Source organism: Mastigoproctus giganteus, chromosome 4 (genome assembly GCF_048544385.1).
Source record: "Mastigoproctus giganteus isolate SK-2022 chromosome 4, ASM4854438v1, whole genome shotgun sequence".
NCBI classification, from domain to species: Eukaryota; Metazoa; Arthropoda; class Arachnida; order Uropygi; family Thelyphonidae; genus Mastigoproctus; species Mastigoproctus giganteus.
Window position 1 is genome coordinate 80,689,203 of NC_143578.1, and position 144,179 is coordinate 80,833,381.

Consider the following 144,179-nt stretch of genomic DNA (forward strand, 5'->3'; position numbering starts at 1 on the left):
TTCGTCCAGTCTTGATACACTTTCACCACTGCAGCAAGAATGTGAGCATTTCACAAAGTCCGCTGTTCCGGAAATATTGGCACCCCAGAACCGATAGCTGATGATCATTTCTTTTTCCAGATCTGATAGGTCATGTGCTTTGCCCATGACTGGCTGTTACTCTGTTCACAGATGCTGAACATCAAGCCTTATATGCTTGCAGCATGTAAACTTGACATGTGCGCTGTATGATTTGTTATGTGTGTATGACATCTGCATTGGGGGGGAGGTCATAATATTGTGACTGGACTCTGTATTATATACCATGTCATACTGTAAATATTACATCTGTAAATTGCATGTTCTGTGTTTAATTTGCTGTTTGCTATACGAAAAACATTTCTAGGAGGAAAATACCATGCTATCCACCTCGCCTGAGATCAACACTCAGCCCCTGTAGCATCTAGCTTTCAAAGCTTTTGGGTCAGTGCCAAGATCTAGCTCGATGTCAAGGAACTTAATGGGGATGTTGTTTTTAAATATAAATAATAGCCCTCTGTAGGCGGCCTACAGATCCAGAGAAAGAGTTCCAGCTATGACCTGGATGGCTGCTGTAGATACTGTTCTGCAAAGTCTAAGGGTTGCCAGTAGCATTGTAGGTTGTATGGAACTAGTGGAGGTTTCATTTTGACCAAGCCAACTCGGTGAAACCAGGTGCCAGCCGCATATGTGATGACCAGCAGGAAGACTGCTTTATAGTAGAGACAAAGTGTCCTCTTGAAAAGACTGCAGTCATTCCTGGGGATACGAATTAATGGAGCCAGACAGCTTCTTGACTTTTGATCTGAGATAGATGAGGTGTGGTAAAATGGTAGCTTCAGTAACTATGGGTAACCAGCTTCCAGAGATTTTAACCTGTGGTGGATGCCTGAGGATGCCAAAGATCATCATTTTGGTTTTACTTGTGTTAAAACAAGTTTGTTCTAGGCTGTCCAGGAGGAGAGATCGGACAGGACCAGATTGGCATTGTATTCAATGGCACTCCTGGATTTTCCAGAGAACGATTGCAAGGTCATCGACAAAGGCTAGAATTTTAGTGAATATAGTTGATGGGAACAGGAGGCGCTCCAAGGCACTGTCCCACCAGAGAGTTTCAAATGCTCCGTCAAAATTGACAAAAATTGCCAATTCAAACTTCGCCTCGCAGTTTTCTATACATAACACCGGGTCAAAAAGGGCCTCTTCACAGGAGCATCCTTGTGTGAAGCCATATTGATATGGAAAGATTAGATTTTTCACCTGGAAAAGCACCAAGACTCTTAGGATCATGAGATGCTTGAGAATTTCCCTAAATTTGCTAAGAGTGCAATGGGACTGAAGAAGAGAGTAGCTTAAGTGTCTTATGTGGTTTCTTTATCATGGACAGAAGAGCAATTTTACAGGCCTTGGGAAAGAAACCTTCCTCAGGGCATTTATTGTACAACAGGAGGAGGTATAATAACCTTAGTTTAAACAGACAGTTAAGGTGTACTCTATCAGGTCTAGGCCAGGGCATTTGTTGGGGTTTATTTTCTATAGTACTGAGGTCAGCTCTTCCAGGGATGAAATGATCCGTTGTGCTTTCCATGGCGTAGCTGCAATTTGCTCTTCTGATTGCTGTATGGTCTGGGAGATCCTCAGCAACATCGCCTGAAGGAAACAACCTATCAAGGACAAAGGCCGCTGTAGCCTACTAGTCAGGTGCGCGGGTCCATAAGTACACGTGCCTTGAGTGACCGGGATTCAAGCCCGCGACTGCTGAATACGGTGCTGTTTCTTGTATTCTGTGTATCTTGTAAACTCCTCTGACCATTTGGTCATCCCGGAGTATAAACAGAAAATTTATTTATTCATTCATTACGTAATGATTCAGCCAGCATAATTTATTCATTACGTTGGCTGAATCATGCCAGTTGGAGGTTTCCTGGGAGTTAACCTGTACAAAGGGTACTAGGAAAGTTTTGCAATACAGCTTTGTTTATTTAATTTTTTTAAAGTAATTTCCTCTACATTCAATACACCTCTCCATCCTCCGAAACCAATCTTTAAACCAGTTCTGCCAAGTTTCACTAGGGAGTAAAGCACACTCGTTGTCCCAAGCCCGTAGAAGGTCCTCATCACTGGAAAACCGCCTCCCTTTTAGCTTCATTTTCACATGCGGGAACAGTGCAAAGTCGCAGGGAGCAAGGTCTGGACTGTAGGGAGGGTGCTCGAGAAGTTTCAGTCCTGTCGTGGTCAAATATTCGGTGCAGGCTTCGGCGCGGTGAGCTGCAGCATTATCGTGATGGAGGTACCAGGTGTCCATTCTTGACTTTGGCCTCACGTTCTTCATAGATCCAATGACTTTAGGCAGGCAGGCATTGTTCAGTATACCACTTAGCTGTGACTGTCTTCTGCGTGTCCAAAACGACACGTTCCACAATTCCACTCGATTTGAAAAATACAGCTATCATTTTCTTCTTTACAGATCGGGATTTTCTGACAATTACGGTGTGTCGTCATCATCAAAGACCCAAACTTTGTTTTGAGCCTTGGTCGGCAGATCGTAATAGTACAGCCAAGTCTCGTCACCTGTCACGATGTTGTTCACATACGGAGATTGTCCCTTATCAAACTTTTTTAACATCTCCCGGCACCAAGTCACACGTCGTGTCATCTGCTTTTCAGTCAGTTGATGCAGCACCCAGAGAGAACAAAGTTTCTTCACGTGCAAATGATCTTGCAGAATCGAACGAATTGCTGGTGCATTTAGGCCCAAAGTATCCTCTATCTGTTGGTAGGTCACTCGCCTGTTTTCGTCAAGCATTTTCCTCACAGCAGTAACGTTTTCCTCCGTAACTGACGTTCGTGGCCTTCCCGGCCTCTCAGAATCCTCCAGAGTGAAATTTCCCCTTTGGAATTCTCTATACCACCTGAATATCGTTGTACGATTTGGACAATCATCATCTAGTGCAAGAGTCATTTCTTCTAAGCACTGGTCTATGGTTAAACCACGCACGAAATTATACCGCAAAACTGTCCTTATCTCATTTCGTGACCACGATGCCATCGCAAGCACTTTACACTCTCACTACTAATGAATAACTGAGCCCATCGACTTGGCGCGGCGGCTACTATGCACGTATGAACATGTCTCAACATGCAGCAACAAGCAGCTTCCTATGATTCGTTGTTGCGTCATATTGCAAAACTTTCCTAAGTACCCTTTGTACAATGTTCAAATTTTCAGAGGTGAAGGATTTATCTCTCGTGATTTTATAAACTAAGCCCCAGGGCTTGGAGTTCCCAGTTTCCTTAACAAAGCTCCTCCAAGTTGCTTTTTTACTGGCTGCTATGGCTTTAGTATAATCGTTTATCTTTTGGATGTAGTCATTGTAGAGTCGTACAACTTCTGATGCGACCACTCCTTTTGCCGCTGGTGGTAGTGGCGGGCCCGCAGTGCCAATCTCCAAGTCTAGTGAGATCGTTGGTCCACCAAGTGCAGACAACGTCATGATGCGTGGAACTCTAATGAGCTTTTTTCACTCCGAGGCTGAGTTAGTCGGTCTTAGGCGTTGATAGCAAGGTCCCCCCCCCAAAAAACTGGGGGAGGGGTTTCGTCCAGCAAAACAGACAAATCGACCCTAGAATACACTCAATTACCAGACATCAGACAGACAGACAGCATGGCATATGAATTTAATTATTCGGATGGCCTAAATATAATAGTTTGTTTTGTTTTTTTTTTTAGACAACAGGTGGGAATATTTTCTTTTTGGCAGATTTATAAGATGCCTTGAGGATTGCTTGTTGGAGAGTAGTTACTAGTTCATTTGCTTGTGTGGATTCAAATAAATTTGGCTCACTTGCAGGGAAGTCTCCTTTAGTAGAACGTTCAAAGGATTGCCAGTCGACATTTCTGTTGGAGAACCTTACAAGTGCAGGCAGTCAACTGGTTCAGTTTTTTTTTTTTTTTTTTTTTGACTGGGGTTAAGTTTAAGAGGAAAAGTATGACTCTGCGGTCGCTGAGAGTCCAGTCTGGGATAACCTTCCAGTTGAAGACCAGGGGGCCAAGGTCCCTAGTGGAGATGGTGACATCGATGTTCGATTCACCTGTAGACTACTATACATCATGTAGGGACTGTGATAGTTGTGTATTGTTAGGTTTCGGGCTTGGCACACCCAGGGTCCTGAGCTGGATATCATCATTCTTCTCTTTCTTGGTGATTCCCTTCTGTTTCTGACTTTCTCTCTCTCTCTCTCTCTCTCTCTCTCTCTCTCTCTCTCTCTCTCTCTCTCTCTCTCTCTCTCTCTCTCTCTCTCTCTCAGGGTAACTTGGAAATTTTTTTTAGCTGGTGCAGCATAAGCCTGAGGCTTCCTTGCACTAAATGGCTAGTAATAATAATAATAATAATAACAACAAAGTCCTCCAAAAGTGATCCACGGGCATCAGCAGTACACGCAAAACTAGAACTCGGACTTCACTTGGCATTAAAGTTAGAGGCAACTAGGAGAGATTTTGAGCTGAGGAAGTTGAGAACATATTCCAGGAAGTTAAGTGAGTTGATAAATCAGTAGATAGGGGAAAATACAGGAACAGAAAATAGAACGACAACGTGGCATATATAATCTGCATACAAGTAGCAAACTGATTGCAGAGGCCATGTATTACGAGGACGTCCATATCCTTGTTCAGAACAATGATGCATGTCTTTGAGTCCTCCAAAATACACTGCATAACTCCAGTGTGCATTGAGAAGCCAATGATTTTGGATGTGTGGTTGGATTGGTTTATAGAAGCATAAGGCTCCTGGATTGAAATCACATCCACTGCATGCAACTCAGCAGCCAGACGAATCTCATCGGCAACGGCACGAGACCTGTGCCCATTGATTTGCATGACTAAGGAATTAGTGGTCGGGATGACCATGGCAACAGTATCCATTGGAGGGGATAGAATATTCCTGGGAGATGGTCCTCTAGTTCTGGTAGGAATGGGATTGGGGGGGGGGGTGCTATTCATCAGCGGTCCTTAGCCGTACAAGTTCTAGAGCTGTCTGATATTCCGGACAAGCTGTATCCCGGACTGAGTGGTAATGTGGGCGGTGGAACCTCTTCAGTTGACACAACTGAGCTCCTCTTCATGGTGCAGACACTCAGCATGTACGTGGCCGCTTCAAGCGCAGTGACCGCAGGATGGGGAATTATGGGAACAGCTCTGGGAGGTGTGCCCATATCCAAGGCAGAAGAAGCATTTCGTAACTATTGCGAACTGGTAGAAGCAGCCTAAGTAAACTCGATCTGAAAAGAGGATGTACTTAACGATTAGTGGACTGATGCTTATTACTCTATGTTCAGTAGCACTCGACTTGGATTTGGTACTGAATCTATAGGTAATCTCTACCTTAACTTCATCCCAAGTAAACTCATAGTCTACTAGGTTCTTATGGAAAAGGTCTTCTAGCACCGCTTCGTTTGTCAGTTCCTTAGGTGTGTCATATACCATGATAAATAGATTGGATTGTTTTGGCGGAGCTATGGTAACCCATCATGACTCAGACCAGAGCAGCAAAGCAAAAGGCTCAAGGTAATGGGAGTGCTGTGGCTCAGGGGAGAACTGAGGGGGGCAGTTGCCCTCTGAATCACAGCCTTTTAAGATGCACTGTTTGCGTGATGGTTGCGGAGCAATCGGGTATGCGACATGATACTGCCATGGGGGATGTCTTTGTGTGTGCACGATGCAAGGAAATTAGGCGACAACTCAGCGTTGTTATGGGCCTATATGAGACCTTCAAGGACAGGATGGATGCCCTCGAAGGAAATAAATTGAGGGGCCCATCAAGCTCTCAGCTGCCCACATCAACGCCAGGGCTTGATGTGGCCAGACGAATCTCATCGGCAACGGCACGAGACCTGTGCCCATTGATTTGCATGACTAAGGAATTAGTGGTCGGGATGACCATGGCAACAGTATCCATTGGAGGGGATAGAATATTCCTGGGAGATTCCTGTGTTGCAAGATGACCTTGCACTTGGTCATCTTGCAACACAGAGGCAGCCCCAAGGCAGAATGCGCTGGTCCCACAGGAACTAGTAGTTGTTGGTGACGCTATTGTCAGGGAAACGGGGAACATGCTTTGTAAAAAGGATAGGTGGAACAGGACCAGGGTATGTCTGCCAGGGGAAAGGTTGATGACGTTGTAGAGCAGATATCATCTTTTAAGGGCACATCATCTTTTTAAGTGAAGTAGGGTTGAATTTGAAAGTGTCTGCAATTCTGCCAAGACACGATAGGAGGGAGTATATGATGAAAGCCTTGTCGATCAATTCGGCCCTGGAAAGATTGTGCAAGGCTCAAGGGGTAGAATTTTTTCAGCCTGGACTGTACTTGTTAACAGGAGAGATTGCTTCTACAGGGATGGGATACACTTAAATAGAAAGGGTGCAAGAATATTTGCTGATGCTATAGACGCAGTGTTAGGTGGGTCGGAAAACTGCTGGCTTGGGGGGGAGACAAAGACTAATAGATTAACAGTAGCCACTGGCAGAGGTGAAAGAGATTCTTGCACTGCTTCTATTGGAATGAGCAGAAGCCTGAAAGATGCAGGATATTTCAGAGACTGCTGGAAGTCATTGCGGTACAAGTAAACATACGGGTTGTGTTAGGGTAGCTAAGAATAGAAACAGGTGCATGTATACTGGCATGTACACCAATGTTAGGAGTTTAGTAAATAAATTTGATGAATTTGAGGTATTGCTCAAAACAACGAAGGCAGATATTGTTGGGATATCAGAGACGTGGTATCACACAGATATAAGGAATGCAGAATGGAATTTGGGGAGTACAACGTCTACAGAAAGGATAGACAGGATAGGAAGGGAGGAGGGGTTATGCTATTAGTTTAAAAACACATAAAATCCAATGAAGTGAAGCCGGTCGGCATCGATGGACAGGGCAGTGTCGAGTCAGTTTACTGTGACATAAGCATACGTAAATCAAAATGGAGAGTAGGAGTGTGCTATAGGCCCAATGACTCTGAGGAGTATAATAAGGGAAACAGAATGGGCCAGTAAATCAGAGAGTCTTATAATGGGGGATTTTAATTTCTCAGATATTGACTGGAATTTGTGGGTTGGTCACTCCCACACTAGCAAGGCTTTTGTGGATTTATTGGATGATTGTTTTCTACACCAGCATGTTCGGGAGGCAACTAGAGGGAGTAATTCTCTTGATCTGATTATCAGTAGTGATTCTTCATGCATTAAGAATCTGCACATAAAGGAACCAGTAGGTGACAGTGATCACAGTGTGCTGAAGTGGGATTTATTCAAGGAGGTAACTACCATCAGAGGTAAAGGGAAGGGTTTTTGCTTTCGTAAAGGCGACTATGATGGTCTGGGACAGTATTTAAATTCTATACAGTGCGACCAACTAATGATGTTACCAACAGCGAATTCAAAATGGGAAGCATTCAAAGAACTTATCTTGGAAGCTACCAGGCTTTACAAAGCAACCAAGAAATATTGTTCAAGGTTCAGGCCTAAATGGTTGTCAGATGGACTAATGAGACATGTGGCAGAGAAGAAAAATGCATGGGATACATACAAATTAATGGGTGACATGGAAGCCTATGATAGATATAAGTTGGTCTGTAACCAAGTCACAAAGGAGATTAGGCAGCCAAAGGCAGATTATGAGAAATCCTTGGCAAAGGATGCAAAGAAAAACAGAAAAGAGTTCTTTACCTTTTTAAATTCAAGAAGAAAAGGGATGAATCAGATTGGTCCACTGGATGTTGATGGTTCAACAGTTGAGGATCTTGCTCAGGTGGATAACAATCTAAACGAGTATTTTGCATCTACATGCACACATGAGGAGTTATTCAGGGAGGGGAATGTCGTAGGTGAAGTAAACATTGGCAGTGAGCTAGATGATTTTCTAATAACTGAGAGGAAAGTGGAGGAGAAATTGTTGAGGCTAAACATAAAAAAGGCACCTGGGGTGGATGGGATCTATCCAGTTATATTAAAGGAGGCAGCAAAGGAAGTAAGCAAACCCCTAGCCATAATTATGAGAGCTTCTTTGGACTCAGGGGAAGTACCCATGGACTGGAGATGTGCAAATGTAACCCCAATTCACAAAGGAGGATCAAAGGCTGACACAAGTAATTATAGACCTGTTAGTTTAACTTCGGTTCCAGGAAAATTAATGGAGGCACTGGTTAAAGAAGCACTGCAGGATCATCTGGACAAGAATTCAGTTATAGCTCAGACACAGCATGGTTTTGTTAAGGGCAGGTGTTGTCTGACCAATTTGATTGGATACTATGATGTAGTCACAAAAGAACTGGATGCAGGGAATAACTTTGATATTATATATTTGGATCTTAGAAAGGCTTTTGATACTGTTGCGCATGGAAGACTGCTGCACAAATTGGAGCAGTGTGGCATTGGAGGTAAATTGCTGCTATGGATAAGGGGATGGTTGAGTGGCAGAAGACAGAGAGTGGTAATCAATGGACACTGCTCAACGTGGACTAATGTTATTAGTGGAGTTCCTCAGGGTTCAGTGTTGGGTCCATTGTTGTTTTCTGTATTTATAAATGATATTGATGATGGTATATCAAGCTTAATGTCCAAGTTTGCAGACGATACAAAAGTTGGCAGGGTTGTTAAGGACACTACTGATGCTATGCTGCTGCAACAGGATCTGGAAATGTTGAGCAGATGGGCTGAGTGGTGGCAAATGAAGTTTAACATTGACAAATGTAAAGTACTACATATGGGAAACAGTAACCCCAGATCAACGTATCAACTCTATGGTACTACGCTGACAGTGGTAGAGAATGAAAAGGACCTGGGGGTAATTGTGCAGGCAGATATGAAATTCTCTGAGCAGTACAGACGAGCTGCACGAGTTGCTCATAGTGTCTTGTCAATGATATACAGGAATTTTTCTAGCAGGGATAGGGATGTGATTATTCCCTTGTATAAGGCAATGGTCATGCCACACCTTGAGTACTGTATACAGGTCTGGAAGCCTCATTTCAAGAAGGATGTAGAGCTGCTGGAACGAGTACAGAGAAGGGCAACAAGATTAGTGAATGGAACAAAGGGTTGCTTTTACGAAAAAAGGCTTAAGTTTTGCAAATTACAGAGTATGGAGACTAGGCACCGGCGAGGTGATCTGATAGACGTGTATAAGGCTTTGAATGGTTTGAGCATGCTCAATGCCAATGGGATTCTTCATCTTGCTCAGAATAATCAGCTCAGAGGGCATAAATTCAAATTGAGGAAGGACGGATGTCGGATAGCTGTGCGGAAATTTGCCTTTAGCCAGCGGGCAGTTGGTTTGTGGAATAGACTTTCATCACTCGTTGTTGAAGTTGATAGCCTAAACAAATTTAAGACTCAGTTGGACAGGTATTTCGAACGAACGGAGGGGTGAAATGGGAGTAGTTGTGTTTTTTTTTTGGCTGATGCTGTATAAGCTTGCTTTCTTGCATCATATGCCACTACTAATGCTAATGCTAATGCTAACCCCAGCTGTGGACAGAGAGCAACTGGCTGAAATGGACCTCAGTTCCTCTTGGCTAGCTATCTCAAACACCACTCCTTTATTTCTGATTGGCTGGAGGGACTTAACGTTTATTCTCATAATCCGTTCTGATGGGGTTCTCTATCAACTCTTTCACCTCGTTGCTTGTTCTTAATTCCGAGTTTTTGCTCGCTCGTTGGGGATGTTGTCTCTTTTCTGCATACTGAGGCTGTAGGATCCTCACCTCAACATGGGTGGGAGACCTAGGGATACCAGATTTGATGGCTCCAGCATAGGATGCAGTTCCAATGAGAGGTCCAGCGTTGGTGGGACCCTTGGCAGCTACACATTTATGGTCGGTAGAGGCTGTAAGTTTAGTAAAGGTGTCTCACTTCTCAAGAACTAAGGTTTTTGATCTGAGCTTCATTTACGGCTTTTAGCCTTTCATTGTCTCTGAGCAACTCAGCTGTTATGGACTGAAGGGTTTGAGGGAACTTTGAACTAAAGTTCCTGGACGTAGTTCCCAGCTACTTTAGTAAATCTATTGGAATCGTTATTTAAGAATGAAAATAGATGGTCAGGGAGCTATGAGATTGTTTGGTGGAGGGATGCTGGCCCAATCATGGCTCCCGCATCAATTTCACTGCAGGGTGGTGGAATTTCTAATCTTGTAGAGGGTTTTAGCCCAGCTTCAATGGCATTTGCAAGGACTGTTGGAGTTTGAACTTGGTTGGTGCTTTTGGCTTCCAGTTGAGGAGCAAGAACTATGGGAAGAGCAGCCGGAATGCAGATGCAGCAGCTGTAGCAGATGGAGAACCCGCAGCAGGAACATTGGCAATGGTTGATGGTGAGGTCACGACCCCTTTGAATACCGAATTTCTTGAGGAGGTGCATCATCTGGACCTTGATCAATCACCGAGGGTTTGGCATGCCCCTCATCCTGTACTGGTTGTTCCACACAAAGTGTGGCCCAGGTCACCTTTGCTTCATTGCACTTCTTATTACCTTTAGTGACAATAGCCACTCTTCAGTGGGGTCTTAGGAGGAGTGGTCTGTGGAGGGGGACTCCCTGGATCAGGTTTCTCCTCACTTGGGGAACTGGAGCTTTCTCTTGCACTCATTTAAAACAGTTGTCACGTCTTAGTATGAAAATAAGGAGTATATAGCCAAAAGAAAATTAATAATAGGAATTTTGGCTGTTATACTTTAGTCCTACCACAATCTACCGATTTTTCCAAGTGTCCTACTGAAGCCATCAGGAGGCGAAGCGAATTAGCATATTCAAATTAATGTTTAGGGCCATAACTAATCTTAAATTAGCACAACTTAACACATAGCACAGTTAATTCACTATATAAAACAGTTCAAGCAATCAAATTAATAAATGTTAATCACTGCCTAGAGTGTAGGAAATTGTTCCCGAAATATGCATAGGAAACAAGTCCACTGCGGTTGACAGAATAAACTGTTGTGTTCCGTTAATCGCTTTCAAATCTGACGGTCACCACTACCCCTAATAAGGCTATTAACAGGGAGGTAGGGTGACACTTTAGCGGCGTCTCCGTAGCCAGGTGGGCAGGAGCAGTAGTGGCTAGCACACGCTTCTTTATTAGACAGGGGTTCGAGCCCGTGACCACCAAATACGGAGGATGCGGAAGATCAGGGAATGACCACCGCATATCCCCAGCCCGGATAAAGGGTGTGGGTTGGCGTCAGGAAGGGCACCCTGCCGTAAAATTGCATGCCAAAACAATAAAAACGCTGACCCCATATATAATGGGAAAAAACGAGGACAAAAAAAAAAAGGTGACACTTTAGCACCCGAAAAAATATGAATCTTTGACCTTGTGTTTCCCCACCATTGACTATAAATCGTTTGTAGCTGAGAACTTTGACCTTGCGTCACACTACAGCTAACAGAGTATTTTAACACATATACGCTGGTGTTCAAGGAAAGTGGAGTACTCCTTAAAATTGTAATTGTCGTCCGAATAACAAGTATATGGCAATATTTCTTACAGATTGCAACGGATAAGATTGACAAGCATAGGTGATGACGTAATATTGCCTCAGCTGTTACTTTCAACTATATATGCATGCTCTGCAAGAGTTGTAGTCATTCCTTGCTTGTCACGATGCCGAGTTATGTGCAGTTGACGCCACGAAAAAACAGTGCAATTGTTGCTTTACGTGAGGAAAGATGTTCTTCCCGTCGTATTGCTTATAGTGTGACTTGTAATGTCCAAACGGTAGCACTGTGGTATTGTCACCGTCCTCCCCAGACTGTGTGGAAAAGGCCCGGGTTCGAATCCCGTCGATTACGTGAGGAACTTTAATGGGCTTTTTTCACTCCGTGGCTGAGTTAATCGGTCTCAAAAACTGGGGTTTTTCGTCTAGCAAAACACACAAATCGACCATAGAACACACGCAATTAACAGACATAAGACACAGCACGGTAGTTGAATTTAATTATTCAGGTGGCCTAAATATAATAGTTTGTTTTTAGTTTCAGTGTGTCATGTAATCAGTCGACAGTGAGTAGATTTCTTTGCACACTCAAGAATACTGGTTCTGCAGATTGAAAAAAAAAAAAAAAAAAAAGGAACCTGACGAAAACGAGCCTCTACGCCAAAACAGGACCGCTTTTTGAAGCGCTTATGCCTTAAAAACGGCAAAGCTTCTTCGTCTGAGCCGAAAAGAGAATGAGAAGGATATACAGGAGTGGTAGCAAGTGCAGTAACAATTAGAAGACGCCTCTTCAAAAATGGACTTGTAGCCTATCGTCCTAAGAAGAATCCCCTCCAGTGGTGTAGCTACTATGTAGGCAGGCAAGGCAATTGTTTCCGGGCCCGGGGTCTTTGGCTGTCTCCTGTTTTTGAAATTTTCATTAATTAAGTAGGGGCCTGACATGTTCTTTGCCTCCGGGCCCGAAAAAGGGTAGCTACGCTACTGATTCCCTCCTTACACAAAAATGAAAAAGGCCTGATTAATTTGGTGTAAGGAACATGTCAAATGGACCCCCGAGCAGTGGAAGTCAGTTATTATCCCGGACGATAAAAAATTCAACCTGCATGGCTTTGATGGGAGACAAACGATTCTCCGTAGACATGGTGAAGAATACCATCCAGACTGCATGGTGTCTACAGTGAAATTCCCTACCAGCCAAATGATATGGTGGTGCATTTCGTATCGCGGAGTAGGTCACCTGCAGTTTAGAAAAGGTCCCGTAAATGCCAATGGATACCTGACTATATTGGAAGGCAAATTGCTGACAACCATTAGAGACCATTTCAACCTGCCAACTAATTGCATCTTTCTGGCAGGGCCGCTGCGACCCTATATGCCGCCAGTAAGCGAAATCAAATTTGCCGCCCCAAAATATTTGGATTAAAAAATAAAAAAGGCGTAAATAATTATTATCAATTTATTGAAAAAGAAAAGAATTACAGCATATTTCACATGTAATATAATCAAACAGCAAACAAATATAAAATAAATCATTAAATTCTAAATCACAGTTAATCGTACCACAATAATAAAATAAAAGGAAAATTATAATGCTAAAAAATTATACAAATTTATATTTCCTTGCTTCAAGATGTCGAATTTATTAATTATTTCATTTATGTTTATTTGTTCCACAAGATCATTTTCTATTGAAATTATTTCCAAATAAGAGATTCGTTGTGCAGACGTCGTCGATCGTAAATAATTTTTGATTAATTTTAATTTTGAAAAACTCCGTTCACCTGAGGCAACTGAAACTGGTAAAGTTAGAAAAATTCTTAATGCATCTGTTACATTTGGAAAAGTATCTGTAAAATCGTTTTTAAAAATATATTGTAAAACTTCAAATTGAGTAATATTGTCTTCAATATAAATCTGAAGTACTCTTAAGTTCTTCAGATAATGCTAAACGTTCAATATCGGACTCATTACAATCAACGGCACTTAACTCAATATTGTAATATCCATCTCTGCAATGATTTAATAAATCGTCATCTGACCTTTTTTTTTTTTTTAATTCAGAAATGTTATAAAGCGTTTTAAATATTTCTACATGTTCTTTCATATTTGTAAACGAGAAAATTATTGTGTCCATAATTTGAAAGAAAAAAATATTTTTGAAATTTTATAGCGGATTCTGAATAGCTTCATCTCTGCTTTCATAATCAAAATTACGTTTTTTCAATCCTTTCCTTGCAGTGCTTCTAGAAACGAAGCTTCGGTGCCAATGATAGTATGCAGCCATATCAATAGCGGAATGGCGAATTGTTTGGATTGCTTCCTCTATTCTATGTTCTTTAAAATATTCTGTGATATTTTACATTCAAGAGCTTCCTATATATCAGAATCTTTTTTTTTTTTTTTTTTTGAGCATTTGACTTTACCGGATTAATTTTGCTTAAAGCATCATGCCAAATTACGATTGAACAAAGAAACTTATAAGATGTTATTTTTAAGGCTATTGATTTAAAACTATTCCTTGTATCCCTATCTTTATTTTCGTCTTCAGTGATTATAGTACAATCATAACAAAATATTTAGCTTCTCTAGTCATTTCTAGTATTTTACCTGTAATATTTTGTGTAATTATTTCAATAATTTCATTTTGTATTTGATCACCCAAATAATGCACGATATTTTTAGGTTCATATTTCTGAATATGGCGAATATGTTCTGCCATAATTGAATAAAATTTATCAATTGTTTCAGTACCATTTTCATATAATTCTTTGGAAGATCCTCTGAACGCTGTACATTGCCTTGCTAAAAATAGTATCATATAGACTACCTTATTCTGGCTGAACTACAGAACATGGTATCTCCGATGCGGGAGTGGCCGAAGAATGGAGTGATGTTCAATCGAGTTCTCTGATTGGCTTATTACTGGGAATGCGTAATTTACCTCATTTTGCGTTTCTGATTGCATGCAAATTCGCTTCTGATTTTAGCGTCAAATGCAAAATTATCGTGCTGTTGTTTAGTTGTCGTCGTGCTGCTCCGCTACCTCGGTTATTGCGTGTTATTCCGTTTGCAAAAGGATGGATGCAAGAGTGCAATTGAATGGTGTGTGTGTGTGTGTGTGTGTAAGTAAGTAATCTGATCTAATAGCTTCGGAATGGATGTTTGATAAGGTGTGCATGCGGTCGGCATGCGAGAGCTGATGAGATTAGGTTTTTTTTTTTTTTTTTCGTTTTCAAGTTGTTTCTTAACGATTTGATGTTTTTTGAAGTAATTGTATGAGTTATTACTAGCAAGTTTTCTCTATATTAGCTGGGTATGGGGACAGCAACCCCCAAAACAAGAAAAAAAAAGAAAGAAAGAAAGAAAAGGAGCATTTCTGTTAACATGCATGCAAAATTCTCGTTGTTAATGCAAATGAAATCGTCTAGTAATGTATGGAGGAGAAGAATCGGTAGTTGTATGTGGTGTTAATTTTTGTCAGCTGTTTAAAACAAATGCAGTTTTCCCGTCGTTTCTTTTTCTTCACTTCTAATTCTCGCTTAGTAGCACGAATTAAGAGGCAAACTAATTGCCTCAATTGCCTGAAGACTAGAGGTGCGAACAATGCGTTCCCAGTTAAGTCTCTCGTAATCTGTTCGTTATATGAAAATTTTTCTTCGTTCTACGGAAACTATTTTAAATGTAATTACCAAGGGAAATTCAAAAAATATCGTCAAATAGAAAATTTACTATAAAGAAGTTCGTTATTTTACCCCGGGGGCTCACATCTAGTGAGTATGGGCTTGGCAAACCCAGGGTCCTGAGCTGGATATCATGATTCCTTTCTACTTTTTTTTTTTTTTTTTTCTCTCTCTCTCTCTCTCTCTCTCTCTCTCTCTCTCTCTCTCTCTCTCTCAGGGCGCCTCCGTAGCCAGGTGGGAAGGAGCAGCAGTGCGTAGCACACGCTTCTTGATTAGACCGGGGTTCGAGCCCGTCACCACCAAATACGGAGGATGCGGAAAGGTCAGGGAATGACCACCGCATATCCCGGAGCAATATGGCCTTAGTTGCTAATGCTCCTAAAAACCAAATAACAACAACAACAACTCTCTCTCTCTCTCTCTCTCTCTCAGGGGGTAACTTGGGAATTTTTTTTTTTTTTTGGCTGGTGCAGCATAAGCCTCAGGCTTCCTTGTACCATATGGCCATTAATAATAATAATAATAATAAACAGAGGTCCGACTTGTATATGTCAAAATAAAATTTGGCGCCCTCCTGAACTTCCACCCGTAAACAAGGCTTACGTCACCTATCCCCTCGCGGCGGCCCTCCTTTCAGGACGACTCTTCTCCTTGTTGTCTGGAAAAAAAAGTGTAAGTAGGCACTTCTGTAGTTACTTTAGCTTCATTTCTGCATTGGAGGTTCGACAGTAACGTGTTTGCATTTGTTACAAATGAAAAAAAAATGGTTGGAAGAACGGTCCATTACAAATCTTAGTTGTTCAGGAAACAGCCCGGACCTGAATCCTAAAGATAACTGTTGGCATCGTGTGGAATCTGCAGTTGCCAGAAAGAAATCAAAGAACCTTTGTGAACTTCAGGAAGCCATAATTCGTGTTTGGAACCACGAACTATCAGTTGATTATCTTCAGAAATTGATCTTGTCAATGCCTCGACAGTGTGCTGCTATGATCAGGGCCAGAGGCAGTTCAACTAAATATTAGTTTGCACCTGGTAAACTTTTCATTTTGTTTTCCATTCAAAATGATAAACTGATCAAATTGAGGGCTGATATTTCAGCCATAATTGTCCTGTTTACAAAAACTGTTGAATAAAGTTGCAAATGCACATTTTGGAATAATTTGAGTATTTCGGAATATTTTAAATTGTATTGTTTATATTTCTATTTGTGACGCTAGTCATTAATGTAACATACCATCGCAAAAAAGGGTTCGAAATATGAAATTCCTAGGTGATGCACTTTCTTTGAACACCAGTGTACATATCATATAGGAAAATTTTCGAATAAAAGGTTACCTGATGACAATCTGCATAATATAAGTTGAAGAACGAGAACATCCAATAATAAGGCATCTATTAGTATGAGTTTAGATTTGATAAGCGGGAAGAAACTATATAAATTTTTAAAAAGTTGAAAAACATACAAATCACTTGTCTACACACTACACTCCTGTTGAACTGATATGAAAGGCCTAGGACAAAAATCGTCAGTCTTTTTCAGTCTTAGTGATAACCACCAGCAGATGGAATTCTCGGCATTCGATCGACTCGGTTCTACCTGTGGTTACACGAATGACTACTACCTACAATGGTAGCCATCCTACAATATAATGATGATTATACTTTATGTTCCACTAATATTTAAGCGTTTTTTAATTTTTTTTTTTTTTTAAGGGGAAAAAATTATACTCTTACGAACGACTGGACGGCCAGAACATAGCAAAAGAAGAAAAAAAAAAAAAAAAGCGGGACTGTACCGTTGAAAACGGGATGAATGATTAGCCTAGTTACACCTTCATCAGCATAATTGACAAATATAAAAAAAAACGACGATCCATGCATTTATCCTAAGGAATTCCACTAATGACATTAGTCCACGACAAGCTGTGTCCATTGATTACCACTCTGTCAAGCACCCTTCTCTTTGCCCTTTGTGGTAGATGCATCTTTAGCATTAGTAGAGGCATACGATGCAAGAAAGCAAGCTTATGCAGCATCAGATATCAGACTAGCTTATATCTGCCATAGGCAGATATAAAGTCTGTAATCAGGTCACAGAGGTTAGGCAGGCGAAGTCAGATTACGAGAAATCTTTGACAAAAGATGCTAAGAAAAACAGCAAGGATTTCTTTACTTATATAAACTCTAAAAGGAAGGGGATGAATCTGATAAGTCCACTTGACATCGATGGTTCGACTGTTGATGATCCTGCTCAGATAGCAAACAAACTGAATGAGTATTTTCATGTACATTCACGCATGAGGAGTTAAGGTTTGAAAATGGTAGAAGGTTATCAAATTGTAGCAGAGTACTTAATGATTTTGTAATAACTGAGAGCAAAGTGGAGGAGAAATTGTTGATGTTAAACATAAGTAAAGCACCTGGGGTGAATGGGATCTATCCAGTTATATTAAAGGAGGCGGCAAAGCAACTAAGCAAACCCTTAGCCATAATTATGAGAGCATCCTTGGACTCAGGGGAGGTTCCCACGGACTGGAGATGTGCAAATGTATCTCCAATTCACAAAGGGGGATCGAAGGGTGACACGAGTAATTATAGACCAGTTAGTTTAACTTCTGTTCCTGGTAAAATAATGGAGTCACTGGTAAAAGATGCATTGCAGGATCATCTAGACAAGACTGCAGCAATAATTCAGACACAGCATGGGTTTGTTAAGGGAAAGTCTTGTTTGACAAATTTGATAGGTTATTATGATGTGGTTACAAAAGAACTGGATGAAAAAAATAATTTTGATATCATATATTTGGATTTCAGTAAAGCTTTTGACACTGATGCGCATGGAAGACTATTGTCCAAATCGGAGCAGAATGGTATTAAGGGTAAGTTGCTACAATGGATAAAAGGATGGTTGAATGGGAGAAGACAGGGTGGTAATCAATGGGTGCTGCTCTTTGTGGGCTAATGTTATTAGTGGAGTCCCACAGGGTTTGGTGTTGGGTCCACTGTTGTTTTGTATATTTATCACTGATATTGATGAAGGTATATAAGGCTTAGTGTCGAAGTTTGCAGATGATACAAAGATTGGCAGGGTTGTTAATGATCGTAATGGCAGTGTGCTACTGCAACAAGATCTAGAAAATTTGGGCAGATGGGCTAAGAAATGACAACTGAAGTTTAACCTTGACAAATGCCAAGTACTGCATATGGGTAGAAGTAACCCCAGAGAAACGTACCAACTGTGTAGTACTACACTTAAGATGGTAGAAAATGAAAAAGACCTGGGAGTAATTGTGCAGTCAAATATGAAACTTTTTGAGCAGTGCAGACAGCCTGCCAGGGCAGGTCATGGGGTTTTTGTCAATGATATATAGGAATTTTGCTAGCATGGAAAAAGAGGAGATTGTCCCTCTATATAAGACACTGGTCAGGCCATGCCTTGAGTACAGGTCTGGAGGACTCATTTTAGGAAGGACGTAGATTTGTTTGAGTGTGTACAGAGAAGGGCAACAAGATTGGTTGGGGGAATGAAAGGACCCTCTTACCAAGAGAAGCTTAAGTTCTGCAAATTTCAGTGGCTATAGACTAGGCACCTGCGTATTGATCTGATTTAGGTGTATAAGGCCTTGAATGGGTTGAGCACGCTGAATTCTGATGGGATCCTTCGATTTGTTCAGATTACGAACTTAAGGGGGCATAAATTCAAATTAAGAAAAGACAAATGTGCGGAAATTTGCCTTTAGCGAGCGGGTGGTTAATTGCTGGAACAAACTTTCATCTGTCATTGTGGAAGTTAATAGGTTAAATAAATTTAAGGAGGAACTGGACACGTATTTGGAGGGAATGGTGTGATTTTTTTTTTTTGTCTGATGCTGCATGAGCTTATACACTTGCTTTCTTGGATCACATGCCACTACTACTACTGCTATGCAACATGCACACTATGGACAAATGTTAAACATTTGTCCAGATGTTTAAACATTTTGGATGATGTTTAATATTTCGCAAGGTTACAATATTTGAATTTGTTTGAACTGTTTAAAATAAAATGTTTCCGTTACATATGTTTAACCATTATTTATTACTGTTTGACTATTTCATGACGCATTTTTTATTTTGTTCGAGTCACATTCAAAATAAATATACAAATGGAATGTGTCACTATAAATTTATTTCTTGCATTTGCAATTAGACTTCTCTCCCGAAAACCTTCACGGTGTGTTATCAGCAAGGGAATTGATTCCATGAAGTTAATTGAAAATTGATACCAAGGTTTCGGGATGAACAAATGTTTATTCCAGATATCCAGGCAAAGTTTAGCAGACACGTTATTATTTCTGGTGCAGTGACTGCATTGCACCTATCAATGACATGGAGGTTACACAATGTGACTGCCATGAGAACAGTCAAAAATGATCATATCATTTTATCCATTTAAGAAAACATAACTCCAATAGATTAGTATCCTTTATGCACATTCAACAAGTATTTGCTTCATTGTAAGCGGCAAGTTGCAGTACATACACTGCATTGGCATTAAAATATGGGCAGCCTACTCATGGCAACATCCACCAGTAGTCTGCCAATATTTGCCATGACATTTGGGCAAAGCATACAAAGGAAATCATAACACATTTTTAAATCACGATTATTTTTTACAATACAGTGGGGTTTCGACTTATGACATCGATATCCAATACACCTTCCATATGATCTTATTTTAAGGACCGATGATATCTGCCGGTACCGCGGAATTTCCCATGCAGCTGGAAAGATACATGGGTGGAAATTTATCTTTCATCATTTGTACGATTGTTCTCAACAAATTAGCATATTTGTTATCGTTCAACGTTATTGTTCAATGAATGGTGTGCCGAACATCACTTGTACAATTGTTTCAGATCTATGATGATCTGAAACTTAAGGCTCCAACCAGTGGCAGTGTGCTTTGAAGACCTTAAAGCTAGCAGAGGCTGACTTTAAAGTCTAAACATTTTAAAGGCTGTGATTTAGAGGGAAACTGCCTTGCCTCAAGCCACAGCACTCTTACTGCCTTGACCCTTTTGCTTTGCTGCCTGGTCTGGGCATGATTTTGATTAAATTTCAATTCAATTAATAAATATATATATGTTTCAGTATTAATCTTACAGTATATGTATTTCGTATATCCTATCAAGTTTATGTATTACGCTAGGATAAGTTTCATTCACGCACATACATACAGTGCTTTTTTTGAGACAGTACGCAACAGTACGGCATATCGGCACCTTTATTAACAGTGACTTGTGACATTTGGATGCTGTATACTTCGAAATTTGTAATCTTCCGTAAATTTTTTCGCATGTTTACCTACTTTTCAAATAAGCTTAAAGTTATTTAACTAAATTTGTATCTCACTGACTACCGTTAAGATATCTACTATATAAAACTTTATAACCATTCGGACCTGTTTTACGAACCCCTTTTAGTGCGATTTTTTTTTGTTTTTAATCCCCTTGGAAATTACATTTAAAATAGTTTCAGTTCAGCGAAGAAAATTTTCATATAACGAACGGCTTAGGAGGGACTTAACTGCATACACACTATTCACACTTTTGGCCTTCGGTCAATTTAGGAAATTAGTGCTGATGCTAAGCAAGAATTGAGAGAGTTAAAGGGATTACCATTCTACAACTTAGTGGTACCTGGTAACAGAAAACCTACCCAACCACCTGTTCCACATACGGAGAAGACACGCTGGTCAACAGTGAGATCAAGGGTATTCCCAATGAGCTCTGGTTCACCTTCTACTGCAATGGTGTCCAACCATTTCTCGTACAAATGGCATATTCAAAGTTCGAATTCTTTCTGGGGCCACACTGAGTGATTCGAGAAAAATTAGTGTTACATTTTTTCCCATATCTTGTTACATGTAAAAGGAAGTTTCTGTTTTCATGTTACCGTTTTTTATTTTCAGGCTATATATAAAAAATGTAAATTTCCAATACTTTTTTATGTGTAACAAATCTATGCCACTAATTTATTTTTTAGATTTTATTAAAATTATAAAAGTAAAAATTAAATGCAACAAGGCATATCTTTAAGAGTATAATAATCTATATAATATTGGTGTAAACACACCATAAACAACTCAAACAAAAACCGTTAGTAGTGTGAAGGGCATTATTTTCTGTATCTCCTATTGTCCTCTTCCTTCACGAGTTGCCATATATCATATATCACACTACCTCGAATAAGTAATGCTTCACTAAGAGGAATATTGTTACTTGGTATTGTCTCCAATACCAGGGTACCTGAACCGAAGGCCAACAAGCCTTGAAATGGTGCTGTATGGGTGGCAGCGGTGCCCACTGAGAATAAGTAACAATAGTCTTTTCTTTTAGTGAAACATTACTTATTCGAGGTAATGTGATACATGGCAACTTGTGAAGGAAGAGCACAATACGAGATACAGATAAAATGATGCCCTTCATACTAACGTAGTTTTTTGTTTAAGAGTTGTCTATGGTGTTTACAACCAATATTATATAAAATTATAAAAATATGATTTTCTTGTTTTTCAAAAAACTACCTTCCTTTTGCCATTAAATGCTCACTTAATGAGAATATTTTGATAATTAGTAAAATGCTGTTTTAATTCACTTTCTTGCACGGGCTGTTTTAATGCCCTGGCTATAGGTTGAACACTACTGGGAATCAACTGTAAGAGCCCCGTTTGAGAATGATTTTCTTTACTTCGACAAATTGTTTTGCGGATAAAACGTTATCCACATTTTCCATAAATTTTCCCTCTGTTTGCATGGCCAGAGTAGCTGAATATCTGAATGACACCAACATTTTGGACAGTTTCAAAAAAAAAAAAAAAAATTTAACTAGTGACAATATTGATGACGAGAGAAGGAAAATGAGGACAACGAAGGTATTAAACCTTCTAAACATGAAATGGTGGCATTCAGTGAGAACGAATTTAGAAAATTGTCAATTGGGCTAAGTTCCATAGCCGAGTGGGCAGGAGCGGGACTGCAGTAGCACACGCACGCTCTTTGAGTAGACCGGGGTTCAAGCCCCTGACTGCTGAATACGGTCGATCTGCCAACCCGCACTGGACCAGCGTGGCAGATTATGGTCCATTTCCCTCAACATGAATTGTTGAGGCTTCCATCCTGCAGTGAGTTGATAATGGCTGCACTTTACTTTTTTTTTTTTAAATAAAAGAGATACAATTTGCCCATTTCAGGAATACCTAATCGAAAAGATGGTGTTTGGAAAAAATTGAAGAGCATTTGATGAAGCTCTGAGTACGATACCAATTCCGTCGAGTGAATGCGAATGAGGATTTTCACAAATGAACCTGATCGTCAGCCCAAACAGAGCTTTGTTGATGAAAAAACAGTTTCTCCACTGTTTCTTAAAATTATGGCTCACACCGCTGACCCGTTTCGATTCAGCAAAATATGTCGATTCATGGCTGCTTCGGAAATGTCATTCAGCAACAGACACAAACAATAAGTCAGCATAGTGTGTTGGATGAGAACTCAATAAAAATTTGGAACATTCTATAAAAATTTTATTATGAAATTATTTTTACTTATTTTTTTTTACTAATTTTTACTTTTTTATATACTTGAATAAATTTATGCTTAATAAACTGTGTGTTAATATACTTAATTTGTTGTTATTCCAAAAACATTACTACTAAAGTAACAATATTAGGAAATAATTTTTTAAGAGTACTGTACGTTTAATGTCCTTTTAATTTTCAATTTTTCCTGATAGCAAAGAATGAGTATCTACACCTATTTTTTTTACAAAAAAAAGCACTGCATATATGTATTGTTTTTCTGGGATTACTGCTCTGTGAATGCAATACCCAGCATTTTTTAACTTTAGTTTAGAAAAAATAGCTTTGCATAAAAAACCAGTGTCCAAAATTTTTTTCTGGAACATTATGACCAAAATCGTGAAGTCTAGTCTAAGACTAGTGTCACCTTGCAAAAAGCTTCATGTGTATATGCGTAGTTTCTGCTCCACTAAAAGTTTGATTTAACCTCAAATAGGAACAAAAATAATTTCTGTACCTTGCATAATTCTGATCCCATTATCTGAAGTGAACACGAAACTGTAAGACTTCAATATTGATGCTTTTTTTTTTTTTTTATGAAATGTGGTTTGCAATTAATTTTTTTTGATATTAGGAAATGGAGTATTAATCATTCAAAAAATTCACTATAGAATATTATACTACTGGTGAGGTAAATTTTGGCCTTGTTGAAACACCTCCCCACAAATTCAATGCTGAAAGTTTTTTCAACCATGTGAGAATTCCCCAGAATGTTTGTCAAATCACTGCAACCTGGCGAGTGGTCTTGTTGAAATGTACCTTGGTGGTCTGGAAGATCACCATAAACAAGTGCATATGGAAATGATTAATTGGTCAGTGGGACATTGCAGGCCCATTAGCAGCTTAGGCCATGTCTGTAAATTGCATGTTGGTGTGGTGGATTTGTAGATGAAAACATGGAGCTTACAGGAGAAAAAACCATGCTACCCTCACCCGAAACACACTAAGCCGACTACATTTTGAAAAAGGCCCATAATTCATTGTATTATTGACAGGATTCAAACTCAGATCTCTTCCATTTGATGCATGGAGGATGCTGATTCTACCGTGCTACCCATGAGTGCAAGATTGGACGAAGTCCCCCAGTGAGGCCTTGTTCAATACATACCAGGAGCTGTCTCCCATCCAAATGTATCCTAGACCATTACCCTGCAGATGTGCAGAGTATACTTAGAGGCCCTTGAGCTCCACTGCACAAGCCTTGTACAGACCATCCCATCGCGGGCAGTGTCACACAATTCATCAGGCCACACAATCAATTTCCAGCTATTTAATGTCCAATGGTTTCACTTATGTTCATAGGCACATTTGCTTGAAATTGCTGGCATTTGTGCTATTTGTTTAGAGCATATTTCTGTTGAAATGAGCATGCTATTCCTCAATTTGTACTGCATGGTCACTCTCCATTGTAGTGTATCAATTTTCCTGGAGAACATATTTGACCTCCCTTCTTCCCCTTTGTTGACAAAATTTGTGGCTGATCTACATAAAGCTTCCAGTTGGTGGTCCTTCCCATAATGTCTGTTTAGCATCAAATGGCAGATTAAGGGAATACCCAACAAAAATAGCCATGTCCTAAATGTACTCGCCCACCAATCTGACCCCAATGATCGCCGGATATGTCCTATAAAGAGAATGTGTTACATGGCTGTTGTGAAAATAATCACACATACCACCCTGGTTGGAAAAAGCCCGAGTTCAAATCCTATTAATGATGCAAGAATTTTTTTTTTTTTTTAAATACACAAGTAACGAAGTCATTGTGTGTGCCACACAGTGAAGTTGTTCCACAATATGAGAGATGCCAAATGGTGTACAGAATGATATAGTATTCGAAGATTAAATGTGCAAGGCATAATATGATATGGGTTTAAATTAACATAGAGTATAAAGGCATCGTTTAATTTTATCTCATATTATGGCTGCCTTCACAACAAGATACCAAGTATTGCACTACTTATACTACATATGTAGTTAAGTTTATGGGTAAACTATGGTGTATATACACCGATATTATACAGTTAATTTAAACCCATATCATATTATGCCTTGCACATTTAATCTTCAAATACTGTATCATTCTGTATACCATTTGGCATCTCTCACATTGTGGAACAACTTCACAACTGTGATGGCATGTTTGCATTATCAGGGTATCTGCCCACTCACCGATGAAGCCAACTAGCTTCGAACGGCCGTCTGGGTGGTGGTGCCCATTGAGAATAAATAACAGTAGTCTCCTCTACTAGAGGAGCATTATTTATTCAAAGTAGTGCAATACCTGGTATCTCGTGAAGGCAGCCGCAATATGAGATAAAATTAAACTATGCCTTTGCACTACGTATTTATGGGTAAACTATGGTGTATCTACACCGATATTATATAGTTAATTTAAACCCATATCATATTATGCCTTGCACATTTAATTTTCAAATAACTAAAAAATATAATAATTCTAAACAATTGCTATTTTATTTAAGACAGCAATACACTTGCAAAAAATTATGACAGGTTGATTGAGACATTCATTTTTAAAGAAGATATGATGGAAATCATATCTTCTTTAAAAGGAGGTTGATGGCTCCTGCATGTAAAGTAAATGTTAAATACAGTACATAAAAACTGAAAATATTTCTTTATCCATTGTTTTTAAAAGGTGGTGCTTTATGAAGTTCCAGAAAAGTTTGCAAGATACACGTTTCATTTTACAAATGGGCATCTTGACTCACTAAAAATATTGATAGCTTGAAATAAGTGTCAAAAATATTGCAAAATGGGTCAAATTTTTGTTCTTAAACTGGGAGCACACTTTAATTAACCAAAGTACAGTATTTTAAATTTGTTTGTGATAGTGCATTGGTTAGAAGAATGAATGTGCAGTATGGCAGATACACAAAAAAAAAAAAAAAAAAAAATTCTTGGTTCAAGTATTGGGCATCTTAAAAGTGGGTGCATTTTGAGTTCATTTTGTTATTTAGAATTATATTTTATATATAGAAGAAATACACTTGAAAAGAACTTGAAATAAATACACAGCTGCTAAAGTTGACCAGAATGCTGTGGAAAAGTAGCATATTATGAAATATAAAAACATTATATTTCACACCAAAGCAAGAATGGGCACACTGCTTTTTGCTGATGACCAAGTACTAATAGAAGAAAATGAGAACTCATTGCAGAAAGCCATTTCTCATTTAAAAAAACAAGTTTACAGAACGATATGATATAAATAGCAAAATCGTTTAATATGTAAATTTCAACTTTAAAGACAAAAGTGATGGCATTTAAAGGAAGAGATCCAATAAGAAGCACGATCTGCATTGACAATAATATTATTGAACAAATTAATACTTTAAAATACCTGGGATATCACCTGTCATATGAAAAAGAAAAAGATATTGAGCAAAAACCAAATAATTACATAGGAATTACTAAAACTATAAGCCATATTTTCAAATCTAATCTGGTGCATAAGAAAACAAGTAAACGGATACATAACACCCTTGCTAAACCTATCCTATCGCTCTGAGGCATGGACATTGAGCAAAGGGGGATAGGAGGAGGTTGACTGGTGCAGAAATGCACTTCATGTACAGAATTGCAGGTTATAACAGAATTCACATCCTGTCAGAACTGCAGACAATCTCAGTACTGAATTGTATCGACTCATACAGAAGCAGATGGATCAAGCATGTAGAGAGAGAATGGAGGATGGACGCTATCTGAAAGAGATTCTAAAGTACAAACTCTGGGGAAGGAGAAGGAGAGACAGAGGCAGATCCCTGCAAAGATGAACAGAGATAACAGGCCACTACACCTAATACTGGACAGAAAGAAGATATTTTACACATATTTCATAGTGGTATATATAAAAAAACATATATAGAGTTATATACAGTTTTATAGTTTCTCTCACTCACACACACACACAATAAAAGAAACAATTTCGGAGAAATTTGCAGATCACCTTTTAAACATATTTCAGTGGTAAACGATGAAATATAAAAACTTTATAGGTGCTCCCTCAACTTATGTAAGGATTCTGTTCTGGACTCCCTAAAGTCCAAAGTTTATGTAACTCTGAAACTACCTGAAATGTGTATATAAGTGTATAATTAAAAAAAAAAAAAAACAGTTTATTTATGTTTTATAGCATTTGTATATTACATGTATATTACAATTACATACTCATAACATATGCATTAGAATATTATTTAAAAAAAAAACAACTTTTAAAGTAGGTATGTATACATACAACTTATTTTCAGTGTTAGAAAGGGGGGGGGGTATACATGACACTGATATTAACTGGGAGGAGAATGAGGTTGAAGAGAGCTATCAACATCATCAATATCAGACTTGTCTTTGAGCTCTAAAATAGCTGAAGTAGAAGCAATAGAAGTATGGTGCTGAAGTTGGAGTCAGAGAATCTGCCAGTTGAGGAAGTCACTCAATCTTTCTCACAAATTTATCTGGGGGAAGAGGGTTGAACAAATGTCCTTTTCTCCTAATAGATAATTTTGTAGCAGAACAGCTCATTTTGAATTGCTCTGTTAACCTTGAGAAACCTCAAGATGTTGGGTTCTTGATTCTCCAGCAATGCTAAACCGGCAATGATCAATGAAAAGGCATTAGCCATTTGTTTTGTTGTAAAACAGTTGGATTTCTGTGCTCCTAACTCTATTAAATCTTCATTCTGAGAGTCTACATGTTTTTCAACATTAACTTCAAGACACTGAGTGAACTCGACAATTTTGTTGGTGGCTTCTGTTGCATTTTCCACGAAACCCTTAATTTTCACAAATTGGGGTCACGATTTTTTTCCACACACCATTCAGATTTCTTGCCTTCACCTCCTTCCACGCTTCTGTGACATTCTTAATGGCATCATAAATGGTGTAATTTTTCCAAGATTATCTCAGCATGATTTCATTCTCCTTATCCCTAGCAGCAATTACCTAAGCAAAGGCATTGCAAAAGTAATATGCCTTAAAGGATGCTATGACCACCCCTTGGTCCATTGGCTGTTGTCTTTGGTGGCAGGTAGACAACTTGAATGCCATGTTTAGCTGAAAATCATGCTGATGTGGAAAATGACAGAAACATTATCTGAAAGAACCAATAAGATTTTGAAAGTAAAATTTTTTTGCCTGGCAATATTCTTTTAACTGAGAAACCAAATTCTCTCTAAAATATTCTTCAAATAGAAAGAATAACTCAAGCCTTGGCATTAGATTTACAGATCTAATGGAAAGGAGGCTTTGTTGATACCTTTTAATGCACAAGGATTTTATGTTGTTTGTTTGTTTGTTTTTTGGTTTTTAGGAGCATTAGCAAATAAGGCCATATTTCTCCAGGGATATGCGGTGGTCATTCCCTGACCTTTCCGCATCCTCCATATTTGGTGGTCATGGACTCGAACCCAGGTCTAATCAAGAAGCGTGTGCCACGCACTGCTGCTCCTGCCCACAGAGGCACCAGGATTTTATGTACACTATAAGCAGAGGTCTGAGTTTGCAATCCCCTGCTGCATCCCCCCACCCAAGAGCATTATTTGATTCTTCACCACTTTAAAACAAAGCATTGTTCTTTCTTCTCTTGTAATATAAGTGTGCTTTGGCATTTTTTACAAAATAACCTAATTTCATCTAAGTTAAAAAATTGTCCTGGCATATATTCACCCTCGTTTATTATGCCATTGAAAACACCTGGAAACATTTCTGCTGCTACAGAACCTGCACTAGCTGCTTCCACAAATTTTTACATTAAGTTGGCACGTTTTTTAAAATGGCTAAACCAGCTGTGGCTGGCTACAAAAGTCTCCTCACTTCCAAAACTTTCCTCTTTTAAGTTTCATCAATATTTCTAAACCTTTGCCTGAATTGTTAATAGACTTAGGGGAACATTTCTTTGTACTTGATCAATGATCATAAGTTTAATAGTTTTCCATTTCTATGAGTCCAGTGCATTTTTCTGTTATGACAACAGACTTTAAAGGTGCAGAACTTTTACATGTTCTTTTATTCATTCTTTATCTTTCACTATTATATTCACACTTTTGTTGCTAGTTTTAAATCATGTGAAATGATTGTTCTTTTCCCACCTTTATACATTTCACACTTTATAATTTTTGCTCTAACCTAATTGTATGCTACTTTTTTGAAACTCCAACATTGTCAGATCCACTCACACACTTTTCTACTATACTGACGAAGATAACACACACAAAAAAAAAAGAAAAAAAAAAAGTTATCTGCAAAGCAGAGCAGTAGTATAAATAACAGAGTATAAAAATAAGACGAAAGAAAAAAGTTTTGTTCTTTCTAGCTACATACAAGTGATGGTGAGCTATGCACATGCATATTATCGTCTGGCAACCTTGCTAAGTTCAAAGACATTTTTTTTTAACAAAAGCATATGTAATTTGATGTTTTTTTTTTAATTGTAAAGTTGGAAAATCTGACACACAAAAAGTAAATTTGTAAAGTCCCAGGAAGCGGCTGTATATTTCAAATGTTCTGCTGTTTCAAACATGTTTTTCAAATTTCTCCAAAACTGGTTCTTTTATAGTTGGAAAGAAATTATAAAATATCTAAATTAAAATCAAATATATTTAATTAAAAAAAATACTGTAATACTGAATTTTACTGCACTCACCAGATGTGTGGAGCAAAAGAGCTTAAAAAAGTTGCTATGTTGTACAGAGTCAGTGGAAACAGACTAAAGTTTATAAAAAAGTCTGAAGATCTCTTCAGTACCTTTGATGGAAATTCAAATTACTCCCTACCCATTTATAGGAGGCTGATGGGAGATTAGGGCGAGTAAAGCATTAGCAATGTAAATATTTTTTTCACCTTCAGTATTTTATTCATTATTAAAATATTTCCATCATGGCAAAGAAAATATTTTCATTAATGGTAAAAATCATCAGACTGGGGCAGTTACATCACCAGGTCCCGCACAGACAAAAAGCCTGGTTCTGCAGATGCTATCTGCTATTTTCTAAGTCTGTTAAAGTAAGGGTTTACTATTATTATTTATTTATTCTGTTAATTATAGAATATCAGATATATTTTCTGAATTTCAGTTTTATTAGTTTGGAAGAAAAGTGAAGTACATAAAAAAAAAGTTTATTTAAATGAACATTACACACTATGGGATAAGTGAAATGAAGTGAAAATGATTACTTTTTATATTATCACTTTATTAGTACTTGGTGCAGTACTGTATTTTACTTTTTAATTCCATTAATCACATCACACACACCTGAAATGCATACATTTTCTAATTTATGAAACCCTTCCAAGAAGGAGTTCATTACGGGGATTGGCCTCCTGCAGGGAATTTAACAGAGGGCTAAGTGGCATGAATTTTTTTTCGTGGAATACCAAAATTTAGTGTGTAAATATTTAATTATCAATTTGTTCTTATTTTGGTTTTATTGCTTAACACTAAAATAAAATTATTAAAATTACTGTTAAAAATTAAACCAGAACTAAAAAAAAAAAAAAAAAAAAAAAAAAAAATTAAATTCATAAATAAAACCACCTTTTTTTTTTATGCAGTAATATATCACCTGTTCACATTTATCAGCATCTGAATTCCATAGAATTTGTTCAATTTTGGCTTTTGTAGCCCAAAAGGAAAACTAGGACTGCCAGGTGTGACCTTCTCTCTCCATCCCACCCCCCTCCAGTTTTGAAAGCTATTTTGGTGCAGTGTTAATTTTTCCAGTTTGTACATTGATGGGCATATTATTTTTGAAGCAGCCTTCAAATGTGGATCTACACATGTAAAACATAGATCTGTTGACATACTTGTGAAAGGATTAGGCATCTCTCTCTCTCTCTCTCTCTCATATTATTACTGATATTTGATAAAAAAAATCCACATTCTGTATTAAGTTTTTGGCATTTGTAACATACAGAATCTGCAATCTAAAGTATAATACTCCTGTACACCCCCCCCCACATCCCCCAGGTGCTCACACCACCCTTGGCAGATCAATATTTATGAATAAAAAATTATAAACAAAATGAACAATGTGTTACTAATATTAACTTTTTCAGATATTTATTTCAAAAGAATAACCATTAATCAAGAACAAAATGTAGCAAAATTATATAAATAGCTTTGGAAGATTTATAATAAATATAATTCATTTTGCAGCATGCAATAAATCATTCCTCCAGATAAAAGAAAATTACCTCTCACCTTAAAAAGAATACTCAAACATAACTTTAAAATGAAAAACAACTGATTTATCAGTGAAATATATCAAATTAAATAAGTAAAATATTTGATAAAACTATGAAAGCAATTCAAATCTAGTGCTAATTTACCTAAATAAATAATTCTAAACACTGAAAATATTTTAATTTTTAGAGAGCTTTCAATCAACCAGATAATAAGTGAAACATAAAAGCAAAGAAAGAATAAAATGAATAATGAAATGTATGCAAATGCATATATGTGAACTTGTTAATTTACATCCAAATTGCACAATCTCAACTTCAAATTTCTTCCTTAAAGATATATTCTTAAAGGCTTGCAACCACATTTTCTTCCTGATTCTAATAAAATCTAGATATTTAAACATTTTGTATAATCAATTTTGTATATTATTATTTAACCATATAACAAGTCCATGATATCCTGATGTTCACTATTTCTGTGTTTCACATATAAAAAGAAATTCTCAAATTACAAATTTGTTTACCAATGATTTTGTGCCTCCGTGAATTTATGCAATAAACAAAATTACTTCATTCAAAAAGTTAGCAACTTTCATTCTGCTATTTAAAGTTGTCCAGCAAGATGAAATTAAATAAGAGTTACAAAATATGCACATATATATATATATACACACACACACATATACATACTGTATATATATACACACATAGCACACAGTTTTAGCATATACTGTAGCAACTGTTCATAAAAATATAACTTTTATTTTTTATAACTACCTCCATTTATTTTAGCAGCTAGTGCTGGATGGCTGTACAAAAATATAGAAGTAATTACTAGACCTGCTCCTATTACAAACTTCAAAGTAAGATGAAAATTGAATGCATAAACAGAGATAAAACATGAAAGCACTATGGCTAGAGATGTAGCAAAACCTTTGAGAATATTGTCTGCATATTTTACCACTACAGCAACCACTAGTCCTCCCACTGCTTGCAAAAGGATGACAATCCAAATTAAGGTGTTGTAGCCAAAGAAAAACCCTTTCTCAGTAACTTCCGAATAGTCACTAATAAAAGTTGTAGCAAGTCCAAATGGAATGGCAAAGGTACTCAGTTGTACATTTCTCATCCATACCGAAATATCACTACCTTTCAAAATTTTTTCAAAATACACTCCAGCAAATCCCGAAAGGCAGCATGCAACAACAATGGCCAAGAAACCAATCAATGGATACTGTTCTCTACCTGAAGGATTTGTTTTAGGTGCACTAATTTGAGCTAACTGAACTAAGGCAACACCAAGGAATAAGAGCAACAATGCCACCCACTGAAAAGGACCAAGCCGTTTACGCAGCATCACAACAGAAAATATTGCAGTGGTAAGAATTTTTAGTTGGTATGTAACCTGAAAAAGAAATAAAACTCTCAAGTCCAAAGATTACACACAACACAAATCAAGCAATTTATATTTCTGATAATAAAAGATAAAATGCTATTAAAAAAAACTGAAAGAAACTATATGTTTTCAACTTTGTAAAATATATGAAGTCAGCAAGAATAATACTGCTTAATCAAACAATGTGTATTTATTATCAAATGTTATTTGTTCTTGACAAAGTGTATTTCTTGCTGTTGTTGTTGTTATTTGGTTTTTAGGAGCATTAGCAACTAAGACCATATTGCTCCGGGAATATGCGGTGGTCATTCCCTGACCTTTCCGCATCCTCCGTATTTGGTGGCTCACGGGCTCGAACCCCGGTCTAATCAAGAAGCATGTGCTATGCAGTGCTGCTCCTGCCCACCTGGCTACGAAGGCGCCTGTATTTCTTGCCATATAACCCATAACCACCATAATTTAGCAATTATATAGGAAGAAAAATAACATTTTTTGAGGAACTGATTATTTCATTGTACATATCACATTACTTCTAATTATTTTTAAACAAAAGCATTTTATTATTGACTATTGTTTTCACACACGACTATTAAAAAGGTGAATCCAAAATATTATAATCATCTCAAAATTCATATACAAAAATATTATTCTAATTCATCTCCAAAACATCATGGTTACTGTTTGTTTGTTATTCGATTTTTAGGAGCATTAGCAACTAAGGCCATATTGCTCCGTGAATATGCGGTGGTCATTCCCTGACCTTTCGACATCCTCCGTATTTGGTGGTGATGGGCTCGAACCCCGGTCTAATCAAAAATAGTGTGTTACACACTGCTGCTCCTTCCCACCTAGCTACGGAGGCACCTCATGGTCACTGCTGCTGTCTGATAGTGAACTGTCCTTCTCAAACAGGATATCATTTTTGTGTCATTCAAGGCATTAACTGATGCCACAGTTCTTAATGACTTAACAATTGCCTTGGTCTTCACTGAATCTCAAGAATTTTTTTACCCTTTGGCACACCTGAGAAATTGTTGGTCCCTTGATACAATTAGTAGGTGTTAAGTTGTGGTGCCTTCATTCATTTAGCCCATTCTTCTTTCACAAAAGCTTTAAAAGGCTTGTTAATATACACATCTAGTGTTTGTAGTTGGCCAATAAGTCCACCTAGAAGAGGGGAGGTGTAAATGTTTACACCCTTCTCTTTGTGGCCTCTGTTTTATATGCACAAAATTGGTCACATACCAGTAGGGCTGGTTTCTTGAGCAGGACACTTTGACCACACTTTTTCTAACCATAGTTAGACTCCATCTTCATCCATCTATCTATCCCTTATGATAAACATGGTCAAAAATACCTGGTGGAATTTTTTCTTCTGGCAGAGTTTTTCTCTTGAAAATGAGGAGGTAGAAATTTTGTTCCACCAGCACAATATGCTAAAACAGTACTGAAGTGTGTCTTTTTGTGGCCTGATATCTTCAGTTACTGATTTTGTATCTTTAACATCCATACTTTTATTTGAGGGTACATCATCTATATTACCAATTTGGACATGCTCGTAGTTTGTGTACTTCCTAGCAATAATTATAAATCTGTGAAATTCCAAGATTTGGTTTTCATATTGTTCTGGCATTTTCTGAGCTATCCTTGTTCATATCCCCATAGCTAAGTGGTTTTTCTTTAAATCTATAACATGAACTTGCTGTGCCACCAAAATCAAGTCCCTTTGCTGCTGCCCTGACTTTTGCCTCCAAACCAATTGTTTTTGTTGACACAGTAATACCACAGTTCCTCTGCTCTATTACCCAGCTATTCAGTCCCACCCAATTTGCTGTTGGTTGACAAATGTTATGCTTGTTTATGATTGCCATACTGAGTTTATCCTCTCGATTCCACCACTTCTGGATCATCTTCTCTGTTGATGGTGGCCCAAAATATCTTTCTGCAGCTCTGTTTCCATGTTCCTTGTATAACTAATGACTTTTAATTTGTAGCCAATTGCATAAGCAAGCCTTTTATTTGTAGATGCCATTCTAATAGGATACTGGTAAAGTTAAAAAAAAATGTGCACATGCACAGCAGGTACAGCTACACCATGAAGACATTAGTACAGCTTCTTCATCCAGTCATGTAGCTCCCTGAGGAGCTGACCATCATCAATTTCCTCCAGATGCATCAATCTTGTGCTCTATGCCTGGCATCGCAAACTGTCATGCTCAGGTCACTGATCCCATCCCTCCACCTAGTTGTAGGTCTTCCTCTGCACTTCCCCTCAATTTTTCCTTCCATTATATTCTTCAACAGAAAGTTAAACCTTCTTGCTATGCATCTAAATTTTTGAGTTTTCTTCAGTTGATGCTATGAAGAATTTTAGGTCTGCCAATTTTATTCAATACCCACTCATTTGTTCTTTGATCAAGGTAAGAATTATGCAGTATTCTCCTGTAACACCACATTTCAAATGACTAAATTTTCTTCCTGTCAACTCTTTTCAGATTTCATCCTTCACATCCCTAAGTGGCAACTGGAAAAATTATCAAATCAATGATTCTTAGTTTCGTCTTTAGGGGAAGATTTTGATCTTTCCATAATTTCACCAGATCAGTGATCAATGTTTTAACAATCACTTGTCTTCTCTTTACATCATTTGAGCAGTCACCATTTTTTTAATTCTTGATCCTAAGTAATCAACTTCTTCGATATCTTGCCCATTAACCTTCACTTTACTGGAACCGAGATTATCACCAATCACCATAATTTTAGTTTTACTCACAATTGGAAACAATCCTTTGTTCTTACTTGGTTCACAAACCCTTCTTGGAATTGCAGATTAGCATAGTATCATCTGCATAACAAACATTGTTTATCTTCAGTCCTCCAATTTTGATGGCATTGTCTAAATTTTCCAAAGCTTCGTGCATGATGTCTTCGGCATAAAGATTAAAAAGCTGAGGTTGCAAAATACAGTCCTGCCTGACACCTTTACTGATTTTGAATAAGTCAGTTTCCCATGTTGGTTCTTACAGTTCCTTCCTGTTCCTGGTATAGCAGCTTAATCAGCTGAATTATGTGGATCGAGAACCCCATATTAAACATAGTTTCCTATAGTTTTTTCATGTTGAACACAAATGCTTTTGAATAATCTATAAAATGCAAAATGACTATAACTTTGAATTCTTTGCATTTTTAAACTACCAGACATAGACTTAAGATCTGATCTCTGGTTCTTCTGCCCTTTCTTCAAGTGTTCTTGAAATACAGACAGAGTGGTAATCAATGACACTAGTCTTCGTGGACTAATGTTATTAGTAGATTCCTCCAGGTTCAGTGTTGTTTTCTATATTTATTAATGACATTGATGAAAGAATATCAGGCTTAACGTCTAAGTTTGCAGATGATATGAAGGTTGGCAGGGTTGTTAATGTCACTAATGACAGTACGCTACTGCAAGAGGATCTAGAAACGTTGAGCAAATGGGCTGAGAGGTGGCAACTGAAGTTTAACATTGACAAATGTAAAGTACTGCATATGGGTAGCAGTAACCCCAAGTAACATATCAACTGTGTGGTACTACACTCAAAGTGGTAGAGAATGAAAAGGAGCTGGAATTGTGCAGTCAGATATGAAGCTTTCTGAGCAATACAGATGGTCTGCAAGAGTGGTGTCTTGTCAATGATATACAGGAATTTTTCTAGCAGGGATCAGGAGGTGATTATCTGCTTGTATAAGGCAATGGTCAGGCCACACCTTGAGTACTGCATACAGGTCTAGAGGCCTCATTTTAGGAAGGATGTAGAGCAACTGGAATGAGTACAGAGAATGGCAACCAGATTAGTGAAAGGAACAAAGGGTTGCTCTTACGAAGAAAGGCGTAAGATTTGCAAATTACAGTGTCTGGTGACTAGACATCTGCGAGGTGATCTGATTGAGGCATATAAGGCCTTGAATGGTTTCAGCAAGCTCAATGCTGATGGGATTCTTCCTCTTGCCCAGATTAATTGCCTGAGGTGACATAAATTCAAATTGAGGAAAGAGTTGTAGAATAGATGTGCAGAAATTTGCTTTTAGACAGCGTGTGGTTGATTGCTGGAACAAACTTCCATCTGTCGTAGAAGTCAACAGCTTAAATAAATTCAAGGCAGAACTAGACAAACATTTGGAGAGAATGAATGGGTAAAATGGAAAAAGTTTTTTTTTTTTTTTTTTTTTTGGCAGATGCTGTACAGCTAGGCCTCACATAACGCGAGTTCGATTAACGCGATATTTGGTTAACACTATTTTAAAAATGATACCACTTTTCACTTTACACGATGCAAATTTCCAGTTAACGCGATCTTTTTTCTTTTCTTATGCGATAGTTGAAAAAGATTTGAATCGCGCGTTAAGCTTACCGCGAGTCATACGGTCAATAAACAAACATTTGCCTGCTGCCCGCCTTGGTGTGTTCCATCAAGCATCGGAAGTAGACGTGTTTGTCTCCTGCTAATAAAGTCAATGCACACTTGCATTTAAAAATTCAAATTTTTAAATGAGCCAGATGAAAATGTTACCGCGAAGGAGATAACGGTAAAAGAATTAGATGAAATCTTTCGTATCGCATAGAACCTCAAACAAAAGGTTTGATGTTCTCTGTGATATTTATTTCGCCAGGGCCCAGAGAAGATTGTTGTCGGCTATCGGAAATTGATTGATGAAAAGAGAAAGTCAACACTGTTCAAATATTTCCGCAACACTGTTCAAATATTTCCGCAATATTTCATTTCTTCATTATGTATTTTATGTCAGAGGTTCCCAAAGTTTCTCTGTTCACGGCACCTTTAATGTCTCAGTAATTTTTTCAAGGCACACCCAGACCAAAAGAAATGCCTAACAGTTTCGTTTAGTAGTTAGGTACAAACAACTTAATAAGAAATGCTGAAACGGTGAACTACCTTGAGCTAGTAGTTTGTGCGGTGTCCGACAGATGTCGAGTATCGCTGTGTTTCCCTCGAAAATTTAAAATATTCCGCAGCGCACAGTTTAAGAACCGCTGTTTTATGCAATAAACATTTAATTCCATAATTATTTTCATTATCTTTTACATTATATACAGTTAAAAAGTTATTTAAAAGGTATTTTTAAAATTCTTTATGGACATTCCAGAAGGTCAAGGACCAATTATAATTTTTCCTTGGTTATTATATTCGATTAATGCGTTTCCGTTTTGCGCGATGCGCTCACGGGACGAATTAATCGTGTTAATCGAGGCCCGCCTGTATATGGTTGCTTTCTTACATCATATGCCTCTACTAATGCTAATTTTTGACCCTCCATGACCTTGCCAGTAAAAATGCCTATGGCTAAGTCAGAATCTGCTATGGTAATTAATTTCCAAAATGGATGTGGAAAATTTAAAAACTATTCGTAAAATAGATTTGCACATAACATTCTTCAACATGCATAGAAGTAATGACCTCAATACACAGATGTCAGATATACTGTATTGAAAAGCCATGTTTGGATTTTCAAATGTTGGCATAAAATTTAAAATAAACAAGCAAATTGTTTTATTTAAGTCAGAAGAGGGAAACACGAGTGTGGTAACATGCCTCAAATGCATTTTGTTTGAAATTAGAAGTTCTTGTTCTTGGATTCTCAATTTGTCTTTTTTCAAAACTTTTGGATCATGAACTGGATTTCAACATGAATCAGAGACCTTACTAGTGATTTCTTGTTGCACTTTTCAATTTAGTAACTAGGAAAAATGCTCATAATGCTTTTCTCATCTCACTTCTAACCTCCTCGTTAAATAGATCAAAGGTCGGCACTGTTCAACCAGTCTAGTTACACATACTTAACCAAAGACAACTAATGAGTACTCATATGCTTAAAAATGTACATTAGCTGAAACTATTTAAATCTATCTTTCTAGATAGTAGAAAATTTCCACCAAGTATTCATCCAATTTCAAATGCAAGCAGCTCCCTTTTCAGCAAAATGAATGAGATGACAAATGAATAAGATGACAAGAACAGCCTATTACTGCCAAGTGTTCAATTGCCTCTTTTAATACTCTTGCTACTCTAATTTTTAGGCCTAGCATAACGGCACTATAGTAAGCCTAACCGTTTTTTTTTTTTTTTTTTAAAGGAGTACCACATGCTTTGAGGTTGTTCAGAAAAAGATGTCTGATGTTATACCCTGTAGAGACATCTTCCAGTGCTGGCACTGAGAGCAAGCTGCATTCAGTTTGATGATGTTTTTTTATTATGAAGTCATCTCAATGAGAAATAGATTGGAATCACATTGATTACTGCTTTTCGTAGCAATCAAAAATGGCTAATTTTTTTTTAGAGCCATCACCACCTCTTCATTCCATATCCATGCAATTTCACTAACAATGTTTTTGTTCTTCCACAACCATATTTTTTTCCCAATTTCACTACTGGGAAACTGTTTAAAATTTTTAAACAGGTCCCAATAATTTATTTACAATTTACATGCTAATGTTATATGCTAATGAAACAGGTAATTTTTTTTTTATTATTATTAAACATATTTCTGAGCAATGCATCTACATGATCAGCAAAACTCAGAGGAAGAAAAGGTGCAAATAAACATTCAAAATGTATGCCATTATTACCACCATGAAATGCAACATCTATTTTTTTAAAATGTTAGACACATTACATTTCTCACCTTTCAAAGTGAAATATTATATGTACGTATGGTAAAAGGCAGATTTTACAATAAATGGCAAATCTCGCATCTGTCTTCTAAAATTCTGCATTACATTTCTAACACATACTTTCTAATACTGATGGTATTTGCAGTATTAGAAGGTATGTGTCACTATATATCGACGAACAGCAAGCCCAGTTTCACTGGTAGTTGCCAGTGAAAACTCCTTTGTATACGGAATGTTGTAGGTAGCATTGTCAAGGTGTAAATGATAAAACAGCACCAAAATTTCCATACACTATAAGGGCATAAAGAATGTTGTGTTTAAAGAAAGTGGGGGGGAAGGGGATCTGGAAAATGCTTCAAGGGGCCTCAAATTTGTATTTATTTTTTTAAATTATATGAATCCTCACCAATCACGGGGGTTAGAGACTAGCAAACTTTGCATCGGCAAAACTGAGAACATAAATACTTAAAATAAACAAGGAAAAAGGAAGAGCCACATTCCATGTATTTCCACACAATCTGAAAGACAGTGGTGATTTTTAGCTAAAAGAGATAGATGCAAAGGAGGTAAATGCAATGGAGATAAAAATCAGCTTAAAGAAGTCTGACTAAAGGTTTCATTCTTTCTATCTAATTTCTTTATAGAGTTCTTTATATGAACACATACTTGCTCAGATATAATATACAATACACCATATGAAACAGCATATGAACAAAACAAATGTATGCAGTAAAAATACCTAAAACAAGAAAAATCATTAATAAATTTATATATTTTTTTTACCAGAAGTTTTTTTATAAACTTTAACTAGTGGCAGTGTGATAGAGAGCACCTGGAAAGTGCCTTCCTGAAACAATCCCACATTAAAGGAAGTTATGTAATAATATTTGAATGTGTATATGTTCTTTACTTGATACCCCCCCTCTTAAGATTACTAAATATTACATAGTGCAATGAAGATCTAATTGAAAAAGGATGAAAACTGAGGATAATGATTTGCTATTTAAATGCTGGAACATTATAATGAACACTATTTATTATATAGTGAGAGAAACTGAATGGAACCGTTGCACAAGCCCTTCACAGCCAGAAGGACCCCAGGAGAAAAAAAAAAAAAAAAACTCTAGCTGAGAAATTCAGTTGCAATTTCTCAGCCAAAGTTTTAATTTTTTTGGTTGGATTATATGTATATGAGGCATATAGTTGAATTGAAAGGACGTGGCTCAAGCGTTTACTATTTCTTCAGGAGTAGAGAGCTCCTGCCCATTCCCGTTGAGAAGTAGAGGGGTTAAAGAGAAAATTTACCATTTAGTTACTTTATTTTTTTCAACTGGAATATTATAATAAATACTCTTTATTATACAGTGAGAGAAACTGTTTGCATTCAAGTGAAGAATACTGAATATAACCATTCCAATACTATTACATAATCTCCCTTTAATCGGTAACTCAATTCATTTCCCTAGAACAGACGTTACGCTAACAGATCTGTTATTATTCATATCACTTTTTTTTTTTATTCCCTTTGTGAGTTCAGGATACATCTGCATATCTGCAGGAACCTCCCCTAATTCCAAGGATGCTCTCATAATTATGGCAAAGGGTTTGCTTACCACCTTTGCTGCCTCCCTTAATATAACTGGATAGATTCCATCCTGCCAAGACACTTTTTTTTTTTTTATGTCCAGAGAAAATCATTTAGCTCCAAGTTAGAGTTTGATAAACTACTGGCATCCCCTCTCCTAAAGAATTCTTCATATGCGAATGTAGATGCAAAATACCTATTCAATTTGTCAGCAACCTGAGCAGGGTCATCAACAGTTAACCCACTGACATCAAGTGGTCCAATGTGATTCAACTCCTTCCTACTACTGTTAATATAAGCATAGAAGGCTTTGCTGCTTTTATTTGCATTCTTTGCCAGACCTCTTTCTGATTTGATTGCAGACTAATTTATATTTACCATAGGCTTCTGTTCCACCTGATAATTTATATGCATCCCATGCACTTTTCTTCTCTACCATGTGTCTCAATAGTTCATCTAACATCCATTTAGGTCTAAGCTTTGAACAGTATTTCTTCGTTGGTATGAAAAGCCTAGTACCTTCTATTATTAATTCCCTGAACAATGCTTCCCATGTAGAATTTGGTGTTGGTAACAACATCCATTTGTCCCACTGCACAGAATTTAAAAATGGTCTGAAACCACTGTAGTCACCCTTAGGAAGCAAAAACCTTTCCCTTTACCCTTGATAGTAGTTATGTCTTTAATTAAATTCCACATTAGTACACTGTGATCACTGCCAACCAGTGGATCTTTTACCTGCAGATTCTTAATGCATGAAGAATTACTGCTGATAATCAGATCAAGAGTATTGCTTCCTCTTATTGTCCTCTAACATGCTGCTGTAAAAAACAGTTATCCAAGAAATCTACAAAACTCTTGCTAGTGTGTGATTGACCAACCCACAAATTCCAATCAACTCTGGACAGTTAAAATCCCCATTATAAGACATACTGATTTACTGGCCCACTCTTTCTTTGGTATACTCATCACAGTCATTAGGCCTATAATCCACTCACAGTTTTGTTTTTCCAGTACTTATATCACACCAAACTAACTCAACATTACACTGGCACATTCAACGATGCAATATTAAATCTTATGCTGTGCATCCAGCCACCTATGTTGACTGGATGCACACTGCCTTAGATTTAATATGCTTCTTAACTAAGAACATAACCCCTCCACCCCTCCTGTATACACTGTACTCCCCATATTCAAATTCAACATCGCTTATGTCTGAGTGACACCATGTCTTTGATATTCATACAATGTCTGCATTTGATGACTTAATCAGTATATAAAGTTTATTTACAATGCTTCTGGCTTTAAATGTACATCAGCAGTTCCCAACTGGTTGTTCGCACTGAAAATTCTGATATGCCGTCTGCTTAGATTTACATAAGTGTATTTTTGTAAACTACAAAATAGTTTAATGTTAATTTTTGCAGATCCGTTCAAAATTTATATTTAGTTGTGGTTTGAGTCTCGCATCCTCACATAGCAAGCATGCATGACAGGATGTTAGTGGGGGGGTGGTTTGTGTGCAAACATACCAATATGTAACAACACCATTCAGCTGTGGTAAAAGGTTTATAAAAATAACAACTAATAATAAATGAAGATAGAACAAAGTAAAATAAAATTTTAAAAAAAAGTAACGCCAACGAAAGAAACCACATCTTCCGAAATTTTTTAATTAGTTTACTACCTTATAGTATATTGTGTTAAATAAATATATTTTCCATACTAATTTTTTTTTCATTATCAAAGACCATTGTTATGTATAAGTATTTAATAAGTTTATATTATTATGCAATATCACTTATAAAAATATAGTATTGGAAATATTTTATAATAAAAATTCAGAACTATATGATTTCAGAGAAATCATATATATATATATATATATATATAGGGGCTTAGTGGTTCACGATAAAAATATTATGTTGAAAGGGGTTAGTGAGTCAGTTGGGAACTGCTGGTGTACATGGACATGTTCTTACTCTTAGCTACCTTAACACAGCCCATGTATTTACCTGTTCAATGATAACCCAGGGCCTGAAATCCCCAACATCTTGCTTCCCAGGCTCCTGCATGGTCTAATAGAAGCAGTGAAAGAATCACTTTCACCTCTGCTTATAGCTCTAGTTAGTCTATTAGGCTGCATATCTCCTCAAGCTAGCAGTTTTCCAACACACCTATTATGCCTATTTAAGTGTATTGCACCCCTGTAAAAAGAGTCCACTATTAACAAGCACAGACCACACTGAGAAAAATTCTACCCTATGATCCTTGCACATTCTCTCCAGGGCCAAATTGACTGATAAGGCTCTCAACATGTACTCCCTCCTATCATGTCTGGGTAGAATTGCAGGCACTTTAAAATTCAATCCTAACTTGCGACTTTTTCCCAACGTTGTTCTATACTTGTTAAGTCCTTAGATCTCATATTCTAATATCATTAGTGCCAATGTGTACAATAATATCTTTTGTGCCCTTAAAAGATGATACCTGTTCTATAACATCATCTACTTCTGCCCTAGCAGACACACCCTGGTCCTATTCCACCTATCCTTGCACAACATATTTCCCATTTCCCTGAGAAACAAGTCAACAACAATAACTACCTCCTGTGTGACTAGTGCATTCTGCCTTGGAGATTGCCACTGTATTGTACTGTCTGATGTTCAAGTGTGAGCTCTGGCATTCAGTTGGGCAGATGAAAGCTTGATGGGCTCTCCCATTTTAATTCCTTTCAGGGCATCGACCCTACTCTTCAAACTCTCATAAACACCAGTCAGAATGCTGAGTTGGCACCTAATTTCTTCACATGCTCTGTACTGAACACACACCTTGGTTGTACCACGTCCTGTTCCAGAAATGTCTGCAACAGAACTTTGTGGAACAGATAGTGTTTATGGGGGAATGGGGAGGGGGGGAAAATGGCCGCCCTTATTAAGTGAAGAAAACCAATGTCACAGTTTACTGTTGTCACCCCGCCTCCAAAAAAATTCACTGATGTGTAACAAATGGGCAAGTCTTATTCAAGTACATACAGGGCTCTCAACACTTTCACTGCCTCAACACATATGCATAAACTGGCAGTAGGAGTGATCTGCTGAAATTCACAACTGCGTTCAGTGCATATGAGAACCATAAATGTAAGAGCATATGAAATTAACAACTACTCGGTACTGGCGCAATGACTGAATGCTTTGCAGTAATGCTTACTGTTTGTTTACAGACTTGTACACAGTTTTTTTTTTTGCCTGTGTTGATGTTACTTTACATATATGAATAAATTTTTTATAAAATTTTAAGACTAGTTCTGATTTACAACTCAGCACAAAAGTGTGTGCTTTCAGTGAATTCCAAAACGTTTAATTTTTAATCATTGTGCATGAGTTTTCAGAATGCTACACATGTTAGAAATGTTTTTTTTTTTTAACAACATTCCAAAAATTACAGCACATAGAATGTTTCTCTCAGATTTGGGTGGCAGCGAACATGTTAAAAAGTTAGGCCTTCATCTCTGTCATATTTGTGTAATGGAAAAAAGTAATCAACAAAATTTTTAACAAAAAATCTCACTCCATATTATAATTTTTGTAGTGGGCTAGTAACTAATACTGAGGCATGAGTATGGTTTAAGCAACACAAGTCAATACTAGCTCAGAAAGCTTACTGATCAGAATCAGTTGCTGACAATCAATCATATCAACTGTTTATTGTTCAATCTTAACCAATGAGAAACAGGGCAAAAATCATCTATTTCCAGTGTGAACACAATTTTCTTTTCAATATAAAATATTTCCCTTATGAGAGTACTTCATTATGGAAATAAATCAACAAATGCCAAATGATCCAGCATTGATTCAAGACCCACAACAGAATAATCAAGTGCAAAGAATTCTTTATTAAAAAGGATTTAGTTCTATCATCAGGAAAACAGGTAACATTTTATGTAATAAGAATAGGTGGACTAAAACCAAAGTATAATCTGCTGGGAGCAAAAATTAATGTCGCAAACAGACTGTCAGATTTTAAGGGGTGGGGGCTTAGTGAGCATTATTATTCATGTGGAGACTAATGATATTAAGCACACAAACATAATTTATTGAATAAATATAGGACCATGCTAAAAAAACTGCCACTAGTTAGGGCAGAATGTGTGTCTGCAATTCTGCCCAGACACGACAAAGGATTTTATGGATTAATTCCAGACTTGAAGGACTCTGCAAAGTTTTTGGGAGGGAAATTTCCATCAGAGTGGCCTGCACAAGGTAAGAATGAATGTTTTGTAAAAACAAGATACATTTGAACATAGGTGGTATAATAATTTCTGCCAGTATCACTGAGGATATCTTAGGGATTCAGAGGAACTGCTAAGGAGTACAAGATATTACAGGTACACAGTTATCTAATGACATGGGGTCAAAGTAATACTTGTACTCATCTCAAGCCAATATTAGTAAGATGTAGATTTTCTGAGGATAGTGATAGTTCACATGAATGGGATGCTAATGCTAGAAAACAAGCTTAAATAACTTCAAGGGGCATGTCAGGGTAGTTTACATGCCCTGTGAACACTTAGTCTGAACTGTTTACAGTAATGGCAGAGAGTTTAGTCAATAAAATGAGTGAATACAAATCCCTGGTTAGGAAAACTAACACTGGCATAACAGGGATAATGGAAATGTAGTGCCACATAGAAAAAGGGGATGAGCTTCCCCTATTTCCAGTCTTCCCTATCCTTCCTAAATACATTGTATTTAGGAAGGATAGGGTGGTGTGGTTATGCTTCTTATCAAAAGCAGCCCGAGTGCAACAAAAGCCTTCCCTGATTCAGAAGTTACGCATGCTAATATAGAATCTGTAAGCTATCATAATCTCCTTTTCTTGAAATTAAAACCTATTCCTCTGCCTTTAACAACTGCTACCTCTGTCTTCAGCATCCAACTTCACACTCCGTTAAGTACTTCCTGTTAATATTCCTGTACTGTCAGCCCCATGATATCATCTTATTTGCGGATGATCAAATCTAGAATATTCTTGCTCCAAGTACTTTCCTTAACATGGCAATACAAATAAATAGTAATCTAGTTGATTTAAAAATTTTGTTCCCCGTAGTGAGTTTCTTCTTACTTGTTCCAATCAATAAGTGGAAAATTGATACCCATAATAAGATATTCACACTTGCTAGATCATTTTATTTGCATGTAGAGGCTCTCATCATAATCCTGACATTGTTGTGGTCAATAGATTATTCCTACCTTTGCCATGGGATTTTTTTTTTGGTAGTTGTTGCCGCATCGGCTTCTGTGGCCATAATGCACCTCCCAAGGTTTTTGCAGTACTTTGATCCAAGCCCGATGCGGGATTCGAACCCGCGACCTTTGGGTTGCCAGGCAGGCACTTCACCCACCCGGCTAGCCCCGTCGGCTTGCCATGGGATTTATTAATTGGAGAGATAGCTCACAGAGCAAAAACACATTAGAATTATGGTATACCCTTAAAGCAATAGTCACAGAAGTCTTGAATGCATATATATCTTTAAGAAAGTAAAGCCCTAGAAGGATATTCCAAGACGGATGAAAAATGAACTAGTGAGTTTAATATAACAGAAGACAGCATGGAAAAGTTAGTAATAAAAAAAATATATTGAAGCTTATAACAGCTGTACACTGATCTGTAATAGTACCACAGAGAAAGTTAGAGAAGGTCTGCTGGCAACGGCAGATTATGAGAAATTCTTGGCAAAGGGCAAGGACAAAGGATTATATACACCATGTGAAATTAATAATGTAATTTATTAGGATGTTCACCTAAATTACTATACATTAAGGTGACATTTCAGGTATCTTACCAATACCCATTGTCAGACAATGCTGTTGGGGAAAATTACAGAAAATAGAAAGGGTTACAAATTTGAATAATTTGGAATATTACAGTTACAATTACCAATAATACAATTATACTTACCAATATTACAAATTACAATTACCAATATTACAATTACAGTTTATGATTCTAAAGTATTAAGTTTGGAATTACTGTTACAAAAGAAAACAGGAAGTCTAAGGTAAATACAAAGATATTAAATTCTTACCTGATGATAGACTCCGCTTTCCGATGCTCCCAAAGCCTGGAGTGCATACAGGCAAGAGATGCTGCCAGCAGTTAATTTATAGGTGAGGAATTAACTCCATCAGCCAGTCGGATAGTGTAAAGTTTTTATCCTGGATCCTGGTGTAATTCAGGACTACACCAGAACCCTCAAATAAAAGAAAGCGTAAAGTAAGAACCCAGGATCAAAACTTGACACTATCTGATTGGCTAATGGAGTTAATCCCTCACCTATAAATTAAGTGGCAGCGCCTCTTGCTTGTATGCACATCAGGCTCTGGGAGCATGGCAAGAGGAGTCTAACAGCAAATAAAAATTTAATCTCTTTGTATTTACCTTTGATTTCCTGTTTTCTTTTGTAACAGCAATTGTAATATTGGCAATTGTAATTTGTAATATTGGTAATTATATTATAACTGTAACATTAGTAATTATAATTGTTTTATTGGTAATTGTAACTGTAATAGTCTAAAAATATTCAAATTTGTAACCTTTTCTATTTTCTGTTTCCCCCAACAGCATTGTCTGATGATGGGTATCCGTAAGATACGTGAAACATCACCTTAAAGTATAGTAATTTACGTAAACAGCCTAATAAACTATATTATTAATTTCTCGTGGCATAAAAGTGGTATTAATATAATAACAACCTTAATGGAAAAAACCAAGTAGCCAAAGGAGTTTTTCACATATACAAATAAAAAAAATAATAATAAATAAATCAGGTGTGACCCTTCTGTAATGGGTGCAGGAAAGTCTTAGATAACCCAAATGATGTTGCAGATGAATTGTACTTGGCATTGATATTTACAGAAGAGAGAGACCCTTTGTGGTGATGAGAAACTGTGAGGAAAAGCAGGAAAGGATGAAATTAGTATATCCAAATTTCAGAAGATTACTTATTATTATAACTTACAAGCCTAAAGCAAGAAAGGCTCCTAGAGATGTACATACCCAGCAATTTTGAGGGAGGTGGTAAGAGAATGCAATTAATCTTAATCACTGGACTCTGGAGAAATTCCACTGGAATGGAGAAGTGCTAATGTACTGCCAATACATAAAGGTAGTTCTAGGAGAAGTGGGTAACTACAGACTGGTCAGTCTCTTCAGTGGTAGGGAAAATCACACAGGCAATAATCAAGAGTGCAATAAAGATTCATTTACTTAGAAATGGAATTCTGAATGAAACACTGTTTTGTAAAGGGAAAATCATGTTTAACTAGCCTGGTTAGCTATTTTGACAGAGTCACTTATGAGCTGGATACAGGAAATAATTTCAACATTTTTTACATGGATTTCAGCAAAGCAATTTGATTCAGCCCTCCCGCATGAGAGGTTACTGTAATAGGCTGGAACATGTTGGAATCACAAGGAAAATCTTTAGATGGATCACAGGATGGCTGCAAGGCAGAAGGCAAAGGGTTATAATTAATGGTTATTCTTCTGGACTAATGTAAGCAGTTCCCCAAGGATCAGTACTGGGACCACTGTTGTTTTTAATTTTTCTAATTGATCCTGATGAAGGGATACATAAGCTTCTTCATGATGACTTAGACTTCTTGTTGGTCAGAAAAGTGGCAGCTATGTTGTAATACAGCAAAATGAAAGTGTGATATTTGGGAAATAGCAACCCTAAAATAAATGATACACAGTTATTTTGGGGTTTAACTAAAACAGTAGAAGAAAGGAATTTGGGAGTTATGGATGGCAATCATACATAAAGTTCTCTGTGCAGTGTAGATAATAGGTGAGGAGTCCCATGATGTTTTGTTGGTGATTTATCACAGATTTACTTGTAGAGATAAGGAGGTTACAATCCCACTGTGTTCAAGTATGGAGACTTGCACTTAAAGAAGTGCATCTAGCTTCTGGAAAGGATCTAACAACAGGCAACATGCCTGGTGAGACTGGCAAAAGAGCATCCATATGAGGAAATACTTTTCAAATATGTGGACTGCAGAACTTGGAAACTAGACATCTCGAGAGACTTGACTGGGGGTGTATAAGACTGAAAGGTGACAGTAAAATGAATGAGGATGGAATTTCCACTGTTTAAACAATTCTAGAACTAGGAGGGCCATAAATTCATATATGGGGAAAGGTTTAGAGGTTTTAATTACTGGAATAAGTTGCCTCCATGGATGACTGAGGCTGACAGCTTGGGGAAATTCAAAGTTCAACTGGACAGACACCTATGCCATGAGGGAGTCAAATAGGCAGTTTATTTTTTGGCCAGTTACAGCAAAAGTCTAGGGCTTCCTTGAATCTTATGGCTAATGCTAACATTCAAAATACAGATCAAAAGAACATCAGAAATATGTATATATCAGAATGCATACATATATCTGGCAGCTAAGACCCTGCAGAGATCAATATGATTTGCAATATTGTGTTCAAAGTTTTCCACAAAATATCCACAAGTTTACAGTTTTCTGCCAGAACCTACATAACTTTTATATAAACTTTGCTTGCTCAAAAAAGTAGGCTTTAGCCCTGACAAAATATGCAACATAAATAATTATACATCCATGTTGTAAGAAATAGGTTAATATACACTTTTAAATCTTCAATTTATCTTTTAATTATTGACCTCTACCAAATACAAAATTTGTTGTAAATCACTCATCAAAAATACATTTATTACATTAGTCTGTTTTGTTGAGTAGGGGTTTGATGACCAAAGTATGCTGTGAACAGAACCCTCACCCACCAGTAAATTCAATAAAAAAAAATAGGACAGCAAACAATTTTCCTTATAATGGCATTAAGGTAAACACAACTAAAGCTTAGGTGAATCTAATCAAAAATAATATATTCTGGAGTATCTAGGAATAAAATAATAAGGTAGTTAATAAAATTTAATATAATAAAGGGAATAAGAATATATTACCTGACATGTTGCTGCATCTAAATGTGTAGCTCCAACATAAATCAAATTATTCTGAAGTGTATAAACAAGTGATGGAATAGCCACCTAAGGAGAGGAGGGAGGAAAAAAAGAGCATTAACAACAAAATATTTAAAATAGCAGAACAAAGAAAATTAAGAAATTACCGGCAAGATGATATTTGGGGATAAAACAGTCATCATCAGCAAACAGGTAAACATAGCTACTTTATGTAGCTGCAAAAAAAAAAAAAAAAAAAAATTATTAATACAGCAACTTTACCACCAGTCAATGAAACATGAAGTAACTCACATGAAAGAAATTAGAATCAAAAAATATTACAGGTCAATGGATACATAGTTAAAAAATATATATATTTACAAGATGAAAAAGCAACTTCACTCTAAAGGTAATGTGGAGAGACACTGGGAAGCCTTCCAGATTAGGATAATTTGGTGCATTTTAAATTTTACCTTTATTCTGACATTATATTAGATAAACACAAATAATATCTCTAATAATAACAATCTTGTTATCTCAAAAAAATTACTTCTTGATTATCCCCTTCCAATGTACAGCAATATGGAGAGAGAAAAAAATCAAAATCCTGTAGCAAATCATTGCAATGTCAGGTGTGTAGCACATTTTGTATACAAACACAGTGATGTGAATAATTTTTTGTGGTTGTATACTTCTCCAATTAAAAAATAACCAATGGTGCAGACTAAAACTGAAGACTATAATGGAGAAATACTAAAATTCACACTGACAGATACCGACTGAAAGAAGATTCCAGACATAATTAGACATGAAGAATGTACTGTACTTATTTTGGAAAATACAAACATTCTAGAAAACAAGCTACTCTTGCATGTACTACTGCAACATAATGTGCATTACTACTACAATTATTGTTGCCCTTTATAATAATCTTCTAGTGATTATACAATCATGTTTGTTTCTTATGGACCAAAGTTATAGCTATTTTATTTACTTTTGGAAAACACATTTCATGCAGTGCAAATTATTTTCAATTAAAACACACCAGGATCAATCCCACTTATTTTTAGGTTCAGACAATTTGTCTTCTGGACCTGTTTTTGTCATATTTGGGCTGAAATTTTTTATGTTAAAAATTGGACTATTACCATTTAGATGTTATAATATTTAAATTTCACTTAATTAACTTGTTTTCTCATTGGGAAAGTTGGTCAAACTGAGAAAAATAGTTAATTAGGTGAAATATTTTTCCTCATTTTATTTAAAGAAAAAATAAACACATACAATGGTTGCTTTTCAATAGGTATGCTTAGCTGTGTTGAACAGCCAGCTGTACAAGGATAGTTGCATTGCATCTCCTCTTGCAAGGAATGACAAAAGAAATAACATTCAAAAGAATTATTTTTTAAAAAATGCTGGGGTGAAAAGCAGTAATTTCATGAAAAAAGTTTAAGGAAGGAAAAATGTGCAATAATAAATTCATATTGGGAAATTAAAAAAGGAATAAATGAAATGGGAATGGATATTTCAGTACTGAACTTTGTAATCTGGCCATTTGTTATCAAAGACCAGTCATCAGTAATGTTAAATAACATTGCATGGCTGCTGCCATTATTTCCACAAATGAAAGGTAACAGTGTAACTAATAACAAAAACAACAGTAGATACACACCACAAAAAATTAATTTACCTTTTACACTGTTTATACAAGATACTAATGGCAGAGTAGTTTCAAAAGAGAGCCAACATGTACTTAAATGTTACATAAACTATGTGGCCTTCTGCCATAATACAAGCTTGTAACTTATGTAATAAATTATAATGTAATGAAGCTGAAAGTCATTATATAGTAATGAATTTCAGCTTCAATGCAAACCTTGAAAAAAAAAATGATAGAGATACAGTATATTCTTTTAAAGGATCCTCCAAATTCAAGTGTGCATGATTGCACACATTAGCATTAGTAGAGGCATATGATGCAAGAAAGCAAGCTTATTCAGCATCAGCCAAAAAAAAAAAAAAAAAAACCCTCTCCCATTTCACCCCTCCGTTCGTTCGAAATACCTGTCCAGTTGAGCTTTAAATTTGTTTAGGCTATCAACTTCAACAACAAGTGATGGAAGTCGGTTCCACCAACCAACCACCCGCTGGCCAAAGGCAAATTTCCGCACATCTATCCGACATCCGTCCTTCCTCAATTTGAATTTATGCCCTCTGAGGTGATTATTCTGAGAAAGATGAAGAATCCCATTGGCATTGAGCATGCTCAAACCATTCAAAGCCTTATACACCTCTATCAGATCACCTCGCCGGTGCCTAGTCTCCAGACTCTGTAATTTGCAAAACTTAAGCCTTTCTTCGTAAGAGCAACCCTTTGTTCCATTTACTAATCTTGTTGCCCTTCTCTGTACCCGTTCCAGCAGCTCTACATCCTTCTTGAAATGAGGCCTCCAGACCTGTATACAGTACTCAAGATGTGGCCTAACCATTGCCTTATACAAGGGAATAATCACCTCCTTATCCCTGCTAGAAAAATTCCTGTATATCATTGACAAGACACCATGAGCTACTCTTGCAGCTCGTCTGCACTGCTCAGAGAACTTCATATCTGCCTGCACAATTACCCCCAGGTCCTTTTCATTCTCCACCACTGTCAGTGTAGTACCGCAGAGTTGATACATTGCTCTGGGGTTACTGTTACCCATATGTAGTACTTTACATTTGTCAATGTTAAACTTCATTTGCCACCTCTCAGCCCATCTGTTCAACCTTTCCAGATCCTGTTGCAGCAGCATAGCGTCAGTAGTGTCCTTAACGACCCTGCCAACCTTTGTATCATCTGCAAACTTAGACATTAAACTTGATATCCCATCATCAATATCATTCATAAACACCGAAAACAACAACGGACCCAACACTGAACCCTGAGGAACTCCACTAATAACATTAGTCCACGTTTAGCAGTGTCCATTGATTACCACTCTCTGTCTTCTGCCACTCAACCATCCCCTTATCCATAGCAGCAATTTGCCTCCAATGCCACACTGCTCCAATTTGTGCAGCAGTCTTCCATGTGCAACAGTATCAAAAGCCTTTCTAAGATCCAAATATATAATATCAAAGTTATTCCCTGCATCCAGTTCTTTTGTGACTACATCATAGTATCCAATCAAATTGGTCAGGCAAGACCTGCCCTTAACAAAACCATGCTGCGTCTGAGCTATAACTGAATTCTTGTCTAGATGATCCTGCAGTGCTTCTTTAACCAGTGCCTCCATTAATTTACCTGGAACAGAAGTTAAACTAACAGGTCTATAATTACTTGTGTCAGCCTTTGATCCTCCTTTGTGAATTGGGGTTACATTTGCACATCTCCAGTCTATGGGTACCTCCCCTGAGTCCAAAGAAGCTCTCATAATTATGGCTAGGGGTTTGCATACTTCCTTTGCTGCCTCCTTTAATATAACTGGATAGATCCCATCCACCCCAGGTGCCTTTTTTATGTTTATCCTCAACAATCTCTCCTCCACTTTCCTCTCAGTTATTACAAAATCATCCAGCTCACTGCCAATGTTTACTTTACCTACATCATTCTCCTTCCTGAATAACTCCTCATGCGTGAATGTAGATGCAAAATACTCGTTTAGATTGTTAGCCACCTGAGCAGGATCCTCAACTGTTGAACCATCAATATCCAGTGGACCAATCTGATTCATCCCTTTCCTTCTCGAGTTCAAGTATGTAAAGAACTCCTTTCTGTTTTTCTTTGCATCCTTTGCCAAGGATTTTTCGTAGTCTGCCTTTGCCTGCCTAATCTCCTTTGTGACTTGGTTACAGACCAACTTATATCTATCATAGGCTTCCATGTCACCCATTAATTTGTATGTATCCCATGCATTTTTCTTCTCTGCCACATGTCTCATTAGTCCATCTGACAACCATTTAGGCCTAAACCTTGAACAATATTTCTTAGTTGGTATGTAAAGCCTGGTAGCCACCAAGATTAGTTCCTTGAATGCTTCCCATTTTGAGTTTGCTGTTGGTAACATCATCACATGGAAGAAGCATCCCAAACACTCAGTTGGACATGACAGAATTTGTAACATCTTCATGATATTCCAAATTCTATACATGATTTTTTTTTTTATACATCACAACATGAGATTCACAACATGCATAATTGTGGTATGTAATATTTGAAGTGCCCTAAGGATGTTTCTTGGAAAATAATCTTGCTATTACTCTAGCATTTTGGCCACATTCTCCTTACAGTAATACTACCTTGCATAAATCATTTTTGGAAAAACATGCTTCCACACCAAGAAGCTGCTGCACTTCTAATGAATTTTTCTGTGATCATTCAGTTTATGTAGCTTGGACAATGCTGTGATATTTAAATTTCACACTAACTGAAGAGTCAATTTAAGTTCATATTTCCGTAAAATTCTATAATGCAAGGTATTTGTCATTCCCAATGGACTCGCAAGAACATGGCAATTCATGGGGCAATGAACCTATGAATTTTTTTTTTTTTTTTTTTTTAATGAAAACCCCAAACACGAGGTATTAGAACCTATAGTACTTGATACTGTGCTTGGGTTGGAGGTTGAGAAGACAAAAGAAGTTATTTGTTGACATTAGACTTGAACTTCTGTAGACTTTCAGAAAATACATATGAAGGAAGGTTATTCCAGAAAACGACAGTCGAATGAATAAATGAGGAAGATGAAAAGTTGGTTCTATGATTTTAAGTTGGACAGTAAATGGATGTTGGCTGGTGGCGGCACATGTTTGGACTGTTTTGAAAGAGGGAGTGGGAATTATAGAAGCCAATTCAGAAGAACAGTGCCCATGGAAGTATCTGTAGAAAAGGCATGTAGCAGAAACTACGTCTATGAGACAGCAAGTGGAGAGATTGTTAGAAAGGAGTCATTAATTAACCTAACTGCCCTCTTCTGAATGGAATCTAGAAGCCTGAGAGAGGTTTTGGGGGCACCACCCAGATGTGGGAACAATATTCCATGGTAGGGTTGATTTGCGATTTGTACAGAGTGAACAGCTGTTTGGAAGAAAAGTAATGCCGAGAGCGAAAGAGAAAACCAAGTTTTTTAGATGCAGAGGAAGCAATATTTGTAATGTGCTTGTGCCAAGAGAGATTAGAAGTCAGGGTAATGCCCAAAAGAGATATATCATTTCACCTAGAAATCAGAGTGTTACCAAAAATAAGCATAGGAGCAGAAGAATCCTTTTTGCAAGGTATAAGAAGAAGACTGAGTTTTAGAAGGATTGAAATCAACCAAGCTGTCTTTGCCCCACTGGAGAATTACCTGTATATCGGCATTTAAGGAATTGGTAGCGGATATTCGAGAAGTTGAAGCTGATTGAGCAGGGCAAGGTTTCTTAAAATGGAAAGTGGAATGCAATGTGCTATCATCGGCAAAACTATGGACAGGATTTCCAGTCAATGGAAGAAGGTCATTAATATAAAAGAGGAAAAGAACTGAACCTTGGGGGACACCAGCATTAGTGGAGAAGTTAGAAGAAGAGAGCCATCTACTATCACCATCAAGTGAGTGATCAGAGAGAAAACTGGATAGCCAATTACAAAAAACAATTGGCAAACCATAAGATGGAAGCATGTTTAGAAGACCTTTATGCCAAACACGATTGAAAGCATTTGAGATGTCGAGAGCAACTGCTTGTGTTTCACTGAACTTTTCTAGTGAATTTGTCCATAAATGGGTAACATAAGCCAGAAAATCACCAGTGGATCGACACTGACGAAATCCATAATGGCAATCGTTAATCAGATGGAAGGTTTCTAGGTAGTTTAAGAGTTGACAGTTAATTGATTTCTCCATTACTTTAGAAAGAGTAGAAGTAATTGCAATGATAATTGGATGGGAGGGTTTTGTCACCCTTTTTAGGAACTGGCTGGATATGAGCAAATTTCCAAGCAGAGGGAAAAATGCCTTTGGAATAAGAAAGTGAAAAAAGGTGGCAAAGAACAGGAGTAAGATCAGGAGCACAGGTTTTGAGAACAAGTGGAGAAATACCATCAAGACCTGGAGCTTTCTTAGCATCAAGATTCGTCAAAATCCTTCTGACGGAAGGCCACAGGAGGCATTGAATGGAGCGTGTTGGGAATGGTGGGAGGTGTTTTACCAAGATCATTAATACGCGAGTTGGAAGAAAAATAGGATGCTAGCAGGTCAGCTTTATCCTTGGCCAAAGTGACAACAGAACCATCTGGTTTTGACAGAGGTGGGAGCAGAGATGGACAAAAGTTGCAGCTAATAGCTTTGGCAAGAGACCAGAATGCTTGGTTACCATTAGGCCTAGAAGCAAGTTTTTTACCCTTATCCTGTTCAAAATCTAGTTTGGACTGATTAATAACTGCTTTGCAATTGTTGCGAGCTTTGGTGTAGGCAGAAAATGAAACTGAAGAATTGGAAACAAGCCAATTACAATATGCAACGTTCTTCTCTTGAACAGCCTTAGCACATTTTTTGGAAAACCAAGGTTTAGATAAAGGATGAGATTTTAAAGTGGAGTGTGGGATAAAGGATTCCATTCCTGCAAGAATAATTTCACTGACACGATCTGAGCAAACGTTGACATCAGAAGTTTTGAAACAGTAATCCGACCAAGAAAAAGAAATCTCGCTGGTCATCCCATTTTTCATTCTTGTAATGTCAAACAATACGAGGTTGAGAATAGCCGTGAGATAAAGGCTCCACTGGAGGAGAGCCAATCACCAAGTTGTGATCTGAGGTGCCTAAAGGACCACTTGCTTCGACCGTGTACTAGGATTGTTTGTGAGAAAAAGATCAACGTGTTGGTTGTATGGTTAGGATTGTCCGGTATTCCGATACGTATATGAACAATGTGCGAGGGCATTAGTAATTGAAAAAGCCTAAGGATCTCGGCCAGCTGGGTCTGTGTGACTAGAGAACGGAGGTCAGATGGAGTTGTGAACATTAAAATCACCAAGGAAAATTACCTCACTGTTAGGAAAGTTGGACTAGAGAAAGTCAAGTTGCAAAGAGAGGAAGTCAAAGAGCTCCAGGTGATTAGTGGAGTGGGGAGAACAGTAGAGACAACAGATTTGACACATTGAGGTAGAAAGATTTTAAGCCAGAGAAGATCAAAAAGGAGATTCCAAATTACAAAGTCTCTGACAAGGAATATCGGAACAGACATATGTACCACCTTTGAGGCGAAAGGAATCATACAGCAAATAATTTGGGCAACTGAGATGAGCAGTAGTTGAATTAACTGATAACTGAGATTATGTCAGAATAAGTACATGAGGTTTGGTGGACTGCAAGTGGAAATGGACATCATCGAGATTAGAATTGAGACCACGTATATTTGTGAAATGAATTAGGAAGTGTTTGGGAGGTTTAGATCTTTTTGCAGATAACCTTACTCTATTAGTTAAATTGAATTGCCATGTTCTCGGATTTTTACGGAAATATGAACATTGACATGTCCATATTTCTGTAAAATTCTATACTGCAAGGTATTCGTCACTTCCAACGGATTCACGAGAACATGGCAATTCATGGGGGGGCCTGAACCCGACAACCCCCACATTTAAATCAGAACATTGACTCTTTATTTTGTATGTCAAATAGTTTACACTTGCTTTCAAAACTATATCATTAAATACTGCCTATAACATTTAAATTAATACTTGATGTGCCATTCTTTCCTATAAAGAATGTAGGATGTTATAAATAATTTGTGTGTTGTGTATTTGCTGTTTTATTATGTTGTTATTTGGTTTTTAGGAGCATTAGCAACTAAGGCCATATTGCTCTGGGGATATGCGGTGGTCATTCCCTGACCTTACTGCATCCTCCATATTTGGTGGCTCACGGGCTTGAACCCCGGTCTAATCAAGAAGCATGTGCTATGCACTGCTGCTCCTGCTCGCCTGGCTATGGAGGCACCCTGTTTTATTATAAGATTAATATTATTATTATTATTTTTTATTTGAACCCCAAACACAAGAGGTATTAGAACCTATAGTACTTAGTACCATGCTTGGGTTGGAGGTTGAGAAGACGAAAGAAGATATTTGTTGACATTGGACTTGAACTTCTGTAGATTGTAATTTTCAGGAAATACATATGAAGGAAGGTTGTTCCAGAAAATGGCAGTTGAATGAATAAATGAGGAAGATGAAAAGTTGGTTCTGTGGGTTTGAAGTTGGACAGTAAATGGATGTTGGCTGGTGGCGACACGTGTTCGGACTGTTTTGAAAGAGAGAGCGGGAATTATAGAAGCCAATTCAGAAGAACAGTGCCCATGGAAGTATCTGTAGAAGAGGCATGCAGCAGAAACAGTACGTCTATGAGAAAGCGAGTGGAGAGACTCTGTTAGAGATGAATCATTAATTAACTTAACTGCCCTCTTCTGAATGGAATCAAGAAGCCTGAGAGAGGTTATGGGGGCACCACCCCAGATGTGGGAACAATATTCCATGGCAGGGCAGATTTGCGATTTATACAGAGTGAGCAGCTGTTTGGAAGAAAAGTAACGCCAAGAGTGAAAGAGAAAACCAAGTTTTTTAGATGCAGAGGAAGCAATATTTGTAATGTCCTTGTGCCAAGAGAGATTAGAAGTCAGGGTAATCCCCAAAAGAGATATATCATTTTGCCTAGAAATCGGAGTGTCACTAAAGATAAGCATAGGAGCAGAAGAATCCTTTTTGCGAGATATAAGACAAGACTGAGTTTTAGAAGGGTTGAAATCAACTAAGTTGTCTTTGCCCCACTGGGGAATTACGTGAAGATCACCATTTGAATCAGCTGTTGTGTTGTTAGTTACACTGTTGCCTTTAATTTGTGGAAATAACAGCAGCAGACACATAGTGCTGTTGGTGAGCATTACTGATAACTAATCTTTGATAACAAACAGGCAAAACTGCAAAGTTAAGCACTGAAATATCCATTCCCATTTATATCTTTTTTTTATAATGATATCTTGATGATAATAAATCCCGATAATGAATTTTTTATTGTGCACTTGTTTTTATCCCTTAAACTTCTATTTCACAAAATTGTTGCTTTGCATCCCAGAATTTTTTCAAAATAATTTTTCTGAATGTTATTTATTCTGTCATTATTTAAAGAAGAGAAGCAGCAAATGCCCTGTACAGTTAGCTGCTCAATACAGCTAAATGCATCCAACAAAAAGTGACCATCACATACAATTATTGTATGTTTGTTTGTTTTTTTAGTTAAAAAAATTGTTTTACATTCACTTCAGAAATATACCAAAGATGTTTTAGTCTAAAACCCAAGGGCAGGGAACAACTTTTCCTCTGAGGAAGTTCATTAGTTTAAATTTAGAAATTATAAAATCTAAATAATAATAGTACAATTTTAAGATCAAATTCTAAAATTCAGCACAAATAAAACAAAAAAAGTCCCAACAACAACAAATAGCCTAAAACTAAAAATAAGTTAGACAGACCCCAGTGCACTTTAATAGAAACACCCTGTATAATTCTTATAAAAACTTAAATATATAGTAGGTTTTTTTTTTTTAAATTGTACAGCATCACCAGTACAAGTGATTCTGTACAATTTAAAATGATATTAGCAACTTAGGCAGAACTGCAGATAATAACATTTGACCAAGTTCAACATAAGCTAAAGCTTTACCATCAGTACTTGGGCCTTCAGTGGAAGGAGAATGATATCAATGATTAAAAACAGAATGCAGTGAAGCAAGAATTTTATTTGATTTCTACAAATAATTTGTACAAATCAAAATGCAAAGCAGTTCTAGGGGTTGCACAATACTGTACTAATATCGAATTACAGAAGGATATTTCAATGCACTGGTTCAAAGCCCCCATGATCATTAAATATGGCTAATTACTATATTCACTGTAAAAATAATTATTTGTAAATTTCTCTGAGCATTCATGTTAGAGTATAAACAAGAACATCTGATAAAAACATGACATTAAATACTGTAATTTAATGATATTTAAATCACCTGTAAGTTTCCTTACATGTTATTTTCACATCATAAGTTTTTGTATGTGAATTTGGCAATTTGAATGGTTAATTAATAAGAATGGTTAACAAATAAGATGCAGATAACAAAGGTTCTTTTAGTAAAAGTGCTTTGTTGGATTTTTTCCCCATTTGTTTTTTCTACATTAATCAAAGTATTTGAAAATGTATATTTTTTCAATCTCTTAAATAATTTTAAACTTTTGTAAATTACAAATAAAGTGAAACAAACCAAACTGCTGCACCATATTAAGGGAAAATTCAACTTTTTGTAATACTCACGTGGTTCTGACCATCACAGATTATTAATAATTTGCTGGACAATGCAATGTAACCATAGGAAATTTTCAAAATCAGATCCTGTTATAGTCTTGTGTTAATTCATAATTTTATATATACTAAGCTACCATAAGTTCAGAATCAGAGCAGTGCCGAGGGCGAAGCAAACAAGGAGGCTCTTGCCGCCAGTTAAAAGCTGAAAGGGGCGAGAAAAGAAAGATTAAATAATTGCCAATGTTGGCATCATTAACAGTGCAATTTTTCATTCTTGCCTCAGGTACTGAAATGGCTTGGCACGGCCTTATTCAGAATGTTTGTAGTTTAATTTTAACTACTTTTGTTCCAGAATGAATTAAGGTTACATGAGGCCAGTTTAGTGGAAATTAAAGCTGCTTAAAGGTGAACCTAGTGAGAAGAAAATTAGTTAAAAACACATGCAAAGCATTAAAATTATTAAACTGAAAGCATAGCTAACAAAGCGATACATATCCATAAGGCAGATTACGAGAAATCTGGTAAAGGATTCTAAGCAAGGATTCTTTACTTATATAAACTAAAGGGACAGGGATGAATCAGATTGGCCCACTTGATATAGAGTTCAACTGTTGATGATGCTGCTCAGATAGCTGATAATCTGAATGAGTATTTTACATCTACATTCACACATGAGGAGTTAAGAGAGGAAAATGCCAGAAGTTTATCAAACTGTAACAGGGTGCTTAATGATTTTGTAATAACTGAGAACAAAGTGGAGGAGAAATGGTTGAAGTAAAACGTAAGAAAGGCACCTGGAGTTGATGGAATCTATCCAGTTAAAGGAGGCAGCAAAGGAACTAAGCAAATCCTTAGCCATAATTATGAGAGTATCTTTGGACTCAGAGGCAGTCTCCATGGACTGGAGTTGAGAAAATGTATCCCCAATTCACAAAGGGAACTCTAAGGATTACACGAGTAATTACAGACCAGTTAGTTTAACTTCTGTTCCGTGTAAAATAATGGAGTCACTGGTTAAAGATGCATTGCAGGATCATCTAGACAAGGCTGCAGCAATAATTCAGACAGCATGGTTTTAAGGGAAAGTCTTGTCTGACAAATTTGATTGGATACTATGATGTGGTTACAAAGGAACTAGATGCAAAAAATTATTTTGATATCATATACTTGGATTTCAGGAAAGCTTTTGACACTGTTGCACACGGAAGATTACTGTACAAATTGGAGCAGTATGGTATTAAGGGTAAATTGCTACAATGGATAAAAGGGTGGTTGAGTGGGAGAAGACAGAGTGGTAATAAATGGACGCTGCTCTTCGTGGAGTCCCACAGGGTTCGTTGTTGGGCCCAGTTTTGTATATTTATCAATGATATTGATAAAGGTATATCAGGCTTAGTGTCGAAGTTTGCAGATGATACAAAGGTCAGCAGGGTTGTTAATGACAGTAATGGCAGTGTGCTACTGCAACAGAATCTAGAAAATTAGCATTAGCAAAGGCACATGATGCAAGAAAGCAAACTTATATAGCATCAGCCAAAAAAAAACCCACCCTTATTTCACCCATCCACTCGCTCCAAATGTTTGTCAAGTAATGCCTTGAATCTATTTAAGCTATCAACTTCTACAACAAGAGATGAAAGTTTGTTCCAACAATCAACCAGCCGCTGGCTAAAGGCAAACTTCTGCACATCTATCCTACAACTGTTTTTCATCAATTTGAATTTATGCCCTCTCAGATGATTATTTTGAGCAAGAGGAAGAATTCCATCAGCATTGAGCATGCTCAAACCATTCCAGGCTTTAATAACACCTCAATCAGATCACCTCGCAGGTGCCTAGTCTCCAGACACTGTAATTTGAAAAACTTAAGCCTTTCTTCGTAAGAACAACCATTTGTTCCATTCACTAATCTTGTTGCTCTTCTCTGTACTCGTTCAAACAGCTCTACATCCTTCTTAAAATGAGGCCTCCAGACCTGTATGCAGTACTCAAGGTGTGGCCTGACCACACCTGGAGGTGATTATCCCCTTATACAAGGGGATAATCACCTTTTCGCTGCTAGAAAAATTCCTGTATATCATTGACAAGACACCATGAGCTACTCTTGCAGACCATCTGTACTGCTCAGAAAACTTCATATCTGCCTGCATAATTACTCCCAGGTCCTTTTCATTCTCTACCACTGTCAGTGTAGTACCTCAGAGTTGATACGTTACTCTGGGGTTACTGCTTCCCATATGTAGTTCTTTAAATTTGTCAATGTTAAACTTCATTTGCCACCTCTCAAGCCCATCTGCTCAACTTTTCTAGATCCTGTGGCAACTGAAGTTTAACACAGACAAATGCAAAGTACTGCATATGGGTAGAAGTCACTGCAGAGGAAAGGAAAATACGAACTGTATGGTACTACACTTAGGGTGGTAGAAAATGAAAGAGATGGGAGCGATTGTGCAGTCAGATATGAAGTTTCCGAGCAATGTAGACAGACTGCCAGAGCAGATTATGAGGTATTGTCAATGATATATAGGAATTTTGCTAGAAGGGAAAAGGAGGTGATTATCCCTTTGTATAAGGCAATGGTCAGGTCATGCTTTGAGTACTGTGTACAAGTCTGGAGGCCTCATTTTAGGAAGGATCTAGAGTTGCTCGAGAATGTACAGAGAAGGGCAACAGTGTTGGTGAGGGGAACAAAGATGTCCTCTTACCAAGAAAGGCTTAAGTTCTAGAAATTGCAGCAGCTGGGGGACTAGTCACCTGAGAGTGATCTGATTGAGGTGCATAAGGCCTTGAATGGGTTGAGCACACTGAATTCTGATGGGATTCTTCTGCTTGTTCAGATTAAACCTGAGGGGGCATAAATTCAAATTGAGGAAAGACAGTTGTAGAATAAATGTGCAGAAATTTGCCTTTAGCCAGAGGGTGGTTAATTGCTGTAACAAACTTTGATCTGTCGTTGTGGAAGTTGATAGCTTAAATAAATTCAAGAATTAACTGGACAAACTTTGAGGAAATGGTTGTGTGAAATTTTTTTTTTGGCTGATGCTACATAAGCTCATACGCTTGCTTTTTTGCATCACATGCCTCTATTGCTACTACTACTACTACTACAGCAACAGGCAATGGAACAGTGAGAACTGACAAAGCCCTGGGACACCCTCCTAATGTACTATTAAGAAATATATTAAATAATATGACTAAGAATTTTAATTTACTTTTCATTTAACATAAAAGTAATACATTGTATCATGTACTCTTAAAAATTCTGGTAGTAAATGAAATCATTTTATAAAGTGGAACATCAGTACATGAATAATATTTTAAAGATTCTGTTAAAAATTAAATGGAAACCCTTATTAAATACTAAGCAGCAGATTGGCACCAATAACATTAAAAATAGGATAACTGCAGACTTACTTGATAAGTATTGCAATATCGAAAAAAAGTTTTTAGGAATGAATTTGATATTGTCTGCAATTCTGCCAAAACACGGTATGATGCAGTACATGTTGAGAGCCTTGTCAATCAATTCAGCCCTGGAGAGAATGTGCAAGGCTCATGGGGTAGACTTTTTCTTGCCATGGTCTGTACTTGTTAACAGGAGAGACTGCTTCTACAGGGATGGGATACATTTAAATAGAAAGGGTGTAAGAATATTTGCTGATGATATCAAGGCAGAAATTAGGTGGGATGGAAAACTGCTAGCTTGGGGCAGGGATACACAGACTAATATATTAATAATAGCCGCAGGCAGAGATAATAGTAATTCTTGCACTGATTCTATTAGAACGAGCAGCAGCCTTGAAAGCAAAGTGCCAAGAATTCAAGAACTGCTGGGAGTACATCGTGAGACAAATAAATACACTGGCTGTGTTAAGGTAACTAAGCAGTAAGAACAGGTGCATGAATACCAATGCTAGTAGTACAGTAAATAAATTTGATCAATTTGAAGTGCTGGTTAAGACATCAAATGCAGACATTGTTGGGATTTCAGAGATGTGGTTTCACTCGGATATAGGGGATGCAGAATTTCAGTATGAGGAGTACAGGTAGTTCCCGAATTTACAAGTTAATCCGTTCCTAGCGTACGTTTGTAAATGGGAATTTATTGTCCATAGACAATGTTAAAAACAGAGATTACATTCTCAACAATGAAATTTGACCATATTAATGTTAAATAAAAGTCAACAAAAAATTAATCTGTGCTTAAACAATGATTTATTAATCCAAAGAAATGAAAACAGCCTTTAAAATCAAGCAAATTATAATAATAAAGATATTATTAATGTCATACAAATATTAAAGATTGTTTATTCTTCATCATCATCATCAACTAAATGCACACTCGTTGATGGTTTAACCCTCACTGTTGGCTCGGCACTTGGTGTGTTGTTAAGTACAAGTTGCCTTCTTTGGAAATGCTTCAAGAGTCTTGTTTCCAAGACAGTCTTTTTTTTTTTAAATAAATTTCACGTTAGCATACATAAGCATTTTTTAAATCTATAGCAACTCTTCTAGTGCGCTTGAAATTTGAATCTTGTAACTCAAAAATCTCAATTGCTTTTTCTATGAGTTGAAAAGCTTCAACACAGAGCATCAAGCCCCCCTTCGAGAGTGAAGGAATGAACAGGAATTTCAGCTATTAAATCTTTTTCCTCACCTTTTTCACATTTTGCCATTTCAAGGTTTTCATTTGTCATCTCCATTGTGTGCTTGAAGCAGATCAGTGACGTGAGTAGTATAATTCTTAAGCTGTGATTGGTTAGCAATATTAACGACCTCTTCTGTTTCATTTTGTATGATCTCTGCTGGTTCTTGAAATCCTTCAAAATTATCAAAAAACTGACGGTTTATTCCAAACACCCTTCATATTCTTCTCTATAATTTTGTCCCAGGCTTGTTTTATTATTTTGATTACATATAAAATATCGAATTCTTTCCAAAATTCTTTAAGAGTTGGACCTCCCTCCTTATCTCCGCCTAAAAAAACAAACATACGCACAGTAGTAGCACAATAATCCACAGTAGTAATGTATAGCTATGCACATGGTTTGAAATGCTGTATTTAAGAATATTTAGCAGCATTTATTTATTGAAAATTAATGTTCATATTTTCGATTTTGTTGATACTTGAAAAAAAGAACTCATAAATCCATGAACTCGTAAAGCGGGAACTGCCTGTACATGTACAGAAAGGACAAAGTATAAAGTGTAATTTGACTAGTAGCACTGGGGTTCCCCCAAATCCGTGACTGGTACTCTATAACGTGTACAGAGTTTAAAATTGTACAGCATCACTAGTAAACCCCACAAATTCCAGTCAATCAGGCCTCTACCTCTGTAGAGGCCACATGGTGTAAGTTAGCGAGTGTTTATGAAGTGTTAGTGTAGGGTTGTGTTGTGATGTTGTTCATCCAGCTACATAACCCAGGGATCTGTGGAGGCCACTAACCCCTAGTTCCCGTCTGGGTCAGTAGGATGAAATAGACCCTGGTAGGAAAAACAGCTTCTTCTTCTGTACAACTTCTTTTTCTGCCAACCAGCACAGGTTCAGAAGTCATTCCTTGATCTTAGGTGGTCATTCTACTAAAGCACAGGTTCTTAAAACTTTTTTTTTTAACAACCCCATTTTCATAAGATGAAATTATTAGTCACCCCAGATTCTTTTTCACAACCCCCACCCCCACGGAGGAGTTACAACCCACAGTTTAAGAACCACTGGTTTATAATTTCAATAGTTCTATAATAAATATTTAATTTAATCACATTTATCGATGTTTTCTGCAATCCCCAGAATCTTTTTCGTGACCCCTGGAGGGGGTCATGACCCACAGTTTAAGAACCCCTATACTAGAGGACTGAAGGATGGTATTCACTCATGATTTAAACCAGTATCTTTTTCTTGGGGAGGGAGGGTATCGATAGAACATGAACCAGTATCAGTGGCGGGTTACCCATTAAGGCAATGAAGCACGTGCCTGGGGGGGGCCAAGACATTTTACTATAGTGTTCTAAAATAGATTAATGTTTTCAGTAAACATCATAAAAACCTTGATTAATTTAAGCGAAAATTCAAGCAAAAAATTCAAAAGTACAAAATTTCATTTATTTGCCACCTAACTTTTATTTTTTTATTATTTTTTTTTGGGGGGCCCCAAATATAATTTGCCTGGGGGCCCCAACTACCCTTAATCTGCCATTGACCAGTATTATCACCATTTCTGAAATGTAAGTGATTAGAGGACTAGAGATGATTAAAGGATGGACTAAGTTAAACTAAGCCCAACTATATAACCCAGAATAATCTGATAATGGCTTAAATATTGATGATGATGCCCCTTCACTAGCAAAGAATGCATTTGTCTTCATGGCTTGAAAGGGGTTTTAAATTAACTGAAGCTTACTTTTCAATTATTTTTCTCAAATGAACAGAAAATGCTATTCTAATTGTCTGATATTGGAGTTTTATTCAAAACTCTGACAGGAGATGGGTGTGGTAGCAATATTAGCATACTGAAGCATCCTTGTGGTAATACAGTCAGTCCTTGTATAACGTGTTTACACTACACAAATTCAATCATATACGATTTATAAACGGGGGAACAATGTCGTATATGAATCTGCTTATGCATGATTCACCTTTGTGTTTATAAGAAATGGCAGTCGGGAATCACAAACTGAATGCAACACAATAGGAATGAAGAAAAGATTCTGAAAATGTATTTATGTTTTTTATATGATTGAAGATTTCAGTGAAGAGGAAACATTTCACCATAACAATGTAAAAACCCACAGAATTCCAGCTATCGGTGTTATCGCAAATGCAATTAGATAGAGTTTACTACCCTTTTATATCAGATTCCATAGCAGGAACGCAACTGGAGATTTTTTTTTTATTGTTTTATGGTAGTGACCTCCAGAAATGTGCTTTAGTAAAATGTGAGTTAGCATAAGGTGATAAGTGTGTTTCTGCCTTTACTGCATTGTTTATTGAGTTACTACATACATGCTGCTTTGTTCGTATATCAAGTGTGCTTTTCATTTGTCCTTTTTATACTGTATTGTGCTTTATTCTCTAAAAATGAGTAAAATACTTGAAAAAAAGTGTGAAAAGGAAGCCTCCTGATGAAGATACTACAGATTCAGGGAGAAAAGGTTTTTTCTCCCTGAATCTGTAGAGGATATTTCCTCTATCGATAGAGGAAAAATACAAAATTGTGAAACACTGAGCGAAATGAAAGAACGTGTGATATTGCGTGTGCTACAGGCCTAAATGAGGCAATGCTGAGAACAATTAGCATTAGCAAGGGCACATGATGCAAGAAAGCAAGCTTGTATAGCACCAGCCAAAACACACACACACACACACACCCTTCTCATTTCACCCATCCACTCTCTACACGTTTGTTGATAGCTAATCTGTTTAAGCTATCAACTTCTACGACAGATGGAAGTTTGTTCCAGCAATCAACCACCTGCTGACTAAAGGCAAACTTCCGCACATCTATCCTAATTAGAAAGAATGCAAAGAAAATAAAAGCAACTTTCATAGTAGGAACAACTCAAAGTGTAACAAAATCCATTAGATCAATGCAAAGAATTGGAAGAGGTGGAACGTGTCAGACAGAAGATCAAACAAAGAACAAGTTTGCTTACAATAGAAGCAAAAGCGTTACCAATGTTTTATGATTATTTATTGTGTTAGGTAATGTTTTGGTCACAAATGCGTATTCAATCTTGGGTGGTTGGCACCTAACTCTATTTTTCCCCATGAAGCCTGGTTATTTATATTGCATGATTTTGCATTCCAGAAAGGTTTCTAGAAAAACAACTATCGTGTTATAAGAGGACTGACTGTACTTATGTTCTTTTCCACATCAAAATAAACCTCATACTCGAGCAGGTTATGTTTTATCTATGTCACATAATTAAGTTAAAAATAAATTGACTGCACTGTACAGCAAAAAATCTAACGAGTCAGATGGATCTTTACTGACAAATTACTGAATAAAGTTTAGCAACAGAAGATCATCTTGCAGATAAGCTGAGACAAGTATATATTAACTTGTACAAAACCCAAAGAAAAGTGAACACACACACACACACACACACACACACACACACACACACACACACACACACACACACACACACACACAGGGTTAATGCAATTGTATTTCGTAATTCTTTGAACTATGGTAACTATTTCCAGTTACCATAATTTAAAGAATTGCAAAGGCCTCTTAATTTTATAAAATGTCTGATATACTTTTTTGATAAATGAATTCTTGCAATCCAGTAGCTAGAGGTTACAAAGCTCCACTGAAACCACTAATTCACGGAACAATTTTGTTTTTTTTACACCAATTAAAACCAGCTGTAATACAGCTGGTTTTAATAGTTTAATAAAAGAAAATAAGAATTTACAAATTCAGCCAAGATGCTATCAAACCAAAAAACTGAAATAAGAGTAGAAGTATGTTACAGGGCCAAATGATTATGATGAGTAAAACAAACTATTTAGATAGATAGATTTGGTCAGAAAATCAGAATCTTATTATGAGCAATTTTAACTTTTATGATATTGAGTGGGACTTGTGGGGTAGCAACTCTCTCAGTAACAGAACTTTTCTGCTTTATTGGAGGATTGCTTTCTCTACCAGCAAATTAGGCCACAAGGAAAAGCAATATTCTTAATATTATCAGCACTGAATTCATTATATACAATAAACTCCAGTCAATGCTTTTGAGGGAACTAGCTCCAAGGGGCACTATAAGTGAAAAAATGTTATAAGCAGGGTCTCCTTGTGGAGCTTTTTTTTTTTTTTTAATTTCTTCCATATATTTGATAACTGATTTTTTTTTTTTTTAATGTTTATCGATCAACTGATTTTTGCATGCTATTAAAAACAATGAAAATTGTTAAAAAGATTTTATTAAACTAAACATATCTTGAGTATTAGAAATATATTTTAAATGTAGTAAAATAATGGCAGCATTATTATTATCATCAACATAATAATAATGCTGTCGTGCCAAGCACACAAGATTAATTACTGTACCTTGTCTTGTGGGTACACTAATTGTGTGTGTGTGTGTGTGTGAGAGAGAGAGAGAGAGAGAAAAATGTTGACATGATCACAGTTTAACAAAACCAAAAATCAAGAGGAAGGTCAGTTAAATCCAGGTTTATTCCTTCCTAGAAGCTTAAAAAAAAAAAAAGTGTTATAAGTGGGAAAGGATTTTATGGGATTGATCATAAAACCAGAAGAAAAGAGTATTAAAATCTAATGAATGCTACAAGTAAGAATTTTAGTCTCTGAAATCTTGTGATATAAATTAGGAAATCTGTAATATCAATAGGAGCATTATAATGGGAGTTTACTACTAAGAATCCACAAAGCAAAGAAATTATTAAGTGGCAGTGATCGTAATTCAGCAGACTCTTGATTTATAGGGACACTTCAAGACTCCAAATTAAAAAAAAAAAAAAAACCAAAAATCATAAAATTCAAGTAATAACTAGAACCCACTATCAAAAAAAAAAAAAAAAAGACCAAACATTTAGTTTGGTTTAGTGCGTCACATCGATTGCTGTGTTCCATTGCACCACAAAAAGACAAGTTTTATTTTGTTATTTATGTCAGGGATGTCAAATTTTTTTATAGTATATATTTTTTGTTTATAAATCGCAAAAATTATGAGTAAACGCAAAAGAGTTGAGCTTTCAGTTAAACAAAGACTTGAAATTATTCAAAAGTTTGAAAATGGCGCATCCGTTAAATCTCTAATGAATCATTATAATGTTGGTGACCAAACCATACACAACATCGTAAACAATAAAGGGCTATTAAGATTTAAAAATCGACATCGCAAAAAATAAAGGGAACCATCGTATTTGGACACGCAAGTAGTGTGTGTAAGTTTTTTTATCTATCGCCATAATTTTTACGAAGGTTGCTGAACATTTTTTGATACAATAAGTCCCCTACTTACGCAACTACGGATTTATGTAAATTTTATTTTTCACTTTTTTTTTTTTATGATTGTAAAATTTAAAACAAAAATAAATAAATAAATAATAATAAGCAATGAATAACGATGATCATGGCACACACAAATTGCACAAATGAGATACAGAGTAACAAGCAAAAAAATAGGAAAGAAGAGAAGATTCTTACAATTTATTTATAGTTTTTTTTTTATATGACTGAAGATTTCTGTGAAGGGGACGCACACTTCAACATAATAACGTAAAACCCACACAATTGAAGCTATAGGTATTAAATAAAATACAATAAGATAGTTTAATACCAGTTTATAATGAATTGCAGTAACAGAAAAGCCCAATAAACTGGAAAGTGCAAATTGTTTTTATTGTTTTATGGCAGTGACCTCAAGAAATGTGCTTCAGTAAAATGTGAGCTCGCGCGGTGTGATAATAGTGAGTTTTCGCCTTAACCCTGTGAAGTTCTTTACAGAAAATTTCTGTGTGACAATTATCACGGTGCCGACTAAGAGAATAATTACAGTGGTACTATTAAATCTACCAAGAAAAGGAAAGCGATCGATTTGGATCAGAAAATTAAACTAATAAGAATGTATGAAAACTGTCAAAGGTTAATGAGTATAGTGCTGAATTCAGATTTGTCAATAATAATATAGTAGCAATATGTTATTAGTCATTCCCAATTACTTAAAACTCAACGAAGTAAGAAGTTACGTCTTGTGTTACTATTACGTGTATTGAGGACTTCTGTATTTTTGGATTAACCAGGAAATCGATTATCTGGGATTTGTTTTTTACCATCTATTCCGGAAAATCGAGAGTCTACTGTATATTGATGTGGGATTTGTTCAGGTAAGTAACTCTATCAAGGAAAAAGATTTTGCATTTTCAAAAGGTGATAACAATGGTCTTAAGGCATTTTTTAAATTGTTTTCTATGTGATGCTGTTTGTTGTTATTTTGTTTTTAGGAGCATTAGCAACTAAGGCCATATTGCTCCGGGGATATGCGGTGGTCATTCCCTGACCTTTCCACATCCTCCGTATTTGGTGGTGACGGGCTCGAACCCCGGTCTAATCAAGAAGCGTGTGCTACGCATTACTGCTCCTTCCCACCTGGCTAGGGAGATGCCTTCAGAAAATAAAAATGGGAGATGTTCAAGCATATACAGCAGCTTGATTTTTGTTTTATTGGTGCATCAGCAACTAAGGATGTAGTGCATTCAGTTACACAGAATGCTGAATGCCTTTTAAAGGAAAATGACCCAGATGACATGATCATAGTATACCTACAAGCTTTTTTGTTTTGTTTTTTTTTTGTTTTTTAATTCATCGCAGCAAATCAACGGTACAAATATTGCTGAATGCTGAATGCCTTTTAAAGGAAAATGACCCAGATGACATGATCATAGTATACCACAAGCTTTTTTGTTTTTTTTTTTTTTTTTGTTTTTTAATTCATCGCAGCAAATCAACGGTACAAATATTGCTTTATATTTGTAGTAATAAAGCAAATATTTTAATTTAGCAATAATATAAGCCTATGCCAAGAATATGGAATTAAAGCTTAATTATTCCATTGATTGTATTCAACAACACCACAACATATCAAGCAGGAATAATGTTGGTTGATTCAACTATTTACTGTAACCATTATTTCATATTAAACTGTTCACAATTTATTTAAATTATTCAGTTTTGCATAGTAAGTCAGAATGCACACCATATGATGATAAAGTAACACAAATGTGTGACATGAGCATAGGGAAATCAAAATTGAGAGTAGGAGTGTGCTATAGGCCTAATGACTCTGATGAGTATAATAAGATATTGTACAGGGAAATAGAGTGGGCCAGTAAATCAGAGAGTCTTATAATGGGGGATTTTAATTTCCCAGATATTGACTGGAATTTGTGGATTGGTCATTCGCACACTAGCAAGGCTTTTCTGGATTTATTGGATGATTGTTTTCTACATCAGCATGTTCGTGAGGCAACAAGAGGGAGCAATACTCTTGATCTGATTATCAGTAGTGATTCTTCGTGCATTAAGAATCTGCAGATAAATGAACCACTAGGTGGCAGTGATCACAGTGTGTTGAAGTGGGATTTACTCAAGGAGGTAACTACCATCAGAGGTAAAGGGAAGGGTTTTTGTTTTCGTAAAGGCGACTATGATGGTCTGAGACAGTATTTAAATTCTATACAGTGGGACCAACTGATGATGTTACCAACAGCAAACTCAAAATGGGAAGCATTCAAGGAACTAATCTTGGAGGCTACCAGGCTTTACATACCAACTAAGAAATATTGTTCAAGGTTTAGGCCTAAATGGTTGTCAGATGGACTAATGAGACATGTGGCAGAGAAGAAAAATGCATGGGATACATACAAATTAATGGGTGACATGGAAGCCTATGATAGATATAAGTTGGTCTGTAACCAAGTCACAAAGGAGATTAGGCAGGCAAAGGCAGACTACGAAAAATCCTTGGCAAAGGATGCAAAGAAAAACAGAAAAGAGTTCTTTACATATTTAAACTCAAGAAGGAAAGGGATGAATCAGATTGGTCCACTGGATATTGATGGTTCAACAGTTGAGGATCCTGCTCAGGTGGCTAACAATCTAAACGAGTATTTTGCATCTACATTCACGCATGAGGAGTTATTCAGGAAGGAGAATGATGTAGGTAAAGTAAACATTGGCAGTGAGCTGGATGATTTTGTAATAACTGAGAGGGAAGTGGAGGAGAGATTGTTGAGGATAAACATAAAAAAGGCACCTGGGGTGGATTGGATCTATCCAGTTATATTAAAGGAGGCAGCAATGGAAGTAAGCAAACCCCTAGCCATAATTATGAGAGCTTCTTTGGACTCAGGGGAGGTACCCATAGACTGGAGATGTGCAAATGTGACCCCAATTCACAAAGGAGGATCAAAGGCTGACACAAGTAATTATAAACCTGTTAGTTTAACTTCTGTTCCAGGTAAATTAATGGAGGCACTGGTTAAAGAAGCACTGCAGGATCATCTAGACAAGAATTCAGTTATAGCTCAGACGCAGCATGGTTTTGTTAAGGGCAGGTCTTGCCTGACCAATTTGATTGGATACTATGACGTAGTCACAAAAGAACTGGATGCAGGGAATAACTTTGATATTATATATTTGGATCTTAGAAAGGCTTTTGATACTGTTGCACATGGAAGACTGCTGCACAAATTGGAGCAGTGTGGCATTGGAGGCAAATTGTTGCTATGGATAAGGGGACGGTTGAGTGGCAGAAGACAGAGAGTGGTAATCAATGGACACTGCTCAACGTGGACTAATGTTATTAGTGGAGTTCCTCAGGGTTCAGTGTTGGGTCCGTTGTTGTTTTCGGTGTTTATGAATGATATTGATGATGGGATATCAAGTTTAATGTCCAAGTTTGCAGATGATACAAAGGTTGGCAGGGTTGTTAAGGACACTACTGACGCTATGCTGCTGCAACAGGATCTGGAAAGGTTGAACAGATGGGCTGAGAGGTGGCAAATGAAGTTTAACATTGACAAATGTAAAGTACTACATATGGGAAACAGTAACCCCAGAGCAACGTATCAACTCTGCGGTACTACACTGACAGTGGTGGAGAATGAAAAGGACCTGGGAGTAATTGTGCAGGCAGATATGAAGTTCTCTGAGCAGTGCAGACGAGCTGCAAGAGTAGCTCATGGTGTCTTGTCAATGATATACAGGAATTTTTCTAGCAGGGATAACGAGGTGATTATTCCCTTGTATAAGGCAATGGTTAGGCCACATCTTGAGTACTGTATACAGGTCTGGAGGCCTCATTTCAAGAAGGATGTAGAGCTGCTGGAACGGGTACAGAGAAGGGCAACAAGATTAGTGAATGGAACAAAGGGTTGCTCTTACGAAGAAAGGCTTAAGTTTTGCAAATTACAGAGTCTGGAGACTAGGCACCGGCGAGGTGATCTAATAGAGGTGTATAAGGCTTTGAATTTTGAATGGTTTGAGCATGCTCAATGCCAATGGGATTCTTCATCTTGCTCAGAATAATCACCTCAGAGGGCATAAATTCAAATTGAGGAAGACGGATGTTGGATAGATGTGCGGAAATTTGCCTTTGGCCAGCGGGTAGTTGGTTGGTGGAACCGACTTCCATCACTTGTTGTTGAAGTTGATAGCCTAAACAAATTTAAAGCTCAACTGGACAGGTATTTCGAACGAACGGAGGGGTGAAATGGGAGTGGTGTGTATTTTTTTTTTTTTTTTTTTTTTTTTTTTTGGCTGATGCTGAATAAGCTTGCTTTCTTGCATCATATGCCTCTACTAATGCTAATGCTAAATAAAGGGACAATTAATGTGATCTAGGTGTTAATGTTTAGAGATTGCCTAATTTATATCACAAGATTTTAGAGATGATAAAAATATATAGGATTCAGCATTTGAAAGAGGTAGACTTACAAACTTTATCTAGTAAATTTCATTAAATGAGTTTTCTATATATCCTAATGTGAATTTTCTAACAAAATTGTAGTATTTATAAAGAAACATTCAATAATTGTTCACATTTTAAAATATCTAAATATATTCACTTAAAAATCATCTGAGTACTTTTAAACACTTTAAAATATGTACTTCAGCTCCAACGCCCCTTCCTCAAAATATTGTTAACACCTCATACAAAATCCCAACTAAATAAATCATACTGCCTTATGAAGTTAATAAAATCATCTTCCTCTTGTTTTAATAATAATTAAAATTAAAAATGGAAATTCTTTAAAATTAAAAGAATTTCCATTAAGTTTTCCAATTCTATTCATCCCCACCCCCAAAAAAAAATTAGAATCCATCAGAAACTATTAATGTGATACCTTCACAGCTTAACTATTCCAGTTTTCTGGGATGACGAAGGTTATTCTTGTGAACCTACTGCCTTCATGGACCATGGCTAATTCAAATCACCAGATGGATATACTGAAAGCTCACATTCAATTAATTTATCCCACATGAAACACCTTAAGTGATGATCCTCTGTAACAATGAATATCCCCACACAAATGTGTGCTCCTACTGAGTTACTGCAAGCCTTGGGCAGACTGCACCTCCTCAACCTCCCTATAATACAAATGTTTCCATCAGAGTATCATGTCGTTCCTTTGAAGGGAGGGCTACAGGGACATTATAAAGATAATAACACACTATAGACTCCTTTACAACAGTGGCTGAATTAGCAAGGAGAAATATTTTTAGAGTGGAAAAAATAGGGGCTACACTGATAAGCCTTCACTGATATGTTTACAGTTAGTGTAATTTTCACACGTGTGCCTTGCAAATTGCATGGAATAAAAATTAGGATGCATTACTTTCCGACTAATTCTCATACATAAACCATTAATTTAAAATAAATAAATGCACAAGGCATAATACTTTAAGAGTTTGGTATCTATATAATATCGGTGTTTAGATACACCATAGATATTACCAGGGTACCTGCCCACCCACTGATGATCGGCCAATAGCCGTGAAACAGTGCTGTCTGGGTGGTGGTACTCAACTGAGAATAAGTAACAATAGTCTTCTCTATTAGTGAAGAGTTACTTATTCGAAGTAGTGCAATATCATGGCAACTCGTCGTGAAGGCAGAGCACAATATGAGAAACAGCAAATGATGCCTACAACAACTACTTTGTAGTTTATTAAGAGTTATCTATGGTGTATCTAAACACCGATATTATATAGATACCAAACTCTTAAAGTATTATGCCTTGTGCATTTATTTATTTTAAATATTGACATCTACACCTCTTGGCATCTCTCATATTGTGTGATTAACTTCACAACTGGGTCGTCATGTCTGCATTACCAGGGTACCTGCCCACCCACTGATGATCGGCCAATAGCCGTGAAACAGTGCTGTCTGGGTGGTGGTACTCAACTGAGAATAAGTAACAATAGTCTTCTCTATTAGTGAAGAGTTACTTATTCGAAGTAGTGCAATATCATGGCAACTCGTCGTGAAGGCAGAGCACAATATGAGAAACAGCAAATGATGCCTACAACAACTACTTTGTAGTTTATTAAGAGTTATCTATGGTGTATCTAAACACCGATATTATATAGATACCAAACTCTTAAAGTATTATGCCTTGTGCATTTATTTATTTTAAATATTGACATCTACACCTCTTGGCATCTCTCATATTGTGTGATTAACTTCACAACTGGGTCGTCATGTCTGCATTACCAGGGTACCTGCCCACCCACTGATGATCGGCCAATAGCCGTGAAACAGTGCTGTCTGGGTGGTGGTACTCAACTGAGAATAAGTAACAATAGTCTTCTCTATTAGTGAAGAGTTACTTATTCGAAGTAGTGCAATATCATGGCAACTCGTCGTGAAGGCAGAGCACAATATGAGAAACAGCAAATGATGCCTACAACAACTACTTTGTAGTTTATTAAGAGTTATCTATGGTGTATCTAAACACCGATATTATATAAACCATTAATGTGCAAGCATTGTGAACTTACCTTAAAGGTATCCAGAGGTTGTTTTATCACTGTTGAATATAATGCTGATACCCAACGTTTGATACTACCTTCATCAATCCATACCATTAACAAACACGTCACAAGTTTTATTACTTCAGCCATCACTACAGCTGTGCTAGCCATAAATAAATCTTTCTGCGTTCTGGCCATTCTCATTGTGAGATTTAAAGCTGCATTTTGTACTGTGAGGGTAACTAATGAAGCATACTTCAGAACTCTCTGAGTCCCTAAAAAATTACATATATATATACATATATATATAAAAACAATAGTAAAAATTTCAGTAGTGAAAAAATACCATTTCAGAAATATATATTAAAGATAATTATTTAATAAACAAATTAGTTTATTAGTGGCAAAAGGTTTTACTGAAGGAAGTACTGCTTATTTGTAGTGCTCTTCATTGCTACTGGAGAGAATGTGTACTAATTTGCTTTGATATTAAACATGAATGCTTTATGCTCTAAATCAGGGGTGGCCAGCCTCTAATGTGCATCACTTGTGACATGCACAACTTCCAACAGAAAAATAATTTAAAAAATTATATAACTGATTTGAAAAATTAGAAACAAAGTAAATACATACAGCTGAAATTTCACTTTTATTGTTTGAGGACCAGGAATTACGACACAGGAGTGCACTAGAGTTTGAAACAACAGCAGTCAAAATTATGTCAAAATCTGTTCACTTATATAGCACGGTCATTATGAATTTTTTTTTCCTGATTAAATGTTCTATATTCTTTCTAAATATAAAATATCTAATTCATAACAGTTTTAGTTATTTTTTTAACAAAAATTTTTTTCTTAACCAAGGTGTTACGAAATGTTACGAAAACACGTAATCTTGACTAAATTTCATGCTGCTGAACATGAAAATCACATTAAAATTTGTCGATTGGCTCTTGTTTTCAAATCACAATTGGGGTCTCATATTAGTGAGTTACCCTACATTATGAGCTACAGCTCTTGGCAAAATGCATAGCAACAATTGCCCCACTCCGTGTCACGTAATAAGTTGTTGCCTCAAATGTGTCTTAAACTCTCTTACAGTAATTCTCAAATACGGCTAGGTACTGGTGATTTGTTCTCAGTTAACAGTTGTTCTCCGTGACATTTTGTGCAGTATTTGCGTTGTGCAATATTAATATGCCCCGCAATTGTGTGAATAGCCCAGATGATTTGTTACATATGTGGAGAAATCATGTTAGCTTCAAGAAAGTGTCCTAACTCGAGCCATAAAAGAGGCATACTTCTTGTACTTTGGATGTAAAGTAGGTAACCAGGACATGAACTGGGCTCCACACACATATGCCACACTACCTGTTCATTAAAAGTCAACATGTGGGTGAATCGAAAGGGACGTTTTATGCCTTTCGCAGTGCCCATGTAGGGAGGGAGGGAACCAAAAAATCATGTCACAAATTGTTATTTCTGTATGGTGCCTATTAGAAAAGGGGGTGACGAAGAAAAAGTGGACAGTGACATACTCAAATATACCATCTGAAATTCGTCCTGTGCATCGCAGTGAAGTGCTACCTATTCCTGAACCACCCATCCATTTTTCTGTATACCCTGATGAAGATGAAAACACTGATGAACATCAACTTGATATACATGAAGTACAGCAGCTGTCTATGTCAAGGGATCCACATTTTGTCCAAACCTTTATCCTTCTGAACCACATTAATATCACAGAAAGTGAGTTTAATGATCTCATCAGGGATTCCCAACTGCCAAAGAATAAGGCAGAGCCTTTGGCCTCAAGGCTACAACAGTGGAATATTCTAGATCATTCTGTGAAAGTGACATTTTGTACTCGAAATAAACACTATGATAAATTCTATCAAACAGAAGGTGAACGCATTGTTTGTAAGGATGTTGGTGGTCTAATGGCAGCAATGAACATGAGGCACATTCCCAAAGAATGGCAACTATTTATAGACACTTCTAAAGTTAGCCTTAAGGCTGTGTTATTACGCAGTGGAAATATGCTGCCTTCAATACCTTTTGTGTATGCCGTCTGCAAAAGAGTTTGGTTTGGATTTTATTGGTGCATTAGCAACTAAGGCTATAATGCACCAAGACCAGGTAATATATAAAAATTTAAGCTTTCAGTGACCTAATTAGTTAGGTCACCATGTCAAGATATATAATAATGAAGGTATAAAATGTAGAAGGTGTGAAAGGTATAAAAGATAAATTAATAAAGAAATAACAATAACATGTAAAATTTAAATATCAGTAAAAACGTTTATTGATTTTAAATAGCTAAAAACAGCAGACACATTGTCATTGTCTGATAAAATCTTACTTGAGTATATATGGCTCAGTCAGATGATTAAAAGCAGTAAAACAGATATTGCTAAAATCTGGATAGTCAATTAAAATGTGTCTAATTGATAAAATTGTGTCACAGGACTCACACATAGGAGGATCATCAGCCCTCAGCAAATACGAATGTGTCAAATGAATGTCCTATGCAGGTCCAGGCAAGAACAACTTCCTCCTTATGATTCCTGCACAGACTAGACTGCCACAGTTCAATTACAGGCTTTATACGATATAATTTGTTCATAGTCTGTCTATTCCATGAATCCTGCCATTGGGAGTACACTTGGTCGTCGACTTACGACCGGCCGCACTTATGACCACAAAAAAAAAAAAATAATAAATTAATAATAAATCAGGAAATCACTACTGGTGACACCCACAACCCAAGTGAGGAGGCACATCGATGACGGGAGGCCTGAAGACAGCACCAGGCACATACACCCAGTCACTCTCTCTCATATACACCCAGTCACTTTCAAGTATCTGTTGCGTGTGGTGTATTAATTAAAATTCTACTGAAATACGCATAAAATGTTTAGTAAAAGGAAAATGACTTCATCTACATATACGCCAGCTAAAAAGTCAAGAAAAACTATTGATTTAGAGTGTAAAATGAAAATTATCCAGCAGTATGAAGGCAGAAAGAAAGTGAATACGATAGCATGTGACTTGAAGTTATCACATTCCACGGTATTGACGATACTTAAGGACAAAGAAAGAATTCGGGAAGCTGTGAAAGGTTCTGCACATATTAAGTCTACAATTTTAACCAAACAACGACAGGAACCCATCCATGAAATGGAGAAATTGTTGTTTATGTGGATGGAAGATTTAATACAAAAAAAATACACCCATGAGCCTTCACACAGTGCAAGCAAAGGCTAGAAGTTTGTTTCAGTTTAAAATCACGCGCCGGAGACGATTACACAGAAGATTTTCAGGCTAGTACTGGGTGGTTTAAGCGTTTTTAAAAAAAGATTTTCTTTGCATAATGTCTCTATAAATAAACATCTCCTACCTCAACCCAAGAACATGGCCCTGACGATGCACAACCCAGCACAAGCAAAGATTGAAAATTGATTTTGTAAATTTCATTTGTATTAATTTTTACATTAATTTTAGATTGTATTTTTGTGTTTACAGTACATTATGTACAATATAATTATAGATTGTAGTTTTGTTTTTTTATACACAGTATGAATAATAAACCAATTAAAATGTAGCGAACGTTTGAATTTAACCTCATAGAGAGAGAGAGAGAGAGATAGCCTAGGCGTAGAAACGAAGGTATATTCAGTATCGCTAAGTAAAAGATAAAAACATTACTGTATTTAAAATGAAAAATAAAAGATTATAAAAATAAATCATAAAGATGATAAAAAAGATTAGAAAGGTTAAAAAATACTGTTAATAAATATATGGCCGACATACAACCAGATCGACTTACGACCTGTCAGTCAGAACGGAAGTCGGTTGTAAGTCGACGACCAACTGTATATCTTTTGGTGTATTATTTGCCTGTAGTCTGTATAGGGGACTTGACAGGCAGCGATTATTATTGGGAACTGATGATTTGGCTGCGGTGTCAGCCAAACTGCAAAAGAGAAACATATGCAAATATGGAGAACATCCCCTTAGGTGTACACTATCAGATATGTGGTGATGATCCTCTTGAAAGGTAATCAAGATTTTTACTAAAAGAAGAGGAGTCAACCTCAACGAAAATCATTAACACCTGGAATGAAGAACATAAAATTTGAACCTCTGGTAGATCCAAATAAAACTTCCACCACTGCAAATCAAACTGGGGCTCATGAAAAATTTCATGAAGGCTTTGGAAGTGAATGGTCCTGCATTCACATACTTGCAAGAGAAATTCCCAAGACTTAGTACAGAGAAGATTAAGGCAGGCGTTTTCATTGGTCCACAAGTAAGGCAACTTTTCAAAAACAAACAGTTTTAATGTGTCCTTAATGATAGCGAGAAATCAGCGTGGAAAGCCTTTCCACGCTGATTTCTGGTATTCTAGGAATGTTAAAGCCGGCAACTACAGGCAGCTTGTGGAAGATCTCATTACTACTTAAGAAAAACTGGGGTGCAACATGTCATTGAAGATGCATTTCTTGCACTCACACCTGGATTTCTTCCCGCCAAACTATGGTGCTGTCAGCGACGAACATGGCGAGCGCTTCCATTAAAACATTGCAGTGATGGAACAAAGAATACAAAGTCAAATGGAGCACTGCCATGTTAACTAATTATTGTTGGATGGTGAAAAGGGATGCTCCTGAAGCTGAATACAAGTGAAAGGTGAAAAGGACCTGTGTCTGATACAGTTATGTTTGTAGCTACATCTTACTGCCATATAAATAAAAAATGCCTTGTATAAATATAAAAAAAAACTACTTTTTTCAACAACAAGAGCCACTCTGCCATTTTTAACACTATTTCTGTGTTTAGTACCCCAAAATCTATAAAGTAAACTTACTTTCACACTCGTAACAAGATATGATCCAAAATTTGTTGTTCAGTTAACACACTCAAATTTTAAATGCTTATACCTCACATTCAAACTGAGGTTTCTGTTTGAAATTTGGTATTCTAGTTACTAATACTATAAGAACTGTAAAGGAAAAATACCATATTATAAACAAAATGTTATTTGTGAGGTTTTTGTATAAGTAATTTGCATGAAACTACTCGCCTATCTTGTGACTGGCAGCTAAACAGCCAGACAATGACTTTTAACTATAATACATAACACTTACATAAAATAAAAATAAATTATGAACACAATATATAATTCAAATAAATGCAATTGAATTAAAGAATAGACAGCAAAAATGAAATGTAAAATAAAAAGAAAATAGTAGAGCAAACACAGGCGCCACTAAATTTCTTTTAATTGGTACCTTTTTTCTAAATTAATTAGGATTGTTTCTCCAACAGTACTCTATTCCTCATTATTCTTGTATTTATTGCTGTTTTATTTGTCAAAATCTTTTTATCTTCACTGGTCGGCCACTCTACTGGCATACATTTCATTATTTTTACCTTACATTTTATAGTCGCACGTGCACACACACCCCTTGATTAGCACGGTTTATATTCAGCTACCAATTTTCGATTAGCGCGGTATTTTGGCTTGGCCTAAAGAAACTGAAGCTGGTGATGCTATGAAATTCAGTACTAAGCTACGAATGTAAATACATTGCTAAAGTATGATAACATTAGAGAACATTATAAGCTTGCTTCATCGTCAGCACGCACACAAACCACAAGAAACAGAAGTGTTACGATGATTGAGATGGAATGTCTTTTAGCCATTTGGATAGAAGACTGCAAATCAAAAAAGAATTCCAATCTGCACAATGACCATAAAAACAAAAGCTTTGAGTCATTTTCAATGTTAAATGAAAAGTCAACAACAGAAAACTTGGGTAGAGCGGTAACTGAAGAAAATGTTCAAGCAAGTTCTTCAAAAGAAAAAGTGACTGAAGCGGAAACAGAAGAAAATTTCACTGTCAGTGTAGGCTGGTTTGAGCCAGCCTATACTGGCAGTGAAATTTTACTACAAGAAGTTTTAAGAAATGTTCTTAAACTACAAGAAGTTTCAAGAACATTTTAAGAAAAGAACAGGACTGCATAATGTTGCACTGACTGGAAAAGTGGCAAGATGCTGCCACGAAATACCCTGAAATATTAAAGAAAATTGTTGATGACGGTGGCTACACAGATCAACAAATATTTAATGTTGATGAAACAGGCCTTTTTTGGAAACGAATGCCAAAAAAAACCTCTCTAACAAAAAAAGAAAAGGCTCAACCAGGCTATAAAGTTATTTGTTAGTTGTCTTTTTTTTTTTTTTTTTTTTTAGGAGCATTAGCAACTAAGGCCATATTGCTCCGGGGATATGCAGTGGTCATTCCCTGACCTTTCCGCATCCTCCGTATTTTGGTCATGGGCTCTGACCCCGGTCTAATCAAGAAGTGTGTGCTACACACTGCTGCTATTGACCACCTAGCTACAGAGACGCCAAGGCTATAAAGTTTCCAAAGATAGAATAACACTTTTATTGGGAGGAAATGCAGAAGGAAATTTAAAATTAAAACCCATGGTTATTTATAGAAATGAAACTCCCAGATCTTTTGGTAAAGGTTTTAATAAAGCAAGCCTACCTGTTGTTTGGCACTCTAATAGAAAAGCTTGGGTCACAAAAGCTTTATTTGAAGAGCGGTTCACTAGCTATTTTTGTCTGAAAGTTAAGACCTACTGTGAAGAAAATAATCTTTCATTCAAAATGTTATTAATTTTAGACAATGCCCCGGGCCACCCAGCAGCACTTTCTGATTTGTGTGAAAACGTGAAAGTTATATTTTTACCTCCAAATACAACAAGTCTTTTACAGCCTATGGATCAAGGCATAATCGCTACTTTTAAGGCCTATTATTTATGCAGAACATTTGCGCAAGCAATTGAAGCAACAACCGGAAATGGTGCAGTTTCTTTAGTTGAATTTTGGAGAAATTACAACATCAGGAAAGCAATACACAATATTCATGAGTCGTGGTCTGAAGTAACATCCAGCAATATGAGAGCAGTTTGGAAGCATATTTTGCATTGTGCAAATGATTTCTGTAGTTTCACTCATGTCAACACTGTTATTGATGAAATAGCAGATATTGGAAGAGATCTAGGCTTTGATGAAATCGACATGATGGTCGCAAATTGCTGGAATCACATTCAGAACAATTAAGTAATTCTGACCTTCTTAATATTGATGAACAACGAGAATATGACGAGATGGAAATTTGCAAGGAAGAAAATGTTCAAGAAAAGAAGTTGACATTAAAAGAATTAAGGAATATTTCGCACAGCTGAAAATTTGAAACAACTAATCATGGATGCAGACCCAGATATCGATCGCAGTATGCAAATTCGCAGGAACATTGAAAAAGATGTGTATCCATACAAGCAAATTTATGATGAAAGGAAGAAAGAAAAGTCTGCACAAACAGCCTTTTGAAATACAGTCCATTCCAGTTATTTGGGACACATCGGGACTAGTGCGTTTTGGCCCGATTAAGCAGATGCCCCAATTATCCGAAGTTTCACGTAAATAGTTAAAAAAATACAATGTACCCACCCCTTTACAATTGGTTCACTGTACAATCAAATCACGTTACGACGAACTCACCATAGTAACGTACCGTTTACTATACAACGTGTAGTAAGCGCCAGTTATTGTGATCACGTTTGTGAAATGAATTTTAATTCTATTAAACTGAAATTCTTAAATTCCTAAATTCTATTAAGCAATTCTAATTAGAGAAAATAGGAGGAATATTATCCACAGGCTATAAAAGCAAAGATATATTAAGCACAAATTTACCCTTTATTACCTTACCAATTAAAAAATTAAATGATACGTGAAAATCTGAAGAATATACATTAATTGGAATAATTAATACGTACTGTAATATGTACATATGAACTAGTTGACATTTCTGTTCACTGACATTTGTGGGTGGGGGTTAAAATTTAAAACAGTAAAAAGATAAACAATCAATAACAAAGAACACGGCACACAAATTGCAAGTAACACAATACGCACAAGTGAGAACGGAGTAACGAGTTACAAAGCTTTAAAAATACAAATGAAGAGAAGATCTGAAAATTAATTTTTTATATGATTGAAGATTTCATGGAAGTGTAAACACATTTCACCATAATAAACCACAGAATTCCAGCTGTCGGTATTATCACAAATTCAGTAAGATCGAGTTTACTGTCCGTTTATGATAGATTTCACTAAGAGAAAAGCCCAATAAACAGATGACTGCTAATTGTGTTATGGTTGTGACCTCCAGAATTTCGACCAACCATGTGGTACCATTGGAGACAATCGTAGGGTAATCTCCAGTGCTGCAGTCTTCTGCCCCGATTAAATGGCATGCTGTCCCAATTAAGCGAAGTAAACCCTGGCAATTTTCTCGATTGGTTTGTGTTTTTTAAGATTTGCCTCAAATAAACAGCTGCCCGATTAACAGGTGGCCCAAATAACTGGAATCCACTGAGACAAGAATTCAGTTATAGCTCAGACGCAGCATGGTTTTGTTAAGGGTAGGTCTTGCCTGACCAATTTGATTGGATACTATGATGTAGTCACAAAAGAACTGGATGCAGGGAATAACTTTGATATTATATATTTGGATCTTAGAAAGGCTTTTGATACTGTTGCACATGGAAGACTGCTGCACAAATTGGAGCAGCGTGCCATTGGAGGCAAATTGCTGCTATGGATAAGGGGATGGTTGAGTGGCAGAAGACAGAGAGTGGTAATCAATGGACACTGCTCAATGTGGACTAATGTTATTAGTGGAGTTCCTCAGGGTTCAGTGTTGGGTCTGTTGTTGTTTTCGGTGTTTATGAATGATATTGATGATGGGATATCAAGTTAATGTCCAAGTTTGCAGATGATACAAAGGTTGGCAGGGTTGTTAAGGACACCACTGACGCTATGCTGCTGCAACAGGATCTGGAAAGGTTGAACAGATGGGCTGAGAGGTGGCAAATGAAGTTTAACATTGACAAATGTAAAGTACTACATATGGGAAACAGTAACCCCAGAGCAACGTATCAACTCTGCGGTACTACACTGACAGTGGTGAAGAATGAAAAGGACCTGGGAGTAATTGTGCAGGCAGATATGAAGTTCTCTGAGCAGTGCAAACGAGCTGCAAGAGTAGCTCATGGTGTCTTGTCAATGATATACAGGAATTTTTCTAGCAGGGATAAGGAGGTGATTATTCCCTTGTATAAGGCAATGGTTAGGCCACATCTTGAGTACTGTATACAGGTCTGGAGGCCTCATTTCAAGAAGAATGTAGAGCTGCTGGAACGGGTACAGAGAAGGGCAACAAGATTAGTGAATGGAACAAAGGGTTGCTCTTACGAAGAAAGGCTTAAGTTTTGCAAATTACAGAGTCTGGAGACTAGGCACCGGCGAGGTGATCTAATAGAGGTGTATAAGGCTTTGAATGGTTTGAGCATGCTCAATGCCAATGGGATTCTTCATCTTGCTCAGAATAATCAGCTCAGAGGGCATAAATTCAAATTGAGGAAGGACGGATGTCGGATAGATGTGCAGAAGTTTGCCTTTGGCCAGCGGGTGGTTGGTTGGTGGAACCGACTTCCATCACTTGTTGAAGTTGATAGCCTAAACAAATTTAAGGCTCAACTGGACAGGTATTTCGAGCGAACGGAGGGGTGAAATGGGAGTGGTGTTTTTTTGGCTGATGCTGAATAAGCTTGCTTTCTTGCATCATATGCCTCTACTCTAATGCTAATGCTAATGCTATTTTACAAAGAAATAAAGTGAGTTATACATTGTAATTTTTTTATTTCAATAAATTTTCTATGATTGTACTGCAGATATTTATAATTATCCTTTGCTTTTATACTGCTGTACATTAAATTGCCATACAAAAATGTATTTTTAAAAATAATACTGATTGGTATATTGTAGGTCTTGGAACAAATTAGGCTATTTTTATTGATTATTAACTTCGATTAGCACAATTTTGCATAGCGTGCCATTTTCGCTGAACCAATTAATCGTGCTAATCGAGGGATTCCTGTGTGTGTGTGTTTTTTTTTTTAAGTTGTTCATGGGACTTCAGTTAGATTTTGTGGTCTACAGTGCTTGCTATGTATAAATAATTAACATTAATACCTTTTTGTCTAGTCCGTGATTTACAGTTAAAAAAAAAAAAAATTCCATTTGTAACTATAATAGTTATTGTATTTTAAACAAATTTCTGAACCAAGCAATCATACAGGCTGATTTTGTCACCCCAATTTAGGCATTTATAGCATGACTAAGAATAATAAATGAATAAGTGATATTTTTGTTTAAAATATCACCTTATTCATTTATAAAAAAAAAAAAAAAAAAAAACTTTCACATCAAACTACTGCAAAGGGTATCTATCTATCTTCTGCTCAAATATAAGTTTATCACAGCATTTTGTTTCAAGCTTACAGACTGAAATAAAAACATTTACATTTGGATAATATAAGTTACCCACGCATATACTATAAATTTGGCAAGTACTCACTTTCCACTTCCTACCTGCCTATGAGAAGGATCAACATGAATCCTTTAATACAGAATAAATGGATAAAAAGTATATTATTTTCTTTTTTATAAATTTCTGCATTCCTCCTTTCCAAAATTTATCTGGTTTCCTAAACATTTTACTTCTCTGATTTTGTTAATTTCTGAGTGATATTTATTTTGTTAATTTCTGAGTGTATGTGTGACTTATGTCACACATACATTAAATTGTCATAACCATCAATTGTCATTCGCCAAATTGTCACATATACCAAACTGATGTACAATGAATTTCTTGCAATCTCTTCACAAAGCCTTACACATTCAGAAAATTCAACAATGAGAGGGTCGAAGAGCAATACAATTTTTGTTAAACTGGAAGTTTTTTCCATACACTTCTTGGCTGCTCACTTGTATTATTCACAAGTAAACATTAAAAAGTCTACTAACTGATGCCACCTGTCATATGATGAAAGCCAGTAAGACTCAAAACACTGCCTACAATGATACTTGAATTGTAAATAAATGACAGATTTACCTTTTTTTTTTTTTTTGGCAATGCTATTTATATTAAAACAATTAGATTTGGTTTACCTGTGAATAACAGTTATCACCTTTATAATGTGAGCCCAAGCCTTGAAAGGCAGTCTTTGTCACTAGTATTACTCTGTTAAAATATTAACATTTATAGAAGCTCAGAGAAACAAAATTGTTAAATTAAAAACAATTTAAACTTACCACTTGCTAAATGTTCTGCCACACTCATTTCTGCTTGGTATCGAGAATCTGTAACTACAATATTTACATCACGTCTCTCTCTCTCTCTAGTATATTAGACATTATCTGGAAAAGATATTTTAGCGTGTTAGATATTGCCAATCTAAATGCAAAGAGGTTTTCTAGGACCAATACTAATATAGAATACTGTATGGCATATTGCTCACCAATGTTTTCTTGTTGTCAGCTCCATAGAAAAACATAATGCACACACAACAAACTGCAATCAATATTAACTTGATAGTTTCATGAATATGTTGTCTTCTTTTAACTGCGTCAGAAATAAAAACTTCATTAACTTATCCCAATTTCCAAACATAACCTAACTAAACCAGATGAGACAATTTTATTATGATTTATTAAAATTAACTGTGATTTTATGTGACTGATGGCATGACATAGCTAATGTTAGCTGTCATTGGCTTTCATTAATCATAACTGTCAGCCAGGAGTCTCCTGATTTATAAATGTGGTCACTACTCTTGCCAAGAATTGTAGAAAAAATAAATAAAAAAATATCATTGAATTGACATTTATAAATAAAAACTCACTGCAAACTGTGAGATGGAAAGTCACTGAATGCTTTTAGAACATTTGACCTCTTACCAAAATGAAAGATTTTAATATTTGGTAAAAATAACAATTAAAAAAAGCCAAACTCTATATCAATATAAAGGCCCAAAATAGCAACAGTGATAAAAGGCTCACTATCATTCCCATTCAAGAATCAGTAGTAGCTATTGCTACTGATTCTTGAATTAGAAAAAGGAGCAATAGCATTATGATATACTTAATTAGCAACACACACACATGCACACAAGCTTTGCCCTACTTTATATCAAAATTCATGAAGGTAAGGATCCAGGAACCTGAATTTAGTGAAAGACCAAGTTCCAGACACATTCTACATACTGCTGTAACTGATGTTGCCAACGGGTTTTCTCTTATTTCATTCAGCTAGGTTAGGAAAAATAGGGATAAGTGGAAAATTTTATTTCTAATTTGCAGTTAAAAGAAAACAATGTGCTTGCAAAACTATCAGGTGCTGCTGATTGTAGTTTGCTGTGCCTCTGCAATCAACAGCACTTTCATCATGCTACTGATGAAAATGTTGTGAATGACATACCATGCATCACTGTATCAGAGTACAGTCCACAAAAAACTCCCTATATGTCTTTCAGTTTTGACAGGGATTGGGGGGGGGGGGAGAAAAATGTGTGCTACTGGAATAATAAAAATTTAAAAAAATAGAAACACAGATTTGTATCTTATTGTTATGTATATAACCTTCACATCTTATAAATTTAATAATGCTACAAGAATAAATAAGATTTTGTTACTATACCTAGTTGCACCATAATTAGTATTTGTTACAGATACAAATTTGCACAGAACACAGTTTTTTTTTTTTTTTTTTATGAAAACCCCAAACACGAAAGGCATCAAAACCTATAGCACTTAGTACCGTGCATGGGTTGAAGGAGAAGTATGGGGTAAGGGGATGCCGGAAACTTTGCTCTAGAGACTAAACATGGGTTTCACCACTTCAAGCCTCCAATAAGTAAAGTGGTGGTATTTCACCGGTTGATGAAAGTCATCTACCACCTTTCAATTAGGTGAATATGAATATGCCATAACCTGGAAATGAAAATCTGCAGATAATCTTAAAATAGTGAAACTGTTGAAGATAAGGTTTTTTTTAATCGAGCCATTAATCATTACAAGGATGTATAAAAAGCAGAAGACACTGCTTTGTATTACTTTGCTACAAAAACTAACCCAATGGTCACACTGATTGACCCTACGTTACAAAATACAAGTATAGCCCAGACTATTTGCATTTAGACCTGGGCAAAATTGCTTCAGAAACTTTCTAAACAGTTTCCAGCTCAGGAATCATTGCTGAATAACATATTCAAAATCCGACAAAATCGGACCCCGGGAACACCTCCAAAAATGGATTTTAAAATGGTAGACTGGCTGTGTCCTAATAAATGCAAAAAGAAACTAATTTACGCTTTGTAGAGAGATAATGCTTTTATTTACAGTTAAAAATGTTTCAAATAAAAATAACTTTAAAAAATATACCACACAACCATTTTTTGTTATGAAATTTTGATATTAAAAATATTTTACAGAATTTTAAAACCAAGAAAACGATTATTTCAAAATCTGTTTCATGTTCTGTTCATTACAGAATGTCAACTTAGTCAAAGGCAAACTTAAATGTCTTCATCACTGTCACTATATTCATTATTAGCAATGGGGGTGGTTGTTATCACAACCACTGATTTGGCACTCGCCACAAGCAGTTGGACAGGACAATCCGTTACACTTGCATCCACATCGTGAAGTACCACATTTCATCTTGCAGGAACAGCGGATCATGTTGAGTATATAATCTGGAGCTGGTGGCATGTCACAGAGTATAGGGTAGTAGGAATTATTCTTTACTTACCAACCCCCTCTTCTGTAGACTTCTAAGAGTCTTATTTGAAAGTATGTGTGAAAGCTGTGGTACTTTGTGGACGAATCAGTAGGTGGCAAACACTTGGGTGTAACAAATGATGTAGCTGCAGCTACCTTTTCAACTAACATTCGATGATGCAGTGCATTTGTGGATTCCAATGTTTTGCAGCCATACAACAGAAGCATTGCTTTTCTTCCAGCGGCTTCAATATCTGAGTGTTGGCAACAATCTGAACAAAATGTATTTGCAACTGAACGGAGTTCAGTCACCTACATCAGTTTGTCAAATGCTGAGGTCTTCCCAATCGAAAAAATTCTGGATGTGGTATCACAGCCTGTGAAAACATGCACAAACAGGAGCATGTTTTCACTTGCTCTTCCCCTAGAACTGTTGTATTTGCATTTTCTGATGGTGAGACTGCAGCACGAGCGATGTCATCATCAGCATCCCCATCTGCATGGTGCACAGTACACCCATGCTTCTTCAACATCTCACCTACAAGGGAAATCATTGCTTGCTTGTTGTTTTCCATTAGCCAAGAAGTGTTCCTTCTTGGCGACAAATTGTATGCCCGGACTGAAGTTAACATTTCTACTTGTCTTGGAGCTGCATCTTCTGTGAGCCATGTCCTTGATCATAGGAGAGCCGTCGTAGCCATCAAAAACAATAATAGCTTTTCCACAGGTTTTCAGAGTGAAATCGGGATAGGAGATTGCAATTTTTTCAAACGTCTCATTGTTACTCCATGGAATACAATGTAGTAGTACAGATCCACCATCCAACACATACTGGTCTGTACATTGAATTTCTTCAGCTCCTTCTATGCGTAAATTATCAGTGTATTTCAATATTGGATGAGCTAATTGAGACTTGTCGGCTTTCCTCAACATACTTCGCGATTCGAATAATGCAGGAGGGTACGCACAAAGTTCGTAATACATGACATCTTCAAGATTCATGTCACCACATTCATGCCAATGGCAACAGTCATTCTCTGAAAGAAGAGTGCAGGATCTACTTGTATATCAACATCGACAGGGTTTACAATGGCAGCAGCAGATCCTATGGTTTTCACTTTGTCTGACCTTTTGGCAGAATATGTGAATATTTCTTTTCCTATCATTTTGATGACGATGTCCATGCTTAAGGAATGCAATTCATCATCAACATTAACTCCAGAATCAGCAGTTACCCCTGTCATAATGTTGCAGAGACCTGAGTCAGAAATGAATGGGGGATATGGATTCCAGTCATTCAAGTACTTTCTTAATGTCATTACTCTCCCTCGTTTGTCTGCTTTCCCTCATTTCTTTGTGTTGTTCACTACTTTCCAAAAAAACTCTGGTGTATTCCTGCATTGCTAAGTTATAAGTGGAACACAGGGGCATAGAAAACAGCCACATTGACCTCTGGATTTCTGTAAATCCACTTCCTCGTATCAGTCCTCCTCTCCTTTTCAGGGAACGCATTAGTACTTGTTCTATTACTCGGTCTAATCCAAGTCAAGCCCATAATCTGTCGCTTCTTCTTACAACAGACTTACCTTCCAGGAACATTTTGTTCATGGTTGGATTTTCAAAAGGCAAACTGAATATTTTCTGCAAGTACAGGTATAGCAACTTGAGGTAATTGTGATGTCCGGCTGCTGCAATTATGGGGAGGATCTCCAGCATAGCTTGCAAGTGCAAATCCCACGAGCCTGTTCTATCTGCTGTTATCAAGGTACGTGCAATGTTGATTATTCTCTGATATTCCAACCAGAGTTTATTGTTCTCGAAGAAGATTGTAGGTGAGTTCTCTTCTCCTCCAAAGCAGTACCAATCTGAGCCAATGCATTAGACAATTCCACATCCTCAACTGTTTGTTTGGTGAACATAACATTGTCGAGCAGGTCACAAGCTTCCTTAACGAGGCCACGAGGGATTCTATCTTCATTGTGAGGAAAAACTTGTGTGACCAGTAAAGTACTAAGAGCGGCATCTACTATCATATGACCCCCGAATCACTCTGAAACAGCTTTTCCAGCCGTCAAATGTAGCACAGCATTTGGTCCATAGATTTCTTGAAGTACTTCAGACAATCCTAAACCATTCATCAGAGTACTGATTGCACCCAAAAGATTAATCAGAGTGTGAAATATTCCCAGCATTAAAACAATCTCTTGCAGGTCTCTTTGTTCACTGAAAATGATTTGGGAAGCTTTCCAAAATAAAGGCTGATCAAAGGTAATAGTACATGGGACGTTTTGATCGTGTGCTATCTTGCTCAGATATCGTAGAGTCAAGAATATGCAGGTCATTTCACTTGCCGCCATATCTATGATGGGAATGAACATGATCGATGCCACACCTGGATGTGAAACAGTTGATCCATAGTGAATTGCTTGCATTGTTCCTGACCGACTTGGAACTGATCTTTCTGCTGCACAGATCTGCCAGAGAAGACTAAATCTACTTATCGAGGCAGTGGGTACTGGAAGTTTGCTGAATGAGATGGCCCTCAGCATGCGTCTCACGTTTCTATATTCCCTAATGTCAACTGTTGCAACCTTCTTAATGTCACTTTCACTAACCTTACGCCTATGAATAATTGGATGGATTTTCAGAGTTATTGTGGCACTTCGGGGTAATGAACAGAACATGAAACAGATTTTGAAATAATCGTTTTCTTGATTTTAAAATTCTGTAAAATATTTTTAATATCAAAATTTCATAATAAAAAATGGTTGTGTGGTATATTTTTGAAAATTATTTTTATTTGAAACATTTTTAACTGTAAATAAAAGCATTATCTCTCTCTACAAAGCTTAAATTAGTTTCTTTTTGTATTTATTAGGACACAGCCAGTCCGCCATTTTGAAATCCATTTTTTGGGGGTGTCAACAGGGTCTGATTTTGTTGGATTTTGGATATGTTATTCAGTAATGATTCCTGAGCTGGAAACTCTTTAGAACGCTTCTGAAGCAACTTTGCCCAGGTTAAAGGGAAAATTGCTTTAGTTTGCCTGGACTAGTAATCCCTAGCACAGCTTGGGGAAACCAAGTTTGTTATAATGTGGTTTATATTTCAAAAAATAAAAAAAGTATCTAGAAGAGAGCCATAGATAAGTAGTATCTGATGGGGCAATTCCACTGACTTATGTGTTAACACTTGTTAAGTACAGATTCACAACCACACTTTCTGATTGCTGTCAAGTTGACAAAATGGAGGATGTCTTGTGCTGTATTTAAATTATTGTACATACTTCATTTCACTATTAAAGCATTACCAGTAGCCAAGACACACAATGCATGTTAGGCTTAGTAGAAAAATTTCCACATAATAAATGCAATCCACAAAATCAACAAAGCCTGGAATGAAACCGCTCTACAAATACTGCAACCATAAAGCCTTTAAGGACTCCCCCTGGGTTTAAAGATGAGCTACTTAATGCAAGTGAGGGCACCAGCAACTGTAGCAAGGAATGAAAGAGAATATGAATGATGGAAAAGAGTAACTAATCTTCCATCATGAGTTCCTTACCAATAAGAGTTATAGGAGTTATATATCCATGTTACTCTTGAGAAAACAAAAGTCTGCACTTGCTCCCATGAAAACTATAAAAAATCCGCTATACAATCAGTACAGTGAACTTGCCGTAAGAGCACAACAAGGACTTTTTAAAAAAGAATGCTGTGAAGTGAGGTTGCAACTACTTATTGGAGTGCCATAGACAAGTCTGCATAATAAGCAAAACAAAAAAAAAAAAAAAAAAGCCAAATATTCGCTTTTTTAATAGAGGAGCCCTTAGCAGCCCATTCGCTTTTTAATACAGGAGAAGTGACATGGGAATTTTTTTTTGCTTACCATGCAGCTACCAGGAACACATCCCAAATATTAGGCACAAGCTACCTATAATCAGAACACTAATTCATGGCTTGCCAAACTTGAGATATCTTTTTTATGATCTGATCCCAGACAAAATATTAGAGAGCAGTAGTAATGATAAATGATGCAAGAAAGCAAACTTATATAGCATCAACAAAAAAAAAAAAAAAAAACACCTTCACACAGTTCACCCATCTGTACCCTCCAAGAATTTGTCTAGTTCATCCTTGAATTTATTCAACCCACCCATTTCCACAACAGCAGATGGAAGCCAGTTCCAACAATTAACCACATGCTGGCTGAAGGCAAAATTCCACACCATCCTGAATTTATAAAAATGGGGATAGTCTCAGTGTAGAAGAATGTCATTGACATTCAGCTTACTGAACCTATTTAAACACCTGAATCAGATCTCCCTGCAGGTGCCTAGTCTCGAGATGCTGCAATTTACAGTACTAAAGCCTTTCTGGGTAAGAGAACCCTGCTGTTCCCTTCACCAGTCTGGTTTCCCTTTTCTGCAACCTGTATACAGTAGTCAAGATTCGAACTAACCATGGCCGCATTAGCATTAGTAAAAGCATATGATGCAAGAAAGCAAGCTTATACAACATCAGCCAAAAAAAAAAAAAAAAAACCTCAAATAACATGAACTTAAGTATAAGCAAATTCAAATTAATTCTACTTTGGTGTATTCACAAAGTATGAAAGCAGGACAGAACAGAACTTAGAAAGCAGGATTTACATACTGGAGTGGCAGCAGGATAAATGGTCATTACAATGCTAATGCTTTCCTACTTTTTAAAAAAAAGGCAGTAAATCTTATTTAAAAAACACTGTACAAAATCTGCTTGCTAAATAATGCTTGTAATCCTTCAGTTGTTTACACAACACCTAGTAAGCTTTGTATCAGAAGCAAATTCCTTAAATCTTGATACTAACATATTAAATTTATCATTTATTAATTATGGGTCTCATTCTTGTTCTTAAGAATTAATCTAATTATTTCAGAGCAGATTTTTTTACTTGTAAATAGAATAGAATTTTTAACAGGAATATTTTTTTCATGATATGGCCTACAAATATATACTTATTTCCATAAAAAAAAAACCAAAAAACATATATACTAAAGTTACAATGTGGTCACTAAGTGGTTTTGGTCTGTAGCTAGACAGCACTATATTAACCCATCTTTTTGGATCCACTTCAACAAACATTGATTATCAAAACAGATTGCAAAGCTTTTGCAACTACATAATTAATAATATTGTATGCAAACTGCTAAAATAGCAAATGTTCTCTGTATGGCTGGTGGGAAATTGATAATGAATGCCAATATGGTTGACTGGGAAACAATATCACGCTGTCCAGACATATCTCATGCTTATGGTCGGATCTGTTAAATATGTCAGCAGTCCTTTTTAGGAGGCATCATAGAATAGTAGTCTCCTATACCTTCTGAATTTCCTGAGCTGGCAGTGCTGTGCCATTGAAGGTTGAGGACACAGAACTGAAGTTGGTTGGGGATACCTCCTCACCTGTTTAACGTTGTTAAATCACTAGAAACAGATCAGGAAGTCCCCCAACCAGCATCAGACTTTTCTAGACAGCATGACATCACTTCCCAGTCAGTCAACAGATTTTGTACCAGTACCCATCAGGATATTTGCAACCATTTGTTCCAAATTTATTCTTCCTGTAGACCATTAGCATTAGTAGAGGCATACAATGCAAGATATAAAAGGGAAAATCACCTTCACCCTCTGTATATCACTGACAAAACTCGATGAGCTGTCCTGGCAGCATGTCTGCCTGCACAATTACCCCCATGTCTTTTTTATTTTCCACTAACCTGAGTGTAGTACCAGAGTTAATAAGTTACTCTGGGGTTACTGCTACCCATATGCAGTATCTTGCATTTATCAATGTTAAACTTCAACTGCTATTTTTCAGTCCATTGACCTCATTTTCCTAGATCTTGTTGTAGTAGTTCACTCTGATGACTGTTATTAACCACCTGGCCAACATTTGTATCATCTGCAAAATTAGACATTAAGCCCAATATATCTTCATCAGTATCATTGATCAATATTGACAACAAGATTTACATCTAAATGGATGTCAGATGAACTAATGACACTTGTGGCAGAGAAGAAAAATGCATGGGATGCATATAAATTATCAGACAACACAGAAGCCTATAGTAGATAAACACTAATCTGTAATCAAGTCACAAAGAGGGTTAGGCAAGCGAAGACAGATTACGAAAAAATTTTGGCAAAGGATGCAAGAAAAACAACAAACTTATGTTTTTTTTTTTGGTAGTTGTTGGCGCATAGGCTTCTGTGTCCATAATGCACCTCCCAAGGTTTTTGCAGTACTTTGATCCAAGCCCGAGGTGGGAATCGAACCCACGACCTTTGGGTTGCCAGGTAGGCACTTTACCCACCAGGCAACAAACTTATGTAAACTTTAGAAAGAAGGAGATGGATCAGATTGGTCCACTTGATATCAATAGTTCAACTGTTGATGATCCTGCTCAGGTAGCTGACAAACAATGAGTATTTTGCATCTACATTCATGCATGAGGAATTCTGTAAGAAAGTGGGGGACAGATTTTTATCAAACTCTAATAGGTAGCAAAATGATTTTGCAATAACTGAGAGTAAATAATTTCTGAGAGTAAAACGAAGGAAAAATTGTTGAACTTAACCATAAGAAAGGCACCTAAGGTGGATGGGATCTATCCAGTTATATTAAGAGAGGCAGCAAAATAAGTAAGAAAACCCTTAGCCATAATTATGAGAGCATCCTTAGATTTAGGGGAGGTTGCTAATTGAGAATTTATTCCCAATTCATAAAGCAATGTGAGTAATTACAGACCTGTTACTTTAACATCTGTTCCAGGGAAAATAAGTCAGTCACTAGTTAAAGAAGTAATGCAGAACCATCTGAACAGGCATGCAACTATACTGCAATCACAGCATGGATTTGTTAATGGGTAAGTCTTGTCTAACCAATCTGATAGGTTACTATGATGCAGCAACTGAAGAACTGGATACAAAAAATAAATTTAACATCATATGCTTGGATTTCAGAAAGGCTTTTGATACTGCTGCACGTAAAGACTGCTGTACAAACTGGAGCAATGTGGCATTAAGTAACAATGCATAAAGGGATTTTTTTTTTTTTTTGTTTGGTAGTTGTTGGCGCATCGGCTTCTGTGGCCATAGTGCACCTCCCAAGGTTTTTGCAGTACTTTGATCCAAGCCCGAGGCGGGAATCGAACCCGCGACCTTTGGGTTGCCAGGCAGGCACTTGACCCACCTGGCTAACCCGGTCGGCTTGCATAAAGGGATGGTTAAGTGGAAGAAGATAGAGAGTAGTTACCAATGGTCACTGCTCTTCATGGATTAATGTTATTAGTGGTGTCCCCCAGGGTTTGGTGTTGGGCCCATTGTTGTTTTCTATTGTTGTTGTTATGGGAGTTTAATGGCGTATAAGCTACTATGGCTATAATGCACCTGTTGTTGTTTTCTATATTTATCAATGATAGTGATGAAGGTATATCAGGCTTAATGTCCAAGTTTACAAAAGTGATACAAAAGTTGGCAGGGTTGTTAATGACAGTAATGAGAGTACACTGCTGCAACAGGATCTGGAAAAGTTGGGCAGATGGGCTGAGAAGTGGAAAAATAAAAGCAAAGCAGCAGCCATTATCAACCCACTGCAGGACAGAAGCCTCCTCAACAATTCATGTTGAGGGAAATGAACCATAATCTGCCATGCTGGTCCAGTGCAGGTTAGCAGACCAACCATATTTAGCTGTCAGGGGCTTGAACCCCTCAGCTAGAATATGAGCAATAGTAACCCCAAAGAAACATACCAGCTGCGTGGTACTAAAGGTAGTGGAGCATGAAAGAGACAATGGGATAATTGTGCAGTCAGATGAAGTTTTCAGAGTAATAGAGACAGGCTGCCGGAGCAGTTCATGGGGGTCTTGTCAACAATATACAGGAACTTTACTAGCAGAGATAAGGAGGTGATTATCCCTTTGTATAAGGGATAATCAGTGGTAAGGTCACAAACTTGAGTACTCTATACAGGTCCAAAGGCTTCATTTTAGGAAGGAAGCAGAGCAGCCGGAACGAGATTGGTGAGGTGAACAAAGGAGTACTCTTACAAGAAAGGCATAGGTTTTGCAAATTGCAGTGTCTGGAGACTAGGCACCTGCAAGGTGATCTTACTGAGGTGTATAAGGCTTTGAATAGTTTGAGCAAGCTCAATGATGATGAGATTCTTCCTTTTCCTCAGATTACACACTTGAGGGGGCATAAATTCAAATTGAGGAAGAAGGGTTGCAGAACCAGTGTGTGGAAATTTGCCTTTAGCCAGCAAGTGCCTGATTGCTGGAACAAACTTCCATCTGTCGTTATGGAAACTGATAGCTTAAATAAATGGAAGAACTGGACAAACTTTTGGAGCGAATGGAAAGGTTTTTTTTTTTTTTTTTTTGCTGATGCTGTATAAGCTTGCTTTCTTGCATCATATGCCACTAGTAATGCTAACAACAATGGGCCTAGCACTGAAACCGAGAGAACTCCGCTAATAATATTAATTCACGAAGAGCAGTGCCCACTGGTAACTAACTTCTGTCTTCTTCCACTTAACTATTCCTTTATGCATAGTAATAACTTGCTCTTAATGCCACATTGCTCCAGTTTGTACAGCAGTCTTTTATGTGAAACAGTATCAAAAGCCTTCCTGAAATCCAAGTATATGATGTTAAAATTATTTTTTTGCATCCAGTTCCTCGGTTGCTGCATCATAGTAACCTATCAGATTGGCTAGACAAGACTGCACCTTAACAAACCCATTCTGTGATTGCAGTATAATTGCATGCCTGTTCAGATGGTCCTGCATTACTTCTTTAGCCAGTCACTGACTTATTTTCCCTGGAACAGACGTTCCAGGGGGAAAAAAAACTATTTTTTCCTAAAACTATATTTTAGCCAAATCTTCATTATTATACTCAGGGCCAAATTTCCCATTAGGCACCATAGGCAGTGCCTAGGGCCTATGAAGGAAGGGAAAAATTAGAAAATTTTCACTGCGACTAACAAAAAACAAGCTGAGAAAACATATGTGCAATCGACTCTAGGAACTTCTCAATTCAATAGCATAAGGGGTGAGGGTAAAATGTAGAAGAGTCTACATTTTACCCTCCACCTCTTTAGCACATTTCAGAAAGTGCCTAGGGCCTATGAACACCGAAATCCAGCCCTTATACTTTTTCAATTAAAAAATAATCGAGATTAAAAAATGAATTATACTGCAGGAATACTAAAATTCACACAGATGTAATTTTAATAAATATTTAAAATTTGTTTTTGTGTACAAAATATACCAAACATGCCTTCTAAAGGATTTACACTTCATAAACAAAAATGTTACAAGGTAGCTTCTTCAGCTTCTTCCACAGTAGTGAAGGATATCTAAAATTTTTTTTTTTTTTAAATTACTTGAAAAGCTTAAAACTCAAGCTGAGGTGGTACATTGCACTTTACATTAACAGTTAAAAATAATAACAATATTTTGAAAATATTGTTGTTTTCAAATATACCTGAGAACAGGCGGTTGAACAGCTAACTGTCTTGACCTAAGATGATAAGAACAAATTATAGGAACACTAACAGATATAGCCAACTGTTAAAGCTTTCTGGCTGTTGACTGAGGATTTAGGAGGCGTGCCAGCTTACTGACTCAGACATTGTTCACTACAGCAACTGATGACCAACTATTTTTCTCTTCCCTTCATATAGAAGATGCCTTAATTATAGAATGATACTGGAAATGGCACAGTTGTGTCATCTGCTATAGGGAGGTGATCTGATAGAGGTATATAAAGCCTTGAATGGTTTGAGCATGCTCAATGCTGATGGGATTCTTCCTCTTGCTCAGAATAATCGCCTGAGAGGGCATAAATTCAAATTGAGGAAAGACAGATGTAGGATAGACATGCGGAAATTTGCCTTTAGCCAGCGGGTGGTTGGTTGGTGGAACAGACTTCCATCCCTTGTCGGGGAAGTTGATAGCCTAAATAAGTTTAAGGCTCAGCTGGACAGGCATTTCAAATGAACAGAGGGGTGAAGTGGAAGTGGTTATTTTTTATTTATTTATTATTTTTTTTTTTTTGGCTGATGCTGCATAAGCTTGCTTTCTTGCATCAAATGCCTCTACTAATGCTAATGCTATATACTGCCACAGGATAAAAAAAAAAAAAAAACAGGCAGATGTGGAGTATGGTGCTTTTTTTGGAGGCTAGCTAAATACTGTGGAAAGAATTCCACAATCTGCTGGCATATGTGTGTGGGGGGGGGGAATTGATTGTCTTAGCAGAGAGGGTATTGTTATGCCACCTCTTATGCTGCTGCCAACTAGATTCTATGCAGGGAATAGGAAACTCAAGCTATGTAAGGAGCTTCTATCTCCCTACATAGGAGGCTAGGGATATGGTCTTCCAGGTCAACCTAGTGTGGTGAATACTACACTACTGTAAACTCAGCTCCAGCTAGAAGAACATTCATATTGTGGCACACCACAGTACTTCCAAGAACTATGATGCCAAGTTAAAACAACTGGATCCTGCCTGCAATACAAATGATAGGAGGAGGGTGTTTGCAAAGGCCAGTCAGATATATACCAGTCCCGAAACTTTATTGGGTATAGAAGGAGATTAAAATCCCTCCCTGGTCCAATCAAGAGCCAGAATCTGACAAAGGACTTTAATCCAGGATTTTCGCCACCATTATTCTTTTTAACTGAGTTTAGGACAAGGTCTTCAGTCGGGCATTCAAAATGCACACATTTGCAGCATCCCAAGTATTACTATTAATACAGTGGATTCTGATTATTTGGGCCACCATTTAATTGGGGCAGCTGCTTATTTGGGGAAAATCTTAAAAAACAGAACCCAATCGAGAAAATAGCTAGGGTTTACTTCGCTTAATTGGGACAAGTTGTTTAATTGGGGCAGGAGACCGCAGCACTAGAGATTACCCTACGATCGCCTCCGACCGTACACATGGTTCGGTCGGATTTCTGGAGATCAGAACCATAAAACAATTAGCAGTCACCGGTTTATTGGGCTTTTCTGTTAGAGCAATCTATCATAAATGGATAGTAAACTCGATCTTATTGAAACTGCGATAATACCAACAGCTGGAATTCTGTGGGTTATTATGCTGAAATGTGTTTACACTTCCATGGAATCTTCAATCATATAAAAAAATTAATTTTCAGAATCTTCTCTTCATTCCTATTTTTAAAGCTGCGTAACTTGTTACTCCTGTTACTTGAAATTTGGCGAGTCCATCGTAACGTGATTTGATTGTACAGTAAACCAATTGTAAAGTGAGGGTCCATTGTATTTTTAACTTTTCTTACGTGAAACTTCGGATAATTGGGGCAGCCGCTTAATCGGGCCAAAATGCACTAGTCCCGATGTGTCCCAAATAACCGGAATCAATTGTATTTTCAATTACAAACTATAATCTATAGTCTAAGCCTGAGTTTTATGCTTTTTAGTAATTTTAATTATATTTCATCATTATTTATCTCTGAATAAAGGTTGAAGACCCTGTAACATTTAATTAAGTTCAATCCTAATTATTAAATACTTTCTGGCAAAGACTGCGATGAGAATTTATTTGAATACAATATTACTAATTATGCAAGCAAAAAACATATAGTATGATAATAAAATTTTTATTTATAAATTCTTGTATTTACTGGACACTATTTCAAAGGAGATAAAGTATATTCACTGCCTTTATATCACTGCAGTGCAGATACATTTTGAATAGCCCTATTCTGATGAAACCTCAAAAATTGATGCAGTTGAAGATCATGGATAATGTAAAATAATATTCAGGCACTACATGGAAATAAGTTAATTGATGTGTAATTAATTTATAGTGGAAGCCTATATATACTACAAACCACATATGAATTTAACTGCAGTGGGAATGAGAATATCACAAACCTAAATGTTACAGTTATTAGTATTGCAGCTATCCTCTGAGGACTAGTTATTTTTTTTTTGATTTGGTAGTTGTTGGCGCATCGGCTTCTGTGGCCATACCGCACCTCCCAAGGTTTTTGCAGTACTTTGATCCAAGCCTGAGGCGGGAATCGAACCCGCAACCTTTGGGTTGCCGGGCAGGTACTTTACCCACGCGGCTAGCCCGGTCGGCCAGGACTAGTTATACATACAGAAACAAAAGATACATTGAGTTAATCTAAGTCCTATTTTGGAGGGCAGTGTCTTGACTGGTTTATGCCAACAATTAAGATTCAAGGTTAGGCCATCATTTAACTGCAGTGGTGTGCTGGAGACAGCTCGCATAAGCCGGTTGTTAAATTTTCAAGAATTTTGCAAGCCGGTTGTTAAACTGTAGAGCAGCACGCACTTCAATCCACACTGGCTAGTGGCATTTGGGGCAATAATGCTTGTATGTGGTAACATGGAAAGTCCAGCTGGAGCATACTTATTTTGGCACCCTTTTTGCTTCCTTTCTTCCCACTTTTCTTCCTTTCCCTACGTGGCAACTTATGTAGGGATTATCTCGACTAGCAATTTTACAGGAATATTATTCCCAAACAATCAGTCCCATTTTCAAGTGTTGTTAGTCTGCTGGGGTGAAAATTACCATAGTGAAATTAACTAATAATTTCTATTCTATCTACAAAATTGAAACTCTCAATATACATAAACAGAAGTAATTTCTTTGATGTCCCAACTTTGAAATTCATAAAAATCTAACTATCGTGCAAACAGCAAAAATGTATGTTGAAGTATGCTTTTTCTAATTATTCCCATGAAAATCAATCAGGTGTTGACCTTGATTATAGAATGCGTCACTGAATTTGTTTTAATTTCCCGTGTGTGTGTGTGTGCTCTGTCACTGGCTACACGGAGCAATGAGTGACATGGAAGGCCCCATAACTCATGAGCGTGATACAGGGAAAAAAAAATAATAAAAAATGAATGCAACTGTTTCTTGGCATAAGAAACATAACCAAAAGAATTGCAAGGAATTGTTTTTGAAAAACGAAAAGATCATACTTCCTTTCTTCAATGTGTATTGTATCTACTAACACAAAAATCAAGGAAATTCATCTACTGGAAAGGGAAAAAAAATGGTGTAAAACTGATAACACTGCAATACGCATTTAAGAAAAGAAAAGTTTGCTTCATTGTAATTGTTTTTAGAGAACAATATCGGTACAGCACGCTTTCTGGATGTATATTTTTTCTTCTAACGAAATTTACAGAAAATATTTCTATTGATAGCTGCGTTATAAACTTTGAAAACTGGTGTCAAAGGAACTTCGCATGAACATTAGTAAAATAAAACAGTGGTGTAACCAGGACTTTTTGTCAGACATTCACAAAAAAGGTGCAACCTAATGCTAATCTATGTTTTTTATTTTAGGTTTTAAATAAGGTTTCTGAATATCTGTATATGTCTGTATTACAAAAACATTATATTAAATGTGTAAATAATAACAACAAAATATTTTATAAAGTATTATTTTATTAATATATTTAGTACATTTTTTTAATCGTTACATATATATGATATTTTGTATAAAATATAAGCAATACCTATAAAATTATGAAAATAAACATGTGAAACAAAATGAACTGCAAAAATAATACATAAATGAATTATAGATATAAAATTTAATATTTTTAAAAACTTTGAATAAATACTTAAGTTCTACAATGTATATCGCAGTATTACTTTTCTAAAAATGCGGCACAATACCAGATTTCGGTATCAGGAGGATACAATGTGACCCTACCCTGGCTATGCCACTGAACAGTAGTATTCCTTAATTGCATGGAAAGTAATCCATTATACTGTGGGTAGTGAAGAATGTTTTCTGCTTCAAATGGATGGAAAGTACTTGTCAATATTCCATCTGGAAATAATATCAAGTGGCATGAAGACAGTAACAAAGGTGCTTTATTCTGAAAAGTCCCTTGCAGTAAAATCAAACAGGAAGTTACCCTATACATTACCGAAAGTCAGGGCCACCACGCCTTTAATAAAATATACTTTACGTTTAACATTCAATATCAAATTTCTACTTTCTCTCTACCCCAAAATACCTTTTCTTATTGTACTGTTAGGTTTTCACTATCTACAATTATACAAATATACCACAGTGATAGGTACAGTAAATGCTTTTTTTTGGGAAGGTCCACAATGGTACGGCTTATGGGCACCTTTATTAAGAGTCACATATGACATCTGGATGCAATTCATTTCAAAATTTGTAATATTCAATAATTTTGTTTACATAGTTATTTAAGTATGTGCTTATAGTCATTTAACTAAATTTGCATTTTTTTGCTGTCTATTGTTAAGATATTTGCTATATAAAACTTTATAACCATTTTTAGAATTTTAAATTACTCAATGGGACCTTTGTTTAATGAATTCCTTTATAGCTAATTTTTCTATTTAGTGAATTTTTTTGAATTCCCCTTGGTAATTACATTTAAAACGTTTCAACTGAGCGAAGAAAATTTTCATATAATGAACGGATTAGATTAGGACTTAAGGTACGCACTTCTGGCCTTCAAGCAATTTAGGCAATTAGTGCTGCTGCTAAGCACAAATTAAAAGAGTTAAAGGGGTTACCATTCTACAACTTAGAGGTACTTATAAAACTTACCTGACCACCTGTCTCACATGCTGAGAGGTCACAGTGGTAAACAGATCAAGGGGTATTCCCAAATTCTCTAACAGGGCACTACTGTAAGTGCCCTATTAGAGAATTAAGAGAGAGTGATTTTCTTTTCCTGACAAATAATCTGTTGTTTCGCATCATCCACACTTTCTGTAAATTTTCCATATCTCTGTTTACATGGTCACAGAACCTGAATATCTGAATGACCCCAACATTTTAGACAGTTTAAAAAAAAAAAAAAAAAAATTCAAAAAGTAGTGACAATATCAATGATGAGAAAAGGAAAATGAGGCCAACAAAAGTATTAAACCTTCTAAACACGAAATGTTGGCAGCTTTTGAAACTTCATCGAGGCCTGCAGTGTGAAGAAAATGTTCCTGAAAATATGAAGTATGTTAAAACAAATGTGGGCATTTTTTTAATGATTGATGTACGTTAAAATACTGTGTACAAAAGATAACCAAATATTTTTAAAAATAATTCTTAATATTGTCCGCATCATGTATGTATGATAAAAAGATAGTATCTTAATATGTTATGTATTAATAAATTGTTTTGAAATGTTAGAAAATTTATTTCTAGAAAATATACACACTCTGGCAACCAAAATTACTGAGTATATGCATCAACCTTACTTGCCAGGCTCAAGTTTTCCTAATAAGCAATCATCTGTAATTTCAAAATCACTAATTTCATATATCTCAGCCTTACTTGTACAGTCTCTCCTCAGCATGAAGGACCTTTTATCAGTAAAGATTGATGCGAAGTACCTATTTAATTTATCAGCAACGTAAGGTGGGTTATATAAGACTTTACCACACCCAGTATTCAAGAGTCCATTGTGATTTTTCTTCTTCTTTATATTCACATACAGTAGACTCTCGATTTTCCAGGATAGAGGGTAAAAAACAAATCCCAGATAATCCAAAAATACAAAAGTCCCCGACATACGTAAGAGATACGTTCTAAGACTTCTTACTTCGTCGGGTTTTACGTAACTTGGAAAGACTAATAACATATTGCTACTATATTATTATTGACAAATCTGAATTCCGCGCGATACTTGTTAATGTTTGGCCATTTTGATACATCCTTATTATAATGATTCCTTAGAGATTTAACAGATGCACCGTTTTCAAACTTTTGAATAATTTCGGGTTTTTGTTTGCATTTGCCTATCATTTTCATGATTTCTAAACAATAAAAAAAAAAATTCCAACATCCCTAACATAAATAACGAAACAAAATTTGTCCTTTTGTGCTGCAACGGAACACAACAATCGACGCGATGCACTAAAACTAAACACTTGGGGTTTTTTTTTTGTTTTTTTTTTTGAGCGGCGGCTGTGAACACAGCGGGGATTGACGACTTATAATGCCGCTTGTCGCTTATTTACGACTTGCAAAATATCTGTTTATACCTATTCTAATTATTACTTGAATTTTTTGATTTCTGGTTGATTATTTTTATTTTTTTAATTTGGAATCTTGAAGCATCCCGGTTAATCGAGAGTCTGCTGTACATGAAAAACCCCTTGTCCCCATTTTCTGCTCTCTTAGCCAGTGGTTTCCCACACTGTTGTTTAGTTTTTAGGAGCATTAGCAACTAAGGCCATATTGCTCCGGGGATATGCGGTGGTCATTCCCTGATCTTTCCCCATCCTCCGTATTTGGTGGTCACGGGCTCGAACCCCTTCCCACACTAAAGCTTTCTTTAGTGTGGTACTATTACAGATCAACTCTTGTAACTGTTGTAGACTTCAGTACTTTTCATCTCTCTATCTCTGTGTAACTTTTCCATGTTAGCTTTTTCTACTCTATCAGACTGGCCAGCTTTGTATTCATCTATCTCAACATCCTTCTCGTGCCATTTATGTGTTCATGGCTTCCATGATTACTTCCTTTCCCTTTATGATATTCCATTATTCTAATGTATTCACCCTACCTCTGCAATCCACCCAATTAATAGATGCCATGTAGCACCCCTTAAACTGTCACAACCCCCTTTGTGAAATCAAAACACATGCCTTTAGCTACTGCACCATCATTTTTCATCTTCCAACTAGTGACTATATGATCACTACCTTTCAATGATTCCTGCACTGTAAGCTCTATAATGCCATCTGATTTGTGAATAATGATGAGGTCTAAAATATTCTTACCCCTAGTATTTTTTCTAACATGCTGGTACACATAATAATCAACTAGTTTATTTTAAAATTTTGTTCCCCATAGTGAGCTTCCCTCCCACATATTCCAATCAATTAATGGCAGACTGAAGTCACCCATAAGACATTCACACTTGTTTGCCCATTCCAACCGCATGCAGACTCGTCATATTCTTGACAATCCTACTGGCCTGTAGAATAAACACACTCGGAATGAGCCTAATGGAAGGGAACTTGACAAAATTAACTTACACTTGAATTTGATTATTTTATATTAATTTGGAAATCTGAGCATTTTACATCCAAAGAAAGACACCTGTCTGGAAGGCCACACTATCCAGCTTATAGCCAGATAACTCCTCAGTAATAGCACTGATCAAGAGTCACCCTCCCCCATGGGCCATACAGCCCTGGAAAACTGTACTCCCCAGTAAAATATAAGTTTTTGGCATTCTGTGATTAGTTAAAGCTTCGTTCTACAGTGACATTTAGTTTAGTGAGCATGTTCAATTTTTATATATACAGGGTGTTTCAAAAATGATGGTCAATAATTTAAAGGTGAAAAGTACAAACTAAAATAAGCAAAAAAGTCCCAGTGAACATCAGGGCCCAAATGAACTGTTTTCAAGATAATGCACATTTTCTATTAAGATCCACCACTGACTATAGGAGCACTAGTTTAGCAAAAAGTTGTGAATCCTTTGCTAAGGGTGGTTTTATTAAACATAAGATAATACATTTTTAATTTTTGGTTTCAACATCACAGGATTTTATAGATGTTACATGTTACAGGATGTTCTTTCTAACACCCTTCCCTCAACATCAGGCGTTATGCTTCTGGGCCTACCTGCTTGTACTCCATGTGCGAAGCACCCATGTTCTCTAAGGCATTGATGTACCCTGATGAATGTGCACCTGTTGGGCTGCCTTCGGTGGGGAAATGCTTCTTGGTACAAACGTGCAGTCTCGAGTGCACTACCGTTGGCTTTACCATACATGGAGTGCATGTCCACATACTCTTTGTTGCTATAACTTCTTTCCATGTTGACTATCCTTTGACAAGTACTAGTATGCCTGCTACTTCTCAGAGCATTGAAGGGGAGAAAACAGAGAGAATGAGCATAACATAACCTAAACAAACAACTCAGTGGTGGATTCCAACTCTGTACAGTTCACCTTATCAGTGGTGGATCCCAACTAGAAATATGTAATATCTCTAAAACGATTCACTTCAGGACCCATGTTTACTAGGCTTTTTTTGCATATTGTAGTCTGTACAGTTTACAATTCACCTTTAAATTATTGACCATCACTTTTGAAACACCCTATATATACACAACAACATATTTTTTTTCTAAATTTTACCTTCAAAAATGCGGATGCATATTTTAATCTGCAAATATGGTTCTTAAGAAGGAACCAAAACCATTTTAAAGACTCGCCATATTTTTATGCTTAGGGCATTAAATAAGAAAGTAAATTTTTAGTTCCTATTCACAAGCCACAAACCATGCTTCTGGCTAATATATATTAAGCTGGGTGCACACACAGGCATAAAAATTTTCTAATAAATCTTGAAAACAGTACCATTTCAAAACATTTGAACACAACCTCCCCACTGGCATATTCAAGAATATTCCATCTATACCACAGGAAGGGGATTTTTAAGATGCCTTGAGAACTCATTAATGCCTTGAGATTCATTTGGCCTATAACACACACCTACTCTCATTTTTCCTTTCCCAGTGCTTATGTCACACCAAACAGACTCAACATTGCATTGTGCATCAACATCAATTGGATTCATGTCCTTAGATTTTGTGTGTTTCTTTACTAACTGCATAACCCCTTCTCCCTTTCTGTCCTGTCTATCCTTTCTGTAGTAGTGGCATGTGATGCAAGAAAACAAGTGTATGAGCATCAGCCAAAAAAAAAAAAAAAAAAAAAAAATTCACACCATTCCCTCCAAATGCCTGTTCAGTTCCTCCTTAAATTTATTTAACCTATCAACTTCCACAACGACAGATGGAAGTTTGTTCCAGCAATCAACTACCTGCTGGCTAAAGACAAATTTCCGCACATCTATTTTACAACTGTCTTTCCTCAATTTGAATTTATGCCCCCTCAGGTTCGTAATCTGAGCAAGAGGAAAAATCCCAACAGCACTAAACCTTCTCAACCCATTCAAGGCCTTATACACTTCAATCAGATTACATCGCAGTTGCCTAGTCTCCAAATGCTGCAATTTACAGAACTTAAGCCATTGTTGGTAAGAGGATCTCTTCGATCCCCTCACCCATCTTGTTGCCCTCCACTCAGGGGCGCAGCAAGGGTGTTTGCCGCCTGGGTGCAAGAAATAATTTGCTGCCCTTTAGGCCTTTTACATCAACTGTTTTCTCGTCAGTCACTGAAAAGTTAGGGAAGACGAGTCAATTCGTATGCACACGTCTTATTTTGAGGACTAAATGCACAATACGTTATGGGTTTAAATTAACTATATAATATTGATGTAAATACACCAATATTATATAGTTTACCCATAAGTTAAATACATGTAGTAGCATAAAGGCATCGTTTGATTTTATCTCATATTGTGGCTACCTTCACAACGAGATACCAGGTATTACACTACTTCGAATAAACAATGCTTCTCTAATACAGGAGACTACTGTTATTTATTCTCAGTGGGCGCCACCACCCAGATGAGTTTCGGAGCTTGTTGGTTCACTCTTCGGTGGGTGTCTCCCCATTACTTGTTTATAATAATATTCTGTAGAAAATGACCTATTCTTATCATCTAAAAGAAAGTTAAACCTGTTCTAGATCGAGTTCTACTAAAAACATTCTAATACTGTTCATTAACAATTTTAGCCATAACCCTGGATCGTACATATCATTTTCAAAACATTTACTGGTCAAATCTGGAGTATCACCAGTAGAGGTTCCTGTCGTACATTCAACTTTTTATAATTTCTTCAATAGGTGGTTGATTTTCCAAAAAGCAATCTTCTATGGAATTTTGAGTGATGTTTTGTTCCTCACTGATTTTGTCATCATAGAAAGTATCTAACTGTGATTGCGATAATTCTCCAGTTTGACTTTTTGCAGATGCTGGTTTAAAAAAATCTTGAAATTGAAGTAGTAACTTTTTTATACTCTCCTCTTTTTCTAATTTTCTTTTTCGGTAGGCTGCATCGGAAAGTTTATTTTTTCTGTCAGCCATCTAAAGAGAATGATTCAACAAACTGTTGTTTAAATAAATAATATTTAATCAAAAAAAAAAGTAATTATAATTCGTCAAAAATTAAATTTCTCTCCAAAATTATTAAAAATTTAATTTTAATTTTCTGCCCCATTACTTAAGTGACTTAAAATACTGATTAAAAATTATTATTTTAAGTCACTTATTAATTTAAAAAAAAATCTTTTATAATTTTTTGTTGAGATTTTAATATAAGAATTATATAATTTAATGGCCTTTAGCGTCAGTGCCCCTAAATATTCAGCACCTGGGTGCGATGCACCCTTTGCACCCCAGGTCAGCACAGCACTGCCTCCACTGTACTCATTCCAGCAGCTCTACATCCTTCCTAAAATGAGGCCTCCAAACTTGTATGCAGTACTCAAGGTGTGGCCCAACAGTGTCTCATACAAAGGGATAATTACCTCCTTATTCCTGCTAACAAAGTTCCTGTATATTGTTGACATGACCCCATGAGCTACTCTGGCAGCCTGTCTCCACTGCTCTGAAAACTTCATATCTGACTGCACAATTAGCTCAAGGTCTTTTTCATTGTACATTACCCTGAGTGTAGTAGCACACAGTTGGTACATTTCTCTGGGGGTTACTTCTACCCATATGCAGTACTTTGTATTTTTCAATGTTAAACTTCAGTTGCCACTTCTCAATCCATCTGCTCAACTTTTCTAGATCCTGTTGCAGTAGCATACTGACATTAACAACCCTTCCAACCTTTGTATCATCAGCAACCGTGGACATTAAGCCTGATATACCTTCATCAATATAGTTGATAAATATAACTATAATAATAGTTATAATAAAAGATAAATATAAGTCTTCCATTGCTGTAAAACAACAATGGGCCCAACACCAAAACCTGGGGGACTCCACTAATAACATTAGTCCATTAAGAACAGTGTCCATTGATTACCATTCTCTGCTTATTTCCACTCAACCATCCCTTTATCCATAGCAGCAATTTTCCCTTAATGCTATTTTGCTATAATTTATTCAGTAACAATCTCCCACGTGCAACAGTATCAAAAGCTTTCCTAAAATTCAAGTATATGATATCAAAATTAATTTTTGCATCTATTTCCTTTGTGGCCACATCAAAGTATCCAAATTGGGCAGACAAGACTTCCCCCTTAACAAACCCATGCTGTGTCTGAATTATTACTCAAGTCTTGTCTAGATGATCCTGCCATGGTTCATCTAGACAAAAACTTGAGTAAAAATTCAGACACAGCATGGGTTATAATGGACACAGAATGGGCCTATAACACACTCCTACTCTCATTTTTGCTTTCACAGTGCTTATGTCACACCAAACTGCCTCAGCATTGTACTCTCTATCTATATCAACTGGATGCACTTACTTCGATTTTGTGTTTCTAACTAACAGCATAATTCCTTCTCCCTTGATATCCTGTCTGTATACATTGTACTTTCCATATTGCAATTCTGCACTGCTTATATCAATGAACAAGTTCTTGTGACTGAATTGACCTTTTGTGATAGTGATATTGCAGAGTGATATTGATTTTTCTGTCAGTGCAGAAAAAAATACCAGAAAACACTTGCTCCATTTATTTCCGAATTGGAAATATGCACATATATCCAATTCCGAAATAAACATAATAATACAAACGCAGGTGTGAGTGCTTTACTGTCCTCAAACGGTACATCTGAGTTTGGTTATTTTAATTAATTTTAATTTTTTTTTCGCAAGGCAACGCCTGATGCATATACCTAAATTTAATTTTCATTTAAAAAAAATGGCCTGTCAAAACACATTATTGGTTGCTTGTTGTATCTGTGTGTGTTACGATTTCCTTTCTTATTTCCGATTTCCTTTCTTATTGTTCAATTTATTTTTAATTCACATTTTTGAAAATTTTAACCAAAGGCGCGTGCCAAATCTCAAATTTTCATGCATGCGCTAACAGGTTAATGCGTTTCTTTATTTTTATTATTTATTTGTTTAAAGTGGTTACTCCATGAAAATTATGAACCAGACCACTTTGGTCAACGGACTCTGGAGGTTCGCGAATTGTTCGAAATTTATCAGTATTTAAAAACCGAAAAAATTTAGAGCATAGAATGAATACTGTGTGTTTTGGGGTGGGTCGGTGAAAGTATTCAACTTCTTCAAGCTAAAAGGGGTTCTTATTCACTGAAGTTTGGGAACCGCTGAACTGGACCACAACTTCTAAAACTGAAAACCTACAAAGCAGTTTTCGATTAATTAAGCAGTATATTAACTTATAACAAAATTTGTATCAATTAAGTACATACTCAAAATAAAACTAAAGCCCTCTAAAGAAAATTAAATGTTCTTTTAAATTTATATTATACTCACAACACGCATTCATAAACATGCCAGCACGCATCCTATTAGAAGGGAATCAACACAGCTAATCATTCCTCCATCCTTTGACACGTAAAAAGATTTTAATAACCATGCGCACTGAAATATTATTATAAATCATTATTGCATAGGATACCGCACCGTATGGGTTTAAATTCTGCACCTGAAAAGAAATTCAGTTAACTTTCCAATGAACCTCCTTCAAAGTCGGTAGATGGCGTAATATTAAAAAAAAAATGTAAAATTACTGGATAGGCGCTCCAGGAGAGAGATGTGAGCAGAAATTCAATATGTGACGGATTGTGCTGTACCGGGCAGTTACTATTAATTGGCACTGTAATAATGAAAGTCAAAATAAATTAATTCAAGTTAATAATTATAATTAAAAAGTCATAGTATGCTATAGCCAGCCAACTTCACTATAACTGTTTTATTGCAACCGATTTACAAACACAAATGATTTTTCTTCTTCTTCTTCTTCTTCTGCTTTTTTTTTTTTTTTTTTTTTGTGGCAGCGTAGGGCACAATCCGGCAGTGTGCGCAAAACGTCCGTGCACGTTACCACAGCCAGTATCAAAAATCAAAAGAAACAGACTTTAAATAATATTTATTATTATTTTAAAACTTTTCCTCCTTTATGGGATTTTTCCGCTAGGTTACGGATATTGGTACCATGTGCATGGGGGGGAGGGGGGAATTGTTACCGGTTACTATTATTATTGTTATTACTATTGGTCAAGGAACTCTATTACTATCCAACAAGTGCTCAGAATCGCAACTTTCAGGAATCCCATGTACGTATGCTCTGGGAGGCATATTACTGCTAGGTTCTTATGGAAGCTCTTTGGCACCACCAGGTTCATTGACTTCCTGTCTTAGGTCTGTGTACCTTCAGGTAGGTAGCCATTTCCTTCTTGCCGAAGAAGGTCAAGTCTGGTCTGATCCTCTTATCCATTATTATGGTACGGTTCCAGTATAGTTTGTGAGTAGGCAGCTAGTACAGCCTGAGGCTCGAATTTGTAATATGGTACACTTTCTTTGATCAGATGGTATTTTTGCGCTGGCTTCTGATGTTAACTTTTGAGGCGACCTTATTGTGTTTGAGAGTGTTGACATTTATAATTGACCTTTATAACAATCAAAAATGGCACGTTTTTCAAAGTCATCACTGTCCCTTCTTACCTTCTCTATCCAAATAACTACTGATTTTGTTCTCTCACATTCAATTTTTTTTTTTTTTTTTTGTCTGTTATACTCTATTTCACTGTTTATAAAAAATTCTGAACAATGCATGATTATTATTATTATTATTGCTCTTTATATTATTTCTCCCAGTTGGGGAAAAATTGTTGTGACCGGTATTGCTACCAAGTACACAGGGTGGCTGTTGTTATGTCTGGTGTTACTGTTGGTCGAGGAACTCTCTGACTATCCTACAGGTGTTCAGGATTGTGTCAATCCTGGCTCATGGTCTCCCACCGCCACCGCCAGAGGGGAAGACCGTTGCCATGAAAGGGTGTACCTGGTCAGCAATGATGTTTAGATAAAAAAAAAAACAAAAAAAACCTACTATTTTTAGACTACCCGAATATGGGTCTTCGGCACCATACCTCTGGTTGACACGACGATCGGGATGTTATTATTATTGCTCTTATATTATTTTTCCCTGATTGGGGATTCTACCTCGTGACGGGTATTGCTACCAAGTACACAGGGTGGTTATTGTTACGTCTGGTCTTACTGTTGGTCGAGGAACTCTCTGACTATCCTACGGGAGTTCAGGATTGCGACTTTCTGGAGTTTCTTGTAGGCGTTCACTAGGAGACCTATTATTAGTAATGGAGGGGGTGGGGGAACCGTTTTGGTCATTGTTCCTTAAATTGAAGAGTACGAAGATCGCTGAAAATTTGGAACTAGGTTACAGTTCGAGGTTACTAAGCTTGCGTCACCTCCCCAGTCAAGTTGCCCGATAGAAGCGTGGCGACCGCGTTATGTCGGTCGCCTCTCTATATCCCAAATGTCAGCCACATGGTGACCATGCGGTCTGACACAAAGAATACAAATAGTGACGCTTCTAACCAGCCAAATTCCCAACAAATCACAGAGAAAGTTTCTCGCCTTTAGAGTCCACTGGAGTTGAGGAATCACTGTATATACTTTTGATGAGAAAAACACCTTAAACTGAAATCCACGACCGTGAAATGAACAACGTGTCTGGCAGACATATTGACGATCGTGAAGGCGGCCATATTGGCTCTACGCATGCGGGCTACATACAGGCACAACGCTATCATATGTAAGAATTAAAAACTCACATAAATTCTTTAGATCCGCACAGAATTTCACATAAAATCACATAAAAAAATTTTATGATTTTTAAAATCATAAATTCAGTACCGTAAGTTCTTCAAGTCCAAATCTTTGGCGAACAGTAAATCCATGTTTAATCAACACTAAAATCACTTATTAATCAGGGCACATAGAAACAGGGCTGCACGGTCGAAATCTCACTAAAAAAAAAAAAAAAAAAAAATGCACGGTAACACCAAGGTATTCAACCGGTACCAGATCGGGAACCAATAGGAACTGGGTAGTTGAACTAGACCCATCTGCATGGCAACAGCTGAAAAACTGCAACAGAATATATATAGAATGAGGATCCCACCGGTTCCGGGAGCATGCAGCGGTGCCGAAATGCTTTCGGTGCTGCAAGTTCGGACACACCACCCACACCTGTACTCAGACAACGCCTACTTGCGGCCATTGCTCTGGCAAGGGCCATGAGTACAAAACTTGCCCCAACAGGGAACAGGATCCAACCTGTGCCAATTGTAAAGCAGCCAAAATGGAATACACACATTCGATCAGAGATCCAAACTGCCCGGTCTATATCAAAGCAAAGGGTCAATACCAAAAGAGAACCGACTATGGAGACAAACAATAAGAAATATAATACATCCAAAATAGAGATCATCCAACAAAATGCGCAAAGAGCCAGAGCAGTGGCAGAACAGCTAAGGATAAAAGCTGACGAAATCAATGCAGACATTCTCATACTCCAGGAGCCGTACACCCACTCTAAACGGGTGTGTGGATACCCAATCACATATAAGATAGTACACGATGAGGAAGATACCCCTTGGGCGGCGGTAGTGGTACGCAACCCAGACTACACAGTCACGAAAGTTAAACAACTATGCTCGTCATGGGCAGCTTGTGCCCACGTATTGACGCCACTAGGCCAGTTCTACATAGTGGCACTGTACTGTAGACCAGGGGAGGACATTACCCCAGCTACACAATACCTTCAAGTTTTGGTAGACTTGCTCCCAGACGAGAAAATAATCATAGGGGGAGATGTCAATTGCCGATCCCCCACCTGGCACAGCCTGACTCCGGACAGAAGCGGAACTCGGAACGGGCAAATACTAGACGAATATCTTTCTAACTCCCCGATCATGGTACTAAATCGGCCACACCAACTGCCCACGTTCTGTAACACACTGTGGGAGGCCACGATCGACGTCACGCTGTCCACTAGGAACGTTGCAGGCTATATTAAGGATTGGCTTGTTCGGGATTCGTGGACAACGTCCGATCACAGAGTGATTACCTATCAGATAGCAAGGTCACTTGACAGAGCCCCAATATCCAAGCAAATACAGAGCCGATATGCCATCCGCAAAGCAAATTGGGAACGTTTTAAGGAAATCCTAATACCAGCAACGGCCCAACATCTAACTGAGACAAATCAGCTCGAGGAACCCAATAAAACCCAAACTAAAGTAACCAAGATAATAACAGAAGCCAGCAACGCAGCAATAAAAAGAAGAAGCCCGATCCGGGGGGCTGTCCCGTGGTGGACCCTGGAAATTCAACAGCTCAGACGGGAAACAATTACAAGAAGAAAACAATTCCAGCGGGCAAGGCGTACATGGCCGGCCCATGAGGTTGAAGCTTTAAGGGAAAGATATAGAGAAGCCAGAAACAGCTACACAAATGCGATCGTCAAGAGTAAACGCAAGGCCTGGGAGACCTTTGTAAGCACAACAGGGAACACCGAACCCTGGGGTGTGGTATACAAGATAGTGACGAATAAACTTCCCAGGGGGGAAGTCATTTCAACCACCCAGACACCACAAGGTGATTATACCACCACGTGGCAACAATCTATAAGCAATATATTGGATGCCATCTTCCCGAAACCAATAGAGCCATCACTGCCAGAGCAACTTATCATCTGTCAAGTTAATGAAGTTTACTCAACAGACACTCAGGAGCCACCCTTCACACGGGATGAACTACAACAAATGGCAACCACGATAAGAAATAATAAATGTCCAGGCCTGGACTACTTAGAACCCGAAATTATTAAGAAGACCGTGGAGATCGTTCCAGACCTCCTCTTACACCTATATAACAGCTGCTTGGCTAAGGGCATATTCCCCAAAAAATGGAAGACAGCAAAGATAAAATTAATCGCCAAAAATTCGAACAAACCACCCCACCTGCCAAACTCCTATCGGCCAATAGCCCTACTGCCGGTTGCAAGCAAACTGCTTGAAAGACTACTCTGTACAAGGATAAATCAGCATTACCAGGCAGCGAAACTCACAGAGACATCGCAATACGGATTCAAGAAGGGTTCGTCTACTGTGGAAGCCTTGCGTAGCCTATCGGAATCAGCAGCAAACTGCAATAATAAATATCTTCTAGCCATCTCTGTTGACTTCGCTGGGGCGTTCGACACCATTTGGTGGCCGAGCGTACTGGCAAGACTAAGGTTGGCACATGTGCCGATCAACTTATATTCCATAATTAGGTCTTATCTCTCCGAGAGACGCATCATCGTGGAAGCACCTTATGGTAGAGTGAATCGTGATGTCCACAGAGGCTGTCCCCAGGGTTCTGTTCTGGGGCCGCTCCTGTGGAATATGGTTTTGGATGGGTTCTTGGCTTTGCACCTTGGTGATGTGCGCTCCCAGGCCTTTGCTGATGATTTGGTCCTCACCATTGCTGCAGATAGCCGGGCCCAGCTAGAGGAAAAGGCCAATCAGGCAATGCTGATATTGCAAAACTGGACCAGCGCCCACTGCCTGACGATATCAACAACAAAGACGTCCTCCGTCCTGCTAAAAGGCAAGCTTGATATACGTAGACCGCCACAAATAAAGGTGGGACCTACCACAATAAAATTAGTGACCCAGTTAAAATATTTAGGAGTTATACTGGATGGTAATCTTACTTTTAAACACCATCTAACTTATATCAGAGCCAAAATCAAAAGATACTCTGGATTGGTGGCTAGGATCGTCAAGCGGGACTGGGGGTTAAACCAACGCACCCTGTCATTGTTTTATAAAACAACCTTCCTACCGATCATCACTTACGCCTCAGCAATATGGTTTTCCAAAACAGGAACTGTAGTAAACGGACGCATTCTTGATGCAACGCAAAGAACAATCCTACTGACAGTTACACGTGCTTGTAGGACAACCAGTACCCACGCGCTGCAGGTCTTGGCAGGAGCTCTTCCCCTTGACTTAGAGATCATGCGTTGGGGAATGAACTACCACATAGAGAAAGGAATACCTTGTACATACCATGGCTATACTGTGGACGTTAATGCACCACAAAAAAATGAAAAGGCAAGGCTGCAAAAACACCTGATGCAAGTTTGGCAGGAGCGCTGGGCCAACTCAAATAAGGGAAATATCACCAGGAAATTCATTCCGAACATCGACAGGATGTACCCCAGTCCCCCAACTTGGTTTCAACCTGGCTTATACACCACCTATTTATTGACTGGTCACGGGGCCTTTACAGCCAAGCTGGCAGCGCTGGGGATTGAGGTGGATCCGAGATGTGCCTGTGGGGAGCTTGAGTGCTGGGAGCACATTATGTATGATTGCACCCATTATGAGGACCTCAGGTGCAGACTGATCACTGCAATACACTACCTCCCCAAGAACTTGGAATCACATCTATTGGACTCACTTGAGGAATACAGGGAGCTAAAGGAATATGCCCAAAAACTGTTTGGTAGGCGTAAAACCTTGATAGCCATCTACAGAAGATAAAAAAAAAAAAAAAAAAAAAAAAAAACACAGAATATGCGTGGAGAGGACTCAAGGAGAACCTCACCCAGGAACCTGCTTACTACTAATCATCTAAAACCAGCGATCGCAAGAATAACCCCATGGAGCTGTGGATCTTCCAATGATGAAGAGAACCACAGCCATAGCTAACAGACCAACAATGGACCTGACCAGTGTTCATAGCTGAGGAAAAATATGGCTACCAATGACAGAGAAGACCAACGAAGATAGAGAAACTCCAAGTTGCTGCCTCAACGGAGCCATATTGGCTCTATGCTCTGCACTCTCTTGTGCAGTGCAATTCTTTTACTCCCACACCCGGCAGGGGAGGGAGGTGACGGCTTGCTGTCGCCTCTCTTCCCTGCCACACCATTTCTTCCCTCTGCTGGGGCATGGGTATGCCTCACTGAAAAATTGGGGGTCACCTACCCTATCGACCCTCTTCTTCCTATTTCACCCACCAGCCTCCATTCTCCCCTCCCAGCACTTTTTCTTGCACAGCGTATAGCCCTACACGTCCAAATTTAAATACACCAAAAAATTTCGCCCAACCTTTTAGGCACTTCAGAAACAGGCTTTCAGCGTCAAACCCCATATTAGTGCTTTAATGTAAGTGATTTAAAATCAACCGCGGTCGTTCCAATTTTTTTTTTTTTTTTTTTTTAAGGTCCTAGCCACTAAAATCCCAGGAAAGTAAGTGGCAGGACCTGCCAGAGTACAATTGACTCAATGGTAACACCCGGCTAGCCTGCACGTGGCGAGGTATGGACAACGTCTGGTCCCATTAGGGGCCTGGCGGCCAATAAGCCGGATAAACAATGGGCACAACATATAACACTACTCATGACCCACACACTTCTAAATCTCTGGCTTTGACAGGGTACTGTCACCGATACATAGAACATTCGCGGAGATGGGAGAAATCCCAGGAGCCGCTAGACCCTCAATATACCTCATACCTCATACCTCATAGAAACCTTGCATGAGACTCGCAATTTGGCCGTCATTCAGTGTAGCCACGTGTTCTGGAGCTCCTGAATGTTGAGTTATATTAATGTGTTTAAAGTATTTTCTTCCACTGGAAAAGTGTGCCAGCTAAAAGAACTTCGCAAGTGGATTAAGTGGGTAAAAAATTTTTGTTATTACGAGGGTTATCTGGTCTGTACTCTCTCGTCATAGACCAAATCCCTTTAGGCTTAGCATTCTGCTAACGCTTTGCTGTAGTCAAACACGCATTGTTGGCAGTTAGGCCTAGTGGATATTGCTGGGAATACGATACGTACAGTACATAAAGTTTTGGTATCAGTGGGTAGCTCTCTTCTCCAGCTTCTGAAACAAGTACCAACAGAAGACTGAAGCATACAGATGGTGTTGGAAGAAAGAGGAAATTGGACTGGATGTACAGGTGACCTTTTGTGACTTTTCGTTAACTATATTTAGAGATATGAACGTTTTTAAGAAATTTTCCTATGTAAACCAGTACAGCAATATGCTGGCAGTATATGTTTAGAATAATCGTTTTGATTAGAGCGGACCAAACTTTGGAAGCCCTAAAAACCTACAAAATAATCTCTTTGACCTGTATGCGTGTAGCGGGTATTGTTCACCAGCATATTACAGCCACAAACTGATATAAAGATTGACAACCCCGATAATCCGCACGTCTAAATATCCGGAACCTTTGCTGATATGGATAGCAAAAATCACAAACTGAAAGAAACCCAGCCAAAAGGGCAGGACGACGAGATAATCCCCCCCTAGAACAACAAGAGGACACAGAAGACGCCTGTCCTGGGACCCCCCAAACACAAAGCAAGCGTAAAAACAAAAAGCTGTTAACAGCGAAAATAGAGCGGGGAACACGCTCCCAAACTGAGAATAAGGACACTCAGGAAAATGTCAATGCGAACGAAGAAACAAACAATGAAAAGCAGCAGGAATCTCCCCCCATAGATCCCTCCCTACCGGTGGGTACTGTCTATGAAAAGTCACTGGCACTCAAAACAGCACTGGAATCAATATTTAAAGAACCGAATAATAGAATAACCACCCTTGTGAGGTCGCAAATCGTCACAATCTTTAACAAGATGGAGACTATCCTTTTCAAGACATATGTTGAAAATGAAAAGGTCACCGCGAGGCTGCAGGCCTATAAAGAATGTGGGACAAATAAAATGCAACAGCGTGCTCCCACCTTTGCTGAAACGCTGAGGAGTGATCAAAATCAGGGAAAACAAACTCAGCCCGGGCCCCCAAAAAGGAAGCAACCTCTCTTGATGACACCCAACTTGGTTGTGCTTAGACCTGTGACCACAGATGGCCCCCAGGAAAAGAGAACTAGTGAAGAAATAAAGACAACTGTGATGAAGGAACTAAGGGATGACCTCAAAGCTACTAAGATAAAGTCCATTCGGAAAACGAGGAATGTAGGACTCGTTATTGAAACGGAGGGAAACGAAGACATACAGACGATAATGGATAACCCAAAAATTGCCACCTTGGGTTTGACTGCAGAATTGCCAAAAAAGAGAGGACCTGCTATCATTGTCTTTGACATTGACAAAGACCTAACCCCGGAACAGTTAGCCACAGAGATAATAAACAGAAATCTGAGACCGACCCCCCAGCAACTACAGGAGCAGCGAACCCTGGTGCAGCCTAGGTACTCCACCAGATCTAGGGCAGGACCAAACAGAAACTGGGTTCTAGAGCTGGCCCCGACTGTCTGGCAGCAATTAAAGAATCAAGAGAGAATCTACATTGAATGGGGATCCCACCGATTCCGGGAGCATGTGGCAGTCCCGAAATGCTTCCGGTGTTGTAAATACGGCCACACAACTCATACATGTACACAAACAGAATCAACCTGCGGTCACTGCTCTGGCAGGGGACAAGAATATAAAACATGTCCAAACAATGAGCAAGATCCAATCTGTACAAACTGCAAGGCAGGGAAAATGGACCATTCGCATTCTATCAGAGACCCGAACTGTCCAGTTTATCTTAAAGTAAAAGGGTTATACCAGTCACGAACCGACTATGGAGAGACGCCCTAAAGAGTACAATAGATCCAAAATTGCAATAATACAGCATAACGCGCAGAGAGCTAGAGCAGTGGCCCAGGAACTTAGGGTCATAGCGGACGAGGAAGCAGCTGACGTCTTACTACTACAGGAACCATATACTCACTCAAAACGAGTGTGCGGATATCCGGCTACATACAAAATAGTCCATGACGAGAGTGACACCCCTTGGGCTGCAGTTGTGGTGCGCAATCCCAATTATACTGTGACTAAAGTAACACAGCTTTGTGCACCCTGGGCGGCGTATGCCCACATCTTAACGCCATTGGGCCAAATCTATGCTGTGGCCCCTTACAGCAGGCCGGGCGAGGACATCGCACCCATCACCAGGTACTTGCAGGCCTTGACCGACATGCTCCCTGATCAAAGGATCATAATTGGGGCAGATGTAAACTGCCGCTCACCAGCCTGGCACAGTCTGACCCCAGACAGGAGAGGTACCAAAAATGGACAGATTTTAGAGGACTTTCTCTCGAACTCCCGGTTCACTATCCTGAAGAGACCACACCAGATGCCTACATTTTGTAATACCCTGTGGGAGGCGACTATTGATGTCACATTGTCCACGAGAAACCTTGCAGGTTACGTTGATGATTGGATCGTCAGAGACTCGTGGACGACTTCCGACCACAGGGTGATTACTTGCTAAATCAGAAGATCATTAAACAGGCTACTGATACCTAAACAAACACTAAATCGCTTCGCCATCCGCTGGGCGAACTGGGAAAGGTTCAGAGAGGTTTTAATGCCCGCTGCAGCCCTACACCTGGAAACAACAAACCAGAATGGGGATCCAGACGAGAATCAAAAGAGGGTAACGGAAATAATACTTGCGGCGAGTGAAGCATCAATGAAGAGGAGAAATCCCAAACCGGGAGCAGTCCCGTGGTGGACTCACGAGATCCAGCAACTCAGAAGGGAGACCATGAGAAGAAGAAAACTCTTTCAACGGCCAAGACGCACATGGCCTGCTGCTGAGGTCCAGATACTAAAGGAGCACTATAGAGAAGCAAGAAACAGATATACGGATGCGATAAACAAGAGCAAACAAAGAGCCTGGGAAAACTTGGCAGGCATAACAGGAAATAATGAGCCATGGGGGGTAGTCTATAGGATAATCACAAACAAACTCCCAAGGGGGGAAGTTATTTCTACCACATTGACACCACAGGGGAGCCAAACCACCACATGGCAACAGTGAATTACAAATATTCTGGGCACTATTTTCCTGGAGACTGCCATGGCTACTTCACCTGAACAGCATAGAATATGCCAAGTAAATGACATATACACCACTGACTCCCGTGAACCACCGTTCACGCTAGATGACATCAAATCCGCGGCAAATCACGTAAGAAATAATAAGTGCCCTGGCCTCGATTATCTCGAACCGGAAATTGTCAAAAAAGTAACGGATCTGACCCCCGAACTCCTTCTAAATCTATTTAACAACTGTTTGCATCAAGGCATCTTCCCAAGAAACTGGAAGACTGCGGGACTGAAGCTGATCCCAAAAACACCCACGAAGCCTCCACAACAGCCAACCACTTACAGACCGATAGCTTTGCTACCAGTGATCAGCAAACTATTTGAGAGAATGCTATATGCCCGAATTGACACACATTACAAGAGTGCTGAACTGCACATGTCTACCCAGTTCGGCTTTAAGCCTGAGTCTTCGACAGTAGAGGCACTCAGACATCTGCTGCACGGTGTGGCCAGTTGCAACAGTAAATACTACCTAATCATCTCCATAGATTTTGCCGGGGCTTTCGACACCATTTGGTGGCCAAGCGTCCTGGCAAGGCTAAGGCGGGCCAACCTTCCCTGCAATTTGTATCTCACTATCAAGTCTTACCTTACCGACAGGAGTATTAGTGTCGTGGCACCCTATGGTAGGGTAAACCGCCGTGTCTGCAGGGGTTGCCCCCAGGGTTCTGTCCTGGGGCCGCTGTTGTGGAACATTGTCTTGGATGAGTTCCTGGCCATGGACCTTGGTGACGTCCAAACCCAAGCTTTTGCCGACGACTTAATCTTGAAAATTGCTGCCGACAATAGAACCCAGTTGGAGGTAAAAGCAAACCCTGCCATCAGGATACTACAGGACTGGACCATCTTACACTGCCTAAAAATCTCACCAACTAAGACATCCTCAATCTTACTGAAAGGCTCCCTTGACCTGCACAGGCCACCTCAAATAAAGGTGAACAACACCACAGTGAAACTCCAAAGCCAGCTTAAGTACCTGGGGGTGATATTAGATTGTAATCTTTCCTTCAAGCAGCATCTCACACATTTAAGAACAAAGATAAGGAAGTACTCTGCACTGTTAGCACGTGTGGTTCGTCGGGACTGGGGACTGAAACGTCGCGTGCTCTCCTTATATTATAAAACGACATTCCTACCAGCTATAACATACGCCTCTGCGGTTTGGTATCACAAGGCATCAACCGCCGCAAATAGACGCATAATCGACTCAATCCATAGAACTATCCTGTTAACCATTACCAGAGCCTGTAGCACCACTAGCACTGTTGCCCTACAGGTCTTGGCCGGAGCCCTTCCCCTTGACCTGGACATCATACGTACTGGAATAGCCTATTATATAACCAAAGGAATGCCTTGCACCCACCAAGACTACACAGTGGATAACAATGCAACCCACAAGGCTGTAAAGAACAGGCTGCAGAAATACCTAAAAGAAACCTGGCAATACCGCTGGACAAACACAACAAAAGGGAACATCACCAAAAAGTTCATCCCGGACGTAGACAGAGTATACCCCATTCTTCCAACCTGGCTGCAACCCGGACTTTAAACGACCTACCTCCTTACGGGTCATGGGGCTTTCAATGCAAAGCTTACAGCATTGGGAATAGTGGAGGATCCGCGTTGTACTTGCGGGGAACAAGAAAGCTGGGTGCACATTATGTTTGAGTGTGTCCAATACGAAGACCTTAGATGCAGACTAATAACTAGAGTTCACTATTTACCGAGGGATATCGAGTCACATCTACTAGATACACAAGAAGAATATTTAGCCTTAACTGATTTCGCCAAGGAATTATTTAGCAGGCGCCAAACACTAGCCGCCATATACCGAAGACCTTAACGGAATGAGACAAAACAAAACTGCAAATAGCAGCGAGACGACACAGAGGAACCGACTATACAGACCTTGGACTGACTACAAAATGCACTAGGAAAAGACAAGTGACAATAGATTGTCGAACTACAAGAGTCGTGATTACCGCCAATAGAAGCGAAAAAACACCTTTAAATAGTCGTGACATCAGAACAAAGGGACACTGCCCCAAGACCTTGCAGCATAGACCCACTACATAATGACAAAAGGTAGTGTAAGGACTAGCAAACATCACGGAAGGGATCAAACCCCATAATGACAGCCAGTTGACTATGACCCCAAGATAATGACCAGAAAATAAGCCCCAGACCACATGCAGTCTGGAAGGATGACATCCAGATTTAACCCCCTATTAGTGTCCCACCTAGATGAGACTCAACGGCCAATTTTTTAGGGCCTGCAAACTGATGGAGACGACATACGTGGCACTCTCCCGCCGGAACAGCCTATTGGCGACCCAAATCCGCACTCTCTTGAGCGGATCTTTCTTTCCAAACTCCTGGGGAGGAGAGGCTTGCCTCTCCTTGCCTCCCCAATTTTTTCACTCTGGTGGGGCACGGGCATGCCTCACTACCTGCAGGGGCCATCTACTCTGTCGGCCCCTTATTTCCAATTTCTTCCCCCCAGTCTTCATCCTCCCCCCAAACTTTTGTCTTGCACAGCGTTTAGCCCTACATGTCAAAATCAAAAGAGAACATCAAAATTCTTGCCCGAACCTATTTGGTTTTTAAAACTCACTTTCACCGCACAGCCCCACGTCGCGCAATATTAATACTAACTTGTAAAGTATCACTAATATCAACCTCGATTTTTTTTTTTTTTTTGGTCCTAGCCACTAAAATCCCAGGAAAGTAAGTGGCAAGACCAGCCAGAGTACAAATATTGGTAACACCCGGCCGGCCTCCCTGTGGCAGGTATTGGTAACGTCGGGTCTCACTAGGGGCCCGGCGGATAACAGGCCGGACGAACAATGGGCACAACAAACTACACAGTACATATCCCACACACTTTTAAATCTCTGGCTTGTCCGATACAGAGAACATACGCGGAGATGGGAGAAATCCCAGGTGCCGTCAGACCCCGAACATACCTAATACCTAATACCTAATAGAAACCTTGCAGGTTGCGTCGATGATTGGATCGTCAGAGACTCGTGAACGACTTCCGACCACAGAGTGATTACCTGCCAAATCAGATCATTAAACAGGCTACTGCTACCTAAACAAACACTAAATCGCTTCGCCATCCGCTGGGCGAACTGGGAAAGGTTCAGAGAGGTCTTAATGCCCGCTGCGGCCCAACACCTGGAAACAACAAACCAGAATGGAGACCCAGACGAGAATCAAAAGAGGGTAACGGAAATAATACTTATGGCGAGTGGAGCATCAATGAAGACGAGAAATCCCAAACCGGGAGCAGTCCCGTGGTGGACTCACGAGATCCAGCAAATCAGAAGAGAGAGACCATGAGAAGAAGAAAACTCTTTCAACGGGCAAGACGCACATGGCCTGCTGCTGAGGTCCAGATACTAAAGGGGTGCTATAGAGAAGCAAGAAACAGATATACGGATGCGATAAACAACAGCAAACAAAGAGCCCGGGAAAACTTGGCAGGCATAACAGGAAATAATGAGCCGTGGGGGATAGTCTATAGGAGGGAAGTTATTTCTACCACATTGACACCACAGGGTAGCCAAACCACCACATGGCAACAGTCAATCACAAATATTCTGGGCACTATTTTCCTGGAGACTGCCATGCCTACTTCTCCTGAACAGCATAGAATATGCCAAGAAACTGAACTACCCGTGAACCACCGTTCACGCTAGATGACATGAAATCCGTAAGAAATAATAAGTGCCCTGGCCTCGATTATCTCGAACCGGAAATTATCAAAAAATTAACGGATCTCACCCCGAACTCCTCCTAAATTGTTTAATAACTGTTTGCATCAAGGCATCTTCCCAACAAACTGGACGACTGCAGGACTGCAGCTGATCCCAAAAACACCCACGAAGTCTCCACAACAGCCAACCACCTACAGACCGATAGCTTTGCTACCAGTGATCAGCAAACTATTTGAGAGAATGCTATATGCCCGAATTAACACACATTACAAGAGTGCTGAACTGCACTTCTATACCCAGTTCGGCTTTAAGCCCGAGACTTCGACAGTAGAGGCACTTAGACATCTGTTGCACGATGTGGCCAGTTCCAACAGTAAATACTACCTAATCATCTCCATAGATTTTGCCGGGGCTTTCAATCCTGGCAAGGCTAAGGCGGGCCAACCTTCCCTGCAATTTGTATCTCACTATCAAGTCTTACCTTACTGACAGGAGTATTAGTGTCGTGGCACCCTATGGTAGGGTAAACTGCAGGGGTTTCCCCCAGGGTTCTGTCCTGGGGCCGCTGTTGTGGAACATTGTCTTGGATGAGTTCCTGGCCATGGACCTTGGTGACGTCCTAACCCAAGCTTTTGCAGACGACTTAATCTTGAAAATTGCTGCCGACAGTAGAACCCAGTTGGAGGTAAAAGCAAACCATGCCATCAAGGTACTACAGGACTGGACCATCTTACACTGCCTAAAAATCTCACCAACTAAGACATCCTCAATCTTACTGAAAGGCTCCCTTGACCTGTACAGGCCGCCTCAAATAAAGGTGAACAACACCACAATGAAACTTCAAAGCCAGCTTAAGTACCTGGGGGTGATATCAGATTGGAATCTTTTCTTCAAGCTGCATCTCACACATCTAAGAACAAAGATAAGGAAGTACTCTGCACTGTTAGCACGTGTGGTCCGTCGTGACTGGGGACTTAAACGTCGTGTACTCTCCTTATATTATAAAACGACATTCCTACAAGCTTTAACATACGCCTCTGCGGTTTGGTATCACCAGGCATCAACCGCCGCAAATACACGCATAATCGACTCAATCCATAGATCTATCCTGTTAACCATTACCAGAGCCTGCAGCACCACTAGCACTGTTGCCCTACAGGTCTTGGCCGGAGCCCTTCCCCTTGACGTGGACATCGTACGTACTGGAATAGCCTATTATATAACCAAAGGAATGGCTTGCACCCACCTAGACTACACAGTGGATAACAATGCAACCCACAAGGCTGAAAATAATAGGCTGCAGAAATACCTAAAAGAAACATGGCAATACCGCTGGACAAACAACAAAAGGGAATATCACCAAAAAGTTCATCCCGGAAGTAGACAGAGTATACCCCATTCTTCCAACCTGGCTGCAACCCGGACTTTACACGACCTACCTCCTTACGGGTCATGGGGCTTTCAATGCAAAGCTGACAGCATTGGGAATAGTGGAGGATCCGCGTTGTACTTGAGGGGAACAAGAAAGCTGGGTGCATATTATGTTTGAGCGTGCCCAATACGAAGACCTTGGATGCAGACTAATAACTAGAGTTCGCTATCTACCGAGGGATCTTGAGTCACATCTACTAGATATACAAGAAGAATATTTAGCCTTAACTGATTTTGCCCAGGGATTATTTACCAGGCGCCAAACACTAACCGCCATTTACTAACCAAACACTAACCGCTCCTCTGTGTCGTCTGGCTGCAAATAGCAGCCAGACGACACAGAGGAGCCGACTATACAGACCTTGGACTGACTACAAAATGCACTGGGAAAAGACAAGTGACAATATATAGTCTAACCACAAGAGTCATGATTACCGCCAATGGAAGCGAAAAAACACCTTTAAATAGTCGTGACATCAGAACAAAGGGACACTGCCCCAAGACTTTGCAGCATAGACCCACTACATAATAGCAAAAGGTAGTGTGAGGATTAGAAAACATCACGGAAGGGATAAAACCTCATAATGACAGACAGTAGACTTGATTATGACCCCAAGATAATGACCAGAAAATAGGACCCAGACCACATGCAGTCTGGAAGGATGACATCCCAGATTTAACCCCCAATTAGTGTCCCACCTAGATGAGACTCAACGGCCAGCTTTTTAGGGCCTGAAAACTGGTGGAGACGACATACGGTGGCACACTCGCGCTGGAACAGCCTATTGGCGACCCAAATCCGCACTCTCTTGAGCAGATCTTTCTTTCCAAACTCCTGGGGAGGAGAGGCTTGCCTCTCCTTGCCTCCCCAAATTTCTCACTCTGGTGGGGCACGGGCATGCCTCACTACCTACAGTGGCCATCTACTCTGTCGGCCCCTTATTTCCAATTTCTTCTCCCCCCCCAGTCTTCATCCTCCCCCCAAACGTTTGTCTTGCAAAGCGTTTAGCCCTACATTTCAAAATCAAAAGAGAACATCAAAATTCTTGCCCGAACCTATATGGTTTTTAAAACTCACTTTCACCACACAGCCCCGCATCGCATACTATTAATACTAACTTGTTAAGTATCACTAATATAAACCTCGATTTTTTTTTTTTTTTTTTTGGTCCTAGCCACTGAAATCCCAGGAAAGTAAGTGGCAAGACCAGCCAGAGCACAAATATTGGTAACACCCGGCCGGCCTCCCTGTGGTGGGTATTGGTAACGTCAGCTTTCACTAGGGGGCCCGGCGGCTAACAGGCCGGACGAACAATGGGCACAACAAACTACATAGTGCATATCCCACACACTAGTCTGCGCGGGTAGAGCACAGTTATATCGTCACCGTCCTCCCCACACCGGGTGGAAAAGGCCTGGTTTCGAATCCCGTCGATGACGCGAGGAACTTTAATGGGCTTTTTTCACTCCGTGGCTGAGTTAGTTAGTCTCAGGCGTAGATAGCAAGGTTTTTCTCCCCAGTAACTGGGGTTTTTTCATCCAGCAAAACAGGCAAATCAACCATAGAACATACGCAATTTACAGACACAAAATACGGGTTAATGTATTTAATTACGAGAAACCCTAAAATAAAAAAATAATAATAATAATAATAATAAATATCCCACACACTTTTAAATCTGCGGTTTGTCCGATACAGAGAACACACGCGAAGATGGGAGAAATCTCAGGTGCTGTGAGACCCCGAACATACCTAATAGCAAATTTTAGCAAATTTCCTCGCAGGGGAAGAACCCTCTTTTCCCCTTGCCACCATTCTTTCCCTCTGGTGGGGCATGGGCATGCTCCACTAAAAAACGGGGGGTCGTCTTCTCTATCGACCCCTTTGCTTCCTATTTCCACCCCCAGTCTTCTGCCTCCCCACCCAAAGCTGTCATCTTACATAGCGATCAGCCCAACATCAAAATTTAACACACACCAAAAGTTATGCCCGACCTTTTAGGCCTTACAGACTTTCAGTGTAAACCCCAAACGCTGTTTAAAAGAACCTTAACTAACTAAACTACACTCGCGACTTCTCCAATGTATTTTGTTTTATATATATATATATATATATTTTTTTTTTTTTTAGGTCCTAACCACTGAAATCTCAGGAAAGTAAGTGGCAGGACCCGCCAGAGTAAAATAAAATAAAAATAAAAAAATAAATAAAATTTCTGTTTATATTCCGGCACGACAACCAAGTCAGTACAGTTTATAATAAATCGTCAATACAAATATTTATCGTATTTAGTAGTCTTGGCAATCACATACGCCTCCGCTGTCTGGTTCCACAAAGCCTAAACAGTGGTAAACCGCAGACGACTGGATATTATACATAGACCAATCGTATTGACCCTCACCCGAGCATGCAGGACAGTCTCTACCCATGCCCTACAAGTGATCACGGGTGCTCTCCCTCTTGATCTTTAGGTGACTCGCACCGGCATGCTTCAGCAACTCAGACGTGGCAAAGCCACAACCTTCCAGGACCACACCACGGACCCGGCAAAATAATTGTAAAGCTGAGAAGTACAGGCTGCAAATCTACTTAACATCAATATGGCAACAACGCTGGACAATGTCTGACAAAGGAGACGTCACCCGAAGGTTCCTCTCGAACTAGCAACAAGTAAACCCAAAATATCCGTCATGGCTCTGCACTGGTCTCCATGTCACCTACCTTCTCACTGGACATGGAGCCATCCGCTATAAGCTTAACTTCCTCGGACTAACAGATAACCCAGCATGTGCGTGTGGCTTCCTTGAAACCTTGGACCACCTGCTGCACGAGTGTGAGTTGTATGAAGATCTTCGGGGTCACTTCATCACACGAGTGAAGAATTTGAGGTATTGCTCAAAACATCAAAGGCAGATATTGTTGGGATATCAGAGACGTGGTGTCACACAGATATAAGGAATGCAGAACTGGAATTTGGGGAGTACAACGTCTACAGAAAGGATAGACTGGATATGAAGGGAGGAGGGGTTATGCTATTAGTTAAGAAATACATAAAATCCAAGGAAGTGGACATCGCTGGACAGTGCAGTGTCGAGTCAGTTTGGTGTGACATAAGCATTGGGAGATCAAAATTGAGAGTAGGAGTGTGCTATAGGCCTAATGACTTTGATGAGTATAATAAGAAACTGTACAGGGAAATAGAGTGGGCCAGTAAATCAGTGAGTCTTATAATGGGAGATTTTAATTTCCCAGATATAGATTGGAATTTGGGGGCTGGTCACTCACACACTAACAAGGCTTTTGGGGATTAATTGCATGATTGTTTTCTACATCAGCATGTTCGGGAGGCAACTAGAGGGAGGAATACTCTTGATTTGATTATCAGGAGTGATTCTTCATGCATTAAGAATCTGCAGATAAATGAATCACTAGGTGGCAGTAAACACAATGTGCTGAAGTGGGATTTACTCAAAGAGATAACTACCATTAGGGGTAAAGGGAAGGGTAATTGCTTTCGTAAAGGTGAGTAGTATAAGGTTGGGGTTCTAGCCGAGTACGGCCCTATGAATTTTGGCGTCAATTTTCGTGCGTGCTGCCGCCTCGGTCGCTTGTTTTGCCGTTTAGGTTTTGAGCGTGTGCCGGTGAGGCGAGCCGAGGTTTAGGCTTAGCTGTTGCGCCGAGGCTTAGTTGCGGAGTTGCAGGAAAAAATATTTTACTTCTTATCTCGCCCGCTAGATGGCGCCACTTATTTCCGGCATTAAATATATAAATTTTATTTTTGCTTTACCTAGGCTCGAATCCATGTCGTTGCTACTGGTGGTCCGGTGCTTATCCCACGGCTACCCTTTCAGTTATAAGAATATGTGTAAATGTAGCTGTTATAGTTAAGAGTGGTGTGAGTGTGACGTAGGAAGTTGTATTTCGCCTTGTTCTGATTGGAGGGGGATATGAACCGATGTGCTGCTTGGTCTGGGGGTATAAACCGAGTACGGCTCTGAGTCTACCGGTGATTTGCTGGTCGGTTGATGCCGTAGAAATCGTCTGTTTTTGCCGCGTTGGTTTTCAAGGTAGCGTTGGAGGGTGTGCAATGAATTGTGGGTTCGCGCACGCACGCACGCACACACACACACACACACAAGAAAATAGAGCAGTAGACATTCTTTCCCAGGATCTGAAACAAAGGATTTGGCGGGAAACACGTGGACGCTGTAGACATCGACTAACATACGGGTACTTGGGGACCACAACAGTTCGTGCACGGAGATTACAACGACAACAGAAGACCCCGAAACAGTGTCGCCATCTGTTGAGTTATTCTGAAAGTTGAAATTAAAGATTTTATTTTATTTAAGGTGTTTAAATATACGTATATATATTTTTTTTTTTTCCTAGGCAGCTATGACTTTGCCGTTTAAATATATTTCTGTGGCTTTGCAAGATGTGGCGCCATCTGTGGAAGCAATCTGAAAGCTGAAAATCTGAAATTAAAGATTTTATTTAAATATATATATATTTTTTTTCCACATACGTGTATTTGGGGTCATAACAGTTAGTGCATGGAGATTACCTTGACATCGGAAGACCCAGATACTGTGTCGCCATCTAGCGTGTCATTCTGAAAGCTGAAATCTGAAATTAAGGATTTTATTTAAATATATATATATATATATTTTTTTTTTTTCCCACATACGGATACTTGGGGTCACAATACTTCTTGAACAGAGATTGCCACGACATCGTAACAACCAAGAAACTGTGACGCCATTTGTTGAAACATTCTGAAAGCTGAAATTAAAGATTTTATTTAAGGTGTTTAAATATATTTTTCTCAATAGCTAAGATTTTATTTTTAAGTTGCTTTCATGTTTAAATTTTTTTTTTACCAAAAGCATTGAGACTGTCATGACAGTAGAAACATCCAAGAAACTGTGTCGCCATCTACCGATCCATTCTGCAAGTTGAAAAGCTGAAAATTAAGTATTTTTATTTCATTTTATATGTTTAATGTTATGTGTTTTTTTTTTTTTTTTTTGATGGTTAAATTTATATGTATATATTTTTACCCATAACTATTTATGATGGTTCCCTTTTCCTCTACACGTTGAATTTGTATCCTGATGTTTAGAGTTTTTCTATCTAGGGAAAAAACCTGAAAAGTAAATGTATTGATGTGTATATATTTATTTACCTTCTTCGTTAAACGCTGTCACCATATTCTGTTTCTATCTGCAACTTTGAATTTTTTTTTAATCTATATTCGAAATCATTTCTTTCCTAAAAGTAACTTCTCAATTTTTTTTTTTTAAAAGGTTATTGATTAATGGAAAATTAAAACTTAATTTCTACTTTCTAAGAAAAAAGACAGACAATATTTTTCAAATAGATATGTTTTATTGATAAATAATAAAAAATAAAAAAATAATAAAATAAAAATTACAGCTTAGTGGGGTCATCGCTAGTTTTACCCCCATCTTTAAGCATTAGCATCCAAACCCATATAAGACGCAAAGAAACATGGGTCGTGCCATAAGTATTCTTGGTTTTCGTAGAATTCCATCTGGAAAAAAAAAGAAATGTTAGAAGATTACAATGAATCACGTGTCGTGGGAAGTTTTAGTGGTATTAATGCATTACAAAAACATACAAAATTACCCAGACGTATCATGAAAGAGTATTTGTCATCTCAACCTGCTTATGTCAGACACAAACCTCAAAGAGTTAATTTTCCTAGAAACCAAATAATAGTTCCTGGACTACACCATACGTTTCAGTGCGATTTAGCAGATGTTTCCAATCTGTCTGATGCTAATGTTGGAGTGTGCTATTTACTCGTCTGTATAGACGCTTTTTCTAGATACGCCTGGGTGAGAACACTTAGAAATAAAACATCAAAGCAGATGGTAAAAGCATTCAAATCAATTTTCAAGGAAGAAACACCATTCAGTCTTAACAGCGACCAGGGCAAAGAATTTACAAGCAAAGATGTTAGGGCCTTATTTAAATCTCTCAACATTAATTTCTACACAACTAGATCTGAAAAGCAGCAATAGCTGAACGTTTCATTCGAACTCAGAAAGAAAAAATATTTAAGTGGATAACTTATTCTGAAAGTAAGAAATATGTGCATGTTCTTCCCGACATTGTGTCTACTTATAATCGAACGCCACATCGAGCCATAGGAATGCCACCAGCCGATGTCAACTTGCATAATGAAGAAGATGTCTACAGGAAATTGTACTTGAAAAAAACCAAAGAACAGATTCCTAAATTTAAACTGGGGGATTGTGTCATTCTAAGTACAGGTTCACATCTTTTCCGCAAAGGATTCTGGGGTTGTTGGACTCGTGAGGTTTTTACTATATCTCAAGTATTGAAACGAAGAAAGCCAGTTGTGTACAGAGTACAAGGCAAAACAGGCGACACGATCGAAGGTAGCTTTTATGTGCAACAGCTACAACTTGTTAATATCCACGACAAGTTGCCACTGGATACATATCTTATTGAAAAAGTACTTAAGGAGCGACGTGTGAAGGGAGAGCCTCAATTGCGTGTTAAGTGGTTAGGATATCCGGCTTCCTACAACAGTTGGGTTTCAGCTAAGGATGTTCTTCTTAACCTTACCGAGTAATGCGTGTATGGATTTCCATCCCCAGAATATGCAATCTAATTTTACTATTATCTTACCCGACACTATACCTCTCAAGAGCAAGTGGGAAGTCGCACTGGCTGAAATACACGTACCTAAGTCATGGGACAATATTACCGAAGGTTGGGCTGAGTTTGCAACTCTGCAGAGAGAACCGACAGTTAGGAACCCTGAGGTTTACATGCTGAACGATGAGTACGAAAATTCGTCTAAATTGATTGAACATATGTGTGGTCTTAATACCAATTTAGAGCTTAAAGTAGAAGAGACAGAATTCAAAGTGAGATTTACAATTCGTGTTAAAAATGGCTGTGAGCTGCGTATGACTTTACGAACTGCCAGAATTCTAGGACTAGTACACAAAGCAGTAGTGAGTGAAGTTGTTGACAAATCTAGAACTTTTAAAGGGGAGTACACCGGAAAGTGGATAACTAAAGGTAAAATAGTGATACCACCAATAAAGTCTAACAGTGAGTGTGTTGATAGGAGACTTGTGTTCGTACAACCACCGACTTGTGATGTTCGCGAGTATAAAATTCCTTATGGTAATTACGATAGCATTTCCGAAATTCTAAAGGTTATGACTTTTACAGCCCCCAAAATTAAAGGTTCTGTTAATGCCCATGGCTTTGTTTCTTTCAAAATAGAAAGCGGTGTGCGTCTTCGCCTCCCTGAGACAGGACTCGGTGAGTTACTCGGTTTTGAGCGTATGCCCGATGGTTTCGAAGGAACAGCGAGATCGAAATTTCCCGGAGATATAAATAGAGGTGTAGGCTCTTATTTTGTTTATAGTAGTGTGATAGAAGACCAGATTGTGGGTGATATCAGAGCGCCTCTTTTGCGAGTAGTACCGTTCGGAAGCAGTGGTGAATTCTTACATTTGGATTATTACCCTGTACTTCTGTCAAACATTCAATCCATTTCTATTCAAATTCGCACAGACAGCGGTCAGTTATTTCCATTCAGAGGTGGTAAAACTCTAATTAAGTTACATTTTCGACCCCAATGAACGCGTACGTTGATTACTACTCAGTGCAAGCGGGGGGAAATCCCTACTTTGCAGGAGCAGCGATCCAGAGAGTTCAAGGCTTAGGTAGTATATTCAGATCTGCATTTACATTTCTCTCTCCTCTTCTGAAGCCCGCAGCCAAGTTCATCGGTTGCCAAGTGCTATTGGCAGGTCGTAATATGATCGATGATGTCATTTCGGGAGCACCCGTGAAACGATCATTTATAAATCGAGCTTCTGAAGTTGGACAGGCCATTAGGCAAAAAGTCCGTAGTCAGAGTGGAGGCAAGCGTCGAAAGAAAAAATATCAGGATATCTTTCCATGATGGCCGAAGTTATGATGTCCGAACTAGACCTGTTTGCCCAGCCTGCCACTAATCTGTGCATCGAGCGATCTTCATACATTACTTTCTTGCCTTTAGCTTCTGTGGACACGCCGGGGCCAATAGAATTTTCCATACCGGGAACATCGGAAGAATATCTGGACCTGGGAAAAACTTATTTGCGACTCAAAGTACAGTTAACTCAAAGCGACGGAAAAGAATTACAGTCGAGTGTAGGCATTGTCAACAACTTTTTTCACTCCATGTTTAAACATGTAGATCTTTTCGTTCAAGACAAATTAATAAATCCTAGCAGTGATACATACCCCTATAGAGCTTATTTAGAAATGTTTTTGAATTTTGACAGAGGAGCAAAAAAATCCCAACTCACTACAGAACTGTTCGTAAAAGACAATGTTTCCGATGTTTCGCAAATGTTTTCTCAACCTGACAGTGGTATGAATCAACGTATGAAGTTTTTTTCGAAAACCAAAACTGTGGAACTTCTGGGTCGTCTCAGACTAGATTTGTGCCATCAGGCCAAATATATTGTTAACAACGTATCATTCCATCTGAGATTGGTTCGCAGTTCACCCGAGTTCTGTCTGTTGTCTCTCGACAATACTGCTAAGATTCATATACGCGAAGCATGTCTTTTTGTGCGTAAAGTTAAACTTAACCCCAACATACAGTTAGCCCACATGAGTGTTCTTGAAAAACACCCTCTTGTATACCCCATTAACAGAGTTAATGTTACTTACTTCTCAATTCCAAAAGGCATGTCAGACTCTACCAGAGACAATATATATCTAGGCCAGATCCCCGCTCGTTTAATAGTCGGTATTGTGTCCAGTGATAGTTTCAATGGCTCCCTCAAAACCAACCCATTCAATTTTGGTCACTACAACCTGTGTTATTTACTTCTGACGGCTGATGGTGTGCAACACCCTTCCATACCGTTAACACCCGATTATAAGAATGGACATTATACCAGGTCCTACTTATCGCTTTTTACATCGCTAAACAAGTGGAATTCAGACTGTGGAAACGACATATCACTCTTGGATTATACTGAAGGGAATGTGCTTTATACTTTCGACCTAACTCCAGACAACAACGCGGTCGGCGAGCACATCAGTTCTTTACGGCGAGGCGGAGTTCGACTCGAACTGAAATTCGCAGAACCTCTTCCCGAAAACGTAACAGTGATCTTGTATGCCGAATTCAAAAACATTCTTTCTGTGACTAAAGACCAATCAATACTCATTAATTATGAACACTAGAGAAATATTGAAGGTTTTAGAAGCAGACAGTGAATCGAGAAAACATCTGATAGGTGTCTGTGCCATGGACGAATTACCGTCAAGAATACCGAGAAAACCAGCATTGTTAGTCATCAATACCGACTGGGCACATATGCCAGGTACTCACTGGGTTTGCATTTTCCTAGGAAAAAGAGAAAGTCAATATTTCGACAGTTTTGCAAGACCGCCTACACAGGACATTGCAGAGTTCCTTAACCAAAACAGTAAGAAATGGACTTATAACAAAGTGGTGATTCAACATCCAGAATCTATAGCGTGTGGACTACATTGTATTTTTTTCCTAACTCATAGGTGTAGAAACATTTCTATGCCAAAGATTGTAAACAAATATTATTGTAAAGATTTGTGGGCAAATGATGTATATGCCACATTACATGTAATTCAACATTTACTTACAAAATAAAATTTTATTTATTTTTTAAAAGTGTCTGTTTTATTGAAAAAAGAACTTACCACAACGATATCCACACATGCTTACGTCTCAAACGACGAGGCGATATCAAAGCCGTATATCTGCGCTTGACCTGCTTACGAGGTTTTATAACTTTGCTCTCGGAGTGCTGTTGCTCCTGCACTTCAGAGGAGGGAATTGTGGGTAGCGAGACGGCGGCGGCGGCGGTTGATACGACGCCCTCGATATCGCTTAATGCCGACGGTGATGCTTGTTTTGAGGCATTAGTTTTCAGGCCTAAATATGACCGTAGTATCTGAAGATACATTTTAACTTTAGACTCGGGCTGCAAATCCTGTCTTTTTAAGATTGCAGACATTTGCTCGTCTAAAGAGAGCATCTGTTTTTGTTCTGGCGGTGCAGCTACAAGCAAGAATTTACGGAAAGATTCACTCATCTTCTGATTAAACGTGTAATGAGTGGAGCCACTATACTTGCTATCAGGGGGATCAGTGAGCCTCCTTGTTGAAGTATTAATTTCCGCCTAGTTTTAAATGCTACTTTTTTATCTGCTAATGTTCTGAGCAGACGTTTTTTGCGTTGTAACTTGCTTTTCACTCTGTCTGTCAAAGGAATGCTACCTTTGACTATGTTTTTAGATATTTCACAGAGTGAATTTATTTGTGTTTGATCTGAACTCCTTAATAGAGCGGTTGCCTGTTTCGGTCGAACTTCCGACAGATACCTTATAAAGTTAGCATTGTTTTTTTGACGCAGAGCCATATGGGGATGTAAACGATCGTAGATCCTTCGTTTGGTAACACGTGTGAGCGCAGTCTCAATCTATCATCAGTGTTCTGACAAAAATCAAACAGTAAATATGAATGTGGATCGCGTGTTGCATGCTTATATATGTCAACTAAAACACGTGACCTTCCGGGGAACACTTGACTTGCTAGGTGTGAGATTTGTCTTGAGTCGCGAGGGTTTTTAAAAACAATCAGATAGTGCGAATTCAAACTAATAGTACGGAACTGGGTGCCTTGCGAAAACAGGGTTTGTGTTAACAAAATAACACTCAGATTTCTATGATCCTTTTATAAATATCTCAGAAACAACAATACTATCTTTTGCTTGGTTAATGAGATCGTCTAAAACAAGTAAATTGTTTACTGATGGATCAAATTCGGGGATGTTTAAACCCTCCACGAACTCGATTTGCGAGTAACACCGAAACTTATCTTGAAACTCTGAATAGCAATAGACGATTCTTTGAGGTGGTGGCGAAATTAAACTTTCACTATTTTCTAATAGCGACAACACAAACGTTGTCTTTCCACTCTGTGTTGCTCCCTAGACTATCGCTGTGAAGGGGTGATGAAACATTATGTAAATGATCGCGCGCGAGTCTGGACCAAGTATTTATGTGTGTGTTCGCGCGCCGATGCGAGAGGTAGGACTAGCAACGGTAAAGACAGAAGGTGACGTCTCCAGAAAAACGAAACATTGTCCCCTTTTTTAAAAAAAAAAACTGTGAGTTATGAAAAAGGTTTTTTTTTTGGAAGTTGTCTTTTCCATGAAACCATTCTTGACACGGAAAAAAAGGGTTGTGTGCATTCCTCCATCTAAGCACGCCCGGCACTTCGTGACGGGTGGGAGGTGCCGCGATCCCCCCACGCCCCGGCGCCCCGCGATTCCCATCCGAGTGCCGTCACAAATGTGAAGTCGGTGGGAATAGGATGGGAAGTCCGTGTCCCGATCGAACTCTCCAACATCCTGAAAAAAAAGGAGACGTCACCAGAGTTAGCCACTGAAAAACTGCTTAGTGTCAAAAACATGGGGATTTCACTGGGGTTTTTTCTAATGTTGATAGTATGATGACTAGGTGGTTAGCTTTCACTGTGTGTCTTGGAAATATCCATAAGGGTAAGTGCGTGTGTCGTCTCCTACCACACGTTTAGCGAAAGTAAATCCAAACCTTTTTGTTACTGAGGACTCAAGGAGACGAGAAGTACATTTGTCTCTCCGGACAGAAAACGGTACCTCGACAGAAAAAAAAAGAGACGCAGATAAAAGTTACAAAAGAATATTCTATTTCATTCTTAAAAACTAAAGAAAGATACAAAATACTTACAACTAAAGATTCCCATAATCTAAATAAATCAAGCTACTGTAACCATCATCTGTTGTTAAAGTGTCGTTACTTTAATCGTGCCAAATGATGGGTACGGTGGAAGCACCAGATGTTGAAAAACCGCTCTCGTCAGCGGCATAGGGATTCTGAGGACCAACATCATTTACATTGTCTTCTTCTTCTTCTTCATACTACCTGACAATAATTATATCCGGTGACTGAACCTCACGATCGACGTTCGCCGATCCTATTGACACTTCCGATGTCGACCGTGAGGAGTTGGATATATCACCGTCGTATGAAAGATGCCAACTTGCAGAGGTTGAAAGTTTCATAGGCACTTCCCATGAACAAAGGCTATCATCCAGCGATAGAGATGAATTGGTGTAATTGCAAAAGGAATGCCCCGTACTAATGGGAGTTGAACTCCGTATTTTCGCAAAACATGTGGGGACATTCCCGTCAAAGGTCTCACAACCGTCAGCAACTTCCAAAAGGTCTATGTCGTTGCCAGAAACCCACGGGTCACAGCACACTGAACTTTTATCAGAACTGACACCTGACCCTGAACACATGCACAAACTGTATGTACACAACATTGCAAGGATGGAAAAAAAAAAAAACGTGAGAGTAGCATTAAGAAATAAACACAAAACTAGCCCTTTTAAACTCAAACAGGTTCAAATGTTAACCTAATACAACCAATCAGATTGGTATGGAAAGGTGAAAATTTAACCAATGAGATGCGTTCATGAAGGTGAGTACGTGCCCAGCTTGTACGTACGTATCGGAATTATCGTATATAATACTGTTGCTAAAAAAACAACTTATTAGTTAACATGCTAATTTTTACTTGACGACAACCAACCTATGCTTAGATTCAAGAGTATGTGAACGTCACAACCAATAGGAAATTACTACGGTATGAGAGTGAAAGTCACAGCCTATAGGAAATCACTATGGTATGAGAGTGAAATCCTTAATCATCAGTAAGGGTGTGACATCTTTGAAAGTAATCTTTGAAGTTAAGTTATCTTTTTTTTTTTTTTTGTTACTACAAAGGCTTGGGAACGATACCAGCTATAGTTATATAACCTTTGTACTACATGTTTCTATTTGTTCCCAACCATTACCTTTGAAGTTGAACTAGCTTTTACTATTCTAAATTTTAACAAAGACTTGGGATTGGCATCACCCTTAGTTATATGACATGTGCCTACCCAGTTCCGACCGATCGACATCTTTTTGCTTTTTGACACTCTACATTTGAACGAAGCCTAGGGAGCGGTAGTACAGGCACATGTCGTACAAAGGTTTTGAACAAAAGGCTTTGGGAGCAGTAGAGCAGACTTGGGGGTGGTATCTCCTTTAGTTATATATAGTCTTTGTACGTCTTGTGTCTAGCTGTGGCCATGCGAAACCTTTTGAAGTTGAGTTATCTTCTGCTTTAGCGTTCTAAATCTGAACAAAGACTTGGGAGCGACACCTGCGTTAACTATATGAGGTTATATAACCTTTGTACGACATACCCCATACCTGTTACTGATACGTCATGAGTTTATGAGCCAGTAACAATACGGCTAGAATCTAAGCACATGCTGTTATAGCCCTTGGACCACATTTACAGTTTGGAACTTTCTCAGTGAGGTTGTAAATTTTTCCACTGTTGTTTTTCCCTAAAATGCCACTGCATGAAATGTTTGACGAAGTAAGAAAACCGAACGTAACTTTCTACAGACGGCTGAGTCACAGTAGAACAGTTCGTGTTTATTGCCACGAATTCGAGCAACATGTTGCGATCGAGACAGCTAATACGCATATGATGTTATCGAGAAGACAATGGGATGAATTCAAAGACAAAATGGATGATATCATGCTTTCCGTAAGAGCTAAATCTAAAGATGAAATCCTACTACATGGACTCCGAATCAGTACCGATGGCGGTGTTTGTAATTTCTATTGGAAGCAATTCTCGCTAGCTGCAGAAAGACAAATGACTCTACACCTTTCTGAAATAGAGTCGATATATACTAGAATCATAGACATAGATTCTTTTCTTCAACGTCTAGAAGACGAAAAACCTGCATTTCTGTTAATGCAAACAGTTATATTGGAGCATCTTGACTGCGTTAGAGAGCGTATAAAGAACGACGTGTTTATCGACTCTATCGATGTTTCGTTTAACGATGTTTATGCTTATTTTCTTAGAAATGCAGAACCATCTACAAGTGTTAAAATTTTTTCTGCTAAGTGTTTGAAAGAAGGTGTAGCTACGGTGTTCAACCATTATGCTTTGTACAATGCTGTAGTTTCGATGATTGAAGAACTTCAAACTGCTTACACTACGAAATATACGAAGTATCCGTTCTGATCAAAGCAATGTACATATGTAAGTGCTTGTGTTGATTTTTTTGTGATTAGTAACTACATCTGTAAAATTTACCAATAAAAACATATCTATTTGAAAAAAATATTGTCTGTCTTTTTTCTTAGAAAGTAGAAAATAGGTTTTAATTTTCCATTAATCAATAACCTTTTTTAAAAATTGAGAAGTTTCTTTTAGGAAAGAAAAAAAAGACATAAAATGATTTCAAATATAGATTAAAAAAAAAAAAAAATTCAAAGTTACAGATAGAATCTGAAGATGGAGCCACCATATCACGAAGACGGTAAATAAATAAATATACACATCAATACATTTTACTTTTCAGTTTTTTTTTCCAAGATAGACTCTAAACATAGGGATACAATTCAACTCGCAGAGGAACCATCACAAATAGTTATAGGTAAAAATATATACATATAAATTTATCCATCAAAAAAAAAAAAAAAAACACACATAACATTAAACAAAACCACATAAAATGAAATACTTAATTTCAGATTTTCAACTTACAGAATGACCTGGTAGATGGAGCCACATCTTGCAAAGCCACGAAAATATATTTTAAACGTCAAAGTCATAGCTATTGGAAAAAAAATATATATTTAAACATCTTAAATAAAATCTTTAATTTCAGATTTTCAACTTTCAGAATGACCTGGTAGACGGCGCCACAGTTTCTTGGTAGTTACAATGTTATGACAGTCTCAGTGCTTTTGGTAAAAAAAAAAAAATTAAACATCAAAGCAACTAGACTCAAGCGTTTAGGGCATAAGCCTCAAGCTATGAAGGAGTCTAGACTATGTATAAATATAGTGCAAATGCATCAGGAATACATAGCTGTATCTGAATAAATCAGATTATTAATAAAACGGCATCGTTTTAAGTTATATCTCATATTGTGAATACCTTCACAACGAGTTGCCATGATATTGCACTACTTCGAATAAGTAACGCTTCACCTAAGGAGAAGACTAATGTTACTTATTCTCAGATGGATACCACCACCCAGACGGCACCGTTTCAGGCCTATTTGGCCCTTCTTCGGTGGGTGGGTAGGTACCCGAGTGATGCAATGATGGCAAAACAGTTATGAACTATAACTCCACAATATGAGAGATGCCTGATGGTGTATCATGTATTTAGACTCAAGCGTTTAGGGCATAAGCCTCAAGCTATGAAGGAGTCTAGACTATGTATAAATATAGTGCAAATGCATCAGGAATACATAGCTGTATCTGAATAAATCAGATTATTAATAAAACGGCATCGTTTTAAGTTATATCTCTTACCACCACCCAGACGGCCCTGAAACGGTGCCGTCTGGGTGGTGGTATCCATCTGAGAATAAGTAACATTAGTCTTCTCCTTAGGTGAAGCGTTACTTATTCGAAGTAGTGCAATATCATGGCAACTCGTTGTGAAGGTATTCACAATATGAGATATAACTTAAAACGATGCCGTTTTATTAATAATCTGATTTATTCAGATACAGCTATGTATTCCTGATGCATTTGCACTATATTTATACATATATATATATATATATATATATATATATATATATATGAATTTTCATTCCTGTGATCACGACAGTCGGTCGATAAGCATTGTCAGCTTCAGGAAGGAAAATCGTTTTGAATATTTTCGTTAGATTCTTTTAATTGCGTTAATTTGAATTTTAATTGTTTTGAATTGATTTTGAATTGTGTTAAATTGATTATTTAATTATTTATATTTTACTTTAATT

At 37.9% G+C, this 144,179-nt stretch overlaps 1 protein-coding gene across 1 annotated transcript; it reads right to left on the minus strand.

The window, feature by feature from the left end:
* Nucleotides 1-9,638: 9,638 nt before the first annotated feature.
* LOC150086865 (UDP-N-acetylglucosamine transporter-like) lies at nt 9,639-112,774 on the minus strand. Its single transcript, XM_090372303.1, has 6 exons — nt 112,606-112,774; nt 87,699-87,803; nt 76,488-76,735; nt 49,643-49,726; nt 31,774-32,401; nt 9,639-9,901 (listed from the first exon to the last, which is right to left on the minus strand). Exons 2-6 carry the CDS (start codon nt 87,724-87,726, stop codon nt 9,639-9,641), a joined length of 1,251 nt encoding a protein of 416 aa, XP_090228429.1. The 5' UTR covers nt 87,727-87,803; nt 112,606-112,774.
* Between the last annotated feature and the right edge of the window lie 31,405 nt (nt 112,775-144,179).

Coding starts and splice junctions, on each gene's coding strand:
- LOC150086865 (XM_090372303.1), bottom strand. CDS start 87,726: ATGAGTGTGGCAGAACATTTAGCAAGTG. Junction 76,736..87,698: donor GGCAGAACATTTAGCAAGTG/GTAAGTTTAAAT, acceptor GTAATTTTTTAG/GGACTCAGAGAGTTCTGAAG. Junction 32,402..49,642: donor TAGATGCAGCAACATGTCAG/GTAATATATTCT, acceptor TTTCTTTTTCAG/GTTACATACCAACTAAAAAT.